The sequence below is a fragment of the Callithrix jacchus genome, chromosome 22 (assembly GCF_049354715.1).
Source record: "Callithrix jacchus isolate 240 chromosome 22, calJac240_pri, whole genome shotgun sequence".
Classification (NCBI taxonomy): domain Eukaryota; kingdom Metazoa; phylum Chordata; class Mammalia; order Primates; family Cebidae; genus Callithrix; species Callithrix jacchus.
This window is the reverse complement of record NC_133523.1, coordinates 45,613,751-45,735,646: the sequence shown is the minus strand read 5'-3', so window position 1 is coordinate 45,735,646 and position 121,896 is coordinate 45,613,751. Positions and strand designations below refer to the sequence as shown.

Below are 121,896 nucleotides of genomic sequence, written 5' to 3'. Positions count from 1 at the left end.
ATGGTCTCGATCTCTTGACCTTGTGATCCACCCGCCTCAGCCTCCCAAAGTGCTGGGATTATGGGCGTAAGCCACCGCACTCGGCAGGAAAAAAAATTTTGCGGCTGTAAGGAGGTGGGTTGAGAAGGAAGATTGCTGGGGGAAGAGCATGTGTCTGCAGCATTCAATAGCAAATGCAGTTCTAAGAAATGCTAACTTAGGACGCTGAGTTTTTACCACCCACTGTCTATCTGGGTGCATCTGCAAAAAGGCTCAGCCAATAAGGCACGGTAAGTTCTGACCACACACAGTGCATCAAGGGGCTTTTGTCTCCCTAGCCTTGAGAACACAGAGCAATCAGAATTCCTCCACATTCTGAGAACACAGGCAGAACCTGTGGCGTTCTGGTTTTCTCTGCCCTGCAAGACTTTCCAGCCTCCCAAGCTCCCATCTGCAAAGACCCTCCCGAGTCTTGTGAGCAGAGGTTACATTCCTTCCCAGAGTTCTTGCACAAGCCCTCTTTAGGAGACCCTCATGCAGACCCTATATTGGGAAGACTGTGGGACCAAAGCAGTCTTTCCTGCCTGGCAACCACACCGCAGCGTTCCGCAGTTTTAAAGCGCTCTCAGATGGTCTTCACTATAGGCCTCCCATTACCACTTATTTCTGCATTAACAAACCTTAAACAGTTTTTATTTTACTGCACCATAGTGTGGAGTTTTCTTAATTCACTATTTGGTCTGTGGCACAAATCTCAGTGTATAAAAAGCAAAGCGGCTGGGCGCGGTGGCTCAAGCCTGTAATCCCAGCACTTTGGGAGGCCGAGGCGGGTGGATCACGAAGTCAAGAGATCGAGACCATCCTGGTCAACATGGTGAAACCCCGTCTCTACAGAAAATACAAACAATTAGCTGGGCATGGTGGCGCGTGCCTGTAATCCCAGCTACTCAGGAGGCTGAGGCAGGAGAATTGCCTGAACCCAGGAGTTGGAGGTTGCGGTGAGCCAAGATTGCGCCATTGCACTCCAGCCTGGGTAACAAGAATGAAACTCCGTCTCAAAAAAAAAAAAAGCAAAGCAAGCTTGTAATCACTTAACTATAAGTAACATAGGTATGCCCCTGGCCAGCTTGGCCTCCACCTTTAAAGCAGTGTGCCACGCATCCCTGGAACATGAAACCCATGATGCGCCGCCTTCTAGCCTCCCCCAGCTATGATGCAAGTGGACCACACACAGAGACTGCATCTGCACTGGGTGGCTTTCCTGACCCTTGGAGGAGCAGCATGCACGAATCCAAGGCATCTGGTGTCCCTTGGTGCCAATCTGTAAGTAACAAACTCACTTCTTGTAACTTACTGTGTATGCGTGGGATTCTCTCTGATTCAACTCAGACACATTGGAAACCAGTGTGGAGTGAACTTGCTTCATAAGAAGGGTTGTGGAGAAAATGTAATCATCATATCATTGGTGGGAATCAAATATGCTGATGAGCGCTGCAGGTCAGCTGGTGTGGTTAGGCCTGGCTCACAGGGGAGTGTAGTTTTGGTTATGAGGGTTACCAGATGGGAACACCACCGGATATAGAAATATCCCGCTGTGGGTGAAACTTCCTGAAGACCTCAAAGATCCAGAGGTGCTCCAGGTCCATATTGCAGCTGCTGGAAGCCATGTTCAGCCCGGACAGATCTCGAATCTCTTTTTTTTTTCTGGAGACGGAGTTTCGTTCTCGTTACCCAGGCTGGAGTGCAATGGCACGATCTTGGCTCACTGCAACCTCTGCCTTCTGGTTTCAAGCAATTCTCCTGCCTTAGCCTCCTGAGTAGCTGGGACTACAGGCGCGCACCACCATGCCCAGCTAATTTTTGTATTTTTAATAGAGACGGGGTTTCATCTTGTTGACCAGGATGGTCTCGATCTCTTGACCTTGTGATCCACCCGCCTCAGCCTCCCCAGATCTCGAATCTCTTACATCAAGCAAGTGAGCAAGGCCAAACTCGGGCTGAAGGCTTTGGAGTCTTCAGGCCTCATCAAAGTTGTCATTTACGGCTCCTAGTATACATCTCTGGACCAAGTGGATGCTCCAGTCCCATGGTTGAGTGGAACCATTAGCGCCAGGAGCAAGGGATGCTCTAACTTGCGGAAGCCATGAATGCCCTCGAACCAGGCCCTTGGATGAAGTGAGCCAGCTTCCAGCCAATGAAAAGGAGGCCAGGATGTAGAGATTAGGTGGTGGCCAGATCCGGAATGGTTCCTCCAGTTTGGTTTAAAGTCTGCTCCAGCCTGATGAATTAAGAAAACCACCTGTCTGGGGTTTCTGCCCTTGTTCTAAGTCTTTTTGTGAATATCTCTTTTGACAGTTGCCAATTTAAAAAAAAAAAAAAAAAGTATTTTTCAAAAAAAAAATACTGCAGTCAGTATGGAAAACAGTATCATGGGAAACTTCTTCAGCTTAGCATTACCTGCAAATTTATAAAAATCATCACATGTTCTGGTGAAAGTCAGAAAGATTCCCCCAGGGGTTCGGGATGAAGCAAGGAAGTCCGCTGTTACCACTATTATTCCACACAGTATGAACGGTTCCAGCCTGTGAAATAAAGGAAGAAAAGCAGATAAAAGTGACAGGCTGGCTACGGTATCCGAGGCCTGAAATCACAGCACTTTCTGGAAGGGTGAGGAAGGCGGGTGCCTTGAGGACAGGAGAAAAATAAAGTGTCCAAACGGAAAATATGGTTGTGCAAGTCATCGCTGTGGTACTGGATACGTCAAAAGGGAGTCTGCAAACACGGTCCACTTAAGAGTCTACATAGGCCGGGCGCGGTGGCTCACGCCTATAATCCCAGCACTTTGGGAGGCCGAGGCGGGTGGATCACGAGGTCAAGGGATCCAGACCATCCTGGTCAACATGGTGAAACCCCGTCTCTACTGAAAATACAAAAAATAAGCTGGGCATGGTGGCGCGTGCCTGTAATCCCAGCTACTCAGGAGGCTGAGGCAGGAGAATTGCCTGAACCCAGGAGGTGGAGGTTGCAGTGAGCCGAGATCGCGCCATTGCACTCCAGCCTGGGTAACAAGAGCGAAACTCCGTCTCAAAAAAAAAAAAAAAGAAAGAAATAATCCTCAGCTAATAAGTCAGCCCTGTCATCCTACTCATTCTTTCCCAGAGGCCACAGTGAAAGGCCTGTATGGAAGGCACATGAAGAGATTTCAAAATCATAAAGAGCAGCCTTTTCTACATGCCCCAAATAATTGAATTTTTTATAACCTGAATATAGCTGATCATTTCCACATGCCCTTGCACCTTCGATATACATCATCTCATGAGATTCAACATATTTTAACAGCATTATTCTTCAGCATGCCATATCATAAATACTGGAGAACCAGAGACTAAGTTACTTGTGCAAATCCTATTGTATTCTATAGTAATGGTCCTTGTATAATAGCCTGAGTACACACAATCCATCTATGTGGTTTCATCCCAGAAGTATATTTTGATGTCCAACGACGTGGCAGAGCTTCGTAAAGCCTGAGTCACATACATTTCATTTATATGATTTCCACTTAGTACAGACTCTCTGATGTTAATGCTGGAACTCAAGATGAAGATCTTGCCACACGGTTTGTAAGAACTCTCACGAATGAACTCTCCAATGCTGTGCAAGGTCAGAGTTGGGACTAAAGGCCTCACTGCACAGGGTGCATTTGTAAGGTTTCTCTCCAATATGAATTCTCTGGTGATTGGTTAGGGAAGACTTGTGACTGAAGATCTTGCCACATTCTTTACATTCATGAGCTTCCCTTTCAGCATGGATTGCCAAGATGGGCAGTAAAGCCAGAACACCCTCTAAACGCTTTGCCACATACATTACATCTGTATGGTCTCTCTCCAGTATGAATTATTTGATGTCCTGTATGAATTTTCCAATGACATATAAGGTTTGAACTATGACTGAAGACCTTGCCACATTCATTACATTTGTACGGCTTCTCTCCAGTATGAATTCTATAGTGACTAGTTAGAGAAGACTTGTACCTGAAGACTTTGCCATTCTTTACATTTGTAAGGTTTCTCTCCACTATGGATTAGAAAATGGGCAGTGAGGTCTGCAAACTCTCTAAACGCTGTGCCACATTTATTACATTTGTAAGGTTTCTCGTCAGCATGAATTTTCCGATGTCGTATGAGGTCGGAGTTCTGACTGAAGATCTTGCCACACTGACTGCATCCATAAGGTTTCTCTCTAGTATGAATTCTCTGATGAGAGGTCAGGAAACGCTTGTGCCCAAAGACCTTGTCACATTCTTTGCATTTGTAAGGTTTCCTTCCAGTGTGAATTAACTGATGGGTAATGAGGCTGGAACGCACTGAAAACGCTTTGCCACACTCTTTACATTTGTGAGGTTTCTCACCAGTATGAACTGTTTGATGTTCTGCTAGATATGAATGGCGACTAAAGACCTTGCCACATTGATTACATCTGTAAGGCTTCTCTCCAGTATGAATTTTCTGATGTCGTACAAGGTGTGCAATTTGATTGAAGGCCTTGTCACACTGATGACATTCGTAAGGCCTCTCTCCAGTATGAATTCTTTGATGTTGCACAAGCTTTGAACCACTACGAAAGACCTTGCCACATTCATGACATTTGTAAGGCTTCTCTCCAGTATGAATTCTTTGATGTTGTGAAAGGTTTGAATTGCTACTAAAGACCTTGCCACATTCATGACATTTGTAAGGCTTCTCTCCAGTATGAATTCTTTGATGTTGCACAAGCTTTGAACCGCTACGAAAGACCTTGCCACATTCATGACATTTGTAAGGCTTCTCTCCTGTATGAATTTTCTGATGGCATATAAGATTTGAACTACGACTGAAGACCTTGCCACATTCATGACATTTGTAAGGCTTCTCTCCTGTATGAATTTTCTGATGGCATATAAGATTTGAACTACGACTGAAGACCTTGCCATATTCACTACATTTGTAAGGCTTCTCTCCTGTATGAATTTTCTGATGGCATATAAGGTTTGAACTACGACTGAAGACCTTGCCACATTCATTACATTTGTACGGCGGCTTCTCTCCAGTATGAATTCTATAGTGACTAGTTAGAGAAGACTTGTACCTAAAGACTTTGCCACATTCTTTACATTCGTAAGGTTTCTCTCCACTATGGATTAGAAAATGGGCAGTGAGGTCTGCAAACTCTCTAAACGCTGTGCCACATTTATTACATTTGTAAGGTTTCTCGTCAGCATGAATTTTCCGATGTCGTATGAGGTCGGAGTTCTGACTGAAGATCTTGCCACACTGACTGCATCCATAAGGTTTCTCTCTAGTGTGAATTCTCCGATGAGAGGTCAGGAAACGCTTGCGCCCAAAGACCTTGTCACATTCTTTGCATTTGTAAGGTTTCCTTCCAGTGTGAATTAACTGATGGGTAATGAGGCTGGAACGCACTGAAAACGCTTTGCCACACTCTTTACATTTGTGAGGTTTCTCACCAGTATGAACTGTTTGATGTTCTGCTAGATATGAATGGCGACTAAAGACCTTGCCACATTGATTACATCTGTAAGGCTTCTCTCCAGTATGAATTTTCTGATGTCGTACAAGGTGTGCAATTTGATTGAAGGCCTTGTCACACTGATGACATTCGTAAGGCCTCTCTCCAGTATGAATTCTTTGATGTTGTACAAGCTTTGAACCGCTACGAAAGACCTTGCCACATTCATGACATTTGTAAGGCTTCTCTCCTGTATGAATTTTCTGATGGCATATAAGATTTGAACTACGACTGAAGACCTTGCCACATTCACTACATTTGTAAGGCTTCTCTCCTGTATGAATTTTCTGATGGCATATAAGGTTTGAACTACGACTGAAGACCTTGCCACATTCATGACATTTGTAAGGCTTCTCTCCTGTATGAATTTTCTGATGGCATGTAAGATTTGAACTACGACTGAAGACCTTGCCACATTCACTACATCTGTAAGGCTTCTCTCCTGTATGAATTTTCTGATGGCATATAAGGTTTGAACTACGACTGAAGACCTTGCCACACTCATTGCATTTGTAAGGATTGTCTGCAATATGGATTACTTGATGGTTGGTGAGGTTTGCAGAGGCTCTAAAGACTAGACCATGCTCATTACATTCACAAGTTTCTCCCCTAATATGTGGTTTCTGTTCTTGTGGAAGTAATGGAGCATCATCAAAATTATTTCTATATTTACTTAAAGGGCGGGATTTGACACTGGAAGAAGTGTTTTGAAGTGGTGAAACTGAGGAATTGTCACTTATGAGTTTTTCAACATCCTTATATCCAGACATCTTCCTTTCATCTTGAAATAGCTGCAGATGACTCAGATGTAAATGAAACATGAGTCCAAGTTGACTTTTACATGGCTTGTTTCCTGCATTACTTCCCAATTTAGAGCTCCTCTCTAAAACAGAAAGAAAACAGTGGAACTTCAACCCATGATAATGGCATGTTTAGTGTCTGACAGAGGATCTAGATTCTGCCTCACCTGACTCAGGCATTGGTAGGAGTATCAGCATATTGTGTAGATCATGCTGGCAGTGCAGAAAACACAAGGAGCTGAGGTGATGCATTGGAGCAGTGGGGAATCTGCAGGAGTCGAGAGAACTATGGGGAAGTCTGAAAGAGGTTATAAGTAGAGAAGTACAACAGAAACTGAAAGCTTTTGGGAAAAAGCAGGGATGAGCCTCTTAGGGAAAACCAGAAATCCAAGAACAGCTATATAGACATTAGTAAACTTCCACATCCAGAAAAATCACATCCACAGAAAAGGACTGCGTGTTCCCAGTAACCGTCTCACCCTGTACAATCCTTACATAAAAGAACTGGAATGGCTGGTGCGGTGGCTCACGTCTGTAATTCCAGCACTTTGGGAAACCAAGGTGGGCTGGTTTCACTTGAGGGCAACCAGCCTGGCTAACACAGTGAAACACACTATGAGGTCAATCACTTCAGGTCAATAGGTTGAGATCAGCCTGGCAAACACAGTGAAATGCAGTCTCTACTAAAAATGCAAAAATTAGCTGGGCCCAGTGGCACATGCCTGTAGTCCCAGCTACTCAGGAGGCTGAGGCAGGAGAATTGCTTAAACCCAGGAGGCAGAGGTTGCAGTGAGCCAACACTGTGCTACTGCACTCCAGCTTGGGCAACAAAGTGAGATGCAGTCTCAAGAAGGGAAATAAAAGAAAAGAAGAAAAAAAAAAAGAAAAGAAAGAAGGGAGGGAGGGAAGGAAGAAAGGAAGGAAGGAAAGAACAGAAAGGAAAGGAAAGAAAGAAAGAAATGAACTGGGAGAAGTGGTTGTTTTAGCAAACCTAAAAAGAAAATTACATGGCCTACAAATGGACATGGAAATATGGCTAAAATTAAACAAAGAAACAAATCTCCATAGAAAAAGGCAGCCCTCTGATTACCTGACAAATATTGAAAGCAACTGTCTTAAGATGCTGAACGAGCTAAAACATAACTGAGAGAGACAAATGTATGAAATCAGGAAAACCACGCAGGAAAAGGAGAGTATTATGGCAGGTGCCTGTAATTCCAGCTACTCGGGAGGCCTGGGCTGAAGAATCACTTGAACTCCGGAGGCAGAGGTTGCAGTGACCGAAAATCGTGCCACTGCACTCCAGCCTGGGCAACGGAATGAGACTTTGTCTCAAAAAAAAAAAAAAAAAAAAAAGTGGGGGGGAATACAAAACATGGGAGAAAGTATTAAGAAGAGTGTGGAACTGAAATACCATGACTGAAGTAAATGTTCACTGGAGGGTTCAGCAGCAGACTTCAAGAACAATGAGCAAAAAGAAAACACAACAAGCCAAGTGAGGTGGCTCACACCTGTAATCCCAGATCTTTGGGAGGCTGAGGTCAGTGGACCATATGAGGTTGGGAGTTCGAGACCAGCCTGGCCAACATGAAGAAACCCCAACTCTTAAAAAAAAAAAAAAAAAAAAAAAAATAGCCATGCGTGAGAGTGCATGCCTGTAATCCCAGCTACTTGGGTGGCTGAGGCAAGAGAATCGCTTCAACCTGGGAGGCAAAGGTTGAATGAGCAGATCATGCCACTGCACTCAGCCTGGGCAACAAGAGCAAAATTCCATCTCAAAAAAAAAAAGGAAACAAAACACAATGAAGAAAAGGAAACAATAGTTTTTCTTACAGATTTTTGAATAATAATCAAGTAGGAAAATATACGAACTACTGGAGGCGCATAAGGAGAAAACAGAGGATCAAAAATTGCAATTGAAGAAATAATTTCTGAAGCAACCCAAATCTGAGTGAAGAACTGAATACAGAAATTCAAGAGGCTTGACCAGACTGGAAACAATGGCTCACACCTGTAATCCCAGCACTTTGAGAGGCCAAGGGGGTGGACTGCTTGAGCTCAGGAGTTCAAGATTAGCTGGCCAACATGGTAAAACCCTGTCTCTACTAAAAAATAACAAAAATTAGCAAGTACAGTAGCTCATACCTGTAATCTGAGTACTTTGAGAGACCAAGGTGGGTGGACTGCCTGAGCTCAGGAGTTTGAGACCAGCCTGGGCAACATGGTGAAACCCCATCTCTACTAAGATATAAAAAATTAGGTAGGCACAGCAGTGTGCACCTGTAGTCCCAGACACTTGTGAGGCTGAGACCGGAAAATGGCTTGAACCCAGGAGGCAGAGGCTGCAGCGAGCTGAGATGGCACCACTGCACTCTAGCCAGGGCGACAGTGAGACTCCACCTCTGACAAAACAAAACAAAACAAAACAAAAATTTGAAAAATTAGCCAGGCGTGGTGGCAGGCACCTGTAATCCCAGTTACTTGGGAGGCTGAGGCAGGAGAATTGCTTGAACCCGGGAGGTGGAGATTGCAGTGAGCCAATTTCATGCCATTGCACTCCAGCTTGGGCAACAAGAATGAAACGCTATCTCAAAAGAAAAAAGAGGCTTGACCATTCTAACTAAAATTAATCCAAATACATTCACACAGAGACATACGGTAAAGAAATTATCAAAAGTCAAAAGAAGACAAAGACACAATCTTGACAGTAGCAACAAAAAAAGAGACTTGTCAAACAACAGGAAACACTCTAAGATTATAGGTATTTTCCAGCTGATATCTTCCGGCTAGAAAGCAGTGAGGTGAGCCGGGCGCAGTGGCTCACGCCTGTAATCCCAGCACTTTGGGAGGCCGAGGTGGGTGGATCACGAGGTCAAGAGATCGAGACTACCTTGGTCAACATGGTGAAGCCCCGTCTCTACTAAAAATACAAAAAATTAGCCGGGCATGGTGGCGCGTGCCTGTAATCCCAGCTATTCGGGAGGCTGAGGGCAGGAGAATTGCATGAACCCAGGAGGCGGAGGTTGTGGTGAGCCAAGATCACCCCATTGCACTCCAGCCTGGGTAAAAAGGCTGGAACTCCGTCTCAAAAAAAAAAAAAAGAAAGCAGTGAGGTGATACACTGAAAGTGCTTATAGAAAAATAAGCAAAACAGCAATACAGAAAATACACGTAGCAAAACTCACCCGCAAAAATAAAGACTTTTAGACTTTCCTAGATAAAGAAGAGCTGAGGACGTTAATTAGTATTCTAGACCTGTTCAAGAAGAAATGCAAAAAGCAGCATTCAAGATGAAAGGAAACCACTCTTTAACCTAAATGAAAACGTAAAGCTCTTCACAGGCTGGGTGCGGTGACTCACGCCTATAATCTCAGCACTTTGAGAGCCTAAGGTGGGTGTATAGTCTGAGGTCCGGAGTTTGAGACCAGCCTGACCAATGAAATCCCATTTCTCCTAAAAATATAAAAATTAGCTGGGTGTGGTGGTGGGCCCCTGTAATCTCAGCTACTGGGGAAGCTGAGGGAGGAGAATCACTTGAACCCGGGATGAGAGGTGGCAGTAAACCGAGATCCTGCCATTGCACTCCAGCCTGGGCGACAAGAGCAAAACTCCATGCCCCCAAAATAACACAACAAAAAAGCTCATCATAAAAGGTTAACAAATGATGAAATACAGAAACATGTATTACTACACTTTTCACTTGTAATTTGACTTTAAATATTTCCTACAGTTTAAAAGACACAATCAGGCCAGTGCGGTGGCTCACGCCTAATCCCAGCACTTTGGAAGGCCAAGGTAGGAGTTGGAGACCAGCCTGGCCAAGATGGCAAAAACCCATCTCTACTAAAAATACAAAAATTACCCAGGGGTGGTGATAGACACCTTTAATCCCAGCTACTCAGGAGGCTGAGGCAGGAGAATCGCTTGAACTCAGGAGGCAGAGTCTACAGCAAGCCAGGATCAGCCTGGGTAATAGAGGAAGACTCCACCTCAAAAAAAAGGACACATTCATTTAAAAAGCATTATAAAAATATGTTAATGGGAACATAAAATATATAGAATTAATTTATGCCAGTAATAACAGAAAGTGAGAGCAGAGTTGGTAAGCACAGCTTTCTGTACCTAATCAAAGATAAGCTGTTAACATTTAAAATGAAATGTTTTGGGCCGGGTGCAGTGGCTCACGCCTGTAATCCCAAGCACTGTGGGAGGCCAACGGGGGCTAATCACATGTGGCCACAAGTTAGAGACCAGCCTGGCCAACATGGAAACATCCTGTCTCTACTAAAAGTATAGAAATTAGCCAGGTGTGGTGGTGCATGTCTATAATCCCAGCTACTCGGGAGGCAGAGGGATGAAATGTTGAAATTAACGAAACAAAAAAATGTATTTTTATTTTTACAGTTTTTGAGTTGGGTCTCTCTCTGTTGCCCAGGCTGGAGTGCAGTGGCATGATCTTGGCTCACTGGAACCTGTGCCTCCTGGGTTCAAGCAATTCTCCTGCCTCAGCCTCGTGAGTAGCTGGGATTACAGGCACGCGCCACCATGCCCAGCTAATTGTTTGTAATTTTAGTAGAGACGGGGTTTCACCATGTTGACCAGGATGGTCTCGATCTCTTGGCCTCATGATCCACCCGCCTCGGCCTCCCAAAGTGCTGGGATTACAGATTTGAGCCACCGCACCCGGCCCTTTTTACAGTTTTTGACACGGGTCTCCCTCTATCACCCAGGCTGGAGTGCAATGGCATGATCTTGGCTCACTAGAACCTCTGCCTCCTGGGTTCAAGCAGTTCTCCTGTCTCAGCCTCCTGAGTAGCTGGGATTACAGGTGCCTGCCATTACACCCTGCTGATTTCTGTATTTTTAGTACAGGCAGGGTTTCACCATGTTGGCCAGGCTGATCTTGAACTCCTGGCCTCAAGAGATCTGCCTGCCTTGGCCTCCCAAAGTGCTGGGATTACAGGTATGAGTCACTCTGCCCAGCCAAAAGAAGAAAAATTTAACAATCCACAAATATGTACCAATTAAACAACACACCCTGCTGGGTATGGTGGCTCACATCTGTAATCCTAACACTTTGGGAAGCTGAGGCAGGTGGACTGCTTGAGGCCAGGAGTTCGAGAGCAGCCTGGAGAACATGGTGAAACGCCATCTCCATAAAAAATATAAAAACTTAGCCAGGCATGGTGGCGCACACCTGTAGTCCCAGCTATTCAGGAGGCTGCAGAGGAAGAATCCCGAGCCCAGGAAGTCAGGGATGCAGCAAGTTGTAATCATGCCACTGGACTCTGGCCTGGGTGATGCAAGAGAGACCCGTTTCCAAAAATACATAGGAAAATAAAGAAAAATGCCTGTTCAGAACTCACAAGACTTCAACTTTTGTTTTCCCATAAGAGTTCTCCCAAACACTATCTAAGAGTGTGGCTTTGCACGATACAGTGGCTCATGCCTGTAATTCCAACACTGGATGACGGAGCCAGGAGGATCCCTTGAGTCCAGGAACTCAAGGCTGCAGTGAGCTATGATTGCCACTGCACGTAGTCTGGATGACAGAGTAAGACACTGTCTCAAAAGACAAAAATTATGGGGCCTTTCCTCTGCCCGCCTGAGCTCTTACCTGTGTTCACACCTTTGCTGCATTCCCTGCCATCCGGATTCCTTGCTATTTTCTCTTCACTCTGCAGAGTCCAGGGTTCTCTCTTTTGCTCCAACATGGAGATAAAACTCAGGTCAGGAAGATCCACTCCTATTTATAAAATGAAAGAAGAAATGCATGCTATGGCATCTCCCAAGTCCAAGCCCTATATTTAGGTAGGAGAGAGGATATTACAAATGAATAAAAAAGTAGCATTTCACAAATTCATCCACTGACTGCCTCTTTCTGAATGCTTAGGCAACACACAGACATCAACCCCCTTCCAGGAACTACAGAATCAAAAACACAAGCGGGGGGGGAAACAAGAAATTGGATATTTTTTAAATTTGTCCTAAGCTTTCATGCATACTTCACCCCTGGTGCCACCAATGATGAATCGTGAAGGGAGCAGAACACCTGAAGAAAGGGGACATTTCAAGTCCAGAAAGTATAATGGAGCTTTTCAATTTCTCAAGGTTTCAATCTCAGTCAAGCAATGCAGGAGCTCCCAAGAGGCTCCCAAGAGACAATGCAGAGATCCACCAGGGCAGAGCCCAGCTTCTGGAGGGAAGTTATCCTCACCCAGGGAGACCAGGTTCCTGTAGTTCTCCAACATCACGTCCTTGTATAAAGTCCTCTGGGCAGGGTCCAGGCATTTCCACTCCTCCTGAGAGAACTCTATGGCCACGTCTATGAATGTCAAGGGTCCCTAAAAGGAAATCCACATTTCAGCCACAGGGTATGGAGAGAGTGCTCATCTTCTCACAGAATGAGAAGACAGCTGTTAAGGACTGACTCCACTGAAGTGAGCCCTGTGAAAAATCCACATTAAGGTACTCTTGAGCTAGTTACGTGTCTGTAATTGTTGCTTTATTATACTTTCCCATGACAAGTTATGACATTCTTTTTTTTTTTTTTTGAGACGGAGTTTCGTGCTTGTTACCCAGGCTGGAGTGCAATGGCACGATCTCGGCTCACGGCAATCTCCGTCTCCTGGGCTCAGGCAATTCTCCTGCCCCAGCCTCCCGAGTAGCTGGGATTACAGGCACGCGCCACCATGCCCAGCTAATTTTTTGTATTTTTAGTAGAGACGGGGTTTCACCATGTTGACCAGGATGGTCTTGATCTCTTGACCTCGTGATCCACCCTCCTTGGCCTCCCAAAGTGCTGGGATTACAGGCGTGAGCCACCGCGCCCGGCCAACATTCTTTTTTTTTTTTTAGAGATGGGGTTTCTCCATGTTGGCCAGGCTGGTCTTGAACTCCCGACCTCAGGTGATCCACCCACCTCGGCCTCCCAAACTGCTGGGATTACAGGCGTGAGCCACTGTGCCCGGCCAACATTCTTTTTTTTTTTTTAGAGATGGGGTTTCTCCATGTTGGCCAGGTTGGTCTTGAACTCCCGACCTCAGGTGATCCACCCATCTTGGCCTCCCAAACTGCTGGGATTACAGGCGTGAGCCAACACGCCTGGCCTTATGACATTCTTTCAGTACAGATGTCTCATTTTGTGGACAATACAAACAAAAAAATTAAACCAGGGTTATCCCTATATACAAAGTGTTGGGTGTTTTCACACACCAAGTGGTATCCAGTGTTTACCTGAGATACAATTCAAGAGGTGTCTTCAGAGATGATGATGCCTACAGTGGTTTTTCTTTTTTTTGAAACAGGGTGTCACTGTCACTCAGACTGGAGTGCAGTGGCATAATCTCGACTCACTGCAACCTCCCCCTCCCAAGCTCAAGTGATCCTCCATTCTCAGCCTCTGGAGTAGCGGGCAATACAAGCTCACGCCACCACACCTGGCTAATTTCTGTATTTTTTGTAAAGATGGGGTCTCGGGCCAGGTGTGGTGGCTCATGCCTGTAATCCCAGCACTTTGGGAGGCCAAGGCAGATGGATCATGAGGTCAAGAGATCGAGACCATCCTGGTCAACACGGTAAAACCCCATCTCTACTAAAAATACAAAAAATTAGCTGGGCATGGTGGCACGTGCCTGTAATCCCAGCTACTCAGGAGGCTGAGGCAGGAGAATTGCCCGAGCCCAGGAGGTAGAGGTTGCGGTGAGCCGAGATCGCGCCATTGCACTCCAGCCTGGGTAACAAGAGTGAAACTCTGTCTCAAAAAAAAAAAAAAAAGATGAGGTCTCACCATGTTGCCCAGACTAGTCTTGAACTCCTAAACGCAAGCCATCCTCCCATCTCGGCCTTCCAAAGTCCTGGGATTATAGGTGTGAGCCACCACACTCTACCTAGAGCAGTTTTTTAAAATGGTCAAAATCTTGGCCAGATGTGGTGGCTCATGCCTGTAATCCCAGCAATTTGGGAGGCCAAGGCAGGCAGATCACCTGAGGTCAGGAGTTGAGACCAGCCTGGCCAACACAGTAGAACCCTGTCTCTACTAAAAATACAAAAAAATTAGCTGGGTATGGTAGTAAACACCTGTAATCCCGGCTACTCAAAAGGCTAAGAGAATTGCTTGAACCCAGGAGGTGGAGGTTGCAATGAGCCAAAATCGTGCCCCTGCACTCCAGCCTTGTGACAGTGAAAATCTGTCTCAAAAAAAAAAAGAAAAATGATGAAAATCTGAAAGCTGTGATGGTAACAATAGCAATGGCTGAACGCAACACCTCCCATGTGATAGGCGTTACTCTAAATGCTTCACATGAACTAACTCCTATAGCACCAAAACCCCATGAACGAATGATCTGTTCCTATCTTACTGAAGAGACAACTCTTTCACATTTACTCTGGGAGACCTGCCCCAGGTGTGAGGGCTGAAAATGGCAGGGTAAGTACCAGATCCCATGCGTCTGGATATTAGAATCAAACCTAACAAATCAAACAGTTAAGTAACAAATCACTAACAAAAGTAAACTGACAATTACCTAATTCAGTAAACTTAAAACAAGTTCAAGGATTAAAAACACCAAACTGGGCCAGGCGCGGTGGCTCATGCCTATAATCCCAGCACTTTGGGAGGCCGGGGCAGATGGATCACGAGGTCAAGAGATCGAGACCATCCTGGTCAACATGGTGAAACCCCATCTCTACTAAAAATAAAAAAAATTAGCTGGGCATGGTGGTGCGCGCCTGTAGTCCCAGCTACTCGGGAGGCTGAGGCAGGAGAATTGCTTGAACCCAGGAGGCGGAGGTTGCAGTGAGCCGAGATCGCGCCATGGCACTCCAGCCTAGGTAACAACAGCGAAACTCCGTCTCAAAAAAAAAAAAAAAAGAAACTGAAACTACTGGTCTTAATACCCATTTTATCTCCCAATCTGCCTGTGACGTCTGGCACAAACTTAAAAAGGCTGAAGATGAGGCCAGGCGTGGTGGCTCAAGCCTGTAATCCCAGCACTTTGGGAGACCGAGGCGGGTTGATCACGAGGTCAAGAGATCGAGACCATCCTGGTCAACATGGTGAAACCCCATCTCTACTAAAATTACAAAAAATTAGCTGGGCATGGTGGTGCGTGCCTGTAATCCCAGCTACTCAGGAGGCTGAGGCAGGAGAATTGCCTGAACCCAGGAGGCGGAGGTGGTGGTGAGCCGAGATCGCGCCATTGCACTCCAGCCTGGGTAACAAGAGGGAAACTCTATCTCAAAAAAAAAAAAAAAAAAACCACCAAACTGCCTAAAAGGTCATTATAGCTGTATATATATAATGTTATATATCCCCATAATACATTATGATTCTTACAGATATCAGCTCATTAACATGAGAGTGTAGAAAAATTTGAACATCCTGGTAAATATTTAAGATGTAATTTCAACTGATAAAAAATATACAATTTACATAAAATGACAACATGCCATTCATAAAAACCATAGGCTTGCTCATCTGTGCACTCATGCACAGACATCACAGGTACACACACAAATATACACTAACACTCATACACTAGTACACATATACACTTACACACATCACCTGAAATAAGGAGTTGTCTCTCAGTGACCTGTTTTTTACATGATATTTTTCATTATTACTTTGGTTCGCAATTTTTAGACACAGGATCTTAGTACATTGTCCAAACTGAATGGCAGTGACCATTCATAGTGAACCACAGCCTTGAGCTCCTGGCGTCAAAGGATCCTCCTTCCTCAGCCTCCCACGTGGGAAACTAAAGCCATGCACCACTGTGCCTACCTGTAAGTATTATTTTTCCTAATGTGTATTTCAGCATGTTTGCAACAATAAAAATGTGTAAGTTGTACTCAATTTAGTTTATAAACATATGGTAGGTGATTAAAAATGGGAGACCAGCTGGGTGTGGTGGCTCACACCTGTAATCCCAGCACTTTGGGAGGCTGAGGCAGGTGGTTCACCTGAGGTCAGGAGTTCAAGACCAGCCTAATTAATATGGAGAAACCCCGTCTCTACTAAAAATACAAAATTAGCCAGGCATGGTGAAAGAGGTGACTGATTTCGAATTCAGAGAAAGTTCACATGAGGATGTAAAGGAGCACTCCATCTTCCTAACATGAAAACACGCAAATTTTCACAACTTTCAGAATGAAATGTCACAACAGAAAAATCACCAAGGATGGCCGGGTGCGGTGGCTCAAGCCTGTAATCCCAGCACCTTGGGAGGCAGAGGTGGGTGGATCACGAGGTCAAGAGATCAAGACCATTCTGGTAAACATGGTGAAACCCCATCTTTACTAAAGATACAAAAAATTAGCTGGGCATGGTGGCACGTGACTGTAATCCCAGGTACTCAGGAGGCTGAGGCAGGAGAATTGTCTGAACCCAGGAGGCGGAGGTTGCAGTGAGCCGAGATCGCGCCATTGCACTCCAGCCTGGGTGAAAAAGAGCGAAACTCCGTCTCAAAAAAAAAAAAAAAAGAAAAATCACTGAGGATAAAAAAAATTAAAATAAATAAATAAATCACTGAGGATTTAAAAACGTATCACAATGCCACAAATATACATTCACCCAGGACTTGAGAGGACTCGACGCAGAGCTGACAACAGTGGCTCCCCAATGAGATATGAGGGAGGGTGGAAGGCTGGACAGGGCATGGGATGCTTTGTACCTGATATGCTGATAAGCTGCATGTTTGTTTGGACTTTCATTATGAATACACGTAATTTGATTGCTTAAAACATACAATACTTGGCCAGGTGTGGTGGTTCACGCCTGTAATCCCAGCACTTTGGGAGGCCGAGGCAGGTGGCTCACCCTAGGTTAGAAGTTTGAGAACAGCCTGGCCAACATGGAGAAAACCTGTCTCTACTAAAAATACAAAATTAGCCAGGTGTGGCAGCACCTGTAATCCCAGCTACTCTGAAGGCTGAGGCACGAGAATCACTTGAACCTGAGAGGCAGAGGGTGCAGTGAGATGAGATTGCACCATTGCACTCCAGCCTGGGCAATAAGAAGGAAGCTCCATCTTAAAAAAAGAAAAAGAAAAAACAAAAAAAAAACCAATACTTAATAATAATTGGTAGTACAAGAACATGATTTCCTCCTCTCTAGTGACAAAAAAGATTCTAGGCCGTGTGCGTGGCTCACACCTGTAATCCCAGCACCTTGGGAGGCCAAGGCAGGAGGATCGCTTGAGACCAGGAATTCAAGACCAGCCTGGGCAACATAGTGAGATCCCATCACTTAAGAAAAAAAAAAAGAAGAAATAAAGAAAAAAATTAAGCTGCAATCTGTAAGCAGAATTAGAACCTTTCCCAACTAGTACAGCAGCTGCACAAGACTGCCTGCAGGAATGCCAGTCTCTGTGGGAAGCCTGTGCTGAGAATGATGAGAGGGCATCTTCCCTGAACCAAACCAGAGACAGAGACAAAAAACAGGAAAAGGTGACAGATTTGTAAATGCTTTTGAATGTCCTGCTGTTAAGACATTTAGCTTGATTTCTTTTTTTTTTGAGACGGAGTTTCACTCTTGTTACCCAGGCTGGAGTGCAATGGTGCGATCTCGGCTCACCGCAACCTCCGCCTCCTGGGTTCAAGCAATTCTCCTGCCTCAGCCTCCTGAGTAGCTGGGACTACAGGCGCGCACCACCATGCCCAGCTAATTTTGGTATTTTTAGTAGAGACGGGGTTCCACCATGTTGACCAGGATGGTCTTGATCTCTTGACCTCGTGATCCACCCACCTCGGCCTCCCAAAGTGCTGGGATTATAGGCGTGAGCCACGGCGCCCAGCCGATTTCATATTTTATTTTATTTATTTATTTTTATTTTTTTTGAAATGGAGTTTCGCTCTCGTTACCCAGGCTGGAGTGCAATGGCGTGATCTCGGCTCACTGCAACCTCTGCCTCCTGGGTTCAGGCAATTCTCCTGCCTCAGCCTCCTGAGTAGCTGGGATTACAGGCACGTGCCTCCGTGCCCAGCTAATTTTTGTATTTTTAGTAGAGACAGGGTTTCACCATGTTGACCAGGATGGTCTCGATCTCTTGACCTCGTGATTCACCCACCTTGGCCTCCCAAAGTGCTGGGATTATAGGCGTGAGCCACAACGCCCGTCCTTCGATTTCATATTTTAAAACAGAATAGTTTATAAAGGGAATAAAACACTCTCTATCACTGATGTCTTTTTCTAAACATTCCATTCCTTTGCCAATCATTAAGATATCTGAGTAAGACAGACGGATTGTTTAGCTTCCAATGTCATCCAGAACCAGGCAGAAAACATGTCCCTTTTGTCAACTCTTTTTCCAGAATTTACCAAATACTCATGCACATTAATATGTAACTTTTGGCTGGGTGAGGTGGCTCATGCCTGTAATCCCAGCACTTTGGGAGGCCGAGGTGGCCAGATCACTTGAGGCATTCAAGATTAACATGGCCAACATGGCAAAAGCCCATCTCCCCTAGAAACACAAAAATTAGACGGGGATGGTGGTGCGCACCTGTAATCCCAGCTACTCGAGAGGCTGAGGTGGAAGAGTCCTTTGAACCTGGGAGGCAGAGGTTGTAATGAGCAGGGATCATGTCACTGCACTCCAGCCTGGCTGGCAGAGCAAAACTCTGTCTCAAAAAAAAAAAAGAAAGAGAGAAAGTAACTTCTACACACAGCTTCTCTAGTTCTAGTCCACAGAACACTGACAGTGCATCTAGATGTGACCCCTGAACAATCTCTGCTGCCCAACAGCCCTGACACCATGGGACCCACACCCCGTCTCCATCCATGTCTGGGGGAGAGCCCTTCCCAGGACCATGCCCAGTGCAGCCTCTTCCCAAGCCATCACTGGGTCATAGCGAACTAGAATCTCAAGTGGAAATGAAGGGACTGGAAGCAGCCATGGGTAAATGCAAGGAAACCGGACAGGAAGGATGCTTCGGAGTCAGAGATTAGCAACTCCAATGCCAGGTATTTCAGGAAGAAACAGAGAACAATGCACTGAGCAAGTTGCCTTACCTGACTGCGGGCCATTCCTGACTTCTTTCCCTCCCTCTTCTGAGTCGCTTCCTCACGTATGTCTCTTTGGAACTGAATCCTGAATGTCAAAAATATCCTGTTTAGGGCTTAGAATCAACATACCTCCTTCCCGTGCCACAGCCACACACAAAGGAAAGACCTCCCTCTGAGGTACTCCTCCAACTTTGACTTTCTTCAGAGGCCTGATTCAGCCTAACTGAGCAAATGGATGTTAACAATTTCAGAAATCTCTCCACTATGAGGCTAAGGTACCTCCTCTGTTGAGTGGATTCCCTCTGAGATTGTTTCACTTTATTCTTCCCTGCTTTAAAATTGTGAATCTAAAAGCAAAAAAACTATTCATATGTGGTAATAAACCATGTGATTCCTAAAATCGTGCTTTAATCAACCACTTATTTTAAAAATACAAAACATGGCCGGGCGTGGTGGCTCACGGCTGTAATCCTAGCACTTTGGGAGGCTGAGGCGGGCAGATCACGAGGTCAGGAATTCAAGACCAACCTGGCCAACGTGGTGAAACCTCATCGCTCCTAAAAATACAAAAATTTGCTGGGTGTGGTGACACATGCCTGTAGTACCAGCTATTCAGGAGGCTAAGTCAGGTAAATCACTTGAATCCAGGAGGCAGAGGTTGCAGTGAGCTAAGATCACGCCACTGACTTGCTCACAGAAAAGGAAAGGGGCTGTGTGGTTGCAGTAGAGGGAGCGGGAAGAACAGAGGCGGGAAAGGAGATCAGAGAGCTCCTGGGGAAGCAGATCAGGCAGGGCTGAGCTCCTCAAATATTTTTCTCCAACACATCAAAAGAAATTTTGAAACGATCTATTTCTTCGGTCATTTTAAGTAAATATGTCATTTATTCTTTGCATTATAAATTAAAACACAAATAGTATCTCCTGTATTTTAAGCACATTCTTAAAATGTTAATCCCCAGGGTTAATCCCCAGAAAGCACAAGGTGTCCCTCATCCGAGATGATGTGCTGGACTGGAGGAGAAGGTGTTTGGGGAGTTCGGAAAGTCTCTATTGGACACATGGAGGTGGAGATGCCTGTGGGTGTCCCAGAAGATGTTGAGAACACAACTAGACACAGGACTCTGGAATTCAGGGGTGAGGCGTGGGTGCAGAGGAAAAACAGACATGCTGGTGGTATGTAAAGCCATAAGATGACCTCAAAAGGAAAAGCAGAGGCTGTGGACAGAGAGAACAGGTTTAAGGAATAAATTGGGTGGCATTTCCATATTCAGAGAAGAAACCTCAGGAGACACCAGCAGAAGAAACTCGTAAGACATGAAAGTAGGCCGGGTGCAGTGGCTCAAGCCTGTAATCCCAGCACTTTGGGAGGCCGAGGCGGGTGGATAACGAAGTCAAGAGATCGAGACCATCCTGGTCACCATGGTGAAACCCCGTCTCTACTAAAAATACAAAAAATCAGCTGAGCATGGTGGCGCGTGCCTGTAGTCCCAGCTACTCAGGAGGCTGAGGCAGGAGAATTGCCTGAACCCAGGAGGCGGAGGTTGCGGTGAGCCAAGATCGTGCCATTGCACTCCAGCCTGGGTAACAAGAGCGAAACTCCGTCTCAATAAAAAAAAAAAAAAAAAAAAAAAAAGACATGAAAGTAATGAGAAAAACTTTAAACAGATTTTTTAAAATATAAACACTTTCCACAGAAAATTGAAGTAGAAAAAAATATGAACACTGTCTTCAAAGCTGAGAAAAAAATAGTGATGAGCTGTGAAACATGCTTCAAGAAAGATGAGGACAGAAAATTCAGACGAGGATTTAAGCGTGGTACAGGGGCTCATGCCTATAATCCCATCACGCTGTGACTTCTCTGTAGGAAGATGGCTAGAAGTCATGCGTTCAAGACCACCCTGGGTAATATAGTGAGACTTTGTCTCTAAAAACAAAATTTTGTTTTGCTAAGCGCGGTGACTCACATCTGTAATCTCAGCACTTTGAGAGGCCATGGCGGTGGATCACAGGGTCAGGAGTTCAAGACCAGCCGGCCAAGATGGTGAAAGCCCATCTCTACTAAAAATACAAAAATTAACCAGGCGTGGTGGTGGTCGCCTGTAATCCCAGTTACTCGGGAGGCTGAGGCAGGGAACTGCTTGAACCTGGGAGGCAGAGGTTGCAGTGAGCTGAGATCACGCCACTGCACTCCAGCTTGGGCAACAGAGTGAGACTCCTTCTCCAAAAAAAAAAAAAATTTTTTTTTTTGTTTAAATCAGCTAGGCAGAGGGACAGGCCCATAGTCCTACCTACTCCAGAGGCTAGACGGGAGGACTGCTGGAGCCCAGGAGTGTAAGGTTACAATGAACTATGACTGTGCCACGGCATGCCAGCTTGGGTGACAGAGCAAGACCTTGTCTCTAAAAATTAAATGAATGAAAAAAATAACTGGATTTAGAAACTGAGAAATCAATGGCGACTCACAAAAAAAAGGAACAGTAGAATGCTTGGTGTCAAAACCTGATTGGACGGGATCAAGGAAGAACTGGAGGCGTTTGAGAGAGAGAGGGAAAGAGCCTAAACACGATTTTGGTATATTGTGCTCTTACATGGAGCACAGAAAAGGCATACTTACTGCAAGTAAAAATGTAGCTAATACTTCGCTTTTTCTTCTGAAGATGAAACAGTAGGGAATAAAATAAAGGCGTGTGTGTGTGTGTGTATGTGTGTGTGTGTTTTAATGGGCAACACCTCCATCTGGGTACACTGACCAATACAGGCATTACTGTGGCTGGGCTCAGTGGCTCATGCCTGTAATCCTAGCACTTCGGGAGGCCAAGGTGGGTGGATCACCTGAGGTCAGGAGTTCAAGACCAGTGTGGTCATCATGGTGAACCCTATCTTTTTAAAAAAATAACAATAAAAAGGAATTATTGTGTGTGTGTGTGTGTGTGTGTGTGTGTGTGTGTGTGTGTGTTAACGGGTACTCTGATCAACATAATTCCCTTGAAGTAAAAACTGATGACACTGTGCAGGAGGGATGCCATGTCATCATGAGAGTGTGAATGGGGCGGGCTTGTGGCACAAAGTCTCATGGTCAGCAGCAGCCAGCAGCAGGGACAATTCACAGTCACTACTCAGTAAGAACAGAGATCTAGAGACAGGTGAGTGGGCCTGTTGGAAAACTCTTCCTCTGACTATTTGAGATAGGAAGAAACCACACTGATTTTACTACTCTCACACCACACAGAGAATACCTCACGTCTAGTGATCAAAACATGTGTGTGGTTGTTCCTACACTGACCAGTTAAACTGAGCTAAATTACAGAACACGCAGCTGCTGTTTAACGAAGAATTGCTTGTTGGTGACAAGTATCCCCATATTATTTTGGTGACCAGAGATAAGGCATTCTGTGTTCACTGCGAGAGTACAAAAAATCACTTGGTTTTTTCCTATCTTATACACTCACTCACACCCTAATCCATCCCAAGGAAAGAGAAGAGAGTGGCCAGGTATGGTGGCTCACATCTATAATCCCAGTACTTTGGGAGGCCAAGGTGGGCAGATTGCCTGAGGTCAGGAGTTTGATACCAGCCTGGCCAGCATGGTGAAACTCCACCTCTACTAAAAATACGAAAAAATTAGCTGGTCATGATGGTGTGTGCCTGTAATTCCAGCTACTCAGGAGGCCGAGGCAGGGGAATTGCTTGAACCAGGGACGTGGAGGTTACAGTGTGCCGAGATGATGCCACTGCACTCCAGCCTGAGCAACAGAACAAGACACTGTCTCCAATTAAAAAAAAAAAAAAAAAAAAGAAGGAAAAGAGAAAGTGAATCACACCTGAATGAGCCCAGTCACTGCCCTCTGGCCCTCTGGCAGAATAGAGATTACAAGTAGAAGCTAACCTCTGATGCCAAGAATTATAGAATGCACATGCCTTATAAACACGCATCTTCATGTGTGTTTGTGTATGTGTTTTTTTTTTTTGAGACAGAGTAATGCTCTGTCACCTAAACTGGAGGGGAGTGGTGCGATCTCGGCTCACTGCAACCTCTGCCTCCCCAGGATTAAGCGATTCTCCTGCCTCAGCCTCCCAAGTAGCTGGGATTACAGGCGCAGGCCATCATGCCCAGCTAATTTTGTATTTTTACTAGAGACAGGGTTTCACCTTGTTGGCCAGACTAGTCTCAAGTCAAGTGATCTGCCCACCCCAGCCCCCCAAAGTGTTGGAATTACACACGTGAGACACAGTCCGAGGCCTCATGTATTTTAGACAAATTTTATATTACAGAGAAATTAATGTCACAATTTAATCATAATTTCCAGTCAACTGACCAGTCATTTGTAACCTGAGTCCCCCTCTTTTCTCACTACTGTTTTCCTCCCTCATTCTGTACATTATCTCTCATTCTCTTCTCCCTAGCTTTTTTCTCTTTATTTTCCCCTAGGATTCTGTACACTTCGAGCCCGTTCTCTTCTTCTCTTTGTCCCCTTCTTTGCTCTATTCCTTTTTTCCCACCGGTTCTGTGCCATTTTCACAATTTGTTTCACTTCGTATTGCTCTTTCTGCCCAATCTTTCGTTGTCCCTAATCTCCATATATTTCTGCCTCTTTCCTCCCACATCTCAGCTCCACTTGGGCTCTCCCTGTAAAATCCCATCTTCCCTGTAACACACCCTCTGTCCCCACTCTCTGGCACCCTGAGATACCAGGTCTACCCCTGCTGTGGTTCTCCCTCTCCTTTGTCACCAGCTGCCTCCTCTGACTGTCCCAGCACCATGCTGCTCTGTCTGCCCTGGCTCCAAATCCCTCTCCCTCTCTCCCACTCTGTCTGAGGAGCCTTCCCAATCTTGTTGAACTTTTGTCTTTCTGTAGATCCAGTTTTCCCTACATTTTTAGTTATTTTTCTCCCCCTGCTACTTTCTTGGCACCTTCTTTCACTGTGTCTCTGCAAACCCCTCACTCTCCTTCTACTTTGCCGTCTGTTAACGGGTCTCTTATTCTTCATTTCTCTTTTAAAATTTCTCTACTTCAGGCCGGGCGCGGTGGCCTGTAATCCTAGCGCTTTGGGAGGCCGAGACGGGTGGATCACAAGGTCATGAGATCGAGACCATCCTGGTCAAAATGGTGAAACCTCGTCTCCACTAAAGGTACAAAAAATTAGCTGGGCATGGTGGCGTGTGCCTGTAATCCCAGCTACTTGGGAGGCTGAGGCAGGAGAATTGCCTGAACCCAGGAGGCGGAGGTTGCGGTGAGCCGAGATCGCGCCATTGCACTCCAGCCTGGGTAACAAGAGCGAAACTCCGACTCAAAAAAAAAAAAAGAAAAAAGAAAAAAAATTTCTCTACTTCCTCTGACTCGTTCTCCATCTATTTTTCTCCACACATTCACAGGGAGGAGATTGGAGTCAGATGCCCACCTCCGGAAGAGCTCATTTTCAGTGTGCTGGAAGCTGGCTCCAGAGAACACTGGATGTCAGGAGATAGAAGTCACTCCCCACACTCGGGGTCAGGAGAAGCGGTGGCTGGGAAAGGGAGGCCTGGGGAACACAGAGTTCACATCAAGGAGGAAAAAGGCAGGAGTGGGCCAGGAGAGGAGTGGAGTCTGCAGAAACCGGGCAGAGTACGCGATGTCTCGTGCCGCGTTGCGGCGCCGCGCTCCAGGGGCCAAGAAGGCCGAGGCTGGGGGACCCAAGAGACTTGAATCCACCTTGCGGGTAAGGACTTTAGGTGGTACGGGGCGTGTCTAGGTATTAGTAAAGAATTTCAAGCAGGAAACCCCCACGATAGCAGATGTCTACGTGGCCACAGGGCAAAAAGACCGGGCACAGGAGCGGCCTCCAAGCGATTTTAACACGCAGGAAAGCGACTCCGAGACTCTTAAAGGACGTCTGAATTTCCTCGGGGTGGAGGAAGCCGTGCCGGGATTTCCAGGTCTGCCTGCCACTCATATCCCGGTATAGAAGCCCAGAAGAACTGGGCAGCCTAGAGTTAGTCTAGACAAAGGGAAACTCACGCGCTTCTGCGAAACACTCTCTCCAAGCGATAGACTTCCGGGTCTACCGGAAACTCCTCTCTAGGCGTTCACTCCCAGTGACCCGCTTCCGGGTTTGCAGGAAATTGCGCGCGCATCCTAGAGGCCGGGACGGGCTGGGACCTAGGCTGGCTGGTACTTGGTGGGGCGGGACCTAGGCAGGCCGGGACGAGGCCGGGGTGGAGCCTGCGCTTCAGTTTGCCTGACTCGCCTCCCTCCAATGCTGTTGCCGTGTTGTTGGCCCAGGCAAGCCTGGTTATCCTACATACATCCGGCTGTACCTCAATGATACTGCACTGTGCTTGTTTTCAGGGTTTTGGAGGCAAGATCTGCTCAGCGGTCTGAAAACGGATCTTGCCTACGCAGAGCAAAATCAGTTGGTGATTATATCCACGAAAATTCCTTCTATTAAAATGAATTTCAAGTCCCACCTGCTTTCTGTGGAAGCAGAGAGAGAAGAGAGAAAAGAGAGATAAGTAGAAGAAGAGAGAAAACAAAGAGAAAAAAGCGAAGAGAAATGACAAGAAAAGGAAGGAGGGAAGGGAAGACGGGAAAGGAAAAGAAGAAAAAGAAGGAAGGAGAAGTTTTAGGAATTGAATTAACACACGTTCGAATTGTCTGTGAACAGGATGCAAGCGAAAATGTGAAATGCAAAACCCTCCCAGGGTGGAATGTGCAATTTCTTGTCAATGCCCCACAGAAAATAAATGCTTTTCATTTCTAGTCCCCATTAACTCCAGAGGGTGACAGTCAACCCTCTGTTCAATTCCAGAGACTTTCCTAGGGACACCACGTTGGGCATGAAGGACTAAAGCCACTATGAAGATACGTTAACCAACTGTTTCTTTAAAAAACAAAAAAGAGGAAATAACTTTCAAAAGTAGTCACAAATGACTTAGTTTTTGTTGTTGTTTTGAGGAGTCTCCCTCTGTCACTCAGGCTAGAGTGCAGTGGCATGAACTCAGCTCACTGCAGCCTCTGCTTCCTGAGTTCAAGTGATTCTCCTGCCTCAGCTTCCAGAGTAGCCACCACGCCTGGTCCAACTTGGTTTTTCTATGCTTTTTAAAATTTTAAGACAGGGTCTTTGTCACTCAGGCTGGAATGCAGTGGTGCAATCATAGCTCACTGCAACCTTGACTTCCCCGGGTCCTGGGCAACTCCTGTCTCAGCCTCCCAAGTAGCTGGGAGTAAAGGCCTGTGCCTCTGCACTGTGCTAATTTTCTGTTGTTTATTTGTTTTTAATAGAGATGTAGTCTGGCTCTATGTTGCCCAGCCAGGTCTCCAAATTCTGGCCTCATGCCATCTTCCCATCTGCTCCTCCCAAAATGCTCAGATTATAGGCATGAGTCACCTTGCACAAGAGGTAAGGACCCCACATCAGGACCTCAGGTTATTTTGGAAATACAAATACATAAGACCCACAAACAGGCCCATTGGCTGCAGAGAGTGGGGCCATTTAAAGAAGTTTTCTTTGATCTGAATACCGACTTCTCACTTAAGTCGCTGGGATCCCGGACTACGGCACAGCTCCAGGCAGGCCTGCTTATCCTGCTTAAGGTGGCAATCCTCTTAAGCCTAGCGAAATTCATCTGGCCGTATCTCAATGATGTTGCACTGAGATTCTGACAGTCAACGTGTGTCACTTCAGTCTCCTGAGACCAACAGCTATCTCCAGATTCAGGGAGGTCAGTGCACACATAAATGGACTAGCTTTATTAAAGAGGATATCTGGACCAGGCATGGTAACTCACGCCTATAATCCCAGCACTTTGTGAGGCCAAGGCAGCCAGATCATCCGAGGTCTAGAATTCAAGACCAGCCTGGTCAACATGGTGAAACCCCGTTGCTACTAAAAATACCAAAAAAAAAAAAAAAAAAAAAATTAGCCAGGCATGGTGGCACATGCCTGTAGTCCCAGCTACTCAGGAGGCTTAGACATGAGAATTGCTTTAATCTGCGAGACGGAGTTGCAGTGAGCCAAGATTGTGCCACTGTACTCCAGCCTGGGAGACAAAGCAAGACTCCGTCTCAAAAAATATAAAAATAAAAGGGATATCTGAACTGGTGGGGAGACGGCAGGATAGCATTCAAGTGGGGTTGAATTGGCCCAGTTGTATCTGGCTTCTCACTTGTGGTTCCCAAGAATGAATGTAGAATGTACTGGAAATGCAGCATCCTGAGAGGAAAGAACCAGCCAGAAAAAAGGACGGGATGTGTTCCAGAGCCCCAGAACAGGATGTCCTTTGATGCTTTAGGCCAAGGTGCCATGCATCCTTGGAGCACGAAACCCAGGATGGGCTGCCCTTCAGGGCCCCTCAGCTGTGATGCAAGTGCAGCACACAGAGAGACTGCATCTGCACTGGGGGGGTTTCCTGAGCCTTGGGGAGCAGCATGCACGATCCCAGGCATCTGCCCATCTGTACGGAACAAATCCACTTCATGTCACTTACTGTGTGTGTGTGAGGTTATCTCTCTCTCAACTCAGACACGGTGGCAACCAGTGTGCGGTGAACCTGCTTCACAAGCAAGGTTGTGGAGAAACTGTATCTTTGTATATTTGTTAAGAATCTAAAATACTGCAGTCCGTATGGAAAACAGTAGCATGGAAAATTTGTAACAGGGTAACAGGCAAAGGCTGGAACAGTTCGGAGGGCTCAAAAGAAGACAGGAAGACATGGGAAAGTTTGGAGCTTCCTAAAGAATGGCTGCTGAATGAGCACAAAGTCCACACTGAGGTTCTCAGACGGAGATAAGGAGCTTTACTGGGAACTGGAGTCGAAGTGGGCTGTAGAAGAAGTGCAGGGGTGCAGCCCTCAAGGAGAACCTCTGCTGGAGCAGTGCATAAGGAAAGTGTGAGGTTGGAGCCCCCCCAGACTCCTCACTGGGGCACTGCCTAGTGGAGCTGTGAGAAGAGGGCCACCCTCCCCAGACCCCAGAATGATAGATTCACCAACAGCTTGCACTGCGTGCCTAGAAAAGTAGCAAACACTCAACACCAGCCTGTGAAAGCAGCCAGGAGAGGAGCTGCTACCTGCAGTCGCAGGGAGGATCTGTCCAAGACCATGGGAACCCACCTCTTGCATCAGCGTGACCTGGATGTGAGAAATGGAGTCAAAAGAGATCATTTCAGAGCTTTAAGATTTACTGCCCCGCTGGATTTCGGGCTTGCATGGGAACCCCTGTTTTAGCCAATTTTTCCCATTTGGAATAGGCTTTACCCAATGCCTGTGGCTGTACTGTACCCAGGAAATAACTGACTTGCTTTTCATTTTACAGGTTCATAAGCAGAAGAGACTTGCTTGTCTCAAATAAACTCTGGACTGTGGACCTTTGAGTTAATGCTGAAATAAGACTTTGCGGGACCGTTGGGAAGGAATGACTGGTTTTGAAATATGATGCCATGAGATTAGAAGGACCAGAGGTGAAATGATATGGTTTGACTGTGTCCCCACCAAATCTCATCTTGAACTGTAGCTCTCATAATCCCCACGTTGTGGGAGGGACCTGGTGGGAGGTAACTGAATCATGGGAGTGGGTTTTTCCCGTGCTGTTCTCATGACAGTGAATAAATCTCATGAGATCCATGGTTTTATAAAGGGCAGTTGCCCTGCACAGGCCCTCTCTTGCTTGCCGCCATGGAAGACATGCGTTTGCTCCTTCGCCTTCCGCCATGATTGTGAGGCCTCTCCAGTCCTGTGGAACTGCGAGTCCATTAACCTCTTTTCTTTATAAATTACTCCGTCTTGGGTATGTGTGTATTAGCAGCATGAGAACAGACTAATAAAACATCCCAAACTACACACCTGTCTCTTTTCTCCAAAGCCATTTTTGGACAAGTTGCGGAAGTCCATCCTGCTTTTGCCAGAAAGCCTCATTATGTAGTAGACATTTGCAGACCATTGGTCTATGGAATCATCATATTCAATATCTAACCCAAATTTGAGGTGGACCTCAAACAAATTCCAGTAGAGCAGTCAAAAGTTCAAATTACCAAGTGTTATGAGGGTGAACATATGAAGTTTCTGGTTAATCTACAAAAGCAAAAAAATTCCCATTCTGTGTGACCTTTTTTTTTCTTTTTTAAGACGGGGTTTCATCATGTTGGTCAGGTTAGTCTTGAACTCCTGACCTCAGGTGATCCGCCCGCCTTGGCCTCCAAAGTGCTCGGATTACAGGCTTGAGCCACCACGCCTGGCTCATTCTTTTTTTTAAGACGGGGTTTCACCATGTTGGTCAGGGTAGTCTTGAACTCCCAACCTCAGGTCATCTGCCCGCCTTGGCCTCCAAAGTGCTTGGATTACAGGCGTGAGCCACCACACCCGGCCTGTGTGACCATTCTTAAGAGAAAATTTATGAACATTAGTATTTTCCACTTAAGTCACTGAGCACTATTAGGAAAAAAAGGACATTGTGGTACAGTATTTTCACTTATTCACATACTTTCATTAAATTTGTCATATATTTGTACTTTTGCTTCATAAAAATTAAGGTGCACACTATGAGTCTTCTTTGGCACAAAAGAGGCATGTAGAAATATAACAAACAGTGAATGTCTGATGCACTTTTGAGGGTGTATGAGGCTGAAGTTGCATTATTATAGCATTTTTTTTTTCTTTTTGAGAAAGGGTCTCACTCTGTCACCAGGCTGGAGTGCAGTGGTGTGACCTCAGCTCACTGCAACCTCTGACTCCCGGGTTCAAGCGATTCCCGTCTCAGCCTCCCAAGTAGCTGGGACTACAGGTGCCCGCCACCATGCCTGGCTAGTTTTTTGTATTTCAGTAGAGATGGGGTTTAACCGTGTGGGCCAGGATGCTCTCGATCTCCTGACCTCGTGATCTGCCCACCTCAGCCTCCCAAAGTGCTGGGATTACAGAAGTGAGCCACCGTGGCCGCCTGTGTTACAGAATTTTGTATGTACCCATATAAGCATCCTTTGCAAATGCACAGAGAGAATAACTCAAGTATTAAGTAGGATTAGTCTAAATTATACTTACCCAAGGATTTGGTAAGTATATGTTATTTCATTTCACACACAATCATTCTAGATGTGTCAATCTTAAAATTCGAAGGGTGCATTTTTTTCAATGCCTATTTAACACTGAAGTTAGAGTGGTTAGACACATATCACCACTACATAGCTCACAGTGAATACAAAGAAAACTGCACTGCTAAGTATTTACTGTTAATGGTGCTTTATTGTGCACCATATTCTCCTAAGGAAGGAATAAAACGGTTGGTAGAAATGACGTGATTCATTAATACTTAGGAAAATTTTAACTTTATTAACCAAAACATGAGAACTACGTACATTCTAAATCAACAGTTGGAAATCATGCCAACATTTAAATGTGAATGCTACTCAAGAACATGGCACACTAGTAAATTCTCTAATCTGACATAACCGTTCTCTAGTCCATTTCAAATATGACTACTTCCTTTTTAGAGAGGCAGTTTTGCTCTGTCGCCCAGTCTGGAGTGCAGTGGCGCGATCTCGGCTTACTGCAACTCCGCCTCCTAGGTTCTGGCAATTCTCCTGCCTCAGCCTCCCGAGTAGCTGCGACTACAGGCGCACGCCACCACACCCAGATAATTTTTTGTATTTTGGTAGAGACAGGGTTTACCGTGTTGCCAGGCTGGCCACCATCTCCCCTGCATGATTTCTACAGATATGCCGTATTTCATGGCTAGTTGGTAGAGCACAGCAGCACCATGCCCTTCAGTCAGGAAAAACGTGCTGAATACAACAGTATGATCTGCCATCAGACTGCCATCACAGTTTCATAAGATTCCTGCCGACCTCCATGCTAAATCCAATGAACTGAAAATGTACTGTTGTTCTTCCTTGGGAAACTGTATAGAAATGCTTTTCAGCTAATAAAGTCAACCCTGTCATCCTACTGATTCTTTTCAAGAGACCACAATGACAGGTCTGTAAAAAAGTCACATTAAGTGATTTTAAAGTTAAGAATGAAAGTTGGTCGGGCGCGGTGGCTCACACCTATAATCCCAGCACTTTGGGAGGTCGAGGCGGGTGGATCACGAGGTCAAGAGATCAAGACCATCCTGCTCAACATGGTGAAACGCCGTCTCTACTAAAAATACAAAAATTAGCTGGGCATGGTGGTGTGCGCTTGTAATCCCAGCTACTTGGGAGGCTGAGGCAGGAGAATTGCCTGAACCCAGGAGGCGGAGGTTGAGGTGAGCTGAGATCACACCATTACACTCCAGCCTGAGCAACAAGAGTGAAACTCTGTCTCAAAAACAGAGCTCCTACAATACACATTTCATCTGTAAGGCTTCTCTCCAGTATGAATTCTGTAATGATTTGCAAGGTGTGAATTTCGAGTGAAGTCCTTACCACATTCGTTACATCTGTAGGGTTTCTCTCCAGTATGAATTCTCTCATGTTTTGTTAGGTTAAACTTGTGGCTGAAGACCTTGCCACATTCATTACATTTATAAGGCTTCTCTCCAGTATGAATAAGCCTATGTCGTGCAAGGTGTGAATTTTGACTGAAGGCTTTGCCACATTCACTACATTTATAAGGTTTCTCTCCAGCATGGATTCTGCGATGAGTTGCAAGGCTTGAACGTCGAGCGAAGTCCTTGCCACATTGGTTACATCTATAAGGTTTCTCTCCAGTATGAATGTTCTGATGGTTGCTTAGAAATAACTTACACCTAAAGATCTTGCCACATTCATTACATCTGTAAGGCTTCTCTCCCATATGAACTCTTTGATGTCGTGTAAGGCATGAAAGTCGACCAAATACCTTGCCACAGTCACTGCATTTGTAAGGTTTCTCTGATGTATGTATTATCTGATGTTGTGCAAGGCGTGAATTGTAACTGAAGACTTTGCCACATTCATTACATTTGAAAGGTTGCTCTCCAGTGTGAATTCTAACATGATCTGTTAGACTGAACTTATGCCTGAAGACCTTGCCACATTGTTTACATTCGTAAGGTTTCTCTCCAGTATGGATTGTTTGATGTCTGGTAAGGTGTGCATTTTGGCTGAAGACCCTGCCACAATTATTACATTTGTAAAGTTTCTCTCCAGTGTGAATTACAAGATGAGCAGTAAGGCCTGAAGCCCCTGAAAATGCTTTGCCACATTCATTACATTTGTAAGGTTTCTCTCCACTGTGAATTTTCCGATGTCGTGAAAGGTGTGAATTTCGACTGAAGACCTTGCCACACTCATTACATTTGTACGGTTTCTCTCCAGTATGGATTCTGTGATGATTTGCAAGGTGGGAATTTTGACTGAAGACTTTGCCACACTCATTACATTTGTAAGGTTTCTCTCCAGTATGGATTCTCTGATGTCGTGCAAGGAGTGAAACTCTATTGAAGAGCTTGCCGCATTCAAGACACTGGTAAGGCTTCTCTCCAGTATGAATTCTTTGATGTTGTACAAGGTTTGAACTACTCCTAAAGACCTTGCCACATTCATTACATTTGTAAGGGTTATCTGCAGTATGGATTCCTTGATGGTTAGCAAGTCTTGAAGCCACTCTAAAGACTTTGCCATGCTTATTACGTTCACAAGGTTTTTCCCTCATTTGTGCTTTTTGTTCTTCTGGGAGTAACCGAGACTCATCAAAATCATTTCTATATGTATTTAAAATGTGGGGTTTGACACTAGAATAAATGTTCTGAAGTGGGGAAACTAAGGAATTGTCGTTGATACGTTTTTCAACATGTTTACATCCAGAAATATTCCTTTCAGCTTGAAATAGCCTCAGTACACTCAGATGTAATTGAAAGCTTAATCCAAGTTGCTTTTTAAGAGATCTGTTTCCTGTGTTGCTTCCCAATTTAGAGCTGCTCTCTAAAAAAGAAAGAAAAAAGAGGAACTACAACCCATGACAATGGCATGTTTAACGTCTGACACAGAAACTAGATTCTGTCTCATCTGACTCAGGCATTGGAAAGAATATGAGCATACACTTTGAAACCATGAGATCTCGTGAAAACTCACTCACCATCACGAGAAAAGCACGGGGGAACCATTCCCACGATCTAACACCTCTTACCAGGTCCCTCCCTGACAAGTGGGATTACAATTGAAGATGAGATTTGGGTGGGGACACAGAACCAAACCATATCGATGCTCTCTCCAGCTACACAATGTCAGAATTTCATTTAAGTACATCCAGCAGAACTGACTGCTTGCTTATTAGAAGAGAAAAACCTACATATTCGGTCAAAAAATTTTTCTGCATTTACTGTTGTTAGGTATGAGACCAAACAGAGATTAAACAGTTTGAGTTGTTCTTCTCAGACTTAAGTAACAAATTATGGTGAGTCGGTCGGGCGCAGTGGCTCAAGCCTGTAATCCCAGCACTTTGGGAGGCCGAGGCGGGTGGATCACGAGGTCATGAGATCGAGACCATCCTGGTCAAAATGTGAAACCCCGTCTCTACTAAAGATACAAAAAAAAACTAGCTGGGCATGGTGCCGTGTGCCTGTAATCCCAGCTACTCGGGAGGCTGAGGCAGGAGAATTGCCTGAACCCAGGAGGCGGAGGTTGCGGTGAGCCGAGATCGCGCCATTGCACTCCAGCCTGGGTAAGAAGAGCGAAACTCCCTCTCAAAAAAAAAAAAAAAAATTATGGTGAGTCAATGTGTTGATATTTCTGGACCTAAGATGGTAACAACTTTAAAACAGTGTATTTTTGAGGTATCAAAAATTCATTGCTGGCTGTAGTGCCTCACATTTATAATCTCAGCACTTTGGAAGCCTGAGATGGTGTCTGAAGCCAGTTCAACACCAATATGTTGGCATAACCAATAGTCTCAGGTACAGGGGAGGCTGAGTTGGGAAGATCACTTTTGCCCTGGAAGTCAAGGATGCACTGACCTAAAGCTGCACCACTGCCATCTAGCCTGAGTGGCAGAGTGAAACCCTGTCTCTAAAAAAATTAAACATGGAAATAAATTCCCAATTTATACATTCTAATAAACTTAACTGACAAAAATACTCGTTAATAGTGGATGCTAAATCAAGTAAAGAAATATTTACACTACCCATTTTAAAACTCCTGCACTCTAACCTGGGCAAGACAGTGAGACTCTTGTCTCAAAAAGAAAAAATGTGGTAGCTGGGCGTGGTGGCTCAGGCCTGTAATCCCAGCACTTTGGGAGGCTGAGGCGGGTGGATCACAAGGTAAGGAGTTCGAGACTGGCCGGGCCAATACGGTGAAACCCTGTCTCTACTAAAAATACAAAAAATTAGCCAGGTGTGGTGGCATATGCCTGTAAACTCAGCTACTTGGGAAGCTGAGGCAGGAGAATTGCTTGAGCCTAGGAGGTGGAAGTTGCAGTGAGCCGAGATCGTGCCACTGCACTCCAGCCTGAGTGACAGACTAAGACTCTATCTCAAAAAAAAAAAAATTGGGCCGGGCGCGGTGGCTCAAGCCTGTAATCCCAGCACTTTGGGAGGCCGAGGCGGGTGGATCACGAGGTCAACAGATCGAGACCATCCTGGTCAACATGGTGAAACCCCGTCTCTACTAAAAATTACAAAAAATTAGCTGGGCACGGTGGTGCGTGCCTGTAATCCCAGCTACTCAGGAGGCTGAGGCAGGAGAATTGCCTGAACCCAGGGGGCGGAGGTTGCGGTGAGCCAAGATTGCGCCATTGCACTCCAGCCTGGGTAACAAGAGCGAAACTCCGTCTCAAAAAAAAAAAAAAAAAAAAAATTGTGGATATATATATATACACACACACACACACATATATATATATAGGTATACATATACACATATATATACGTGTGTACATATATATACATATATACATTCCTTTGTATATACGTATATGTATGTGTGTGTGTATATATATATATATAAAATATGGAATACTACTGAACTATAAAAAGGAACGAAATAATGGCATTCACAGTAACCTGGATAGAATTTGAAGATCATTATTCTAAGTGAACTAACTCAAGAATGGAAAACCAAATATTGTATGTTCTCATTCATAACTGGGAGTCAAGCTAGGAGGATGCAAAGGTGTAAAATAATGCACTGGACTTTGGGGTCATGGGAAAAAAGGTGGGAGTAGGGTGTGGGATAAAAGACTACACATTGAACACAGTGTACACTGCTCTGGTGATGGGTGCACCAAAATCTCAGAAATCACCACTAAAGAACTTACCAATGCAACTAATAGCCACTTGTTCCCAAAAACCTAGTAAAATTAATAATAATAACAACAACAATAATAATAATGATAATATGGCCAGGTGCAGTGGCTGATGCTTGTAATCCTAGCACTTTGGGAGGCCAAAGTGGGTGGATCACTTAAGGCCAAAAGTTTGAGACAAGCTTGGTCAACATGGCAAAACTCCATTCTGCTGAAAACACAAAAACAAAGTCCACCAGGCTTGGTGCTGCACACCTGTGATTCCAGCTACTGGGGGGCTGAGGCATGAGAATGGATTCAACCCAAGAGGCAGAGGTTGCAACCAGCCGAGATTGCACCACTGCTCTTTTCTGAGAGAAACTCAAAATAAATAGATAAATAGAATCAATCAATTAATTAATTAAGCTCAGGCGTGATGGCTCATGCCTGTAATCCCAGCACTTTTCGAGGCCAAGGCAGGCAGATCACGAGGTTAGGAGATCGAGATCATCCTGATCAACATGGTTAAACCTCGCCTGTAATAAAAATACAAAAAATTTTCTGGTAAAAATCAAGTGATTCTCTTGCCTCAACCTCTGGAGTAGCTGTGATTACAGGTGGGTGCCTGTAGGCCCAGCTATTCAGGAGGCTGAGGCAGGAGAATCGCTTGAACCTGGGAAGTGGAGGTTGCAGTGAGCCAAGATCGCACCACTGCACTGCAGCCTGATGGCAGAGAGAGACTCTGTCTCAAAATAAATTATGGTGCCCACACTCTACCCATTCAGGGTCTTACCTTTGATGCACTCCCTGCCATCTGGAGTGTTTGCTATCTTCACTTCACTCTGCAGGTTCCAGGGACCTCCACTTTGCTCCAACGTGGAGATAATACTCAGGTCATAAGGACAGATTCCTATTTATAAAAAGAAAGAATAAATGTGTGCTGTGGCATCTGCAAAATCCAAGCACTATGTCTGGGTAGGAGAGAGGATATTATAAATGAATCAAGAATATTTCAGCAATTCGTCCGATGACTGCCTCCTTCTAAAGGCTGAGGAAATACAGGCATCCAGCTCTCTTGCAAGAACTAATGACTCATAAGCATGGGGGTGGATATCTTTTTTTTTTTTTTTTTAGATGGAGTCTCGCTCCGTTGCCCAGGCTAGAGTGCAGTGGCACGATCTCCACTCATTGCAACCTCTGTTTCCTATGTTCAAGCAATTCTTCTACCTCAGCCTCCTGAGTAGCTGGAATTACAGGTGCCCAACACCATGCCCAGCTAGTTTTTGCATTTTTAGTAGAGACAGGGTTTTACCACGTTGGCCAGGCTGGCCTCAAACTCCTGACCTCAGGTGATCTGCCCGCCTTGGCCTCCCAAAGTGCTGGGATTACAGGCATGAGCCACTGCACTGAGCCAAAACTATATATCTAAGTCTGTCATAAGGATTGATGCATACTTAAGCCCTGGTACCACTCAGGAATGAATTATGAAGGAGGCAGAACATCTGAAGACAGCAGCTATTTTAAGTACAGAATGCATTATGGAGCGTGTCGTTTCTGAAAAATACAGCATTATCAAGCATTGTGGAGTTTTCATTTCTAAGTCAACAGGGTTACAACCTCAGTCAAGCAATACATTGACTCCTAAGATACTAAGAGTCACATAAGAAAATGCAAAAAAATACATCAGGGCAGATCCCGACTTCTGGAGGGACATTCTCCTCACCCAGGGAGACCAGGTTCCTGTAGTTCTCCAGCATCACGTCCCTGTACAAAGCCCTCTGAGCAGGCTCCAGGCATTTCCACTCTTCCTGAGAGAATTCTATGGCCACATCCCTGAATGTCAAATGTCCCTAAAATAAAAAACACATTTCACCAACAGGGAATCACACAAAATGAGAAAACAATTCTAGGGAATGACTTGATTGAAGTGAACATTCTGACAAATCAACATGAAGGTATTATTGAGCTGGTTATGTGTTTCTAATTGTGTTTTATTGTATTTCTGCATAAAAACTTATGATTTTGTTTTTTTATGGAGACGGAGTTTTACTGTTGTTACCCAGGCTGGAGTGCAATGGCACGATCTCGGCTCACCGCAACCTCCGCCTCCTGGGTTCAAGCAATTCTCCTGCCTCAGCCTCCCGAGTAGCTGGGACTACAGGTGTGCACCACCATGCCCAGCTAATTTTTCTATTTTTAGTAGAGACGGGGTTTCACCTTATTGACCAGGATGGTCTTGATCTCTTGACCTCATGATCCACCCACCTCAGCCTCCCAAAGTGCTGGGATTATAGGCATGAGCCACGGTGCCCGGCCAAAACTTGCAATTCTCCTGCCTCAGCCTCCTGAGTAGCTGGGACTACAGGCACGCGCCACCATGCCCAGCTAATTTTTTGCATTTTTAGTAGAGATGGGGTTTCACTATGTTGACCAGGATGGTCTCGATCTGTTGACCTCGTGATCCACCTGCCTCGGCCTCCCAAAGTACTGGGATTTCAGGCTTGAGACACTGGGCCGGGCCGTGTCAGATACTATTTTTAATACGGCAAGTGATATTCAGCATCTACCTGAAATATAACTGGGATCTTCAGAGATGACAATGTCTCTAGCGGTTTTGCAAAATGATCAGAATCTGGAAGCTGTGATGCTATAGCAACAGCAATGGCTGAAGCTTCTGTTTCGTTGTTGTTTGTTTTTTGAGATGGAGTCTTGCTCAAACAGGCTGGAGTGCAGTACTGCAGTCTAGACTCACTGTGACCTCCACATCCCGGGTTAAAGTGATTCTCCTGACTAAACCTCTAGGAGTAGTTCGGGATTACAGGTGCACACGTCACCACACCCAGCAAATTTTTGTATTTTTAATACAGATGGCGTTTCACCATGTTGGCCAGGCTAGTCTTAAACTCCTGGCCTCAAGTGATCAGCCTGCCCAAAACTCCCAAAGCGCTGGGATTTCAGGCACGAGCCACTGAGTTCAGCCAGGATGAAACTTTTGAATACTTCCCATGTGACAAGCCGTATTCTAAATGTTTTACATGTACTAACTGCTATAACAACAAAAGCCCATGAAAGAAAAATCTGTTCCCATCCTACTGAGGAGACAACTCTTTCACAGACACACTAAGAAACTTGCCCCAGGTGTGAAGGCTAAACATGGCAGAGTAAGCACCGGATGCCAGGTGTTTCAGCATTAGAATAAAACTTTAAGAATCAGGCCAGGTGCGGTGACTCACACCTGTAATCCCAGCACTTTGGGAGGCCGAGGCAGATGGATTATTTGAGGTCAGGAGTTCAAGACCAGCATGGTCAACATGGTAAAATCCGATCCCTACCAAAAATAAAAAAAAACTAACCAGGCATCGTGGTGGGCACCTGTAATCTCAGGACCTGGGAGGCCGAGGCAGGAGAATCACTTTAACCCAAGGCTGAGGTTGCAATGACCTGAGATGGTGGTACTGCCCTCCAGCCTGGGTGACAGAGCAAGATTCCTTCTCAAAAAAAGTAAAAGACAAAAAGAGATCAAACGATGAAGTATCAAAGCAGCATCAAAAGTAAACTGACAGACAAAGACCTATTTGAGTAAAGTTAAAACAATTTCCAGGATTAAAATCAAAAAACTCGCACAGGTGTCCCCATAAGAGGTTGCTATTCTTAAAATCATAAACTCACTATAACAGTATAGAACAATTTTAAAATCATGAAAATATTTAAGATGTAATTTCAACAATTCAAAAATGTAAAATGTATGTAAACTTATGATGTGCCTTTCATAAAAACCATAGACTCATCTGTGCACTCATGCAAACATGTACACACTTACACAAATACATATATATACACACATATACTCTAGTAAACATATACATGACACCTGACAGAGTTGTCTTTCAGTGCCTTCTTTTTTAAATTATATTTGTCTTTTTGTTTCTTCTATGCCCAGGTTGCAGGGAAGTGGCTTATTCATTGCACAATACAGCCTTGAACTCCTGGCCTCAAATGACACCCTCTCCGACTAGCTAGAATGATAGGTGTGCATGCACCACTGTGCCTGGGTGTCCTTGTTTTTGCTAATGTACATTTCAGCACGTTTGCAAGAATAAAAATGTATAAATTGTGCTCAATTCACTTTATAAACGTTACTGCATATTAAACCAGTGAAAAAAGATCATGTAAAAACATAGAAACTTGAATTCCAATCTCTATTAAACACCCATACTGTTTTAAAAATTGAGATGGGAGCCTCACTATGTTGCCCAGAGTGGTCTCAAACTACTGTGCTCAAAGAATTCTCCAGCCTGAGACTCTGGAGAAAATAGGATTCCAGGACCATGCCACTCCCCCTGGACATAAATATTAGGTTGGTGCAAAAGTGATCACGGTTTTGTCATTACTTTTGCACTAAACAAAACATAATTTTCTCAACCAAATATTTAGGTATTAGGAAAAGTCCAATGGAGATTGAAACATCACAATCAGTAATAAACATCAAATAGATTTCCTCTCATTTAAGGCACAAAAAAAGGGGCAGGCCTGTGAAAAGAGGGCGAGGCTTGGGGGACCAGAGAGACTTGGACCCATCTAGCAGGTGAGAACTTTACGCGGCGCGGGGCGTGTCTAGGGGGTCTGAAGGAGGAAAACTCGGCAATAGGAGCTGTCTACTTGGTCCCGTAATGAAACACCGGGGACCGGACCAGCCTCCGAGCGCTATTAACACTCAGGGAAGGCCGGCGCGGTGTCTCACGCCTGTAATCCCAGCACTTTAAGAGGCCGAGGCGGATGGATGACGAGGTCAAGAAATAGAGAACATCCTGGCCAACATGGCGAAACCCCGTCTCTACTAAAAATACAAAAATTAGCTGGGCATGGTGGCGCGCGCCTGTAGTCCCAGCTACCTGGGAGGCTGAGGCAGGAGAATCGCGTCAACCCGCGAGGCTGAGGTCGCCGTGAGCCGAGATCGCGCCATTGCACTCTAGCCTGGGAGACACAGCGAGACTCCATTTGAAAAAAAAAAAAAAAAAAAAGTGAAGTGACTGCTGGACTCTTAGAATGTCTGAGTTTACTCGGGGAGGAGGAAACCGTGCGGGGATTTCAAGGTCTCTGTGTCCCCGGAAACGCCGGGTATAGAAGCGAGAAGGGAATCGGCATCCCAGATTTTGCTCGTTTGTTTTTTGTTTTGAGACGGAGTTTCGCTCTTGTTACCCAGGCTGGAGTGCAATGGCGCGATCTCGGCTCACGGCAACCTCCGCCTCGTGGGTTCAGGCAATTCTCCTGCCTCAGCCTCCCGAGTAGCTGGGATTACAGGCACGCGCCACCACGCCCAGCTAATTTTTTGTATTTTCAGTAGAGACGGGGTTTCACCATGTTGACAAGGACGGTCTCGATCTGTTAACCTCGTGACCCACCCGCCTCGGCATCCCAAAGTGCTGGGATTACAGGCCTGAGCCACCGCGCCCGGCCCGGCATCCCAGATTTAATCTAAACAAAGGGAAACTCACACGCCGCAGCATAACGATCACTCCACGTAATCCGCTTCCGGGTCTCCAGGAAACTGCGCGCGCAGCCGAGAGGCCAGGTCCGGCGGGATTGGGCGGGGACTGCGCTTCTCTTCGCCTCATTCCCGGCTCCTCGGGTTTGGAGGCGGGACCTGCCTTGGACTCTGGAGCAACTCAGTTTCCTGAAAACAGATCGTGCCCCGGCGGGGAAACTCTGTTGGTGATTAGATCCACAAAAATTTCTGCTATTAAAATTAATTTTAAGGCGGTCGTAGGGGCGCTCGCCTGTGGTCCTAGCTACCCCGGAAGCTGAGGCGGGAGGATCGCTTGAGTCCATCAGTTGGAGGCTGCAGTGAGCCGAGATCCGGGCCAATCCACTCCCGCCTGGGCGGGATCTCAGAAACTTAAAAATAGAACTACCTGCGGGGCGCGGTGGCTCACGCCTGTAATCCCAGCACTTTGGGAGGCCGAGGCGGGTGGATCACGAGGTCAAGAGATCGAGACCATCCTGGTCAACATGGTGAAACCCCGTCTCTACTAAAAATACAAAAAATTAGCTGGGCATGGTGGTGCGTGCCTGTAATCCCAGCTACTCAGGAGGCTGAGGCAGGAGAATTGCCTGAACCCAGGGGGCGGAGGTTGCTGTGAGCCGAGATCGCGCCATGGCACTCCAGTCTGGGTAACGAGAGCGAAACTCCGTCTCAAAAAAAAAAAAAAAAATAGTATCTGCTACCATAGAGGTAACTGTGGGTTAATTTTTTCTATTTCTTTTGTTGTCCACAAAATTAGAAATCTACACTAATTGAAAGAATATCACAAGTTTTGGCCGGGCGCGGTGGCTCACGCCTATAATCCCAGCACTTTGGGAGGCCGAGGCAGGTGGATCACGAGGTTAAGAGATCGAGACTGTCCTTGTCAACATGGTGAAACCCCGTCTCTACTAAAAATACAAAAATTAGCTGGGCATGGTGGTGCGCGCCTATAGTCCCAGCTACTCGGGAGGCCGAGGCAGGAGAATTATTGCTTGAAGCCAGAAGGCGGAGGTTGCGATGAGCCGAGATTCTGCCATTGCACTCCAGTCTGGGTAACAACAGCTAAACTCAGTCTCAAAAAAAAAAAAAAATAGAACTACCACATTAATACAGCAATTCCACCTCTAGGATTTTATCCAGAACTGAGATCAGGATCATAAAAACATATTTGCACTCCTATAATCATTATTCACAATAGCCAAGATGGGTCAGCCACCCGAATGTCTATTAATGGTGGATAACAAAATTATGGTATATACATGGAATGGAATCTTATTCAGCCTTTAAAAAGTAGGAAATTCCCTCAAATATGACAACACGAATAAACCTTGAGCACAACAGGGTAACTGAAATCAACCAGTCACAAAAAGACAAATACTGGTAAACGGAGAAAGGAGCTAAAAAAGAGAGAGAGGGAGAGAGAGAGGGAAATACAACACAATGCCAGTTATATCAATTACGTGTCTAATGAGTTAGACATATAAAAACATAGAGTAGAATGCTGGTTGCCAGAGGATGAAGATGGGCGGGAAAATATTTGCTAGATACAGGATATAAAATTTCGGTTATGCAAGGTGACTAACTTCTGGATATATATCTATGTGTGATACATAACTATGTGCTCTATAAGAATGCCTGTACTGATTAGTATTGAATTGTACACTTAAAAATCTGTTAAGGGCTAGAGGTCATATTTTGGTTTCTGTTTTTTGTTTTGGGACGGAGTTTGGCTCTTGTCACCCTGGGTGGAGTGCAATGGCGCGATCTCGACTCATCGCAACCTCCACCGCCTGGGTTCGGGCAATTCTTCTGCCTCAGCCTCCTGAGTAGCTGGGATTACAGGCATGCGCCACCATGCTCAGCTGATTTTTTGTATTTTTAGTAGAGACGGGGTTTGACCATGTTGACCAGGATGGTCTCGATCTCTTGACCTCGTGATCCACCTGCCTCGGCCTCCCAAAGTGCTGAAATTACAGGCGTGAGCCACCGCACCTGGCCCTTGTATTATTTTCTCAATTAAAAATTACCAGTCAGGTACGATGGCTTACACCTGTAATCCTAGTACTTTGGGAGGCCAAAGCGGACAGATTACCTGAGGTCAGCAGTTCGAGACCAGCCTGGCCAACATAGCAAAACCCCACTGCTAATAAAAATTTAAAAATTAGCCAGGTGTAGTGGCAGGTGTCTGTAATCCCATCTACTCAGGAGGCTGAGACAGGAGAATCACTTGAACCTGGGAGGTGGAAGTTACAGTAAGTGAGATCAGGCTATTACACTCCAGGCCATGTGACAAGAGTGAAATTCTGTCTCAGAAGGAAAAAAATTATCCCAAATGAAGAAATATACAGGAACAGATGGTGACACTAGACAATTTTGTCAGATTTGTAAAGAATTACTTACAGCAATTGTACAGAATTTCTTTCACAATGTAGAAGAGGAGGGAATTTCTCTTATCCACCCATCCATCAAGAGACATTTGGGTTGCTGACCCATCTTGGCTATTGTGAATAATCCCACAATGATTATGGGAGTCCCACTCAACTAATGAGATCAGTATTAGCATGAAACCAAAGCTAAGCAAAGACATTAGCAGAAAAAAAAGTGTCTGAAAATTAAGTGGCACCAAAACTAGACAAACATACTTTCAAGGAAAAAATGGTGACTGAAAGCTAAGTCCCTCATAAATAAAGACGCAGAAATTCTGGGTTGAGACAGGGTTTCGCTCTTGTTACCCAGATTGGAATGCAATGGCGCAATCTCGGCTCACCGCAACCTCCGCCTTCTGGGTTCAGGCAATTCTCCTGCCTCAGCCTCCTGTGTAGCTGGGACTACAGGCACGCACCACTGTGCCCACCTAATTTTTGTATTTTTAGTAGAGACGGGGTTTCACCTTGTTGACCAAGATGGTCTGGATCTCTTGACCTCGTGATCCACCTGTCTCGACCTCCCAAAGTGCTGGGATTATAGGCGTGAGCCACCGCGCCCAGCTAAGATGTAGAAATTCTTAACAAAATATTAGCAATAGAAATCCAACACTTAAACTAGACTTTTGTTTTCCTCCCTTTTTTCTCTTCCTCCCTTTCTCACTCCTCCCCTCTTCTCAAAAAAATTAACTTAGTAGGATAGAAGTATCTATTCTGTTGTTTTCCCATTTTCATCCCTGGTGAGAACAGCAAAGGTGGGAGTAAAATACATTCTCTGCATTTACTGGGTAAAAGAGTGACACAGTGACACTCACACACCCTCTGGCATTGCCTTCGCTTTGGGGGATGGGTGTGTTGAGGGTTCCGGCCCCCAAAATGAAGGCCATGCCAGAGGGCATGCCAGTGTACTTGGGATGGTGTCCATTGTGAGTGAGAGGGAGCTGAGCAGGAGCAGTGACCTGCTTTTCCAATAAGAGACTAAACTCTACAGAAAGAGAAGTTTCTATGCTGCCAAGATCCCTCCACAGAGAAAAGGTCCTGGGGTTAAAGATTTCTCACTTATGGAACGGGCACAGTGGCGTATGCCTGAAATCCCAGCACTTTGGGAGGCCAAGGCGGGCAGATTACGAGGTCAAGAGTTTGAGACCAGCCTGGCCAACATGGTGAAACCCCGTCTACTAAGAACACAAAAATTAACCAGGCATGGTGGCATGTGCCGGTAATCCCAGCTACTCGGGAGGCTGAGGCAGAAGAATTGCTTGAACCCAGGAGGCAGAGGTTGCAGGGAGCCGAGATTGCACCACTGCACTCCAGCCTGGGCAACAGAGCAAGGCTCTGTCTCAAAAAGAAAAAAAAAAGATTTCTCACTTGGCAATGATGTTGGCTTGAATATTATTCACAGATCTAAATCCTTGGGTCTTGGGTGAGGCCACCTGATAGTGCAACTGCAAGAAGTGAAAGTCTGAGGAGAGCAATAGAAAGGAAGGTCAAAGACCTGAGGGGGTGGGGAGGAGAGGCACAAAAAGACCGACCACACAACACAACTAGGGAAGCAGCACAGCAGCTCTGCCTGTCTCGAGAAGACAATATGGAAGGACAGAAGTGTGTGCAGGGTGAGCGTGGATGCTGGGTGGAGAGCCAAGGCTTTGCCTAAGTGTAATCCTGCAGCTCATCCCATTTACTGTCCCAACTGCTGAGCACAGGGGGCACTGGGTGAGGCTGAAAAGAACGTTTTCTTTTACAGTTCCCTGAGCCTCCCTGCCGTAATTAAAGCTGTAACTCTCAAAGTCTGTTCCTAGAAACCAGAGGCCCCTCGTCTCAGAAGAAATAACCATTTTTCACACTTATATTAAACATGTTGTCCCTCAGCTACTCAGCTTCCTTGAGACATACTCCAGAATTAACAGCGAGTCAATTAAAAAAATTAAGAATTATTAAACTAACACTTTTTAAAACAATGAAAATACAAATGCATCCCACAAAAACCTCACGTGATCTGCCTGCCTCGACCTCCCAAACTGCTGGGATTACTGGTGTGAGCCACTGCGCCCAGCCTAATCATTTAAAATTTAATGTTCTGTCCAAACTGGGTTGTGAGAAGAATCAATCAATCAATATATGACGTTTAATCAATATTAACGTGATAAAAAGAAAAAATCGGCCGGGCGCGGTGGCTCACGCCTGTAATCCCAGCACTTTGGGAGGCCGAGGCGGGTGGATCACGAGGTCAAGAAATAGAGAACATCCTGGTCAACAAGGTGAAACCCCGTCTCTACTCAAAATACAGAAATTAGCTGGACACGGTAGCGCGCGCCTGTAGTCCCAGCTACTTGGGAGGCTGAGGCAGGAGAATTGCTTCAACCCAGGAGGCGGAGGTTGCGATGAGCCGAGATCGCGCCATTGCACTTCAGCCTGGGTAACGAGAGCAAAAGTCCGCCTCAAAAAAAAAAAAAAGTGAAGTGACTGCTGGACTCTTAGAATGTCTGAGTTTACTCGGGGAGGAGGAAACCGTGCGGGGATTTCAAGGTCTCTGTGTCCCCGGAAACGCCGGGTATAGAAGCGAGAAGGGAATCGGCATCCCAGATTTTGTTCATTTTTTGTTTTGAGACGGAGTTTCGCTCTTGTTACCCAGACTGGAGTGCAGTGGCGCGATCTCGGCTCACGGCAACCTCCGCCTCCTGGGTTCAGGCAATTCTCCTGCCTCAGCCTCCCGAGTAGCTGGGATTACAGGCACGCGCCACCACGCCCAGCTAATTTTTTGTATTTTCAGTAGAGACGGGGTTTCACCATGTTGACAAGGACGGTCTCGATCTGTTAACCTCGTGACCCACCCGCCTCGGCCTCCCAAAGTGCTGGGATTACAGGCCTGAGCCACCGCGCCCGGCCCGGCATCCCAGATTTAATCTAAACAAAGGGAAACTCACACGCCGCAGCATAACGGTCACTCCACGTAATCCGCTTCCGGGTCTCCAGGAAACTGCGCGCGCAGCCGAGAGGCCAGGTCCGGCGGGATTGGGCGGGGACTGCGCTTCTCTTCGCCTCATTCCCGGCTCCTCGGGTTTGGAGGCGGGACCTGCCTTGGACTCTGCAGCAACTCAGTTTCCTGAAAACAGATCGTGCCCCGGCGGGGAAACTCGGTTGGTGATAAGATCCACAAAAATTTCTGCTATTAAAATTAATTTTAAGGCGGTCGTAGGGGCGCTCGCCTGTGGTCCTAGCTACCCCGGAAGCTGAGGCGGGAGGATCGCTTGAGTCCATCAGTTGGAGGCTGCAGTGAGCCCAGATCCGGGCCAATCCACTCCCGCCTGGGCGGGATCTCAGAAACTTAAAAATAGAACTACCTGCCGGGCGCGGTGGCTCACGCCTGTAATCCAAGCACTTTGGGAGGCCGAGGCGGGTGGATCACGGGGTCAAGAGATCGAGACCATCCTGGTAAACAAGGTGAAACCCCGTCTCTACTAAAAATACAAAAAATTAGCTGGGCATGGTGGTGCGTGCCTGTAATCCCAGCTACTCGGGAGGCTGAGGCAGGAGAATTGCCTGAACCCAGGAGGCGGAGGTTGCGGTGAGCCGAGATCGCGCCATTGCACTCCAGTCTGGGTAACAAGAGCGAACCTCTGTCTCAAAAAAAAGAAAAAAAAACTTAAATGTTTCACATTTGAAAATATTTCAAGAGATTGAGACTATAGCAAGTTACTCTACTGAACACAGTATTAGGCACGTAGCCAGTGAAATAAAGGAAAAAAGACATATAAATATGATACCAGAAAGGAAGATATAATAGAATATCCATTATCGGAATGTATGATAATTATGATAGAATGAATCATGTCCTTCCAACCGATGTCCCTATTTCCATCCACACAGTCTGGGTTAGTTTATGTGCTAAGAGTTTGCAAATGTGATCACTTAAGGATCTTGAGATGAAAGTTCGCCCTGGTTTCTCTAATAAAATGATATGATCACAAGGGTCAGTAGAAAAAGGATACAAGGGCCGGGTACAGTGGCTCACACCTGTAATCTCAGCACTTTGGGAGGCGAAGGCGGTTGAATCCCTGAGGTCAGGGGTTCAAGTCCAGCCGGGCCAACATGGTGAAAATTAGTCTCTTACTAAAAGTACAAAAAATGAACAGGGCCTGGTATTGGGTGCCTGTAATCTCAGTTACTTGGGAGGCTGAGGCTGGAGAATTGCTTGAACCTGGGAGGCGGAGATTTTAGTGTGCCAAGATCGAACCACTGCATTCCAGCCTGGGCAACAAAATGAAACCCCGTCTCTACTAAAAATACAAAAATTAGCTGGGCATGGTGGCGCGTGCCTATAGTCCCAGGTACTCGGGAGGCTGAAGCAGAATTGCTTGAACCCAGGAGGTAAAGGTTGCGGTGCGCCAAGATCGTACCACTGCATTCCAGCCTGGGCAACAAGGGCAAAACTCCATCTCAAAAAAAAAAATACAGTAAAAATGGTTGAAGAAATATGTGTCAGTCTAACAAAACACTTACAGGACTTTTATGTTAAAACTACAAAATCCTGAAAAAAGACCCAATAGACACATATGTAACATCCTGGTATTGGAAGACTCAACAAACAATGTGAAATTACCCTACACTGATACATGGGATTAATATATTTCCTATCAAGGCATTTTGTAGATAACTGACAAGATTATTCAATATTATGAAATGCCAAAAAAAAAGAAAAAAAAAAAAAAACCAAGCAAACAAAAACCCAAAAGCCAGAACATCCAGAAAATCTGAAAATAATAAAGGGCTGGAATCCCTTCACATGATTTGAAGTCTTCAACAGAGTAAAAGTATTTTTTCATATTGATTTTAAACCTAGTCTGTAACTGCCATTGTCTTATGGGACACTCATGTCACAAATTCTTTGAGACGGTGTCACTCTGTCCCCCAGGCTGGAGTGCAGTCGCACAATCACAGCTCACTGACTGCAGCCTGGACCTCCTGGGATCAAGTGATCCTCCCACGTCAGCCTCCCAAGTACCTGGGACTACAGGGTCATGCCACCATGCTGTCTTGTGTCACAAAATTTTGTCTCCAATCAACATCCTCATTTATTTGTCCTGTAACGTTTTCACGAGAGCAACAGAGAAGAAATGTTTCTTTTTTCTTGTTTTTTTGAGACAGAGTTTCGCTCGTTACCCAGGCTGGAGTGCAATGGCACGATCTAGGCTCACCGCAACCTCCACCTCCTGGGTTCAAGCAATTCTCCTGCCTCAGCCTCCTGAGTAGCTGGGATTACAGGCACGCGCCACCATGCCCAGCTAGTTTTTGTATTTTTAGTAGAGACAGGGTTGCATTTTGTTGACCAGGATGGTCTCGATCTCTTGACCTCGTGATCCACCCCCTCGGCCTCCCAAAGTGCTAGGATTATAGGCGTGAGCCACCGCGCCCGGTAGAAATGTAGTAAACATTGAATTTGGATGCAACATATGAAAAAATGTAAAAATATATATACACACAAAAAATATAATTTTACTACAATTTAAAGTGAAGCATGGAATACATTGCATAATCCCATAATCTGAAAATGACCTATCCATAGCTTTTGGAAAAATGCTGTTGTAAAATTGTATTTATTGTATAATATAGATGACAAATTGTCATTTATTAGGTAATACATTACAAAATTATGTCATATTTATTCTATAATTAGGTATTATAAAATTATATGATATTTATTATAAACACTTCCACAGAATGATTTTCATTGAACTACTGTTAAAAAAAAACCTTAGGTAATTTTACTAAACTCTATTTCACAAGCATTTCAACAGTGATATTGTGCAATGAGACCTCTATCTGCATCCATAAAAGGAATAGAGTAAGGTGTTACCATGAAGAGAACTGGGGTCTTTCCTAACCACGCTGGCAGGAGTTTCGAGAGGAAATACTCAGTGTTGCACTAGAGTTGCCTGCGTTATGTCTGAACACTCACACCGTGTACACCTCTCACTCCCTCTTCCTACTATGTGGATCTGGTCAAATCATAATGAAGCCCCAGTGCCCACTCCTCTGGAACCAACTGGAATTTCAAACAAGTGGGCACACCCCTAAGCCAGTCACCTATCTCACTTCCCTGAAGCCACTTTTGGACCAGGTGGAAAAGTATACCCTGCTTTTGCCAAAAAGCCTCATTATTAACGAACACTCTCAGACCACGTCAGTGTATGGTGTCATCATTCTCAATATCCACGCCAACCCTCAGGGAGACTTACACAAGTTCCAGAAGAGTGGTCAGAAGTTCAAATCACCAAAACACTTGTGAGGGCTACTGTATGAAGTTTCTAGTGAACATATCACCAAAACACTCGCGAGGGTGACCGTATGAAGTTTCTAGTTAATGTATCACCAAAACATGTGAGAGGGTGACTGTAGGAAGTTTCTAGTTAACGTATCACCAAAACACGTGAGAGGGTGACTATACGAAGTTTCTAGTTAATTCACCCAAACAAAATTCCCTGCGTGCTTACACTTCAAAGACGGATGAACATGAATACTTCCATATTACGTCACAGAGTACAGGTACAAAAAGAAATTATGTTACAGCATTTCTACCCCCAAGCCCATACCTTATTTCATACTATTTGTTGTATTACTATTTCTTTTTGCTGCACGAAAATGAAGGTGCACACCATGGGTCTTATTGGGTACACAAGAAAGGGGCACACAGAAACATAAGACAGGGCATGCTCATGAACACTGGTGTACACGTGAGGGTGTACAAGGCTGAAATGGCACCGCTACTCACAAACTGATTTTTCACTTTCCCCACGTAAGCAAGCATCCTACTCCAGCATACAAAGAACGACGCGAGTACTACATGTAATTACTCAAAATCATACTTACCGAAGTATGTGCACCCAAGTGTATGTTATGTCTCACACACTCACACGACACAGTTCTGGCTGCTTCAATCTTCAAATCCTAATGGGACATTATCTGTGCTATAAATTATCCTCCTGAGGTAAGATTAAACAATGTTGGTAAAAAGCATGTATGCATTCACACTAAGAAAAATTTAAACTAGGCTGGGCATGGTGGTTCACACCTGTAATCCCAGTGCCTCCCGGGTTCAAGTGATCTGCCTCAGTCTCTCGAGTAGCTGGGATTACAGTCATGTGCCACTACTTGTATTTTTAGTAGAGACAGAGTTTCCCCATGTTGGCCACGCTGGTCTCGAACTCCTGACCTCATGATCCGCCCGCCTCAGCCTCCCAAACTATTAGGATTACACGTGTGAGCTATCGTACCCAGCCCTGTTCTCTCTTTATATATTACTGATATATATGTCATCAGCTTTACATTTGTAAGGTTTCCTTTCAGGGTGGATCAACAGATGGGTAATAAGGCTTGAATGGAAACTAAATTCTTTGCCACATTTTACAATATCTGTAAGGCTTTGCTCCTGAGTCTTCCATTGTTGTGCCAGGTATGAATTTTAACTAAAGACTTTGTCACATTCATTGCATCTGGAAGGGGCGCAGCGAATTCTCTCCAGCGTGAATTTTCCGATGTCGTGCAAGGTGTGGATTTTGATTGAAGACCTTGCCACATGCATTACACTTGTAAGGCCTGTCTCCAGTATGAATTCTCTGATGGTTGCTTAGGTATAATTTGCGCCCAAAGACCTTGCCGCATTCATTACATTTGTAAGGTTTCTCTCCAGTATGGATGAGAAGATGGGCCATGAGGCCAGAACGCTTGCGAAATGCTCTTCCACATTCATTACATGTATAAGGCTTCTCTGTGCTATGAACTATTTGATGCCGTGCAAGGTATGAAAGCAGACTAAAGACCTTGCCACATTCCTTACATTTATAAGGTTTTTCTGCAGTGTGACTTCTCTGATGATTGCTGAGAGAAAATTTGTGCCTAAAGTTCTTGCCACACTCATTACACTTATAAGGTTTCTCTCCAGTATGGACTATAAGATGGGCAGTAAGTCCTGAACACTCTCTAAATGCTTTGCCGCATTCCTTACATTTGTGAGGCTTCTCTCCAGTATGGATTCTTTGATGTCGAGCAAGGTTTGAGTTGCGATTAAACACTTTGTCACATTCACTACATTTGTAAGGCTTCTGTCCAGTATGAATTCTCCAATGTTCTAATAGGTGTGAATTCCGACTGAAGACCTTGCCACATTTAGTACATTGGTAAGGTTTATCTGTATGGATTACTCGATGGTTAGTCAGGCTTCCAGACACTCTAAAGGCTTTGCCACCTTCACATTCATAAGATTTTCCTCTAAGGTCTACCTTCTCTTCTTGTGGGAGTAATGGGAAATCAATCAAACCATTTCTGTATTTATTAAAAATGTGTGTTGTGAAATGAGAAGAAATTTTTTGAAGTGGTGAAACTGAGGAACTATGGTTTGTGAACGTTTCACCTCGATTACTTCTGTAAATTTTCCTTCCAGCTTGAAACAGCTGCAATTCAGGCAGATGTGACTCAAGGATTAATCCAAGTTGATTTTTAATAGGCTTGTTTCCTGCATTGCTTCTTAATATACAGCTTCTCCCTAGAAAAGCAAGGAAGAGTAGAACAGAAACCCATGATTCTGGCATGTTTACAGTCTGGTGGAGGCACTGGAATCTGTCCCACCCAACTCAGACACTAGAATTATCGGTATATGGCTGGGCTCGGTGGCTCACGCCTGTAATCCCAGCACGTTGGGAGGCCAAGGCGGGTGGATCACAAGGTCAAGAGATCGAGACCATCCTGGCCAACATGGTGAAACCCTGTCTCTACTAAATACAAAAAAAATAGCCGGGCATGGTGGCGCCGGCCTGTAATCCCAGCTACTTGGGAGGCTGAGACAGGAGAATCACTTGAACCCAGGAGGCGGAGGTTGCAGTGAGCCGAGATTGTGCCATTGCACTCCAGCCTGGGTAACAAGAGTGAAACTCAGTCTCAAAAAAAAAAAAGTATCGGTATACGTTGTGTGTCACATTATGAAAGCTGAAAACACAAGGGGGTGACTTGATGCACTGGAGCAGTGGGGAATCTGCAGGACTCGGAAGGATTATGGTGACGTTGAGAAAGATAAAGGGCAGAGAAATAGAACAGAAACTGAAAGCTTCTCAGAAAAACCAGGGATAGTCGGGCGCGGTGGCTCACGCCTGTAATCCCAACACTTTGGGAGGCCGAAAAGTGAGTGGATCACGAGGTCAAGAGATCGAGACCATCCTGGTCAACATGGTGAAACCCTGTCACTACTAAAAATACAAAAAATTAGCTGGGAATGGTGGCACGTGCCTGTAATCCCAGCTACTCAGGAGGTTGAGGCAGGAGAATTGCCTCAATCCAGGAGGCGGAGGTAGCGGTGAGCCGAGATCGCGCCATTGCACTCCAGCCTGGGTAACAACAGCGAAACTCCGTCTCAAAAAAAAGAAAAGAAAAAAAAGCAGGGATGAGCCCCTTAGAGAAAATAAGACATTTAAGAGCAGTTGTATGGACATTAGTAATAGTATAATATATGCATAAAGCTAGGAAAGACACATCCCCAGAAAAGGACTGGGGGTCCCCACACTCTCTATAATAGGCTACTCGGGAAAGGTTTCCTTTTTTTTTTTTTTTTTTTTTTTTTTGAGACGGAGTTTCACTCTTGTTACCCAGGCTGGAGTGCAATGGCGTGATCTCGGCTCACCGCAACCTCCGCCTCCCAGGTTCAGGCAATTCTCCTGCCTCACCCTCCTGAGTAGCTGGGACTACAGGCACGCGCCACCATGCCCAGCTAATTTTTTATATTTGTAGTAGAGATGGGGTTTCACCATGTTGACCAGGATGGTCTCAATCTCTTGACCTCGTGATCCACCCATCTCAGCCTCCCAAAGGGCTGGGATTACAGACTTTGGCCACCGCGCCCGGCCACAATTCTTACATAAAACAACTGAAAGAAGTAGTTTAGTTTTACCAAACCTAAAATGAGAGGTACAAGGCCTACAAAAAGATGGGGAAATATGGCTAAAAGGCCAAAATAATAATAAATGTATAAATCTTCAGAAACCAAACCTAAAAACATGTAATCTTGTGAATTACTTGAAGAATACTTAAAGCAAATGCCTTAAGACGTTTAAGGAGGCTGGGAATGGTGGCTCGTGCCTGTAATCTCAGTATTTTGGGAGGCTGAGGCAGGAGGACTGTGTGAGTGCAGTTCAGAAGCAGCCTGGTGACACAGCAAGACTTCATCGCTACTAAAAGTCAAAAAAATCCAGCTGGGCATGTGGGCATGTGCCTGTAATCCCAGCTGCTAAGGAACAGACAAGTAACTGAATTCAGGAGAACAATACATAATAATATAGAGAATATCAAGCAAAAGACACACCATTTTTTTTTTCTTTTTTTTTTTTCCAAAATGACCAAGGTTGTATCTATCAGTAAAAGAAACTAATTTTTTTTTGAGACGGAGTTTCACTCTTGTTACCCAGGCTGGAGTGCAATGGCGCGATCTCAGCTCACCACAACCTCCGTCTCCTGGGTTCAGGCAATTCTCCTGCCTCACCCTCCCGAGTAGCTGGGATTACAGGCACACGCCACCATGTCCAGCTAATTTTTGTATTTTTAGTAGAGACGGGGTTTCACCATGTTGACCAAGATGGTCTCGATGGTCTTGACCTCGTGATCCACCTGCCTCGGCCTCCCAAAGTGCTGGGATTATAGGCATGAGCCACTGAGCCTGGCCAGAAACTAATTTTTAAAAACCAAACATTCTTGCTGGGCGCAGTGGCTCATGCCTGTAATCCCCACACTTTGGGAGGCCAAGGTGCGTGGATCACCTGAGGTCAGGAGTTCGAGACCAGCCTGGCCAACATGGTGAAACCCCATCTCTACTAAAAATACAAAAATTATCCAGGCATGGTGGCAGGCACCTGTAATCCCAGCTACTTGGAAGGCTAAGGCAACAGAATCGCTTGAACCAAGGACTTGGAGGTTGCAGTGAGCCGAGATTGCACCACTGCATTCCAGCAGCCTGGGCAACAAGAGCAAAACTCCATCTTAAAAAACAAAAACAAAAACCAAACATTCTAGAGCTGAAATACAACCAAGTAAAAATTTACTAGCGGTTTCAACAGCAGACTAAATTAGACACAGAGATGAATGAGCAATCTTAAAGATAGGATACTCAAAATATCAGCTATAAAAAACAGAAAGAAAAAATGACAAAGAAAAACACACGAACCCCAACATTTTGGGATGCTGTCAAACAGAATTATACACAAACTCCTGGGGGTTCAGAAGAAGACAGAGGATCCCTGTCTTTTGCGAGATTCAAGTAATAATTCAAGTAATAATGTCCAGACCAGGCACAGTGGCTCATGCTTGTAATCCCAGTACTTTAGGAGGCTGAGGTGGGTGGATATCACTTGAGGCTAGGAGTTCGAGATCTGCCTGGCCAACATGGTGAAATCCTCTGTCTACTAAAAATACAAAAATTAACCAGGTGTGCTGGCACACACCTGTAATTCCAGCTAGTCGAGTGGCTGAGGCACAAAAATCACTTGAACCTGAGAGAGGCAGACTGCTGTGAGCTCAGATTGTGCCATTATTAATACCTATTTCAGGAATGATGTAATATTTCTTTTTCCCTCTTTTTCTCTTTTTCCCTTTTTTTCTTTTCCCTCTTTTACTTTCTCAAAAAAAAAAAAAAAGACACACTCGGCCGGGCGTGGTGGCTCATGTCTGTAATCTCAGCACTTTGGGCGGCCGAAGCAGGCGGATCACTTGAGGTCCAGCCTGGACAACATGGTGAAATCCCTTCTCCACTAAAAATACAAAAATTAGCTGTGTGTGGTGGCACACGCTTGTACACCCAGCCACTGGGGAGGCTGAGGCACGAGAATCGCTTGAACCTGGGAGGCGGAAGTTACAGTGAGCTGAGATCACACCACTGCACTCCAGCCTGGGTAACAGAGCAAGACTACATCTCAAAAAACAATTGTATGGCTTTGCAAGGTATGTGGCTGTAATTCTACCACTTTGGGAGGCCAAGGCAGGAGGACTGCTTGAGTCTAGCTAGGGGTTTGAGGCTGCAGTGGGCTATGATTGCCACTGCACCACAGCCTGGGTGATAGTGCAACACCCTGTCTCAAAAAATAAAAAAATAAAAACCACAGCTGCCACTCTGCCCATCCGAGCTCTTACCTGCGGTCACACTTCTGATACGTTCCCGTCCGTCTTGAATTTTTACTATTTTAAGTTCACCCTGAAGAGTCGAGGGCTCTCTCCTTTGCTCCAACATGGAGATAATACTTAGGTCAGGAAGACAGATTCCTGTTTATAAAAAGAAAGAACCAAGATGTGCTGGGGCATCTCCAAAATCCAAGCCCCATGTTTACATAAGAGAGGATATTACAGATGGATGAAGAATAACCTTGCGGCCGGGCACGGTGGCTCAAGCCTGTTATCCCAGCACTTTGAAAGGCCGAGGCAGGTGGATCATGAGGTCAGAACTTTGAGACCAGCCTGCTCAACATAGTGAAACCCCATCTCTATTAAAAATACAAAAAATTCAGTCTGCTTGAGGCTGTAATTTAAAAATTTTAAGAAGAAGAAGAAGAAGAAAAAAAAACACGAAAAAGAAAAAAAAAATACAAAAATTAGTCGAGTGTGCTGGCACGAGCCTGGAGTCCCAGCTACTCAGGAGGCTGAGGCGGAAGAATCACTTGTACCTGGAGCGGGGGAGTTGCAGTGAGCCAAGACCATGCCATTGTCTCAAAAAAAAAAAGTAAGAAAGAAAAATATTTCACAAGTTCAGCCACAGACAGCCTCCGTCTGAGTGCGTAGGGAATACTGTAATACGCAGCCACCGAGACCTCTTCCCAGAACTACTGACTTGTCAGCACAGGGAGAAAAGACAGAACCGGTCATCGGGTGCCGCCCAGTGACGTATCACAAAGGGGGCAGAACATCTGAAGAAAGGAGACATTTCCAGTCCAAAGAGCATAATAGAGCTTTTCTTTTCTTTTTTTTTTTTTTTGAGACAAGAGTTTTGCTCTTGTTACCCAGGCTGGAGTGCAATGGCACGATCTCGGCTCACTGCAACCTCCGCCTCCTGGGTTTAGGCAATTCTCCTGCCTCAGCCTCCCGAGTAGCTGGGACTACAGGCGTGAGCCACCATGCCCAGCTAATTTTTTGTGTTTTTAGTAGAGATGGGGTTTCACCACGTTGACCAAGATGGTCTCGATCTCTTGACCTCGTGATCCACCTGCCTCAGCCTCCCAACGTGATGGGATTACAGTCTTGAGCCACCGCACCTGGCCCAATAGAGCTTTTCATTTCTGAGTCAACAAGGTTTCTAACTCAGTTAAGCAATTTAGGGGCTCCCAACAGGCACACAAGAGAAAATGCAAAGCTGGCTTAGAGCAGATCCCGGCTTCTGAAGGGACACTGTCCTCACCCAGGGAGACCAGGTTCCTGTAGTTCTCCAGCATCACGTCCCTGTACAAAGCCTGCTGTGCAGGGTCCAGGCATGTCCACTCCTCCTGGGAGAACTCTATGGCCACATCCATGAATGTCAAGTGTCCCTAAAATGATGACCACATTGTTTGCAACACTAAAAATGTATAAATTGTACTCAATTTAGTTTATAAACATTTTTAGATATTAAGCCATTAAAAATGGCAGATCATTAAAACACAGAAACTTTGACTCCTATCTCTAATACCCACATTCAAAAATATATATCTAGTATTTTTAAAAATTCAGATGGGGTTTTACTAGGTTGCCCAGAAAGATTTCAAACTCCTGAGTTCAATGGAAGTGTTTAATCCTTCTGCCCCTGCCTCCCACAAAGGTGGGATTATAGGCATACACCACTAACCCTGGCCTATAAATACACTTCTGTCCATTAAAATTTACATATGTAGGTATTAGCAAAAGCCCAATGGAATTTACTGATTTATTTTGTTAATAAAGCAGTGACATATGACAGAAAATTTAAGAATATTATACATTGGGTCAAGAGATCCAGACCATCCTGGTCAATATGGTGAAACCCCGTCTTTACTAAAAATACAAAAAATTAGCTGGGCATGGTGGCGCGTGCCTGTAATCCCAGCTACTCAGGAGGCTGAGGCAGGAGAATTGCCTGAACCCAGGAGGCGGAGGTTGTGGTGAGCCGAGATCGCGCCATTGCACTCCAGCCTGGGTAACAAGAGCGAAACTCCGTCTCAAAAAAAAAGAAACTCCTACAAAAACTAGTGAAGATTTTACTCTTTTCTTCAGGACTTGCTCCCCTCCTGGAAACCCACACACATGCTGCAGCAGTGGGGAGCTGGGCTGGACTGAGCTGCCCCATTCAGGGCACAGACTCAGCCCTGATCAGACCCCATGCAGAGCACAGCTCCCTCCCCTCTCTGTGGATCCCAGGTTCATGTAATCCCTCACAAACGGAGGACAGAGAGCCTTGGTGCTCAGTGCCAGATACACAACACAGTGGAATCCCCTAATCCACGAGGGATATGTTCCAACATGCCCAGTGGATACCCAGAACCTCAAACAGGACTGAACCCTATTTACTGCACTTAAATTATGGATGTGACAGCTTCTCACTGACATATCCAAACTGCCAGCCTCAATATCCATGTGCTTGGGGGATACTGTTAAGTAAAATAATGATTAAACAAAGGACTGAGATACCCCAAAAGTTGGACCACATCAAGAAGAAGACTATTTTTTTTTTTGAGACAAAGTTTCATTCCTGTTGCCCAGGATGGAGGGCAATGGAGTGATCTTGGCTCACTGCAACCTCCACTTCCTGGGTTCAAACGATTCTTCTGTTTCAGCCTCCCGAGTAGCTGGAATTCCAGACGCCTGCCACCTCGCCTGGCTAATTTTTGTATTTTTAGTAGAGATGTTTCACTGTGTTGTCCAGGCTGGTCTTGAACTCCTGACCTCAGGTGAACTATGCCCCTTGACCTCCCAAAGTGCTGAGAATACAGGCGTAAGCCACCACACCCAGCCAAAAGAAGACTATTAAATGACTCATAGGCAGATAGAGTCTACAGTCGGCCTTCAGTATTTCTAGGGTCCAAATTTAGGGATTCAACAAACAACAGAGTGAATTAACTACGGGGGGGCGGGGGGGAGAGCCGGGCGCAGTGGCTCAAAGGCTCACACCTGTAATCCCAACTCTTTGGAAGGCTGAGTGGGGTGAATCACGAGGTCAGGAGTTCGAGACCAGCCTGACCAACACGGTGAAACCCCATCTCTACTAAAAACTACAAAAATTAGCCAGGTGTGGTAGCACTCCTATAATCCCAGCTACTCAGGAGGCTGAGGCAGGAGAATCGTTTGAACCCAGGAGGCGGAGGTTGTAGTGAGCCGAGATCGTACCACTGCACTCCAGCCTAGACGGCAGAGAGAGACTCTTGAAATGTCTCAAAAAACAAGAAAAAAAAGCAAGTAATATAACAGAAGATATCAACAAAGTATAACAACCATTTATAAATTTGTAAATTTCATTTGTAAATTTGTAAATTTGCATTTGTAAATTTCATTGATCCATTATAAGTTTCATTAATCTATTATAAGTAATCAAGAGATGATTTAAAGTATATGGGAGGATGTGTGTGGTTTAAATGCAAATATAGTCATACATTGCTTAGCAACGGGACCTGTTTTGAGAAATGTATTTTCAGACCATTTCATTATTGACCGCACTTACATAAGCCATGATGGTACAGCCTACTACACATCTAGAGTATATGGTATAACCTATTGTTAAAAATCTATACATCATGTTGCGTACTGAATACTATAGCCAACTGTGACACAATGGTATGTACTTGTAAATAAAAACATGTCTCAGCATAGAAAAGGTACAGTCATAATATGACATAAATGTTTAAAAAATGGTACATCTGTATAGGGCACTTACCATGAATGGAGCTTGCAGGGCTAGAAATTGCTCTGGAGGAGTCAGTGAGCGTGTGGTGACAGAATCTGACGGCCTAGGACACAACTGTGTACTGCTGTAGATTTTACGAATACTGAATACTCAGCCACGTGTGGTGGCTCACACTTACAATCCCAGCACGTCTGGAGAACGAGGCAAGCAGCCTGCTTGAGCCCAGAAGTTCAAGACCAGTTTGCGCAACATGGCGAGACTCCTGTGCCTACAAAAAACAAATACAAAAATAAGTTGAGGAATGGTGGAACACACCTGTAGTCCCAGCTAAGCAGGAGGCTGTGGTGGGCGGATCCTCTGAACGTAGGATGTTGAGGCTGCAGTGAGCCAGGATCACGGCACTGCACTCCAGCCTGCGCGGCAGTGTGAAAGCCCGTCTCAAACATACATACACACATTCTTCTGTATAAGAGCTAAAAAAATAAAATACATACTACATACTTACTGTGTATTTAGGCTACACTAACATGTTTTTCTCAATGACAAATTAACCTTAGCTTACCGTCAATATTTGACTTTATAAACTTCTAAATTTAACTTTTTGACTTTTACAGTAACATTTAGCTTAAAAGACATTGTATAGCTGTACAAAAATATTTTGTCTTTTACAATTTACTTTCCCCTTTTAAACTTTTTAAAAAATAAAATATTAAAAAAGTATTTTTCTCATTTAAAATTTATTTTCCCCTTTTAAGCTTTTTTGTCAACAACCAGGACACACACACATGCATCGGCCTATGCCTACACAGGGCCAGGGTCATCAATGTCACTGTCTTCCAGTGCCACATCTTGTCCCACTGGAAGGTCCTGGGGCAACAACATGGACGGAGCTGTCATCTCCTGGGATGACAATGCCTTCTTCTGGATACCTCCTGAAGAACTTGCCTGAGGCTCTTCTAGTGAATCTGAAAGTCAGCTGAGTAGGAGAGAAAAGAAGAGAGAGAGAGAGAAGAAGAAAAATATCCGTAGTGGTTTGCTTGCTTGCTTATTTTTTCTTCCTAAATGTTCTTGTGAGCAGATAATGAACCATGAACTCTCCTATTAATAAACACCTTTTGGGGCTGGGCACGGTGGTCCACGCCTGTAATCCCAGAACTTTGGGAGGCTGAGGCAGGCAGATCACACAAGACTAGGAGTTCGAGACTAGCCTGGCCAAAATGGCGAAATGTCGTCTCTACTAAAAATACAAACATGAGCTGGGCGTAGTGGCAGGCACCTGTAATCTCAGCTACTGAGGAGGCTGAGGCAGGAGAATGGCTTGAACCCAGGAGGCGGAAGTTGCAGTGAGCCGAGATCGCGCCATTGCACTCCAACCTGGGGGACAGAGCAAAACTCTGTCTCAAAATACGTAATTACAAATAAACACCTTTTGGTGTTGAAGTTCATGTTTTCAAACTTTTTAAGAAGCTTGGGCCAGGTGCCGTGGCTCAAGCCTGTAATCCCAGCACTTTGGGAGGCCGAGGCGGGTGAATCACGAGGTCAAGAGATCGAGACCATCCTGGTCAACAAGGTGAAACCTCATCACTACTAAATATACGAAAATTAGCTGGGCATGGTGGCGCGTGCCTGTAGTCCCAGCTATTCAGGAAGCTGAGGCAAGAGAATTGCTTGAACCCAAGAGGCGGAAGTTGCGGTGAGCCGAGATCGTGGGTAACAAGAGTGAAACTCCGTCTCAAAAACAAAACAAAACAAAACAAAAAATTAGCTGGACATGGTGAGGCGCGCCTGTAGTCACAGCTATTCAGGAGGCTGAGGCAAGAGAATTGCTTGAACCCAAGAGGCGGAGGTTGTGGTGAGCCAAGATCATGGGTAACAAGAGTCAAACTCCGTCTCAAAAAAAGAACAACAACAAAAAAATTAGCTGGGCATGGTGGCGCACGCCTGTAATCCCAGCTACTCAGGAGGCTGAGGCAGGAGAATCGCTTGGGTAACAAGAGCGAAACTCCGTCTCAAAAAAATAAAGCAGCTTGTTGAGGTCTGTATAAGCTTCTGCTAAACCCTTCACTGTGAAATTCTTGGATTTTTTTTTTTTTTCTCTTCTCCTTCACTTTCCTATCCTCTTACCTCTTCCTCAGCTACTTGTTCTATCATTTCCAACAACTTCCTCGCTCATTTCTCATGAACCCCCTCTAGGACCATCGCAATGTCATCCTCACCCACACCCAGGCTAAAGCTGTCTGGTAACAACCCAGGTTTGTTTACACCAGCATCAACACAGGCACAAGGAACGCACTGGACTATGACGTCATGACTGCTCGACGTCGCTAGGCAACAGGAATTTTTCAGCCCCAGTGTAATCTTATGGAACCAGCATCACAGATCTGATTGTTGATCAAAATGTCATTATGCAGTGTATGACTGCGGTACCCAACTTTATATAAGGGACTTGAAGATCACTTGATTTTGGTATCCTCAGGGGTTGTGGAAGTAATCCCTTTGATATTGAGGGATGACTGCATGGCCTAGACATACTGGAAAAACAGATGATTCAATTCCTGGGCAAATTAGAGTGGGACTGGCCGGGTGCAGTGGCTCTCATCTGTAATTCTAGGACTTTGGGAAGCCAAGGTAGGCAGACTGGCTGAGCTCAGAAGTTCAAGACCAGCCTGGACATGGTGGAACTCCGTCTCTATGAAAAATACAAAAAACTAGCGGGATGTGGTGGTGCATGCCTGTAATCCCAGCTACTTAGGAGGCTGAGGCAGGAGAATTGCTTGAACCAAGGAGGTGGAGGTTGTAGTGAGCTGAGATCACGCCACTGTACTCCAGCCTAGGCAACAGAACGAGCCTCTGTTTCAAAAAAATAATTTTTATAAACTGTATTAAGCCTGGTGTAGGGGCTCATCCCTGTAATTCCAGAGCTTTGGAAGCACAGAAGAGGGGTACTTTCTATAGGAAGAAATATGGTTAATGTAGTATTTTTTTGTTTTAAAGATAGAAGAGTAGAAGGAAAATAAAACTTTTATTTTGTGTAGGAGTGTATTTGAATGAATGATGCCTCCATCTGGGTAGATTTTGGAAGGCTGAGGTGGGAAAATCACTTGAGCTCAGGAGTTTTAAACCAGTCTGGGCCAGGTGCAGTGGCTCACACCTGTAATCCCAGCACTTTGGGAGGCCGAGGCGGGTGGATCACGAGGTCAAGAGATCGAGACCATCCCGGTCAACCCTGTCTCTACTAAAAATACAAAAAATTAGCTGGGCATGGTGGCGCATGCCTATAATCCCAGCTACTCCGGATGCTGAGGCAAGAGAATTGCCTGAACCCAGGAGGCGGAGGTTGCGGTGAGCCGAGATTGCGCCATTGCACTCCAGCCTGGGTAACAAGCGAAACTCCGTCTCAAAAAATAATGATAATAATAATAATAATTTCCTAGACAAAAAATTCAGTAACACCTTAGAGGAAACATGTCATCCCACTCTGAGATTGTGAGTGGGGCTGGCAGATGGTGGACAATTTCAGGATCAGCAGCAGCCAGGAGCAGAGACAGATCATTCCCCGTTGCTACTGAGTAGATATCACAGGCCCTGAGACCAGTGGACGGGCCAAGTCTCTTCCCTTTACTGGTTGAGGTAAGAAAAAAAAAAAACCTGTTTTTACTACACTCATATTCAGCACAGAATACTACGCCTCTTGTTACCAAAATGTGTGTTTTCCCCCATGGCTGAGACGGAGTGTCACTGTTACCTAGGATGGTCTTGGCTCATCGCAACCTCCACCTCCTGGGTTCAAGCGATTCTCCTGCCTCAGCCTCCCAAGAAACTGGGATTATAGGCACATGCCATCGTGTCCAGCTAATTTTTGTAGTTTTAGTAGAGATGAGGTTTTGTCATGTTGGCCAGGCTGATCTCGAACTCCTGACCTCAAATGATCCGCCCACCTCAGCCTCCCAAAGTGTTGGGATTACAGGCGTGAGCCACCGCGTCCAGCCCATGCTGACCAGTTCTGTGGTACACTCACAGTTGTGTATCCCACAAGTTAACTCAATTTTGATACTGTCTACCCGGAGGCAGGCAAAGATCCCACAGGTTAAAGATGCAGTCCCACAAGAGCGCCCCTGCGTTTAGATGCAGATAAAAAGCACAGGCCGGGTGTGGTGGCTCATGCCTGTAATCCCAGCACTTTGGGAGGCCAAGGCGGGCCGGATCACTTGAGGTCAGGAGTTCGAGACCATCTGGCCAACATGGTGAAACCTTGTCTCTATTTTTTAAAAACAAACAAACAAATAGAGCATGGTTTCTGGCGGAGCACAGTGGCTCACTCCTGTAATACCAGCACTTTGGGAGGCCGAGGCAGGGGGATCACCTGAGGTTGGGAGTTTGAGACCAGGCTGACCAACATGGAGAAACCCCATCTTTACTAAAAATACAAAATGAGCCAGGCATGTTGGCGCATGCCTGTAATATCAGCTACTGGGGAAGCTGAGGCAGCAGAATCACTTGAACCCGGGAGGCAGAGGTGGTGGTGAGCTGAGATATTGTGCCACTGTAGTCCAGCCTGGGCAACAACAACAGCAAAAGCGTGGTTTCCAAGAGCCTGTGCTTTGTTTTGAGACAGAGTCTCGCTGTCGCCCAGGCTAGAGTGCAGTGGCGCCACCCTGGTTCAATGCAACCTCCACCTCTTGGGATCAAGAGATTCTTGTGCCTCAGTCAAGTAGCTGGGACCACAGGCAAACACCACCATGAATACTAATTTTTGTATTCTTAGTAGAGATGGGTTTTCACCATATCAGCCAGGCTGGTCATGAACTCCTGACCTTAAGTGATCTGCCCGCCTTGGCTTCCCAAAGTGCTGGAATTACAGGCGAGAGCCACTATGCCTGGTCCAAAAGTCCCTCGTTTTGATTACTTTACTAGGAAGGCTCTTCCATCTGGCTGTTCTTCTGTATCCTCTGCAATATTGTTTGTAACAAAGGGATGAAACGAAGCAAAACATTTCCCTGAGTTCTGTGAACCACTCTAGCAAATGCACAAAATGTGAGCAAAATTCCCCAGTTTATAGTTGACTAATTGGTCACAAGGCTGTGGTCCCAACCCTGGACTTGCAAGTGGCACTTGAAGTAGGAGCAATGTGGAACGCAGCTCTCGAGCTGTAGAATCTGATGCTAACTCCATATAGAGTGTTAAGTGTGAAATTGACTTAAATTATAGAACACCCAAGTGGTGTCTGACGAATTGCTTGTTGGTGGGAAATAATCCCCACACATTTTGGTGACCAGAGATGTGGCATTCTGTGTTGGGTGTTCGCTACTGTGTTGACTATAAGAGTAGGAAAAACACTTTGGTTTTCCCTTCTATCTTACACACTCACCTACACCTGAATGAGGCAAGTCACTGACCTCTGGCTGAATAGGGATTGTGAATGGAAGCTAACCTGTGATGCCAAGAATGATAAAATGCACCTGCCTTCTAGGCAGGAACTTTGCAAGTCTCATCTTCATCTGCATTTTTAAAATGCATTTTATATTTACAAGATTACAATGAGAGAAATCAGTATATCACTACTTAATCGTAATATTCAACCAACTCATCACTCACCTGCACTCAGGGTCCCCATCTCTTGTCATGAGTATGTTTCCCTCCCTCATTGCGCACATCTCTCTCATTCTCACCTGCTTTCTCCACTTCATTTTACCCCTAGGCACTGGCTCATTTTCCCGACCCTCTCCTATCCTACTGTTTCTCCCCCTCTTCCCTCTTCCACGTGTTCTGTTCCATTACGGCAATTTGTTTTGCCCCTAGTTCCTCTTTGTGTCCCGTCTTTGCCCCCAATTTCCATAAACGGCCGCCTGTTTTTTGCCCTCCCTATCTCGGCTTCCTCTCTGCTCTCCCTGAGAAAAGAAGTCTCGAAAATCCGTGTTTACCTGGCCCAAGGCAGAACGACCGGACACAGGGCCCGTCGCCGAGCGATTTTAACCACACGAGGAAGCGACCGCCCGACTCTCACGGAGACGCCTGAATTTACTGGGCGTGAATGGAGATGCGGGGATTTCAAGGTCTTTGTCGACCCTCGGATCCCGGGTACAGAAGAGCGGGGTGGCTGGGAATCCCAGACCGAATCTAAACAAAGGGAAACCCACACGCTCCGTCGCGACCTTCGATTCACGCGATCTGTTTCCGGGTCTGCAAAAAACTGCGCGCGCAACGGAAGTAGCAGGACCCGAAGGGGCGGAGCCGGAGCGTCCCTCGACCGACTGCCTGCAAAACCCGGAAAAGTTTTGCAGGCAGTGAGGCTGGAGCAGCTCAGCCGTCTGCAAACTGGGATCGTGCCGGAGCAAAGCAACGTCAGTAGATAATTAGATCCAAGAAATGTCCTGCTATTAAAATGATTTTTTTTTTTCTAAACGTGGTTTCGCTCTTGTTGTCAGGCTGGAGTGTAATGGCGCGATCTCGGCTCAATGCAACCTCCGCCTCCCGTGTTCAAGCGACTCTCCTGCCTCAGCCTCACGTGTAGATGGGATTACAGGCGCCCACCACCCAAGCCCAGCTAATTTTTTTTTTTTTAAGTAGAGACGGTGTTGGACAATGTTGGTCAGGCGGGTCTCGAACTGACCTCAGGTGATCCACCCACCTCGGCCTCCCAACTTGCTGGGATTAAAGGCGTGAGCCACCACGCCCGGCCCACTAAAATGAATTTTAAACCGGCTGTGGTGGTGGGCACCTGTACTCCCAGCCACTTGGGAGGCTGAGGCCGGAGGATTACTTCAGCCCAGGAGGTCGAGTCTACGCCGAGCTGCCATGGCCACTGCACTCCAGCCTGGGCATAGTGTATACCCTGTCCTAAAAATAAGTAAATAAAAAGCACTTAACAATTTAGAATTCAGTAATCCTTGATAAGTCAAAGGATGGGAATTTGGCAGGTCTCTATCTGGCTTTTACTTTTATAAACAAGGAGACAATCATGAGACTTAATGAAGTGCTGTAGGGAAGAGCGCTTCTTCACTGCTGGTTCTCTCCATTAAGCTGTTGCCAGAAAAACAATGGCGAGATCTCGGCTCACTGCAACTTCCGCCTCCCAGGTTCTGCTGGGAGCGATTCTCTGCCTGAGCCTCCAGAGTAGCTGGGACTACAAGAATGCGCCACCATGCCTGGCTAATTTTTATATTTCATATAGAAACGGGGTTTCACTTTGTTGGTGAGGCTGCTCTTGAACTCCTGACCTCATGATCCGCCCGCCTCAGTCTCCCAAAGTGCTGGGATTACAGGCATGAGCCACCGTGGCTGGCCTAAATTAGTTACTTTAAAAATGAATAAACTGCCAGGCGTGGTGGCTCAAGCCTGTAATCCCAGCACTTTGGGAGGCCGAGGCGGGCGGATCACGAGGTCAAGAGATCGAGACCATCCTGGTCAACATGGTGAAACCCAGTCTCTACTAAAAATACAAAAATTAGCTGGGCATGGTGGCGCGTGCCTGTAATCCCACCTACTCGGGAGGCTGAGGCAGGAAAATTACCTGAACCCAGGAGGCGGAGGTTGCGGTGAGCCGAGATCGCGCCATTGCACTCCAGCCTGGGTAACAAGAGTGAAACTCCGTCTCAAAATTAAAAAAAAAAAAAAACTAATAAACTCTATTTTGGAACATTTTTAGATTACTATTTTAAAAATTGAAAAAAGTGAACAAATTCTATATACCCTGACCTGTTTTCCCTGTTATTAACACCATATACTATTTTAGTATGGGTTTTACCATTTATAAACCATTCTTGACACATTACTATCAACTTATTCATAATTTATTCTGATTTCCTTAGTTTTAACCCATGTTCTTTTCTGTGGGCCCAGATGACCAGGGGCAGACGTATGCTGTGTCTACTATTGCTGATTAAACAAATATGTCTGATTTGCTTATTAGCTTATAGAGTTCTCTGTACACTGAACTTTATACCTGAAATAAACAATAGTGAATAAAAAGCAAAGCACAAGCAGAAGTGGTAATGGGAGGCCTAAAGTTAGACAGTCTGAGACCGCCCCATAACCACAGCACATCCCTCCTGTGGCTGCAGGGCAGGAAAACACCGCCTTGGTCCCACGAACTCCTTTCCAACATGGGGTCTGTACAGGGGTCTTGTAGAGAGGGCTTGCGAAGCACTCCGGAAAGGTCGGCGACCTCTGCTCACAAGATCCAGGGGGTCTTTGCAGATGGGAGCTGGCAAGGCAGCAAGGCCTTCTGGGTGGAGATAGTGGAACACCTCCTGCTCTGCCCGTGTTCTCAGAATATGGGGTAATCTCGGTTGAACTAGTCCACAGTACTCCGGAGATAAAAGCCCCTTGAGGCAACGTGTGTGGTCAGACCTGGTGGCGCCCTACCATCTGCGTTCAGGTGCCGCTGCATTATTGATAACAATCCGTGGTAAAACGTGGTGTACTAGATTAGCATCTCACAACCACCTGCGTCACTGATTCTAATGATGCACGCTTCTCCCCCTGGCTAGCTTGCCCCACAATAGTTTCAAGGCCTCCCCCGATAGTTTCAAGGCCTCCCCTGATAACTGCCCCCTGCTTTCCACCCCTCAACTAGCGAGTGTGTACACCTAATAAAAAACTGTGGAAATCAGAACTCAGGGCCAACGTGGTCCTTGTACGTTACGTTGGTTCCCTGGACCCACTCCTTGAGCTTTGTCTTTATTTCCTTTTTTTTTTAAAGACGAGGGTTTCACCATGTTGGTCAGGCTGGTCTTGAACTCCCGACCTCAGGTGATTCGTCTGCCTTGGCCTCCAAAGTGCTTGGATTACAGGCATGAGCCACCACGCTCGGCCCTTTATTTCCTTTCTTTTTTTTTTTCAGACGGAGTTTCGCTCTTTTTACCCAGACTGGAGTGCAATGGCACGATCTCAGCTCATCGCAACCTCCGCCCCCTGGGTTCAGGCAATTCTCCTGCCTCACCCTCCCGAGTAGCTGGGATTACAGGCACGAGCCTCCATGCCCAGCTAATTTTTTATATTTTTACTAGAGACGGTGTTTCACCTTGTTGACCTGGAGGGTCTTGATCTCTTGACCTCATGATACACCTGCCTCGGCCTCCCAAAGTGCTGGGATTATAGGTGTGAGCCACCACGCCCAGCTATTTCCTTTCTTAGTCCCTTGTCACTTGCTGGGGCTTGGGGCACCCACAAACAGGGTTGGGGCTGGTACTCAACACCTTGCCTGCATCCTGTGGAGGCCACCACATTACATTTAGGCATTATGTGTCTTTAGGCTCCCCTTGACTCTAGCTGAGTCCTTGTTTTCTATAATCTGGTCAGCTTTGAGGAGTCCTGGTTAGGTACAGCAGGCTGTCGATGTGCTACTGGGGACTGCCACTCTACTGGGATGTGTCTGGTGTTTCCCATGATTAGACAAAGGTCAGGTATGTTGGATACAAAGACAAAAGAGACGAGCCTTTTTTTTTTTGGTCAATCAATGAGAGAATGTAACGTTGCTCAGGTTAGCCTTGAACTCATGGCCTCGCTTCCTCAGGTGCCAGGACAACTGGCCAGAGCCACCGTGGATCCCGTAGAGAAGAGCCATTTTTATCACATTCTATCAAAGGTGCGCACTATTACCGTGACTCAGTCCCCTGTGGATGCTGACCTTGATCACCTGAGGCTGTCAGGTTTCTCAGCCATAAAGTTCCTCTCATTCTCTTGTTATACTCTACTGTTTAAAAGGAAGCAGTTGTGTGCAGCCTGTATTTGAGAAGTTGGGAGTTACATGTATTCCACGAGCGTCTACAAGAGTTATTTGGAATTCCTCTGCATAGAAGCTGGGTCTCTTCTCCCCCAATTACTTATTTAATCATTCGTGCATATTAGAAAGTGCCATTTAATGTTTCAAACTATTATTGACATCACATTCTTCCTTTCAGTCTTCGTTCATTCATAGATCCTTCTCGGTCTCTTCATGGTATCCCGTTTGTCTTCCCATAATCTAGAAGGGGTCTGGAAGCATATGGCTCTGAGGCAGGTAAAAGTCAGATTCTGAGCACAACTTAAGGAAGCAGAAGGTCCCGTGAGAGGTACACTTAGCAGAGAATCTCTTGTGGCTCAGACCTCCACATGTCCTGCACTCTCCACGTGAGCCCGCATCTGCTTCCAGGGTCCATGGAAATAAATCTTTCCAAATACTGCAGATGGAAGATGCTCGCTAGGTACTGTAATTGTTTCTGGTAACTGAGAACTAAGACAAATTATTAGAAAAATTATTTTTGCCTTCCCTAGCACGCAGAGCCACTGTGCTAAAGGTAAGGTAATAACTGTCGTTCTTCAGGGAGGTGAAGTCACAGAATCACAAACCTTTATCTCAGGGTCTGGCTGTGGTAACCTTCACACGGAGCCCACCGTCCTGGGAGTAGAAGGGAGTCTGGTGAGTATTTTCTGTTTTATTCTGAGAGGCGCATCTGTGAAGGGAAGGAGGGCTTCAGGAGTCTGGAGAAGTGCTTATGTCAGAAAATTCTTCTTCATCTAGGCCGGGCGCGGTGGCTCACACCTATAATCCCAGCACTTTGGGAGGCCGAGGCGGGTGGATCATGAGGTCAAGAGATTGAGACCATCCTGGTCAACATGGTGAAACCCCGTCTCTACTAAAAATACAAAAATTAGCTGGGCATGGTGGTGTGCGCCTGTCGTCTCAGCTACTTGGGAGGCTGAGGCAGGAGAATTGCCTGAACCCAGAAGGCTGAGGTTGCGGTGAGCCGAGATCGTGCCATTGCACTCCAGCCTGGGTAACAAGAGTGAAACTCTGTCTCAAAAACAAAAAAAAAGAAAAAGAAAAAGAAAATTCTTCTTCATAAAATCTGGTCCAGAGCTATGTCCCAATGAGTTGCTGAAATAATTCCTGGAGCATTTGGTCCTATACACTGTATACAAATACACTCTATACAAATCCCTGATGCCTCTGACTAATTTAATGTAATCCACACTTGTGGTAACAGTTCATGTTATATCCTACTATTATCTGGTATTTATTTATTTATATTATATTTTATTTTTTTTTCAAGGTGGGGTTTCACCATGATGGCCAGGCTGGTCTTGAACTCCTGACCTCAGGTGATCCACCCACCTCGGCCTCCCAAAGTGCTAGGATTACAGGCATGAGCCACCAAACCCGGCCTATTATCTGCTATTTAAATCACACTTCAATTATAGTCGTGAAGTTTATCCAGCCTACAAAAATTACACTATTTTCAGGATAATAGAGGTGTGAGTGTAAAGCCTCTTTTCATGCCATGATGAATAAAGAGAACTGTGTGACAATTCTATCAAGAAACTGAGTGTCTGGGAGGCAATGGCTGCAATAGAAATAACTTATTTTTTTCTGAAAACTGGGCATATTATGTGCTTCATGGACACAGCACTATGCACAGAAAATATCTGTGGTCTGCTGATTATAGTGAAACTATTATCCCTCTTGGCCTTGAGCAATATCTGTTTGTGGAAAAGTTAACATTATGATGAGTCTCATACGAAAAAAACTCTGAGGACTGGCAGTTTTCAGGTGCAGATGTAGCTTGTGACAGTTCTGTTAAAAAGGAAAAAAAAATGGTGGGTGTCACCACACCTGTAATCCGAGCATTTGGGAGACCAAGGTGGGAGGCTCCCTTGAGCCCAGGAGTTCAAAACCAGCCTGGGCAACAGAACAACACTCTGTCTGTACTAAATAAATAAATAGTAGCCACACATGGTGGTGCATGGCTGTGGTCCCTGCTACTTGGAGGCTGAGATGGGAGAACTGCTGGAGTCTGGGAGGTTGAAGCAACAGTGAGCTGTGTTCATGCCACTGTGCTCCAGCCTGGGCCACGGAGCAAGACCCCGTCTCAATGACCCTTTTAGTGTTTGTCTTTTCTTCAATGTCAGTAATTACATTATTCCTAGATTTAATGTGCCTTCATTATTTTTAAATTTTTTTTTAATAGAGACGGGGTTTCACCATGTTGGTCAGGCTGGTGTTGAACTCCTGACCTCAGATGATCCACCCACCTCAGCCTCCCAAAGTGCTGGGATTACAGGCTTGAGCCACCAGGCCCCGCCATGTACCTTCATTATTAATCCATCATATGATATGTAATCAGTAATAATTTAACCTCAGTCCTACAGTATTTTGTCTCTTAACATGTTTCAGAGACTCGTTACTTAGCCTACCATGCTACGGTACAAAGATCGCCATCACTTTAAAGTGGCAAAGGACACCAGTGAAAGGACACTATGTAACAATGCTTTGGTCACTACTGACCACGTATACCACGGTGGCACCACAAGATTACAATGCAGCAAAAAAATTCCTACTGCCCAGTGACACTGCAGCCGTGGTAACATCACAGCACAATTGCCTTATTTGTAAAAAATAAATTGTGGATAGCCCAAGTGTGCAGTGTTTCTAACACCTACAGTGGCATGCAGCAAGTCCTAGGTGTCCACACTCACCCGCCACCTGCTCACTGCCTCACCCAGAGTAACCTCCGGTTCTGGAAGTTCCACTCATGGTAAGTGCTTTGTACGGGCACACTTTGTTCCTAGCTCGTTGTTTTTTCCCGGCAACTCTCATTTAAAGTTCCTATCTTTTATATATATATATTTTTTAATATACGCATTTTTTGCTCTTGTGCAATGGTGTGATGTCAGCTCACTACAACCTCTGCCTTCAGGGTTCAAGTGATTCTCCTGCCTCAGCCTCCCAAGTACCTGGGATTACAGCCATGCACCACTGCAGCTGGCTAATTTTGTATTTTCTTTTTTTTTGAGACGGAGTTTCACTCTTGTTCCCAGGCTGGAGTGCAACGGCACGATCTCGGCTCCCCGCAACCTCCGCCTCCTGGGTTCAAGCAATTCTCCCGCCTCAGCCTCCTGAGTAGCTGGGATTACAGGCACCCGACACACCGCGCCTGGCTAATTTTTGTATTTTTAGTAGAGATGGGGTTTCACCATGTTGGCCAGGTTGATCTGGAACTCTTGACAAGTGATCTGCCCACCTTGGCCTCCCAAAGTCTGCGATTACAGGCGTGAGCCACTGCACACGGCCTATGGTTTCATCAAAGATGTGTTGACATCTAGTGGCTTGGTAGGCCTGGATAAAGCCTGTGTCACATACATTTATATTTCTCTCTAGTACGACACTCTGATGCTAATTAATGTCAGAACTCATGACGAAGAGTTTGCCATACTAAGTTTGTAAGGACTCTCATGAATGCTCTGATGCTGTGCAAGGTGTGAACTGTGACTACAGACCTTACTACACATTACATTTGTAAGGTTTCTCTCCGGCATGGATTCTGTGATTTGCAAGGTTTGAATTCTGAGTGAGGACCTTGCCACATCTGTTATTATAATTACTTTTGAGACAGTCTTGCTGTCACCCAGGCTGGAGTGAAGTGGCTTGATCTCAGCTCACTGCAGCCTCCCGGGATGAACTCGCCTCCAGGGTTCAAGTGATTCTCCTGCCTCAGCCTTCCAAGTAGCTGGGATTACAGCCATGCCACTATGCCCGGCTAATTTTGTATTTTTAATAGAGATGGGGTTTTGCCATGTTGGCCAGGCTACTCTTGAGCTCCTAACCTCAGATGATCCACCTGATTTGGCCTCCCAATGTGCTGGGATTACAGGCGTGAGCTACGGTGCCCAGTCCCACTTCCATTACCTTTGTAAGGTTCCATTACTTTTGTAAGGTAATCTGTATTACAGATCATCTGCTGAATAGTTAAGACTTGAAGGTACACTAGATGCTCTCCTATAGTCACTACATTTGTAAGGTTTCTGTACAACATAAATTCCTTGATAGTTTACAAGGTGTGAAATTTGCTTTTTTTCCTGTTTTATTTTAGGTTCAAGGAGTTTGTGTACATAACTCAACTGTATGTTGCAAAAGTTAGGTGTACAATTTTGTCACCCAGTAATCAGCATAATACCCAACAGCTAGTTATTAAATCTTCATCTCTTCCCAACCTCCACCCTTAAATAAGCCCCAGTGTCTACTGTACCCACCTGTGAGTACATGTGTATTCAATGTTTAGCTCCCACTTATAAGTGAACATGGGATATTTTATTTCTGTTCCTGCGTTAATTGACTTAGGATAATAGCCTCAGCTCCATCCATGTTGCTGTAAAGTACACAATCTTGTTCTTTTTGACGGCTGCATCGTATTCCATGGTGCACATGTACCAGTTTCTTTATCTGGTCTGGTGTTGGGCATTTAGGTTGATCCCATGTCTTTGCTATTGTGAATAGTACTGCAATTAACATACACATGTATGTATCTTTATGGTAAATGATTATATTCCTTTAGGTATAAACCCAGTAATGGGATGCTAGGTTGAATGCTATGTGGTTTTAAGTCTTTGGGAAATCACTGCACTGCTTTCCACAATGGCTGGATTAATTTACATTCCCACCAGCCATGTGTAAGTATTTCCCTTTCTCTGTTGGCTTACCAGCATGTATTAGACTCACCCATTCTGACAGATGTCAGACAGTCTCTCATCGTGGCTTCGACTGCATTTCCTTAATGATTAGTGATAATAACCATTTTTCTCATATGCTTATTGGCAGCATGTATGTCTTCTTTTGAGAAGCATCTATTTATGTGCTTGGCCCAGTTATTAATGGGGTTGTTTTTTCATTGGTGATTTGAGTTCTTTAGAGATTCTGGAAGAGATCTTGATCAGATGCAGTCTGTAAACATTTCCTCCCATTCTGTAGGCTGTCTGTTTACTCTGTTAATAGCTTTTTTTTTTTTTTTGCTGTGCGGGAGTTATTTAATTAGGTCCCACCTGTCAATTTTTGTTTTCATCAAAAATTGGGGTCTTCTGGGATGTGGCAGTGGCTTTGTGGCTTGCTGCAACCAGAGTTCTGGCTCTTGTCTTCGCCGTTCGCTGACTTCTGCTACTAGAGGCCCAGTCTCTTGTGGCCTGGTGTCCTGCTGGTACTGGAGAACCACAGCTGAGATGCCAGGAACCCTGGAAGCTTAGAAAGGACTCTTGCTCTTTTGCCCAGGCTGGAGTGCCATGGTGCTATCTCAGCTTACTGTAACCTATCTTCCGGGTTCAAGCCATTCTCCTGCCTCAGCCTCCCAAGCAGCTGGATTATAGGTGCTGTCTACCATGCCTGGCTAATTTTTGTATTTATAGTAGAGAAGAGTTTCACATTAGTTGGCTGGTCTTTAACTTCTGACCTCAGATGATCTGCCTGCCTCAGCCTCTCAAAGTGCTGGGATTGTAGGCATGACACTGTGCCCCACCTCATGTATGTCAAAAAATAAACCCTACTGGATCATGAAAAACAAAAACAAAAAACTGGGGTCTTCATCATTAAGTCTTTTCCCAGGCTTATGTCTGGAATGGCATTTCCTTGGTTTTCTTCTAGGGATTTAGTAGTTTTACACTTAAGTCTTGAATCCATCTCGAGTTGATTTTTGTATACTGTGAAGAGTAGGGGTCCAGTTTCAATGTTCTGCATATGGCTAGTCATTTACACCAGCACCGTTTACTGAATGAACTTCTTCATTGCCTGTCAGCTTTGTTGAGGATCAGAGGACTGTAGGTATCCGCCTTTATTTCTGGATCCTCTAATCGATTCCATTGATCTGTGTGACTGTTTTTGTACCAGTACCATCCTGTTTTGGTTACTGTAACCTTGTAGTATGGTTTGAAGGTTAGAGTTTGATGCCTCAAACTTTGCTTTTTGTTTAAGGATTGCTTTTGCTATTTAGGTTGGGCTCTTCTGGTTCCAAATACGTTTTAGAATGCTTTCTAATTCTGTGAAAAATGTCATTGGTAGTTTGACAGAAATAGCATTAGCTCTGCAAATTGCTTTGGGCAGCATTTTAACAATATTGATTCTTCCTACCCATGTTCAGGAAATACTTTTCAATTTGTGTTGTTTCTGATTTCTCTGACTGTAATTCTCATCGTAGAGATTGTTCACTTATCTGTTTAGCTGTATTCCTGTTTTATACTTTTTTCGGCTACTGTGAATGGGGTCGTGTTCTTGATTTGGCTCATAGCTTGGACATTACTGGTGTATAAATACGCAACTAATTTTTGCATATAGATTTTGTATCCCGAAACTTCTGAAGTTGTGTATCAGATCTAGGAGCCTTTGGGCAGAGACTACGGGTTTTCTAAGTACAGAATCATATCATCTACAAGAGATACTGCCTTCCTCTCTTCCTATTTGTATATGCCTTTTCTTTATCTTTCCTGACTGCTCAGCTTAGGATTTACAGGACTCTGTTGAATAGAAGTGGTGAGAATGGTCAGCCCTGTTGTGTTACAGTTCTCAAGGGGAATGCTCCCACCTTTTGCCCATTCAGTATTGTGTTGGCTATGGGTCCATCATAGATGGTTCTTATAAGTATGTTCCCTCGATGTGTAATTTGTTGAGGGCTTTTAATGTGAAGGGATATTGAATTGTAATAAAAACCTTTCTGCATATAAAGAGATGATCATGGTCACGTGGTTTTTGTTTTTACTTCTGTGTATATGATGCATCACATTTATTGATTTGTGTATCCTGAACCAACCTTGCAGTCCAACAGTAAAGCCTGCTTGATCATGGTGGATTAGCTTTTTGATGTGCAGATGGATCTGGTTTACTACTAGTTTATTGAGGATTTCTGCATCTATATTAACCAAGAATACTGGCCTGAAGTTTTCTTTTTTCACTGGGTCTGTCAGGTTTTGGTATTAGAATGAAGCTGGCCTCATATAATCAGATAGGAGTCCCTCTGGATCTATGTTTTGAATAGTTTCAGTAAAACTGGTAACAGCTCTTCTTTATAATCTGGTTGAATTCAACTATAAATCTGTCAGGTCCAGAGCTTTTTTGATAGCTTTTTAATTACTGATTCAATTTGGGAACTCACTATTGGTTTGTTTAGGATTGCAATTTCTTCTTGGGTTAGGCTCTTCTGGTTCCAAATAAATTTTAGAATGTTTTCTTCATTCAGTCTTGGGTGGGTTATATCTTTCCAGCAATTTATCGATTTCTTCTAGGTTTCCTAGTTTGTGCATACAGGTGTTCAAAGTAATCTGAGGGTTTTTTATATTTCTGTGGGGTTGGTGGTAATGTCTCCTTTGTCATTTCCTACTCTTTAGATCTCCTTTCGCAAGGTGGGAAATTTTGCTGAAGACTTTCCACACTTTCATTACAATCGTGATGAATGTTCTTGATATATTCTCTAATGAATTATTAGAAAAAGTTGTGTTTGAAGACCTTGTCATATTTTTACATTTGCAAATTTCTTTGCAGTATAGAATAAGAGATGGGTAGCAAGGCTTGAGTGCACACTAAATCCTTTAACATATTTATTACATGTGTAGTTTCTATCCCATATGAACCGTCCAATGTTGTGCCAGGTATGAAATGCGACTGAAGGCCTTATCGCACTCATTACATTTGTAAGGTTTCTCTCCAGTATGAGTTTTCCGATGTCGTGCAAGGTGTGCAATCCGATTGAAAACCTTGCCACACTCATTACATCTGTAAGGTCTTTCACCAGTATGAATTCTCTGATGATTGGTTAGGGACAACTTGTGCCTGAATGCCTTGCCGCATTCATTACATTTGTAAGGCTTCTCTCCAGTGTGGATTACAAGATGGGCTGTAAGGCCCGAATACTCACTAAATGCTTTACCGCATTCCTTACATTTGTAAGGCTTCTCTCCAGTGTGAATTCTTCGATGTCGTGCGAGATTTGAAAGTTGATTAAATAGTTTTCCACATTCATTACATTTGTAAGGTTTCTCTCCCGTATGAATTCTCCAATGCTGTGCTAGGTGTGAATTCTGAATAAAGACCTTACCACATTCGTTACATTTGTAAGGTTTTTCTCCAGTATGAATTTTCTGATGTCGTACAAGGAGCGCAATTCTATAGAAGGCCTTGCCACATTCATCACATTTGTAAGGCTTCTCTCCAGTATAAATTCTCCAGTGATTTGCTAGAGATGACTTGTGACTGAAGCCCTTACCACATTCGTTACATTTGTAAGGTTTCTCTTCAGCATGAATTCTTTGATGTCGTGTGAGGTAAGAATTATTGCTGAAGACTTTACCACATTCATTACATTCATAAGGCTTCTCTCTGATATGAATTCTTTGATGTCGTGCAAAGTTTGAATTGTAACTAAAAACCTTGCCACAGTCGTTACATTTATAAGGCTTCTCTCCAGTATGAATTCTCCAATGTTCTGCAAGGTGTGAATTACGACTAAAGACCTTGCCACATTCATTACATTTATAAGGTTTCTCTGTGGTATGGATTACTTGATGGTTAGTCAGGCTGGAAGACATTCTAAAGACTTTGCTATGCTCATTACATTTATAAGGTTTTTCTCTAATACGTACTTTCTGTTCCTGCAGGAGTAATGAAGAATCAACAAAATCATTCCTATTAAAAACAGGGGTTTTGACACTGGAAGAAATTTCTTGAAGAGCTGAAACAGAGGAACTGTGGTTGATGAAGTTTTCAACTTGATTCCATCCATTTATTACCCTTTCATCTGGAAATAGCTCCAGTTCGGACAGATGTAAGCGAAAGGATCCTCCAAGCTGTGTTTTAATGGGTTTGTTTTCTGCACTGCCTCCCAGTGCACAGCTGCTCCCTAAAAAAACAAGAAAAGAGTGGACTTCAGATCAATAATTCTGGCATGTTTAGAGTCTGATGAAAAAACTAGAATCTGCCTCATCTGACTCAAACGCTGGAAGAAATATCTGCATACTTTGTACATCACATTGGCAGTGCTGAAAACAGAAGAGGGTAAGGTGATGACCTGGAGTGCTGAGAAACCTGGAGCAATCAGGAGGATTACGGGTGAGTTTGGGAGGGATTGTCAGCAGAGAAACAGAACAGGAACTGAAAGCTTCTGAGAAACTCCGTCTCTACTAAAAATACAAAAATTAGCAAGGCGCAGTGGCATGCACCTGTAAACTGAGATCATGCTGTTGTACTCCAGCCTGGGCAACAGGGCAAGACTCCGTTTCCGTGGTTGGGCGGGGGGGTGGAATATCAGCTCCAAAGACCAAAACCAAAAAACAGTGTAGAAAAGTAAACAAACACAAATAAGTTTGTGGATGCCCTCAAGTGTAACAACATACAAATTATTAGAGGTTCATAAGGAGAAGACAGAGGATCAGAAATTGCAAATGAAGAAACAATGTCCAAATAATTGTCCAAATCCCAGTTCGGAAGAAAGACCTGAATATACAATTCAAGAAGCTTGACTATCAGGATTAAAATTAACCCAAGGATATCTGACAGAGATAAGTTATAAACAAATTATCAAACATCAAAGACAGGGAAGGAATCTTGACAGTAACAACAAAAAAGATACTTGCCATCTAGAGGAAAATGTATAAGACCATGTACTTTTCCAGCAGAAACTTTGCATGCTAGAAGGCAGTGAGATTATATATTGAAAGTGCTTAAAAACAACCAAGAATACTATATTTAGCAAAAGGCACCTGCAAAAACAAAGGAGAAATTTAGACTTTTCCTCAATAAAGAAGAGCTAAGGGCCGGGCGTGGTGGCTCAAGCCTGTAATCCCAGCACTTTGGGAGGCCGAGGCGGGTGGATCACGAGGTCAAGAGATCGAGACCATCCTGGTCAACATGGTGAAACCCTGTCTCTACTAAAAATAAAAAAATTAGCTGGGCATGGCGGCAAGTGCCTGTAGTCCCAGCTACTCAGGAGGCTGAGGCAGGAGAACTGCTTGAACCCAGAAGGCGGAGGTTGCGGTGAGCCGAGATCGTGCCATTGCACTCCAGTCTGGGTAACAACAGCAAAACAACGTCTCAAAAAAAAAAAAAAAAACCCTACCAACTAAAATAACGAGGGACTAGATGACCTGACTGCAAAATTCTATCAGACACTGAAAAAACATTTAACACCAGTACTCCTAAAAATCTTCCATGACAGTGAAGAGAACACTTCCAAACTCATTTAATACGAGTAGGGTTACTTGAAAGCAAAGGCAAAGGCCCTACAAGAAAACTGCAGAGGAGTATTTCTGATTAACTGAATGCAAAAATCCTCCACAAAATGCTATCAAAACAAATTCATTAGCAGGTTAAAATGGATCACACACCATGACAATGTGGAATTTATTCTAAGAATGCAACGATCACGTAACTTATGACCATGGAATCCATGTGATACCTGACAATAACAGAATAAAGAGAAAAAAACCCACACGATGATCTTGGCTAATACAGAAAAATATTTGAAAAGCTTCGACAATCACTTACGATGAAAACGCTCAACACACAAGGAATACAAGGCACCTACTTAACAGCGGCCATATAGAAAACGCCACCAGGTAACATCATAGTCGATGCTTAAAGAGTGAAGAGTTTTCCTCCATAATTAGGGGGAAAAAGGAACACAGAAATCCTACTGGCATTATTTCTTTTTTTTGTTTTGTTTTGAGACGGAGTTTTGCTCTTGTTACCCAGGCTGGAGTGCAATGGCGCGATATCGGCTCACCGCAACCTCCACCTCCTGGGTTCAAGCAATTCTCCTGCCCCAGCCTCCCGAGTAGCTGGGATTACAGGCACAGGCCACCATGTCCAGCTAATTTTTTGTATTTTTAGAAAAGACAGGGTTTCACTATGTTGACTAGGGTGGTCTCGATCTCTTGACCTCGTGATCCACCTGCCTCAGCCTCCCAAAGTGCTGGGGTTACAGGCGTGAGCCACCGCGCCCAGCCACTTGCTTTATTTCTATTCAGAATACAGCTGTTCCTTGGTTTCCAGGGAGGATCGGTTCCAGAACTCCCATGTATAATACATGGGATTTATAATACACAGAGATATAGGCCGAGCATGGTGGCTCACGCCTGTAATCCCAGTACTTTGGGAGGCTCAGGTGGGCAGATCATAAGGTCAGGAGATGGAGAACAACCTGGCTAACATGGTGAAAACCTGTCTCTACTAAAAATACAAAAAATTAGCCAGGCATGGTGGTGCACACCTGTAATCCCAGCTACTCAGGAGGCTAAGGCATGAGAATCACTTGAACCCAGGAGGCAGAGAATGCAATGAGCCAAGATCACGCCACTACACTACCACTTGGACAACAGAGTGAGACTCCATCTCAAAAAAAAAAAAAAATTAAAAATAAATAATACGGCCGGGCGCGGTGGCTCAAGCCTGTAATCCCAGCACTTTGGGAGTCCGAGGTGGGTGGATCACGAGGTCAAGAGATCGAGACCATCCTGGTCAACATGGTGAAATCCCGTCTCTACTAAAAATACAAAAATTAGCTGGGCATGGTGGCGTGTGCCTGTAATCCCAGCTACTCAGCAGGCTGAGGCAGGAGAATTGCTTGAACCCAGGAGGCGGAGGTTGTGGTGAGCCGAGATCGCGCCATTGCACTCCAGCCTGGGTAACGAGAGCGAAACTCCGTCTCGAAAAAAAAAAAAAATATATATATATATTTATTCCTGGCAATCAATTAAATCTAAATTCAAAATAAAAAATAAGATCAGTCATAGTGGCTCATGCTGGTAATCAAGAGTAATTGAGGCCAAGGCAGGAGGATGGCTTGAGTCCAGGGATTCAAAATCAACATGGGCAACACGGCGAGATCCCTGTATCTGCAAAATAAAAAGAGGCCGGGTACAGTGGCTCACACCTATAATCCCAGCACTTTGGGAGACCAAGGCAGGTGGATCGCTTAATGTCAGGAGTTTGAGACCAGCCTGGACGACATGCTAAAACCCCATCTGTACTAAAAATACAAAAAACATTAGCCAGGCGTGGTGGCAGGTGACTGTAATTGCAGATACCTGGGAGGCTGAGGCAGCAGAATCCCTTGAAACGGGGCGGAAGGGGTGGGGGGCGGTGGAGATTACAGTGAGCTGAGATCGCTCCACCGCACCCCAGCCTCGGCAACAGAGTGAGATTCCATCTCAAATAAGTAAATACATAGAAAAAAAGAAAGAAAAAATAAAATCTCTAGTCAAAAAAAATATATATATATATACGTGTATATGTATATATATATACGTATGTGTATATACACGTATGTATATACAAGAGTCTTGCTCTGTCTCCCAGGCTCTGCTTCATGGCAGAGTGACATTCTGTCTCAAAAACAAGACAAAAAAACGAAAATAAAAACAAAAACCGAAACAAGACAAGACAAAGAAGCCGAAACAACAGCGCGGCTTCCACCCTGCCCACCTGAGCTCTTACCTCTGTTTACAACTTCGATGTGTTCCCTCCTGTCTGAACGTTTTGCTATTTTCACTTCACTCTCACCAGACCAGAGCTTCCTCCTTCGCTCCAACATGGAGTTAATATTCAGGTCAGGAAGAGAGATTCCTGTTTGTAAAAAAAGAATCAAAATGTGCTGTGGCATCTTAAAAGTTTGCCATAAGGTTTTATGCAGCTGGGTGTGGTGGCTCATGCCTGTAATCCCAGCACTTTGGGAGGCTGATGAGGGTGGACTACTTGAGCCCAGGGGTTTGAGACCAGCCTGGCCAACACTGTAAAAACGAAAAATACAAAAATGAGCCAGGCGTGGTGGCAGACGCCTGTAATCCTGGTTACTAGGGAGGCTGCGGCTCAAGTGAGCCAAGAGCACATCAGTGCCCTCCAGCCTGGGCAAGACTCAACTTCAAAACAAACAAGAAAGGTTTTGTGCATACTTCAGCCCTGGTAACCCCCAATGATGTATACTGAAGGGGACAGAGTATCTGATGAAAAGGGACATTTTGCCAGGCGCGGTGGCTCACGCCTGTAATCCCAGCACTTTGGGAGGCCGAGGCGGGTGGATCACAAGGTCAAGAGATCGAGACCATCCTGGTCAACATGGTGAAACCCCGTCTCTACTAAAAATGCAAAAAATTAGCCGGGCATTGTGGCGCACACCTGTAGTCCCAGCTACTCAGGAGGTTGAGGCAAGAGAATTGCCTGAACCCAGGAGGCGGAGGTTGCAGTGAGCTGAGATCACTGCATTGCACTCCAGGCTGGGTAACAAGAGCTAAACTCCGTCTCAAAAAAGAAAAAAAAGGGACCTTTCAACTCCAGAAAACACTATGGAGCTTTTCATTTTTGAGTCTACAAGGTTTTTTTTTTTCAGATGGACTTTTGCTTTTGTTGCCCAGGGTAGACTGCAGTGGTGTGATCTTGGCTCACTGCAACCTCTGTCTCCCTGGTTCAAGCAATTCTCCTGCCTCAGCCTCCCCAGTAGCTGGGACTACAGGAACCCACCACCGCACTTGGCTAATGTTTGTATTTTTAGTGGAGACAGGGTTTCACCATGTTGGCCAGGCTCATCTCAAACTCCTGACCTCAGGTGATCCGCCTGCCTCAGCCTTCCAAAGGGCTGGGATTATGGGCGTGAGCCACCATGCCCTTCCCAAGTCAACAAGGTTTTAATCTCAGTCAAGCAATACAGGGGCTCCCAGGAGGCACACAAGGGAAAGTGCCAAGATACCAAGGGCAGATCCCAGCTTCTGCAGGGGAAAGATCCTCACCCAGGGAGACCAGGTTCCTGTAGTTCTCCAACATCACATCCTTGTACAAAGCTTTCTGCATAGGCTCCAGGCATTTCCACTCCTCCTGAGAGAATTCTATGGCCACATCCGTGAATGTCAAGTGTCCCTAAAATGAAACACATTTTACCAACAGGATATGGAAAGGGTATTTGTCTTCACTCAAAATGAGAAGAGAGTTGGAAGGATTAACTCGATTGAAGTGAATCTCCTGACAAATCCACATGAAGGTATTTGTGATGTAGTTGTGTCTATAATGTGTTTTTTTATTTTCTTTCTTTTTTTTTTTTAAGACAAGGTTTCACCATGTTGGCCGGGATGGTCTTGATCCCTTGACCTCATGATCCACCCACCTCAGTCTCCCATAGTGCTGGGATTACAGGCGTGAGCCACCACGCCTGGCGTTTTTTTCTTTTCTTGAGACAGAGTCTTGCTCTGTCGCCTAGGCTGGAGTGCAGTGGTGCCATCTTGGCTCACTCCAACCTCCACCTCCTGGGTTCAATCAATTCTCGTGCCTCAGCCTCCCAGGTAGTTGGGATTATAGGTGTGGATCATCACACCCGGCTGATTTTTGTATTTTTAGTACAGACAGAATTTCACCACGTTGGCCAGGCTGGTCTCGAACTCCTGATCTCAACTGGTCCACACATCTTGGTCTCCTTAAGTACTGGGATTACAGATGTGAGTTACCACCCCTGGCCTATTAATTGTGGTTTATTATACTTTTCCATAAGAAGTTATATTTTAAAAATCAATATAGATACTCATTTTGTGGGCATTTAAGAAACAAAAATAAGAGACCGGGTGTGGTGGCTCATGCCTGTAGTCTCAGCTACTCCGGAGGCTGAAGCAGGAGAATCACTTGAACGCAGAGGGCGGAGGTTATAATGAGCTGAGATCATGCCACTGCACTCCAGCCTGGCAGAGGAAGACGCCTTCTCAAAGAAAAGAAAAAGAAAGAAATACAAGTAAGAAACCAAACGGCCGGGTGTGGTGGCTCAAGCCTGTAATCCCAGCACTTTGGCAGGCAGAGGCAGGTGGATCACGAGGTCAAGAGATCGAGACCATCCTGGTCAACAAGGTGAAACCCCATCTCTACTAAAAACACAAAAATTAGCTGGGCATGGTAGTGCATGCCTGTTGTCCCAGCTACTCGGGAGGCTGAGGCAGGAGAATTGCTTGAACCCAGAAGGCGGAGGTTGCGGTGAGCCAAGATCGTGCCATTGCACTCCAGTCTGGGTAACAACAGTGAAACTCCGTCTCAAAAATAAAAAAAGGTAGACCATGAAAAAATACAGCAGGTTCAATTCCAATCTTTATTAAATACCCAGATTCAAAAATACAAATGTAGGCTGGGCTTGGTGGCTCACACCTGTAGTCCCAGCACTTTGGGAGGCCAAGGTGGGAGGACTACTTGAGGCCAGCGGTTTGAGACCAGCCTGGGCAAGGTAGGGAGGTCCCATCTCTAATTATATAAAAAACATGATATACATATATTTAAAAATTGAGAATGAGTGTCAGCATGTTGCCTAGGATAGTCTCAAACTCCTGCATTCAAGGGAATCCTCCTACCTCAGCATCCCAAGAAGCTGGGATTCTATACACATGTGATTGACCCCTGACTTACATAATAATTGTGTCCATAAAATTTAGGTATTTGTGTATTTACAAAAGCCCAATGGGGTTTATTTTTTTCTTCTTTTTATTTTTAAAGTTGGGGTTTCACCACGATGGCCAGGCTGGTCTTGAACTCCGGATCTCAGATGCTCCACCCACCTCGGCCTCCCAAAGTGCTAGGATTACAGCGTGAGCCACTGTGCCTGGTGGGTTTTATCAATATATTCCATTAATAAAACATTAATACATTATAGAAAATGTATTAATGATATGTTATAATTTACCAAATTAAGTCAAAGAAAATATCACAGCAGTATATATCCTAAGAAATTACTATACAATTAAAAATAAGACCAAAAATAAAACTGGAGAACAGAAACGACCATAGTTTTATCAAGCAAAAGCAGCTCAAGAAACAACATAATCAGCAGTAAACATGGCAGACATTCCCTCTACTTTCAGGCCGGGAAAAGGGGGTGGGTCTTTTCTCCAGCCCATCACCACTGCACAGGACGTGTGAGCAGGGACCAGAAGCAGAGGTTAAAAAAAAAATTAGGCCGGGCGCGGTGCTCACCCCTGTAATCCCAGCACTTTGGGAGGCCGAGGCGGGTGGATCACAAGGTCAAGAGATCAAGACCATCCTGGTCAACATGGTGAAACCCCGTCTCTACTAAAAATAGAAAAATTAGCTGGGCATGGTGGTGTGTGCCTGTAGTCCCAGCTACTCGGGAGGCTGAGGCAGGAGAATTGCCTGAACCCATGAGGCGGAGGTTGCGGTGAGCCGAGATCCTGCCATTGCACTCCAGCCTGGGTAACAAGAGCGAAACCCCGTCTCAAAAAAAAAAAATTAGTGAGTGTTGGGGTAGGAAAGAGCTGGATTAAAAAAAAAATTAACAACATGATTGAACCAAGACAAAGAATATCATTTTAGCATATTAACTTACAAGAATATATTGGCCTAGCACAGTGGCTCCCACTTGTAATCCCAGCATTTTGGGAGGCCAAGGTAGGAGGATCACTTGAGGTCAGGAGTTCGTGACCAGCCTGACCAACATGGCGAAACCCCATCTCTACTAAAAATACAAAAAAATTAGCTGGGTGTGGCGGCAGGCGTCTGTGATCTCAGCTATTCGTGAGGCTGAGGCATGACAATAGCTTGAGCCCAGGAGTCAGAGGTTGCAGTGAGCTGAGATCACGCCACTGCATTCCAGCCTGGGTGACAGAACAAGACTCAATCTCAAAAAGAAAGAAGGCTGGGTGTGGTGGCTCATGCCTGTAATCCCAGCACTTTGGGAGGCCGAGCGGGTGGATCACGAAGTCAGATGTTCAAGACCAACCTAGCCCAGAGGGCGAAACCCCATCTCTACTAAAAATACAAAAAAATTAGCTGGGTGTGGTGACAGGTGCCTGTAACCTCAGCACTACAGAGGCGGAGGCAGGGAATTGCTTGAACCTGGGAGGCGGAGGTTGCAGTGAGCCAAGATCGCGCCACTACACTCCAGCCTGGACAACAGAGCAAGACTCTAAGAAAAAAAAAAGAAGGAAGGAAGGAAGGAGGGGAAGAAGGGAGGAAGGGAAGGAAGGAAGGAAGAGAAGGAAGACAGAAAGAAAAAAAAGAAATTTTAAAAAAGAAAAAATATATTGAAATGAGTTTCCGTCTTCAGCAACACTATTTATAAAAAGACACATAGAGTAAAGAAACATCCTATATCTCCCTTAGGAAATATACATGGCCTTTGGGTACATCTTTGTAGCAAAAAAAGAAAAAGAGAGGAAAAAAAAGAAATATACATGGCCTCTAACTAAAAGACCTTCCAGACCTGTGTAAGAAATCTGCAACTCTACCAAAAGAGTAATGTCAGCAAGACCGAAGAACAGAAAGCCCCAGACCACTCTGAATCCCTGTAGACACAAATTAAACAAGAATACATGGGCCAACTGCCTTTGTGAAAAATCCAGAGGCCACTCAGGAGGCTGCACCCAGAGATGTACCAGTACCAAGTGAACCTGCTGGGAGACCAGGAGGAAAATGGGTGACACCCGATCGCCAGAGCTCTGCCTGGCGTGACATGCCATCATCCAGAGGATACCACAAACTCCCCATTTCTCCTGAGAGAGGAAAACAATGGGGAGGTCTACCCAACCTCCTGACTTTCTGGGGGACTGCCTGAGGGACAAGTTTCTGCCTTGACTGAACATAAGCATAGAAGTAACAGGGCCCCAGGTCAGGAGGCCACTGAAAACAAAGACACCAGCATAAACCAGAGGGCACAGTAACGCGGGCAGACACCTTTCCTACGGCCCCACGCAGGCAGCACAACAGGTGCAGAAAGGGGAGCTCCCGAGTAGAACCTGGCCACCCACTTCAGTGAGGAAGTGACAAGCAAAGCCCTGGGAGGACCCGTCCCAGACAAGGCTCGGGACCTCCCGAGTCTCCAGCTGGGCGGAGAAGTATGTCCTCCCTAAACCAGGCCAGACACTAAAAACAGAGAGGTGACCGATTTTTAATTCAGAGAACCTTCACATGAGCATGTAAAGGAGCAAATTTTCACCACGTACAGAACAAAGTATCACAAAACAATCAGAGAATTTTACTTAAAATACCATAACGCTGTATAAATGTATCTCTACAGGACTTGCTCTCACTCTTTTTTGTTTTGAGATGGAGTTTTGCTATTGTTGCCCAGGTTGGAGTGCAATGGTGAGATCTCAGCTCACCTCAACTGCTGCCTCCCAGACTCAACCGATTCTCCTGTCTCAGCCTCCCAAGCAGCTGGGATTACAGACGCCCACCATCACGGCCGGCTGATTTTGAATTTTTAGTAGAGACGGGGTTTCTCCATGTTGGTCAGGCTGGTCTCAAACTCCCAATCTCCGCCCACCTCGGCCTCCCAAAGTGCTGGGATTACAGGTGTGAGCCATCTCGCCAGGCCCTTGCTCTCACTTGACAGAGCTGACAGCAGTGGGTCCCCAGTGAGACTGGGGGAGAGTGGAAGTCTGCCCTCCATAACTACATACATGTCATTTAGACATTTACGATAGGACATGCTTTGTATCTGATGGCCTGACCTGTACATTTGGAGTTTTCCTGTAAGACAAATTTATACATAATTTGACGTTAAAAAATGGTAATAATAATTGGTGGACAAGAATATGATTTCCTCCTCTCTAAAATCTGCTCCAATCTCTGAGCAAAATTATATTTTTTGCCCAACACAGCTGCTGCAGGAGACTCCCTGAAGAAAAACCAGTCTCCGTGAGAGGCACGTGCTGAGGATGCTGCGAAAACATCCTCCTAAACCAAGCTAGACATACAAACTGGGAAAGGCATTTAACTTCAAAGGTAGTAAAAATCAGGCAGGAAGCCTGGACACGGTGACTCACACTGTAATCTCTGAACTTTGGGAGGCCGAGGCAGGTGGATCACCTGAGGTCAGGAGTTCAAGACCATTCTGGCCAACATGGTGAAACTTCCGTCTCTACTAAAAATACAATAAATAGCCATGTGTGGTGGCGGGTGCCTGTAATCCCAGCTACTTGGGTGAGTGAGGCACAAGAATCGCTTGAACCCGGGAGTCAGAGGTTATAGCGAGCTATCACGCCATTGCATTCCCGCCTGGGTGACAGAGCGAGACTTGGTCCCCCACCACCAAAGAAAATAATCAGGCAGAAAAGGTTTCTCCTTCCTGAACTCCTTTCCTAGAATCTACTAGGCGCTTGTGCACAAAACATGACTTCCACATGCAGCTTCTGGTCTACAGAGAGCTGACGGTGCATCCCGATGTGGCCCCTGAACAATCCCTGCTGCCCAGCAGCCCTGACACCACGGGGCCCACACCCCATGAGCCCTTCCCAGGACCATGCCCAGCGCAGCCTCTTCCCAAGCTCATGTCACTGGGTCACTAGAGATGGAATCTAGTTGACATGAGAGGGACTGAGGGAAGGCATGGGTGAGTGCCAGCAAACCTGTCAGGCAGGACGCTTCAGACTGAGAAAAAAACTCACAAATCCAATGCCCGGCACTTCAGAAAGGAAGGAGATGAACCGATCTACTGAGAATATCACCTTACCTGAGGAAGAGCCATCCCTGCCTCCTTTGCTTTCCTCTTCCTTCTCTTCTGGGCTTTTTTATCACACAGCATGACACTTCAGCAGTCAGTCCTAAATGTTTAAAATATGCTGATTACTGCTCAGAATCAACACATCCCCCTTCCTGTGCCACAATCACACACACAGGTCAGACCTCACCCTGTGGAAAGACGTCCTCCGCTGCCCACGGCACCAGAGTCCCCTTCCTGTGCCACAACCACACACACAGGTCAGACCTCACCCTGTGGAAAGGTGTCCTCCGCTGCCCACGGCACCAGAGTCCCCTTCCTGTGCCACAACCACACACACAGGTCAGACCTCACCCTGTGGAAAGACGTCCTCCGCTGCCCACTGCACCAGAGTCCCCTTCCTGTGCCACAACCACACACACAGGTCAGACCTCACCCTGTGGAAAGGTGTCCTCCGCTGCCCACGGCACCAGAGTCCCCTTCCTGTGCCACAACCACACACACAGGTCAGACCTCACCCTGTGGAAAGACGTCCTCCGCTGCCCACTGCACCAGAGTCCCCTTCCTGTGCCACAACCACACACACAGGTCAGACCTCACCCTGTGGAAAGGTGTCCTCCACTGCCCATTGCACCAGAGTCCCCTTCCTGTGCCACAACCACACACACAGGTCAGACTGCACCCTGTAGAAAGGTGTCCTCCGCTGCCCAGTGCACCAGAGTTGATGCAGGGACAAGAAACTCATCTAGGAAGAGCAAGTCAGTTTCTGGCCCCTTTTCTTCCGGCCTTGCTCCCCTCCTGGAAGCCCACACACACGCTGCAGCAGTGGGGAGCTGGGCTGGACTGAGCTGCCCCATTCAGGACACAGACCCAGCCCTGACCAAACCCCATGCAGAGCACAGCTCCCTCCCTTCTCTGTGGATCCCGGGTTCATAGCAAATGGGTAAAACTAAGCAAAACGTTTCCTTGAGTTCTGTAAACCAAGCTAGCAAATTAATAAAGTCTGAGGAAAGGGTCAAGGGAATCTTCAATTCTTCGATGTTCGGTTGAAGTTCAGCTCCCAACCGGGAACTTACAGCCGGCATGTGAAGCGGGGGCAGCCTCGTGGAACTGAGCCCCCAACCTGTGGGATCTGAGGCTAACTCCACGTAGACAGAGTCAACTTGAGTGAAATTACAGAACACCCAGGTGGTGTCTGATGAAGCGCTTTGTTGGTGGGAAGTAACCCCCACACATTCTGTTTATCAGATAGGAGGCATTCCGTGTCGAGTGTTCACTACTGCGTTGATTCAAGAGTAGGATTTGGTTTGCCTGCTATCTCATAAACTCGCCATCCCAGGAAAGGAAGGTGGGTGACCCACAATGAATGACTCAAGTCACTGACCTGTGCCTGAACAGGGAATGCGAGTGGACGCTAAACTCTCATGCCAAGAATTACAAAATACACCAGCCTTACAGACAGGAGTTTTGTACATCTCATCTTCATCTCTATTTTTTTTTTTTGAGATGGAGTTTTGCTTTTGTTTAACCAGGCTGGAGTGCAATGGCTCCATCTCGGCTGACTGCAACCTCCGCCTCCTGGGTTCAGGCAATTCTCCTGCCTCAGCCTCCTGAGTAGCTGGGATTACAGGCACATGCCACCATGCCCAGCTAATTTTTTGTATTTTTAGTAGAGACAGGATTTCACTATGTTGACCAGGATGGTCTCGATCTCTTGACCTCGTGATCCACCCGCCTCAGCCTCCCAAAGTGCTGGGATTACAGGTGTGAGCCACCGTGCCCAGCCTTCATCTGTATTTTTAAAGCAAATTTCATTATAGAGAAATCAACGTCACAACTTAATCATAATATCCAATCAATTCACCATTCACCTGCACCCAGGGTCCCATCTTTCCTCAGTACTGTGTGTTTCCCTCCCTCCTTCTGTACGTGTCTCTCATTTTCACCCTTTTTTTTTTTTTTTTGAGACGGAGTCTTACTTTGTTGCCAGGCTGGAGTGCAGTGGCGCAATCTCGGCTCACTGCAGCCTCAGCCTCCCGAGTAGCTGGGACCACAGGTGCGTGCCACCATGCCCAGCTAATTTTTGTATTTTTAGCAGATACGGGGTTTCACCATGGCCAGGATGGTCTCAATTTCTTGACCTCATGATCCGCCCACCTCGGCCTCCCAAAGTGCTGGGATTATAGGCATGAGCCACGGCGCCGGGCCATTCTCACCCTCTTTTTCCAGCTTTTTTCCCTTTCTTTTCCCCCTAGGATTCTGCTCATCTTGAGCCGCTGTCTTCTCCTGATGTTTCTCCCCTTCTTTCTTCTATTACTTCTCTTCCACCTGCTCCATTCTGGCGACTTGTTTCACCCCATTTCCTAACTCTCTGCCCAATCTTTGATCGTCCCAATCTCCACCTATTTCTGCCTTTTTTTTTTTTTTTTTGAGATGGATTTTTGCTCTTGTTGCCCAGGCTGGAGTGCAATGGTGTGACTGGCTCATGGCAACCTCCGACTCCCACAACCACGCCCGGCTACTTTTTTTTTTTTTTCTTTTTTGAGATGGAGTTTCGCTCGTGTTACCCAGGCTGGAGTGCAATGGCATAATCTCGGCTCACCGCAACCTCCGCCTCCTGGGTTCAGGCAATTCTCCTGCCTCAGCCTCCTGAGTAGCTGGGATTACAGGCACGTGCCACCATGCCCAGCTAATTTTTTGTATTTTTAGTAGAGACGGGGTTTCACCGTGTTGACCAGGATGGTCTCGATCTCTTGACCTCGTGATCCACCCGCCTCAGCCTCCCAAAGTGCTGGGATTACAGGCTTGAGCCACCGCACCCGGCCTACTTTTTGTATTTTTAGTAGAGACGGGGTTTCTCTATGTTGACCAGGCTGGTCTCGAACTCCTGACCTCAGGTGATCCACCCGCCTCGGCCTCCCAAAGTGCTGAGATTACAGGTGTGAGCCACCACGCCCGGTTCTGCCTCTTTCCCTGTCTCTGGTCCCCTTCTGCTCCCCCTGTTAAATCCCTTCTTCCCTGATACACCCCCTTTTCCCCACTCTCTCGCACCCCGAGATCCCAGGCCTCACTCTGCTGTGGTTCTCCCTCTGCTCTCCTTGTCACCAGCTGACCCCTCTTGCTGTCCCAACACCAGGCTGCTCTGTCTGCCCTGGCTCCAAATTCCTCCTCCTCTCCCCCACTCTCAATCTGAGGAACCTCCCACTTTGCTGCCCCTCTCACTATCTTGCTGTCCTTCATGTCTCCAGAGATGGAACTTATCTCTGCATTTCTCTAGCTGCTTTTCTCCTCCTGCTACATTCTCGGCCTCATTCTCTGTCTGTGCAAATCCCTTATCCACTTTCTATACGTTGCTGTGTACTTATAGCTCTCCCTCAATCTTCTTTTCTCTTTCAAAAGATTTCCCTTTCTTCTCCCTCGCTCTCCATCTCTCTTTCTGCACCCACTCACATGGAAGGGATTGGGACCCGATGCCCACGAGAAGAATGCCTTTTCAGTGGAGTGTTATTTGGGACGCAGGAACACTGGATGTCAGGAGACAAAATAAGTCACCTCCCCACACCCAGCGTCCGGAGAAGCGGTGGCTGGGAAGAGGAGGCCTGGGGAGCTACGGGGCCCCGGATCAAGGAGGGTAAGGGTACGGTCTGGATCAACAGTGGGGTGAGGTCTGCAGAATCCCACAACCCGGCAGAGGTCGCGGCTTCTCCTGGATTGAGATTGGAGCGCTGCGCTCCGGGGCCGACAAGGTCGAGGCTAGGGGGACCGGATAGACCGGAATCCACCTCGTGAGGGAGGACTTTACGCGGTGTAGAGCGGGTGTAGGCATCACTGAAGGACGTGAAGCAGGAAAACTCCGCGATAGGAGGTGACTACACCGCCCTGTGGCAGAAAGACTGGGGACAGGACCCGCCGCCGACACAGTTAAACACACAGGGAAGCGACCGCCGGACTCTCACAGAGACTCCTTAATTTGGTCCGGGTAGAGGGAGCGGTGCGGGGATTTCAAGGTCCGTGTGGCCCCTCAGATTCCGGGTACAGAAGCGCGGGGGAGCTGGGAAGCACAGATTTAATTTAGACAAAGGGAAACTCACGCGCCACAGCGTGACCTTCACTCCACGCGATCCGCTTCCGGGTTTGTGGGAAACTGCGCGCGCAGCGACGGGGGTCGGAGCAGGGCGTGGCCGGGAAGGGGCGTGGCAGGGGCGGGGCCTGCACTTCCCTACGCCTCGCTCCCAGCGCCTCTGTTTTCCGGGTTTTGCAGGTGAGATCTGTTAGCGAGGCTGGAGCAGCTCACCTGTCTCCGAACTGTACTCTCGCCCCGGCAAAGCAAAGTCGGCTGATGAATAGATACGGGAAAATTCCTATTAAAATTAATCTTGAGCCGGCCATAGTCCCAGCTATCCCGAAGGCTGAGTCGCTTGAACCCAGGAGTTCGAGTTTACACGGAGCTATGACGGCCACTGCACTCCGGCTCGGGCGACGGAGACCCTGTCTCTGAAATAAACGAATACATAAAAACTAATTTTAGCAATTAAAAAGCCCTGGGATTGTCTGTGAAAGCGATGTAAGTTAATATGCGAACTGCCAAACCCTGCCAGAGTGTAGTATGCGATTTCATGCTGACGGCCCACAAAGCAGAATAGAAATCCTCTCCTTTTCCGTTCCCGACCTTTCGGGAGGAACAGAGTGACCCTGTGCTCAGCTTCAGAGTTTCCTAGGGACAGCCCCCCGGGGCGTAGAGGGCTAAGGCCAGTGAGAAGTGAAGTCACCAGTTGTTGCTTTTAAAAATAGCAATAACTGGCCGGACGTGGTGGCTCACACCTGTAATCCCAGCACTTTGGGAGGCTGAGTTGGTGGATCACTTGAGGTCAGGAGTTTGAGACCAGCCTGGCCAACATGGTGAAACCCCGCCTCTACTAAACTCTACTAAATTTACTAAATGCAAAAATTAGCTGGGCGTGGTTGTGCACATCTGTAGTACCAGATACTTGGGAGACTAAGGCAGGAGAATCACTGGAACCGGGAAGTGGAGGCTGCAGTGAGCCGAGATCAAGCCACTGCACTCCAGCCTGAGTGACAGAGCGAAACTCCGTCTATCAGTCTTAAAATAAATAAATAAACAAACAAACCCCAAATATGATCCTTTTGGGATATAAAATTAGCATAAAATTTTCAAGGGACCAACATGGATATAGTTTTACTCTATTAAATAAAAATGGGTATTTTGTCAAAGATTTTTACGTATGCTTACCTATAATATCATTATAACACAGATGCAAGTCATTGAGGATTCAAAGTATTTTACTAAACTAGGAACTATTTTCAACTGTCGAGTATAGTTTACAGCCTACGCCAAACACACACACAAAAAGAATGAACAGATTCCAACACAGATGGCATAATGAAAATACTTACATCTGTCAAAGCACAAATTCATACTTAGGTTGGGAGAGATGGTATTCAAAAGGATTATTACAATACAGGATGCTCCAACCACAAGGTCTGCACACGCCCAAGAGCCACAGAGAAAAAAGGTTTTATGTGGAGCAGGGAGCAAGGAGCAAGGTTAGAAAGGTCCAGGTATGGGGCAGTGCATGAGCACCTGGCAGTGGGGACAAAGAATTCAGTAATCCTTGATGAGTCAAAGGAGGGGAATTTGGCCTGAGGTTACAGGTGATGTCACCACGCCCAGCTAATTTTTTTGTATTTTTAGTAGGGAAGGGGTTTCACCATGTTGGCCAGGCTGATCTCAAACTCCTGACCTCAAGTGATCTGCCCACTGCGGTCTCCCAAAGTGCTGGGATTACAGGTGTGAGCCACTGCACCCGGCTTTTTTTTTCTTAATCAGAGTCTTGCTCTGTTGCCCAGGCTGGAGTGCTATAATGCAATCGGGGTTCGTTGCAGGCTGGACCAGGCTCAAGAGATCCTCCACCTTAGCCTCCTGAGTAACTGGGATCACAGGCACAAATAATTTTCATTTTTATTTTATTTTATTATTTTTTTCTTTTTTGAAACGGAGTTTCGCTGTTGTTACCCAGGCTGCAGTGCAATGGTGGGATCTCGGCTCACTGCAACCTCCGCCTTCTGGGTTCAAGCCATTCTCCTGCCTCAGCCTCCCGAGTAGCTGGGACTACAGGCGCGCACCACCATGCCCAGCTAATTTTTGTATTTTTAGTAGAGACGGGGTTTCACCTTGTTGACCAGGATGGTCTCGATATCTTAAAACCTCATGATCCACCTGCCACAGCCTCCCAAAGTGCTGGGGTTACAGGCGTGAGCCACTGCGCTGAGCTTAATAATAATTTTTTGAGACAGGGTCTTGCTCTGTCACCTAGACTGGAGTGCAGGGCTTATTGCAGTCTTGACTTCCCTGGGCACAGGTGATCCTCCTAAGCCTCCACAGTAGCTAGGACCACAGGTGTGTGCCAGCATGCTCTGGTAATTTAAAAAAAAACTGTAGAGATGGGGCTTTCCTCTGTTGCTCAGGGTGGTCTTCAACTCCTGGGCTCAATCGAGCCTCCCTCTTCAGCATCTCAAAATGCTGGGATCACAGGCGTGGGCCATGGCAACTGGCCACCCTTTGCTATTTTCTTTTCTTCTTGAGACAGAGTTTTGCTGTTACCCAGACTAGAGTGCCATGGCACAATCTCGGCTCACTGCAACCTCCGCCTCCTGTGTTCAAGCAATTCTCCTGCCTCAGGCTCCCAAGTAGCTGGGACTACAGGCACCACCAGGCCCAGCTAATTTTTGTATTTTTAGTAGAGACGGGGTTTCACCTCGTAGACCAGGATGGTTTCTATCTCTTGACCTCCTGATCCACCCGCCTCAGCCTCCCAAAGTGCTGGGATTATAGGCGTGAGCCACCGCGCCCAGCCCCCCTTTGCTATTTTCTAGGAATTTAGAAGTGGAGTCGGTTTCAACATTGTCACCACATATTCTAACATGAAAAATTCAACACACGATAAACACACTTTATAACTGTCGAATGGAACATGAGAAAGTTTAAACTGATAATAATGTCAGCATAAACTTGGCCCATACATGTCTTTGAATGGTATTGAGGGGCCCTAAGTATTCATTTTGGTTGTCTGGTGTCTGTTCCTGTCACATACAAGAGACAACACTAACTGGGCACAGTGGTGCAGGCCTGTGATCCCAGCTACATAGGACTATGAGGCAGAAATGCTGAGTCCAGGAGTTCGAGACCAGCCTGAGCAACATAATGAGACCTCTCAAAAAGTGTGTTTCTCCTGCCGGGCGCCATGGCTCAGGCCTGTAATCCCAGCACTTTGGGAGGCCGAGGCGGGTGGATCACGAGGTCAAGAGATCAAGACCATCCTGGTCAACATAGTGAAACCCCCTCTCTACTAAAAATACAAAAAAAGCTGGATATGGTGGCGTGTGCCTGTAATTCCAGCTACTCAGGAGGCTGAGACAGGAGAATTGCCTGAACCCAGAAGGCAGAGGTTGTGGTGAGCTGAGATGGCGCCATTGCACTCCAGCCTGGGTGACAAGAGCAAAACTCCGTCTCAAAAAAAAAAAAAAAGTGTGTTTCTCAATTTCCATCGTTAGAGTCTGTGTACCTGATAAATGGAACAAAAACTTAGACGCAGGCCAGGCGTGGTGGCTCACGTCTGTAATCCAAGCACTTTGGAGGCCAAGGCGGGCGGATCACCTGAGGTCAGGAGTTCAAGACCAGCCTGACCAACATGGTGAAACCCAGTCTTAAAAAAAAAAAAAAAACTTTGAAGTATATTTAGGCTGGGTGTGGTGGCTCAAGCCTGTAATCCCAGCACTTTGGGAGGCTGAGGCAGGCGGATCATCTGAGGTCAGGAATTCAAGACCAGTCTGGTCAACATGGCAAAACCGTCTCTATTAAAAATACAAAAATTAGCCGGGTGTGACGGCACACATCTATAACCCCAGCTATTCGGGAAGCTGAGGCAGAAGCTGCAGTGGGCCAAGACTGTGTAACTGCACTCCAGCATAGGTGACAGAGCGAGACTCTGTCTCAAAAAAAAAAAAAAACCCAAACAAAAAAAACCCCACAAGCATAGCATCTGGATGCAACATACGGAAAAAAAAGCAAAAAAAAAAAAAATATGTGTCTACATATATAACACACAAAATATAATTTTATCAGAGTAGAAAATGAAACTTGGAATACATAATGCTACAATGGGAATGACATTTCCATAGCTTTCAAAAAAATGCTCTTTCTAGTAATACCATATTTATAATACCTTTTAATAAATCCTATAAATAAGACATATTTATTATAAACAGTTCCACAGAATAATTTTCATTGTCTCCTGTAAAAAGTATCTTAAGACAATTTTACTAAACAATATTTCACAGGTGTTTGCAACAATCACATTGTATTATGAGACCTGTATTTGAGGTATAAGAAGAATGGAAGATATTATCATGAAGAAAACTGGGGTCTTTCCTCAGCACGCTGGCAGGAGTTCCCAGAGGACGCATTCAGGGCTGCACTACAGTTGACTGCATTTTGTGATGTCTGAACACTCACCTTTTACACCTCTGCACTCTCTTCCTATTCTGCCCATCTGGTCAACAGATAAAGCTGGTACCAGCTGGAAGGTCAAACCACAAGCGGGCACACACACCCCAGTCCTACCCCTTAACAATCATAATACACCAAGCCAGTCACCTACGTCAATTTCCTAGTCATTTTTGGACCAGCTGGAGAAGTCTACCTGCTGTCCCCAGAAAGCCTCAATACTAGTAATGTTTTCAGACCACGTCAGTGCATGGCGTCATCATTCTCAGTATCCGAACCAAACCCACGTGGATGTCAAAGCAGTTCCAGAAGTGATCAAAAGTTCAAATGACCAAAAAGGTTATGAGGGTGAAAACAGGACATTTCTAGTTAATCTACCAAATCAAAATTCCCACCGTGTGTTCATCCTTAAGAGTTAACATTTCTGAACACCATTTTCAAATTATGTCACTGAGTACTACAAGGTCAATACTATGATTGTTAAAATATTTTCACCCTGAAGTCCACACTTTGTATTTCTGATTCCTGAAAACGAAGGTGCCTGGGGTCTTATTTGGCACACAAGAAAAAGGCACATAGTAACGTAATACAGCTCATGTTCAACAGTGATGAACATTTGAGGGAATACGATGAAGCTGCACTGTTACGTGGTTTTCCCTTTACCCATGTAAGCATCTCAGGGCAGAATAGAGAGGTCATTGAGGTGCGGTGGCTCACGCCTGTAATCCCAGCACTTTGGGAGGCTGAGGCAGGCAGATCACTGAGGTCGGGAGTTCGAGACCAGCCTGAGCAACATGGAGAAACCCTGTCTCTACTAAAAACCTTAAAAAATTAGCTGGGCATAGTGGCGTATGCCTGTAATCCCAACTACTTGGGAGGCTGAGGCAGAAGAATGACTTGAACCCAGGAAGGGGAGATTGCAGTGAGCAGAGATCGCACCCACTGCACTCCACCCTGGGCAACAAGAGCAAAAGTCCATCTCAAAAAAAGAGTAGAGAGAATAATTGAAGTACTAAATATTATTACCCAAAATCATACTTACCTAAGTGTATATATCCAAAAGTGTATGTCATTTCATTTAACACATAAAATTGTGGATGCTTCAACCTTAAAAATCCTGGTCAGGCACAGTGGCTCACGCTGGTAATCCCAACACTTTGGGAGGTCAAGGTGGGTGGATTACCTGAGGTCAGGAGTTCGAGATCAGACTGGCCAACATGGGAAAACCCCATCTCTTATTAAAAATACAAAAAATTAGCTGGGCATGGTGCTGGTGGTACATGCCTGCAATCCCAGCTACTCAGGAGAAAAAGGCAGGAGAATCACTTGAACCCAGGAGGCGGAGGTTGCAGTGAGCCAAGATCATGCCACTGCACTCCAGCCTGGGCAACAGAGCAAGACTTCATTTCAAAAAAAAGAAAAAAGTCCTAGTGGTGCCTTATTATTGTCTGCTATAAAGTATCCTCCTGAGATGGGATAAAACACAATATTGGTAGAAAGAATGAATCATTCACACTTTGGAAAATTTAAACTTTATTGTTCCAAAGCTAAGAACTATGGACACTAAATCAAACAGTTGCAAATTATGCCAGCAGTTAAATGTAAATCCTACTCAAGAACATGTTACATTGTTATTTTTTTGGGCAGGTGGGGGGAGGGCGGGCAGAGTTTCCCTCTTGTTGCCCAGGCAGGAGTGCAATGGTGTGATTTGGTTCACTGCAACCTCCACCTCTTGGGTTCAAGTGATTCTCCTGCCTCAGCCTCCCATGTAGCTGGAATTACAGATATCCACCACCAGGTCCAGCTAATTTTTTGCATTTTTAGTAAACATGGGGTTTCACTATGTTGGCCAGGCTGCTCTTGAACTCCTGACCTCAGGCAATCCACCCACCTCAGCCTCCCAAAGTGCTGGGATTACAGGTGTGAGCCACCGCGCCCAGCCACATTGGTAGTTTTGATTAAACTCTCTACTCTGATATAACTGTTCTTCCTTCCATTTCAAAAATTACTTTTTAATCAGTCTTTGCTAACAGCTATTGCTATTCAATGGAGGTGGCGGCCACCATTTCCCCCACATCATCTCTACTACATAATCAGCCCCTAATGACCTCTCTTCAAATAAAAATCCCAGTGTCCTAAAGTCATGGTGTGCTCTTGTTTCCTATCTGTTGTAGAGCACAGCACTGTGCCTGTCAGGAAAATAGTGTGCTAACTGCAAGAAACACGAGGACTGCCTTCACGGCTTTGTTACTCTCTATCCACCTCCATGGTCTCTAAAGCAGACAATATTTAATCAGAGGCCGGGCGCGGTGGCTCACGCCTGTAATCCCAGCACTTTGGGAGGCCGAGGCGGGTGGATCACGAGGTCAAAAGATCGAGACCATCCTGGTCAACATGGTGAAACCGCGTCTCTACTAAAAACACAAAAAATTAGCTGGGCGTGGTGGCGCGTGCCTGTAATCCCAGCTACTCAGGAGGCTGAGGCAGGAGAATTGCCTGAACCCAGGAGGCGGAGGTTGCGGTGAGCCGAGATGGAGCCATTGCACTCCAGCCTGGGTAACAAGAGCGAAACTCCATCCCAAAAAAAAAAAAAAAATTAATCTTAAAAGGCAGTGTCCTGCGGCCGGGCGCGGTGGCTCAAGCCTGTAATCCCAGCACTTTGGGAGGCCGAGGCGGGTGGATCACGAGGTCAAGAGATCAAGACCATCCTGGTCAATTTGGTGAAACCCCGTCTCTACTAAAAATACAAAAAATTAGCTGGACATGGTGGTACGTGCCTGTAATCCCAGCTACTCAGGAGGCTGAGGCAGGAGAATTGCCTGAACCCAGGAGGCGGAGGTTGTGGTGAGCCGAGGTCGTGCCATTGCACTCCAGCCCGGGTAACAAAAGCGAAACTCCGTCTCAAAAAAAAAAAAAAAAAGGCAGTGTCCTTATTCTTCCAGGAAATTGGATAGAAATGCTCCTCAGGTAATTAAGTCAGCCCTGTCATCTTACCGATTCTTTCCCAGAGACCACAGTGAAAGGCCTGTAGGGAAGGCACATAAAGAGATTCAAAGTTCAGGGTGAAAGTCATAAAAAGCAGCCTTTTTCTTTTGTGACAGGGTCTCACTCTGTCATCCAGGCTGAAGCACAGTGGTAAGATCACAGCTCATTATTCAACCTCTCAAACTCCTGGGCTCCAACAGTCCTCTTGCCTTGGCCTCTGGAGTAGCTGGAACTAGACAAGTGCCAAGGGCCCGCCTTACTTTTTCGTGTCGTAGAGACGGCCCCTGCTGTGCTGCCCATGCTGATCTTGATCTCCTGGCCTCAAGTGATCCTGCTGTCTTGGCTTTCTACTGTGCTGAGATTGCAGGTATGAACCACCGCACCTGGCCTTTCAAACGAACCCCAAGTAATTACATTTTTAATAACCTGAATATAACAGACCATTTCCACGTGTCCTGGCACTCTTTACACACATCGTGTCATTAGGTTCAACACATTTGACTTGTTAGCCTTGGCGCACACAATCCATTTGTGTGGTTTCATCAAAGACGTATGTTCTGATGTCTAGTGATTTGGTAGGTCTCGATACAGCCTGTGCCGTACTGATTACATTTAAACAATTTCTTTCTAGTATGGACTCTGACGTTGATTAATGCCAGAACGTATGATAGGGTTTGTAAGGACTGGCTCATCAATGAATTCTCTGATGCTGTGTAAGCCATGAACTGTGTCTAAAGACCTTACCACACACGTGGCATTTGTAAGGTTTCTCTCCAGTATGGATTCTGTGATGATTTGCAAGGTGTGAATTCTGAGTGAAGACTTTGCCACACTCATTACATTTGTAAGGTTTCTCTCCAGTATGAATTTTCTGATGTCGTGCAAGGTGTGAAACCTGAGTGAAGACTTTGCCACATTCATTACATTTATAAGGTCTCTCTCCGTTGTGATGTCTCTGATGAACTGTTAGGGAAAACTTGTGCCTAAAGGCCTTGTCACAGTCTTGACATTTGTAAGGTTTCTCTCCAGTGTGGATTAACAGATGGGTGGTGAGGCTTGAATGCACACTGAATTCTTTGCCACATTTATTACATTTGTAAAGTTTCTCTCCTGTGTGAATTCTCCAGTGCTGTGCTAGGTACGAACTACTACTGTAAACCTTGCCACATTCATTACATTTATGAGGCTTCTCTCCAGTATGAATTTTCTGATGTCGCACAAGGTACGTAATTCGACTGAAGACCTTGCCACATTCATTACATTTGTGAGGATTCTCGCCAGTATGGACCTTCTCATGTCGGACAAGGTAGGCGATTCGATTGAAGAGCTTGCCACATTCTTTACACTTGTAAGGCTTCTCTCCCGAATGGATTCTCCAATGTTCTGCAAGGTATGACTTGTTCCTGAAGACTTTACCACATTCATGACACCTGTTAGCTTTATCTGCAGTGTGGACTGCTTGAGGATTAGGAAAGCTTGAAGACACTCTGAAGACTTTGCTCTGCTCTTTACATTTGTCAGGTTTGCTCCTAATGCGTGCTTTCTGTTCTGGTGAGAGTAATGGAAAATCAACAAAATCGTTCCTGAGTTTATTAAAAATGCATGTTTTGACACCATAAGAAATGTTTGGAAGTGGCGAAACTGAAGAACTGTGGCTGATGAACTTTTCTCCTTGACTGCATTCGTAAAATTTCCCTTCACCTTCAAATATCTCCAGTCCCGGCAGAGGTAACCGAAAGGTTAATCCAAGTGGATTTGTAACACGGTTGTTTCCTGTTTTGCTACTCACTGCACACCTCCTTCCTAGGAAAGCAAGAAAACAGTCTAATTTGAACCCATGGTTCTGGCATGTTTAGACCTTGACAGACGAATCTGCCTCATGTGACTCAGGCATTAGAAGACATATCAGCATACTTCGTGTATCACACTGGCAGTGCAGAAAACCCAAAAGGTGGAGTGATGCATTGGAGCAGTGGGGAATCTGCAGGAGTCAGGGGGATTATGGGTGAATCTGAGAGAGATTATGAGCAGAGACACACAACAGAAACTGAAAGCTTCTAAGAAAAAGTAGGATGAGCCTCTTAGGGGAAATAAGACACTTAAGAGCAATTGCATAGGCTGGACACAGTGGCTGTGTAATTCCAGCACTTTGGGAGGCTGAGGAGGGCAGATCACCAGCTTGGCCAACATGGTGAAATCCCATCTCCACCTAAAAATACAAAAATTAGTTGGGTGTGCTGGTGTGTGCCTGTAATCCCAGCTACTCAGGAGACTGAGGCAGAAGAATCACTTGAACCAGGGAGGCAGAGGTTGCAGTGAGCTGAGACCACACCACTGTATTCCAGCCTGGGCGAGTCTGGGACTCCGCCTCAAAAAAAAAAAAAAAAAAAAAAAAAGGCCGGGCACAGTGGCTCATGCCTGTAATCCCAACACTTTGAGAGGCTGAGGTGGGCAAATCACAAGGTTAAAAGTTCAAGACCAGCCTGACCATCATGGTGAAACCCATCTCTACTAAAAATACAGAAAAAAAATTAGCTGGGCATGGTGGTTGCGCTCCTGTAATCTCAGCTACTCAGGAGGCTGCAGTGAGCCAAGATCGTGCCACTGCACTCCAGCCTGGGTGACAGAGTGAGACCCCATCTCAAAAAAATTTGAAAATACAATAAATAAAGATAAAAAAAAAATTAGAAAATATCTTGATACAAAGGAAAATGTATATATAACACAGCAGAACTCAGGAAATGCAACAAAAACAGTGCTAGAAAGGATAGTGTAATAATGTATGCATACATGAAAAATAAGCAAATGCCTGGGTGTGGTTGCTCACATCTGTAATCCCAGCACTTTGGGAGGCTGAGGCGGGTGGATCACAAGGTCAAAAGATCGAGACCCATCCTGGTCAACATGGTGAAACCCCGTCTCTACTGAAAATACAAAAAATTAGCTGGGCATGGTGGCGCGTGCCTGTAATCCCAGCTACTCGGGAGGCTGAGGCAGGAGAATTGCCTGAACCCAGGAGGCGGAGGTTGCAGTGAGCCGAGATCGCGCCATTGCACTCCAGGCTGGGTAACAAGAGCGAAACTCTGTCTCAAAAAAAAAAAGACTGACAAACCCTTACTTTAAAGTAGAGGAAAGAAACATGACATGTGTGTCTGAAATAACTAAAATTAGAAATGTACAAGAGGCTGGGCACGGTGGCTCACGCCTACAATCCCAGCACTTTGGGAAGCCGAGGTGGGTGGATCACGAGGTCAAGAGATCGAGACCATCCTGGTCAACATGGTGAAACGCCGTCTCTACTAAAAATACAAAAATTAGCTGGGCATGGTGGCACATGCCTGTAGTCCCAGCTACTCGGGAGGCTGAGGCAGGAGAATTGCCTGAACCCAGGAGGCGGAGGTTGCGGTGAGCCAAGATCACGCCATTGCACTCCAGCCTCGGTAACAATAGTGAAACTCCGTCTCAAAAAAGAAGAAAAATAAATAAATAAATATACAAGAGGACACTCAAACAAGTCTATACAAATAAATTGCAAGTTAAATGAGACTCAACAACTGTATTACCAAAAATACGACCAAGAAGAAAACAATTGTAAGCCAGGCGTGGTGGCTCATGCCTGTAATCCCAGCACTTTGGGAGACTGAGGCAGGCAGATCACCTGAGGTCAAGAGTTCAAGACCAGCCTGGCCAATACTGTGAAACCCCGTCTCTACTAAAAATACAAAAATCAGCCAGGCATGCTGGTGGGTGCCTGTAATCCCATCTACTAGGGAGACTGAGGCAGGAGAATCGCTTGAACCTCGGAGGTGGTGGTGGTAGTGAGCCAAGATCACACCACTACACTCCGGCCCAGGCGACAAAGCAAGACTCTGTTTCAACAAACAAATAAAAAGGCCGGGCACGGTGGCTCACGCCTGTAATACCAACACTTTGGGAGGCCCAGGCAGGCGGATCATGAGGTCAAGAGATCGAGACCATCCTCGCCAACATAGTGAAACTCTATCTCTACTAAAATATAAAAAAATAATTAGCTGGGCTTGGTGGTGCGCATCTGTAGTCCCAGCTACTCGGGAGGCCGAGGCAGGAGAATTGCTCGATCCTGGGAGGTGAAGGTTGCAGTGAGCCAAGATCGCGCCACTGCACTCCAGCCTGGCGCCTGGTGACAAAGCGAGACTCTGTCTCAAAAAAAGAAAAAAAAATCATGGCTTCCACTCTGTCCATCTGAGCTCTTACCTGTGCTGATGTCTTTCATACCTTCCCATCTAGCTGGATGTTTTGCTACTTTCATTTCACTCTCCACAGTCCAGGGCTCTGTCCTTTGCTTCATCATGGAGATAATACTCAGGTCAGGAAGACACATTCCTGTTTATAAAAGAAAGAACCAAGATACGCTGTGACGCCTCCCGAATCCAAGCCCCGTGTTTAGGCAGAAGAGATTATAAAAACCAATCCTTTTACGCCAGTTAGAATGGTGATCATTAAAAACAGGAAACGACAGATGCTGGAGAACATGTGGCGAAATAGGAGTGCTCTGACACTGTTGGTGGGAGTGTCAATTAGTTCAACCACTGTGGAAGACAACATGGTGATTCCTCAAGGATCTAGAACCAGAAATACCATTTGACCCGGCAATCCCGTGAATGGGTATATGCCCAACAGATTATATATCATTCTACCATGAAGAAAAAAACCATTAATCAAGAACTCAAGAATAACATTTCACAAATCCACCCACAGACTATCTCCTAATGCTTAGGGAACACTGTAATAGCTGGATACCAAACTCTCTTCTGAGAACTAAGAATCAAAAGCACAGGGATAGAACACAGGGAACTGACTGGGTGCAGTGGCTCAAACCTATAATCCCAACACTTTGGGAGGTCGAGGCAGGCGGATCATGAGGTCAGGAGTTCAAGACCTGCCTGCTCAACGTGGTGAAACCCTGACTTTACTAAAAATACAAAATTTAGCAGGGTGTGGTGGTGTGCACCTGTAATCCCACCTACTCAGGAGGCTGAGGCAGGAGAATTGCTTGAACCCAGGAGGCAGAGGTTGCAGTGAGCAGAGATCACGCCACTGCACTCCAGACTTGGGACCAGAGCAAGACTCCATCCCAAAAAAACTTAAAAAAAAAAAAAGGAACAGGGAACTGGATATTTTAAAAGTTTGTCATGGCCGGGCATGGTGGCTCATGCCTGTAATGCTAGCACCTTGGGAGGCCGAGGTGGGTGGATCATCTGAGATCAGGAGTTCAACACCAGCCTGGCCATCATGGTGAAACCCCATCTTTATTATAAAAAAAAAAGGTTGTCATAAGGTTGTTTTTTTTTTTGAGACGGAGTTTCACTCGTTACCCAGGCTGGAGTGCAATGGCACGATCTCGGCTCATCGTAACCTCCGCCTCCCGGGCTCAAGCAATTCTCCTGCCTCAGCCTCCCGAGTAGCTGGGACTACAGGTGCGCACCACCATGCCCAGCTAATTTTTTTGTATTTTTAGTAGAGACGGGGTTTTTCCATGCTGACCAGGATGGTCTCAATCTCTTGACCTCATGATCCACCCGCCTCAGTCTCCCAAAGTGCTGGGATTATAGGCATGAGCCACCATGCCCGGCCAACGTTTTTTTTTTTGAGACAGAGTCTTGTTCTGTTACCCAGGCTGGAGTGCAGTGGCAAGATCTCAGCTCACTGCAACCTCTACCTCTGGGTTCAAGTGATTCTCTTGCCTCAGCCTCCCGAGCAGCTGAGATTACAGGCATGCGTCACCATGCCTGGCTGATTTTTCTATTTTTAGTAGTGATGGGGTTTTACCATGTTAGTCAGGCTGGTCTTGAACTTCCAACCTCAAGCAATCCACCCACTTCAGCCTCCCAGAGTGCTGGGATTACAGGCGTGAGCCACCATGCCTGGCCAAGTCAACAGGGTTTCAATTTCAGTCACGCAATGCAGGGGTTCCCAACAGGGACACGAGGGAAAATGCAGAGATACCAAGGGCAGATCCCAACTTCTGGAGGGGACATTATCCTTACCCAGGGAGACCAGGTTCCTGTAGTTCTCCAGCATCACGTCCCTGTATAAAGTCCTCTGAGCTGGGTCCAAGCATTTCCACTCCTCCTGAGAGAATTCTATGGCCACATCCCTGAATGTCAAGGGTCCCTAAAATAAAAGATGCATTTGACCAACAGGGTATGCAGAGAGTACTTACGTTCACATAAAATGAGAAGAGAATTGTAAAGATTGACTCAACTGATATGGTGAAGTGAACATTCTGATAAATCCACATTAAGGTAATTTTGAGCTAGTTATGTGTCTGTAATTGTGTTTTATTATACTTTTCTATAAAAAGTTATGATATTCTCTAAACCAGTGCACATTTTTCATTCAATATCTACCTGAGGTAGAATACAAATCTCTCTGAAGACACCAACTACTTGAATTCTAGCTCAGGTAGATACTGGGTATCACTTGGTGTGTCAAACATCAATACCTAACACATCTATAGAAATAACTGTGGGTTAATTTTGTGTCCGGGCATTAGAATCAAACCTAAAGAATCAAACAGTTAAGTAACACATCAGCATCAAAAGTAGACTGACAATTACCTAACAAGTTCAAGGACAAAAACCTGAATCTGCAAAAATGGTCAGCATCAAAAGTAGACTGACAATTACCTAACAAGTTCAAGGACAAAAACCTGAATCTGCAAAAATGGTCATTATATGTGCATACACACATATCCTAATACATTACTATTCTTTTTTTTTTTTTTTTTTTTTTTGTTAATCACTGAGAGCATCTTATGTTGCTCAAGTTGGTCCTGAACTCATAGCCTCGCCTCCTCAAGTGCCAGGACGACTGGTCGGAGCCACTGCGGCTCCCCCTTTTTTTTCTTAACATCTCCTTGAAATTGTTTTAATACTATTCTTTTTTTTTTATTTTGAGACAGAGTCTCACTCTGTTGCCAAGGCTGGAGCGCAGTGGTGCGATCTCAGGTCACTGCAATCTCCACCTGCCGGGTTCAAGCAATTATCCTGCCTCAGCCACCTGAGTTGCTGGGATTACAGGCGCACACCACCACAGCCAGCTAATTTTTGTATTTTTGGTAGAGATGGGGTTTCACCACACTGGTCAGGTTGGTCTTGAACTCCTGACCTCGTGATCTACCCACCTCAGCCTCCCAAAGTGCTGGGATTACAGGTGTGACCCACCTAGCCCTGCCTGTACTATGCAAAAAAAAAAAAAAAAAAAAAAAGGGATTTGAAGACCATCTGATTTGGGTAGCCTCGGGGTTTTCTTGGAAGCAAACCATATGTAACACAGAGGGATGACTGTACAGGGTGGACACACTGGACAAAGGGACGATTCAAGTCCTGGGCCAAACAGTGGGACAGTGAGAGATTGTATCATCCTACTCAGAGGGGTAAGAAATTTGAAACTTGTGAATTCTTCATTTCTGGAACTTTCCATGTAATATTCTTGGACTGTGGTTAACCAAGAGTAACTGGAACCTTAAAAGTACACTGGCAGATAAGGAGTAACTACCCTAGAATCGACTTCAAATATTAAGGCTGGGCCCAACCTGCGTATGTGAATGGGAACCTCAGGTAAGAGGATGGGGGCACAAGACGCGTACCTGCACTCCAAGGTGAAGCCAGGGGTGAGCGCCACTCAGACAGGGCAAGCCCAGCACACCCCAACCTCTGGCTCTGCTCTCCCCTTGGGGCCTTGTCACCAGGATCCAGCAAAAGAGCAAAAGAACATCTAGAGCAGCCAGGGTGGACCCCAGTGGGGGTGAGGGTATAGTGGAGTGTTAAATGTGGGGTGGAGAGGAACACAGAAGCCTCCATGAAGCAGGTGACATCAGAACAAAGACCTGAGGAAGAAAAGGTATTTGTGCCTGCACCTGATGGGCGAGAGAGGTCTAGGTAGATGGACAGCCCATGTGGAAACCCTGAGGCAGGAGCAACCTTGGCCCCAGGCAAGAGTCTTGTGTGGCTGCAGCAGAGGGAACAACAAAAATGAGGTCAGAACAGTCCCGGGGGAGTGGATCACACAGGGATGAGGTCACCAACATTTCTCTCCCATACCTCAAAAGAATTTCAGAAACAACAATTTTCCTCACCTGTTTTAAGTAAATATGTAATTATTTATGTTATAAATTAATGTACTTTCAGGCTGGGTGCGGTGGCTCACACCTGTAATCCCAGCACTTTGGGAGGCCCAGGTGGGCGGATCACAAGGTCAAGAGATCAAGACTATCCTGGCCAACATGGTGAAACCCTGTCTCTAGTATAAATACAAAAAATTAGCTGGGCGTGGTGACACACACCTGCAGTCACAGCTACTCAGGAGGCTGAGGCAGGAGAATCGCTTGAACCTGGGAAGCAGAGGTTGCAGTGAGCCGAGACTGCACCACTGCCTTTGAGCCTGGCCTTAAAGAGAAACTCTGTCTCAAAAAAGAATGTATTTACAATGTAACGTCTTACATATTTTGATTATATGACAAGTAGTTCGGCTAAGCCTCAGAGTACAGGGTCACCCTCATCTAAGATGTGAAGGACTGCAGGGGCATACATTTGGGGGAGTTTCAGAAAGTGGCACACATGAGGGGAGATGCCTGTTGGATGATCCAGTAGAGAAGTGAGAGGACAACTGAACACAGATTTCTAGACCTCAGGGCAGAAGACTATAGGGCACATGGAGACATGTGGTTAGGGTCAAAGCTACAAGATAAGATGATAAGGAAGGGTCGTGTGTGTGGACCGAGATGAGAAGGGTTTTGAGATCTACGCCTATTCAATATAGGAAAACTCAGTCTGTACCAAAAAAATAAAAAAATTAATCGGGTGTGGTGGTGTGCACCTATAGTCCCAGCTACTTGGGAGGCTGAGGCAGGAGGACCTCCTGAGCCCAGGAGTTCAAGGCTGCAGGGAGCTATGATTGCATCACGGCACTCCAGTCTGGGTGACAGAGTGAGACCCTGTCTCAAAACAAAAACAAAAAAGACCTAAATCCTGGGACACTCCCACATTCAGAGAAGACAGCTTCAGGAGACACCAGCAGAGGAAACCGATAAGACAAAAATCTGAAACAAAGTAATTTGTAACATTTAGAGATGTCTTCAAAGCTAAGAAGAAAGAACAGGGAATGATCAGCTGCCAACATGTTGCTAACAGGAAAAGATGAGGATAGGAAATTCAAAACTGGATTTTGAAACAGGTGACTCCGGGAAAAAAAAAGGATCATAGGAACGGAGGAGGTGAAAGCTTAACTGGAAGGGGCAAATCAAGAACTGGACGCAAGACTGAAGACAGAATAGAAACAAGATTTTAGTACACTGTGTTCTCAAATGCAGCATAAAAGACAGGTACTTATTACAGGGAGAAATGTAATTGATAGAATATTTTTTTTGTTTTAATCATGGAGGAGTGACAAGAAAATAAAGGCTTCATTCTGTATCTACTTTTTTTTTTTTTTTTTTAAGAGAGAGAGAGTCTCGTTCTTGTCACCCAGGCTGGAGTGTAGTGGTGCGATCTTGGCTCATTGCAACCTCCACCTCCTGCGTTCAAGCGATTCTCCTGCTTCAGCCTCCCGAGTAGCTGGGATTATAGGCATGTGTCACCACACCAGGCTAATTATTGTATTTTTAGTAGACACAGGGTTTCACCGTGTCGGCCAGGCCTCTGTGTCACCACACCAGGCTCTCCTTGTCATGACTCACCACTCCTGACCATTAGTGACCTGCCCGCCTTGGCCTCCCAAAGTACTGGGATTATAGGCGTGAGCCACCGCGCCTGGTCAATGTGTCTGTGCATCTTTGAATGGACAATACTTCCTTCTGAGTACACTGATCAAAGTAGTCCCTTGGGGTAAATATTGGTGATGCCACAGAGGAAGTATGCCACACTGTCCTGAGACTGTGAGTAGGGCTGGCACATGGTGTACAATCACAGGGTCAGCAACAGCCAGGGGGAGGGAAAGATCATTCCCAGTTACTACTGAGCAGAGATCACAGGCCCTGAGAAAAGTAGGAGGGCCGACTGGAGATCTCTTCCCCTTACTGTTTGAGATGGAAATGGGCATGTTTTTTTCCCCATACCAACCAGTTCTCTGGCACACTCCCAGCTGGGTGACCTATAATGTAATTCAATTTTGATACTCTCTACCTGGAGTTAGAATCAGATCTCCTAAGTTAAGGCCTCAGTCCCACAAGACTGTCCCTCACTTCAGATGTGGAATAAAATTCATGGCTTCCAAAACCCACTCCTCTGTTTTGATTTGCTAGGAAGGTTCTTCCATCTGTAACTTATCCTCTGTAATAACCTTTATAACTGATAATAAACCTAAGTAAAATTTTCTGAGTTCTGTGAACCATTCTAGCACATTAATAAAATGTGAGGAGGCTGGGCAAGGTGGCTCAAGCCTGTAATCCAAACACTTTGGGAGGCCTAGGTGGTCAGATCACCTAAGGTGTCAGGAGTTCAAGACCAGCCTGGCCAACACGGTGAAACCCCGTCTACTAAAAATACAAAATTAGCTGGGCATGGTGGCAAACGCCTGTAATCCCAGCTAGGTGGGAGGCTGAGACAGGAGAATCGCTTGAGGCCAGGTTGCAATGAGCCGAGATTTTGAGCCCCTCTCCTCTCCTGCAGTTTACCCCCTTCTTCCCTCTATTCCTTCTTTTCTACCTGATCTGTTCCATCTTGCAATGTTTTTCCTCTTGTTGCTCTTTCTCTACAATCTTTTGATTGTCTGCAATCTCCATATATTTCTACCTCTTCTCCCATCTCTGCTCCTCCTGTTAAACTCCCTCTTCTCTGTATGCCCCCTTGTCCCCACTGTTTGGCAACCCCAGACCCCTGAGGTGGTTCTCCCTCTGCTCTCCTGCCCCCTCTGTTGCTGTCCCAGCATCACTCTGCTCTGTCTGCCCTGGCTCCAAATCCCTCCTGCTCTCCCCAGCTCTGCCTGAGGAGCCTCTCCCTTTGCTGCCCTTCTCCCTATTTTGCTGTCCTTCATCTTTCTGGAAATAGAACTTCACTTTACATTTCTCCAGTTGCTTTTCTCTCCCTGCTACTTCCTGGGGTGCTTATTCCACTTTGCAAATCTCTCACCCTCCCTCTAGGTTGCCGTCTTGCTACGGATCTCCCTCATTATTTTTTCTGTAAATTTTTCTATTTACTCTAACTCTCTCTCAATCTCTCTTTCACTACACAGTCACAGCAAGAGGACTGGAATAAAATGCCCACCTCCTTAATTCTAATGGGAGGCATTTGGGACAGAAGAACACTGGGTGCCCTAAGGCAGGTCCTGGCCACCTCCCACAACACAGGATCAGGAGAGGTCGTGACTGCAAAGAGGCCTGGGGACAGAAGAGCCCGGCCCAAGGAGGACTACGGAGGGAGGCAGATCAGGGATGGGGTTTGCAGAATCTCCAGGCCAGGCAAGGACGCGGCCCTTTCTGAATTACCGCTGCGGCGCTGCGCCCCAGAAGCCGACACTGGCAAGGACTGGGACTCGGAGGGCGTGGATCCGCCTCGCAGGTGGAGACTTTACGTGGCGCGGGGCTGGCGGAGCGGTCACTGACGGGTTTTAAATAGAAAAACGGCGCGAAAGCAGCTGCCTACACGGCCCTATGGCAAAACGACCCGGGTCAGAATCAGCCCCAGCGCGATTTTCACACACAAGGAAGCGACCCCCGGTAATTCCGACGGGAGGTGTGAATTTACTCGGGATGGAGCCAGCGGTAGGAGGATTTCAAGATCTGTACAGCCCCTCACATCCCGGGTACAGAAGCGTGAGGGCACCGCAAAACAAACACTTATTCTAAACAAAGGGAAACTCACGCGCCGCAGTTGCGCCATCTCTCCACTCGATCCACTTCCGGGTCTGCAGGAAACTGCGCGCGCAGCTGAGAGGCCAGGCCTGGGCGGGGCCAGTAATAGAGTGGGCGTGGCCTTGGTGCGGATGGGCGGGGCCTGCACGTGTCTCCTCCTATCTCTGGGCGTGTCTCGGTTTTCTGGATACTAACAGTGGGTAGGCTAAAGTCGCTCCACAGTTAGTGACCTGGGATCTCACTAGGAGGGTCCACATCGGATGTTTGGATTCAGGAAAGTTCCCACAATTAAAATTAAGGAATTCAATTAAACTTTAGAAATTTAATTGAAAAGCCCTCAGATTGTCTGTGAAAGGAATGCAAACTAAAATACAATATGCAACCTCTTGTCTGTGCTGAATGTGTAATTTCATGCTGCCGACCCACAGAATAGAATAGAAATACTCTCTTTTTCTTTCTTTTCTTTTTTTTTTTTTTTGAGACGGAGTCTCCCTCTGTTGCCCAGGCTGGAGTGCAGTGGCGCCATCTCGGCTCACTGCAACCTCCGTCTCCCGGGTTCAAGCGATTCTCCTGCATCAGCCTCCCCAGTAGCTGGGACACCTGATGCGTGACACCACATCCAGCTAATTTTTTGTATTAAATTAGAGATGGGGTTTCACCGTGTTAGCCAGGATAGTCTGAATCTCCTGACCTCGCGATTCGCCCGCCTTAGCCTCCCAGAGTGCTGGGATTACAGACATGAACCACCGCACCCAGCCTCAGTGTCATCTTAGATAATTTTTCCTATGGGATTATATGGCAATCAGTGTATCTCCAGTTCATTTTAGTATTATTTCATAGGTAATATTAGCCTGTGAATAAAACTATAGACATAAACTTACCACAATCCCAATCTTCATATATCCTCATGATATATGAAGATAAACCATTTTAAAATGACAAGAGACACTAACGAAGTAAGTATAGCTGTTGAATGAATGATTGAAAGAAAGAAATAGCTAGCCTTGGTACTGTAGCACCATGGCGCCTGGCCTCTCATTTAACTTTTAAGGGTTTTCTAACTCACTCTCCCTCACTTTGTTTTTTTGTTTTTGTTTTTTGAGACAGAGCCTTGCTCTGTCACCAAGCGCCAGGCTGGAGCACAGTGACGCAATCTCGGCTCACTGCAACCTCTGCCTCCCAGGTTCAAGCAATTCTCCTGCCTCAGCCTCTCAAATAGCTGGGACTCAAGACAAGCGCCACCATGCCCAGCTAATTTTTGTATTTTTAGTAGAGACAGGGTTTCACCATGTTGGCCAGGATGGTCTTAATCTCTCGACCTCGTGATCCTCCTGCCTCGGCCTCCCAAAGTGCTGGGATTACAGGCGTGAGCCACTGGGCTCGGCCTCCCTCAGGACTTTTCTTGAGGCAGGTTTGCGATCACGAGGCTTCACAGGATTCATTTTCTCTTTGGATCTCCAAAATTCTTCTTATGTATTGGTTTTCTTGGCTCGAGTCTCTTATTTCCCTATACAGTAAACAGTTTTGTCATCTGCCACAAAAAGTGACACTATTTCTATCATTCAAAGTTTGTGATTTGCATAAACATTCACAAAAGGACAGTCCTGACCAAAACCTGCACATGTCCTTGCCAATAAGACATGTGTACATACAGATAACAAAGAGAACACTCTTTTCCACCAATACTCACCACTGATTTCCTAACTGTATTCACCTTTGGCGAATTTTTCATAAGCAAATCATTCTGATTCATCAGATGCAGGAGGTAAAACCAGATACAATAAATTTTCTTCAAGCAAAGTTTGACTAAGACTACTGTCAATGAGATAGCATGCACCAGAATTAGACAATTCTGCTAAATAGAACTCCCTCTGCCCACATAGGTACCAGACTAAGACCCAATATTCATTAGAGTCTATCTTAGAAAGACGTGGCTTTGCTGGGCACGGTGGCTCACGCCTGTAATCCCAGCACTTTGGGAGCTGAGGCGGGTGGATCATGAGGTCAAGAGATCGAGACCATCCTGGTCAACATGGTGAAATCCCATCTCTACTAAAAATACAAAAAATTAGCTGGGCGTGGTGGCGCGTGCCTGTAATCCCAGCTACTCAGGAGGCTGAGGCAGGAGAATTGCCTGAACCCAGGAGGCGGAGGTTGCGGTGAGCCAAGATCCTGCCATTGCATTCCAGCCTGGGCAACAAGAGCGAAACTCCGTCTCAAAAAAAAAAAAAAAGATAATAAGTTATTCCATGGATAATGAATATGTGAAAAGTAACCAGTGTCCTTCATAATCAGCAAAATTTAGATCAAACTACTACCTAGTAATACAATAGATCACCCAGAAAGCTCAAATGAAAATGGCAGGAAATCATCAAGTTTTACAAAAAAACGCGTGCACTGCTTATGGGTGTTGAAATGATTATCAACATTTTGGAAAACTGTTTGGTAGTGTCTGTGTAAGGTTACCAGACGTCAATTTATGTTGCAATAATTTTATTTCTATGAATTTACCCAACTGAAACTCATACTTGTTATCACCGAGACAAGTTACACGCTACATATAAGTAACTATTCAGTACTCATAGTAGCCACAAACTTTAAATTCTGCACTGTATTATTCTATCACCTCGAAAAATGAGTCTTTCTGGGCTGGGCGCGGTGGCTCACGCCTGTATTCCCAGCACTTTGAGAGGCTGAGGCGGGTGGATCACGAGGTCAAGAGATCGAGACCATCCTGGTCAACATGGTGAAACCCTGTCTCTTCTAAAAATACAAAAAATTAGCTGGGCATGGTGGCATGTGCCTTAATCCCAGCTACTCAGGAGGCTGAGGCAGGAGAATTGCCTGAACCCAGGAGGCGGAGGTTGCGGTGAGCCGAGATCGCACCATTGCACTCCAGCCTGGGTAACAAGAGCGAAACTCCGTCTCAAAAAAAAAAAAAAAGGCAGATTCTTACTTTGTGTTTTAATCTGCTCGGGCTGCCATAACAAAATGTCATTGACTGTGTAGCGTAAACAACAGAAATTAATTTTCTTAGTGTTGTGGAGACTGGAAGTTCAAGACTGAAGTGAAGGCAGGCTTGCTGCTTCTCCTTGGCTGGCAGATGGTCACCGTTACAGAGCGTCCTCAGTCTTTATGTGCACGACGCTCTGGGGTTTCTCTCTACGTATTTTCCCTGTCTCTAAGAACGTCAGTCAGACTGACTGGATCCCGCTCTAACACCCTCATTTTAATTTCATCACCCTTCGAAGGCTCGATCTCAAAACACAGTCACATTCCAAGGTACTGGAGATTTGGGGCACGTCAACATTTGGATTTGGTAGCAGCACAAAATACATAACACCTTTCAGTGATCCACCCTTTGGCCCCCTTTGGCTGAGCAAGGTGGCTTATGCCTGTAATCTGAGCACCTCTGGAGGCTGAGGTGGAAGGATCCCTAGGGTATCAAGGCTGTAGTGAGCCTTCTGGGTGACAGAGCAAGATCCCATTTATTGAAGCAAAAAATGAGCTAATTGGGGAATTTAGGATATCCATCACATTAAACGCTTATCATTTCTTTGTGTTGAGAACATTTTAGACAGTCTCTTAGCTATTTTGAAATATACAATAAATCATTGTTAACACTAATTACTGTGCTAACAGAACTTATTCCTTCTGTCTAGACATATCTTTGTACTAATTAATCAAAATTTCTTCACCACTGCCCCAACTTTTTCCAGCCTGTAGTAACCATCATTCTACACTCTATCTCCATAAGGCCCACTTATTTAGCTCCCACATATGAGTGAGACGTGACATTGGTCTTTCTGTGCCTGGCTACTAATTTCCAGTTCCATCCAAGTGGCTGCAAATGACAGCACTAGATTCTGTCTAAATAATATTTCAGCGTGTGTATTTGTACCACATTTTATTTATCCATTAATTTCTTTATAGACATTTAGATGATTTGGTAACTTGGCTATTGTGACTAATGCTGCGATTAACATGGTGAATTAGTCTGTTGTCACACTGCTATAAAGACATACCTGAGACTGGGTAATTTACAAAGAAAAGAGGTTTAAGCAGCTCTTGATTGTGTGGGCTGTCCAGGCTTCTGATCCTGGGGAGGTGCCAGGAAACTTAAAAATCATGGTGGAAGGCAAAGGGGAAGCAGGCAGTCTTCACATGGCCAAATCAGGGAGGAGAGAGTGAAAAGGAAAGCGTTACACATTTTCTTTTTCTCTTCAAGCGATTACCCCGTCCCAGCTTCCCAAATAGCTGGGATTATAGGAGTCACCCATCACCATGCCTGGCTTACTTTTTTGTATTCTTAGTAGACCCGGGGTTTTGCCATATTGCCCAGACTGGTCTCAAACACCTGACCTCAAGTGATCCGCCTGCCTTGGCCTCCTAGAGTGCTGAGATTACTTGTGTGGGCCACTGTGTCCGTATAGCTATGTACTTTCAAACAACCAGATCATGTGAGAACTCTATCACAAGAATAACCAGGGAAAGTTTGCCCCCACGATTCAATCACCTCCCATAAGGATCCTCCTCCAACATTGGCAATTATGAATCAACAGGAGAATCTGGGTGGGGACACAGAGCCAAACCATATCACATGGGATGAAGATATCTCTTTGACATACTGATCTCATGATCCTTTTGAATATATACCCAGCAGTGGAATTGTTGGCTAGCATATTAATTATATTTTTAATTGCTTGAGGAACCTCCATGCTGTTTTCCATATGGCTGTGCTAATTTAGACTCCCACCAGGAGTGTGTGAGAGCTCCCTTTTCAACACATCCTTGCCTGCACTTTTACTTTTTGTCTTCTTGATAGTAGCCATTCTAACTGTGCTGAGATGATATCTTGTGATTTTGAGTTGCATTTCCCTCGTGATTAGTGATTTTGAGCATTTCGCCATATCCCTTTTGGGTATTTGTATGTCTTCAATGGATAAATACCCATTCATGACCTTTGCTCACTTTTAAAGCAAGGTATTTGTTTACCTGCTATGGGGTTTTTTGAGATTTTTATGTATTTGGGATATAAACCTCTTGGTAAGGTTTCCAATCACTTTTTGCCATTCTGTTGATGGTTGCTTCACTGTGTTGTTTCTTTTGCTGTATAGAAGTTTTTGATATAATTCCAATTGTCTATTTTTGCTTTCATTGACTGTGCTTTTGGGATCATATCCAAAAATAATTCCTCAAATCCATATAATGTAGCTCTTCCCCTATGAATTATCCTTGTAGTTTTATAGTTTCAGACCTTATATATATTTAAGTTGTTAATGGATTTTGAGGCAATGTTTAAATAAAAAATGGATAAAGGCCGGGCACGGTGGCTCATGCCTGTAATCCCAGCACTTTGGGAGCCTGAGGCAGGTGGATCACGAGATCAAGAGTTCAAGACCATCCTGGCCAACCTAGTGAAACCCTGTCTCTATTAAAAAGTACAAAAATTAGCTGTGTGTGGAGGTGCACACCTGTAGCCCCAGTTACTTGGGAGGCTGAGGCACGAGAACCACTTGAACCCAGGAGGCAAAGGTTGCAATGAGCTGAGATGGTGCCACTGTACTCCAGCCTGGGCAACAGAGCAAGACTGCCTCAAAACAACAAAAAACAAACAAAAAACCCTCTGCTTTTGTCTTTGATTTTTGACAGTTTATTATGTCTTGCTGTAGTCTTAGCTGAATTTAAACTAGAGAACTTTAAGCTTCCTACACCTAGACATTTATGTATTTTCCCAGATATGGACACTTTTGGCTACTCTTTCTTTTTTTTTTTTGAGATGGAGTCTCGCTGTTGTTACTGACTGGAGTGCAATGGCACAATCTCGGCTCACCGCAACCTCCGCCTCCTGGGTTCAAGCGATTCTCCTGCCTCAGCCTCCCGAGTAGCTGGGACTACAGGCGTGCGCCACCATGCCCAGCTAATTTTTGTATTTTTAGTAGAGACGGGGTTTCACCTCATTGACCAGGATGCTCTCGATCTCTCGACCTCGTGATCCACCCGCCTCAGCCTCCCGAAGTGCTGGGATTATAGGCGTGAGCCACTGCGCCCGGCCACTTCTTTGAATAAGTTTTCTATACCCTTCTCTTTTTCTTCTTGAAATCCTATAACGGGAACTTGGCTCTTTGGATGCTGTCCCATATATCCTGATGACTATATTTTTTATATTCTTCTTTCTTCTTCTCTGAGCATGTATTTTCAAATAACCTATCTTCAAGTTCACACATTCTTTCTTCTGCTTGTTCAATACTGTTGCTACCAGTCTCTATTGCTTTTCTTGTTTCACACACTGGCTTTTTCAGCTCCACATTTCTGGTTTTGATTAGGTCAGAGTATATATAGATATCTAAGACAGGAAGCAGTACAGCTGGTATCTGGGTTACCTACAGAATAGCAGGGGAGTTATTTGCGTGGCAAAGTATGATGAGAGAATGATGGAACGGAAGGAGGCCCAGGAAAGATCAAGTGGCATCAGGACAGGTGGTAGTGAACCCATTGCCCAAAGAGTTAAATAAACCAGTGACTGACACAAATCATTCATTTACAGAACAGCATTTAAGAAACAACTTCCTGAAATCCTCAAATTCCCTCTACAAAACTGGCCAAAATTGGTTGAAACCAATATGGCCAAAAGGAGTTTGCACAGAGCAAGCATGCTGACGTCAGAGCCTGAATTTCCACGCCATGGTTCATACTAACTCCCTGTAAATTTGCACATCATGCATGAGGAGACATGAGGAGAACTGTGCATGCCTGAAGACTTTGCAGACCTCTCCTTTCCTTGTACTAATTACCTGAGAACCCCAGAATCCATCTCCTAAACATTTTATAATTAAATCACTGCCTTAAAGTCAGTACATAAAGACAATTTGAGTTTGATTCATCTTGTGAGTCAACTAACAATAAAAAGCTTTTCTTGGTCAGGTACAGTGGCTCACGCCTGTAATCCCAGCACTTTGGGAGGCTGAGGCGGGTGGATCACGAGGTCAAGAGATCGAGACCATCCTGGTCAACATGGTGAAACCCTAGCTCTACTAAAAATACAAAAATTAGCTGGGCATGGTGGTGCGTGCCTGTAATCCCAGTTACTCGGGAGGCTGAGGCAGGAGAATTGCCTGAACCCAGGAGGCGGAGGTTGAGGCGAGCCGAGATCGTCCCATTGCACTCCAGCCTGGGTAACAAGAGCTAAACTCCATCTCAAAAAAAAAAAAAAAAAAAAGCTTTTATTTCTCAAAAACCTGGTGTCAAAATATTGGTTTCTAGTGCCTCACGGAGAGAGCTCCTTTCGCTTGCTAACAGTAGTATCAATTAGAGCAGATGGTCTAACAGGGGCTGCAGGTTCATGTTCTCTTAGTGCCTTTTCCCACCCTTAGGAATCCTTTGGGACTGTTCCATTGATGTGTGATGCAAGCTTGCTGTGAACATGCTGAGAATTCTCGATGCCAGGCTGCCCAAGGCCACGGCGAGCTTCAGAAAAGGGACTACTATTCCTTTGTTCTGAAGAGATTTTGTGACTCAGGACTGAGCTCAATCTAAATGACATGCAGCACTGATTTCATTTCCTACTTACTATGTAGTCTAGGGTCCTCCTGCTTCTCTGCTGCCTGGAGATCATTTTTATCATTATTTGGGAAAATCAGCAACATACATCAGGTAAGGGGAGCCTAGACCCAGCCTCCAGTATCCTGCCCTTTGCCTGTTGCTCTTCCCACTTTCTTTTTTGAGACGAAGTTTCACTCTCGTTACCCAGGCTGGAGTGCAATGGCGCAATCTCGGCTCACCGCAACCTCCGCCTCCCGGGTTCAGGCAATTCTCCTGCCTCAGCCTCCTGAGTAGCTGGGACTACAGGCACGCGCCACCGTGCCCAGCTAATTTTTTGTCTTTTTAGTAGAGACGGGGTTTCACCATGTTGACCAGGATGGTCTCGATCTCTTGACCTCGTGATCCACCCGCCTCGGCCTCCCAAAGTTCTGGGATTACAGGCTTGAGCCACCACGCCCGGACGCTCTTTCCACTTTCTAAATCAGTAATGCTAGCACAGACACACTGACATGCAGACTCTCGGGAGATACCAGCATATGTGCCCTTGAAGAGAGCAGTTTGAACATGACAGGTATCAGAGTGAGGGCTAGGGCTGGGGGTTCTGCCCAAAGTTCATCATCTACCTGTGTGGTGGCTAGCTTCTGGGAAAATCCCAGGTATTTTGTGGCCATGGAGATTATTAAGAGAGGGCAGGATCCTTGCAGAATGGTGTCTCCTGGACTCTGGTTTATAATTTCCCTTTTCATGTGAAGGTCTCTGGAACAAGCGTGATAGGATTGATCTGGAAACCAATGTGGATGCTGTGAAAGCCTTTGATCACATAGGAGAATAAGCTCTGGGCTCAGGAAGCAGAATCCTATCTGACAGAGCTCCACGCTCCTGGAGATGAGATTCTGTACCCTTCCTCAGCAGAAGACCACAGACTGACTAATCAATTGAGAACTGCGTCTTTTAGTTCCCTAAGAAAAGAAAAAAAAGTATTTATCCATGTTAAGAGTAATAGCAGCTACTTCAGGAGAACTGCTTCAACTCAGGAGGCGGAGCCTGCAGAGAGCAGAGATCGCAACATTGCACTCCAGCCTGGGTGACACAGCAAGACTTCATCTCAAAAAGTCAACAAAAAATAAAATAAAGCTACAAAATATATGAAAAAACAGAACATATGAAACAAAATATATGTAAAAAATACATGAAAAAAGAGAAGTAACAGTAAAGGAACACAGCTGAATTAACAGAGAGCCAGATTATTCATGAATAATAAACATCTGCCATTTGACTAGAGAAAAAGTGAGATTGGAGTTCTAGCCCCTCATTCTTATTTTTCAGCATAGGGAAGGTCCATTCTCCCTACTGCTCTAGACTATGCACTGGGTAGAGGAACAGCAGCGTGGGGGCTGAGGCTAAGCCCAAGCTAAGGGGTGAGTGGGGAGCAGATTCCTGCTCCTCAGCTTCTGTCAGGAAAGGCATGTGCTCTTGGGGGCAGAGGGCAGTGATTTCCCATGAAGATTTGGGGTCTGTTTCCCTTCACTTCTCCAAGGTCTGGGAAGAACCCAATTAGCCAACCCAAACTTCCAGTTCCACTTTGTGACATGTGAAGCTACTAATCTCTTACCCTTCCTGGAGGCTGACTGGGAAAAATCCAGTCCTATGAAGCCTGCAACCCCCCCATCACCTTGCAGCTCTGTATGGTAAGACATCAAGGGAGTAGAGGAAGGAATACTGAATCAGGACCTGGCACTGAATCTTCACTGGATTCTTTTTGACAAGTTGCTAAATGAGGATGATTGATTGATTGATTGAAGATAGTCTCGCTCTGTCGCCCATGCTGGAGTCGAGTGGCACAATCTCAGCTAACTGCAACTTCTGCCTCCCCAGTTCAAGCAATCCTCTTTCTTCAGCCTCCTGAGTAGCTGAGATTACAGGCGACCTCCACCACACCCAGCTAATTTTTTCATATTTTTAGGAGAGATGGGATTTCACTGCATTGGTCAGGCTGGTCTCGAACTCCTGACCTCAGGTGATCCACTCACCTTGGCCTCCTAAAGTGGTGGGATTATAGGTGTGAGTCACCGTGCCCAGCCTATTTTTTTTAACTTATTTTCATTTTTTTTGTAGAGACGAGGTCTAAGCTGCCAGGCTGGTCTGGAACTCCTGGGCTCAGAGCTGGTGCCACCAGCTTGACTAAATGAACCTGTTGTCGTCCTTCCCTCCAGGCCTGATGACCATATGCAGGATCTTGTCTGTGTCCTGCAGTTCGCTCCTCAGGGCTGAGGCACTGCCCTGTGATCCTCATCTGCCTGGGGAAGCCATGGCAATTCTCCAGCGACAACCACAGCTCAAGCACCACAGGCAGATTCTGCACCTTGAGTGGAAGGCACGGTGCTTCTAGAGCTCTACTCGTGCCCCTATGTGTTAGCCGAATCACCAAACGATTCAGCGACCTCATCTGCATTCAGATGACTGGGTCAAAGCAGTGGAAGTAAAACAGCCAAAGAA

The 121,896-nt window shown here is 45.6% G+C and overlaps 5 protein-coding genes and 1 long non-coding RNA gene across 12 annotated transcripts in view; 1 reads left to right on the top strand and 5 right to left on the bottom strand.

The window, feature by feature from the left end:
* Positions 1-1,322: 1,322 nt before the first annotated feature.
* Positions 1,323-25,394, bottom strand: LOC128928021 (uncharacterized). Its single transcript, XM_035283628.3, is given in 7 exon segments — positions 1,323-3,795; positions 3,797-4,025; positions 4,027-6,427; positions 11,962-12,090; positions 12,562-12,688; positions 19,360-19,438; positions 25,350-25,394. Coding segments are annotated over 6 exon segments (3,087 nt in total). The 5' UTR covers positions 19,375-19,438; positions 25,350-25,394; the 3' UTR covers positions 1,323-3,609.
* LOC128930406 (uncharacterized) lies at positions 24,774-29,165 on the top strand. The gene is made up of 2 exons (XR_008478426.2): positions 24,774-25,050; positions 25,680-29,165. It is a non-coding gene; the product is annotated as an uncharacterized LOC128930406 (long non-coding RNA).
* A 1,463-nt stretch (positions 29,166-30,628) lies between these two features.
* On the bottom strand, positions 30,629-51,090 carry LOC100389414 (uncharacterized). Of its 3 annotated transcripts, none has more exons than XM_078361224.1 (5): positions 50,318-51,090; positions 46,375-46,553; positions 37,227-37,353; positions 36,297-36,413; positions 30,629-33,204 (listed from the first exon to the last, which is right to left on the bottom strand). In XM_078361224.1, exons 2-5 carry the CDS (start codon positions 46,492-46,494, stop codon positions 31,652-31,654), a joined length of 1,917 nt encoding a protein of 638 aa, XP_078217350.1. In that variant the 5' UTR covers positions 46,495-46,553; positions 50,318-51,090; the 3' UTR covers positions 30,629-31,651. The 3 variants fall into 3 exon arrangements, with proteins under 3 accessions (XP_078217350.1, XP_078217351.1, XP_054105259.2); XM_078361225.1 differs by having other exon boundaries at positions 46,375-47,067; positions 50,318-50,585; XM_054249284.2 differs by lacking the exon at positions 50,318-51,090 and adding an exon at positions 40,999-41,177 and having other exon boundaries at positions 46,375-46,420.
* ZNF610 (zinc finger protein 610) lies at positions 50,318-65,481 on the bottom strand. 3 transcript variants are annotated; one of them, XM_035283760.3, is made up of 6 exons: positions 65,240-65,481; positions 60,124-60,294; positions 59,349-59,586; positions 56,868-56,994; positions 55,613-55,741; positions 50,932-51,989 (listed from the first exon to the last, which is right to left on the bottom strand). In XM_035283760.3, exons 3-6 carry the CDS (start codon positions 59,349-59,351, stop codon positions 50,932-50,934), a joined length of 1,317 nt encoding a protein of 438 aa, XP_035139651.1. In that variant the 5' UTR covers positions 59,352-59,586; positions 60,124-60,294; positions 65,240-65,481. The 3 variants fall into 3 exon arrangements, with proteins under 3 accessions (XP_008986804.1, XP_035139651.1, XP_017823505.1); XM_008988556.5 differs by lacking the exon at positions 60,124-60,294 and having other exon boundaries at positions 50,318-51,989; XM_017968016.4 differs by lacking the exons at positions 56,868-56,994; positions 60,124-60,294.
* Positions 65,482-74,068: 8,587 nt separating this feature from the next.
* ZNF480 (zinc finger protein 480) lies at positions 74,069-92,655 on the bottom strand. Of its 2 annotated transcripts, XM_008988551.5 has the most exons (5): positions 92,611-92,655; positions 88,532-88,622; positions 82,827-82,953; positions 81,541-81,669; positions 74,069-77,947 (listed from the first exon to the last, which is right to left on the bottom strand). In XM_008988551.5, exons 2-5 carry the CDS (start codon positions 88,601-88,603, stop codon positions 76,668-76,670), a joined length of 1,608 nt encoding a protein of 535 aa, XP_008986799.3. In that variant the 5' UTR covers positions 88,604-88,622; positions 92,611-92,655; the 3' UTR covers positions 74,069-76,667. The 2 variants fall into 2 exon arrangements, with proteins under 2 accessions (XP_008986799.3, XP_008986800.3); XM_008988552.5 differs by lacking the exon at positions 81,541-81,669.
* A 5,904-nt stretch (positions 92,656-98,559) lies between these two features.
* The window catches only part of ZNF766 (zinc finger protein 766), a 26,026-nt gene continuing 2,689 nt past the window's right edge, over positions 98,560-121,896 (bottom strand). The window contains exons 1-4 of one of the 2 annotated variants that reach the window (XM_035283758.3): positions 115,884-121,896; positions 106,055-106,181; positions 104,262-104,390; positions 98,560-101,831 (exon numbers count right to left, since the gene is read on the bottom strand). The exon at positions 115,884-121,896 is cut by the window's right edge and continues 2,689 nt beyond it. In XM_035283758.3, the coding sequence (XP_035139649.1) occupies positions 100,720-101,831; positions 104,262-104,390; positions 106,055-106,088 (1,275 nt within the window). In that variant the 5' untranslated portion in view covers positions 106,089-106,181; positions 115,884-121,896 and the 3' untranslated portion in view covers positions 98,560-100,719. Of the gene's footprint in view, positions 101,832-104,261; positions 104,391-106,054; positions 106,182-111,868; positions 111,914-115,883 lie in introns of those variants that run through there. The other variant, XM_035283757.3, reaches the window with a different exon arrangement.

Excerpts from the sequence above, each read along its gene's own strand:
- ZNF610 (XM_008988556.5), bottom strand. Across the intron at positions 55,742-56,867 it reads CAGGAACCTGGTCTCCCTGG|GAATCTGTCTTCCTGACCTA; the intron begins GTGAGGACAGTG and ends TTTTATAAACAG. Across the intron at positions 51,990-55,612 it reads TATCAGAAGTGTGACCGCAG|GGAGAAGCTGTATATTAAGA; the intron begins GTAAGAGCTCGG and ends TTGCTTTTCTAG.
- LOC100389414 (XM_078361224.1), bottom strand. The coding sequence starts at position 46,494 with ATGAGGCGAAGAGAAGCGCAGTCCCCGCCCAATCCCGCCGGACCTGGC. Across the intron at positions 37,354-46,374 it reads TGACCGTTATGCTGCGGCGT|GGACATTTGACATTCAGGGA; the intron begins GTGAGTTTCCCT and ends TTTTTATTTTAG. Across the intron at positions 36,414-37,226 it reads CAGGAACCTGGTCTCCCTGG|GAATCTGTCCTTATGACCTG; the intron begins GTGAGGAGAATG and ends TTTTATAAATAG.
- ZNF480 (XM_008988551.5), bottom strand. The coding sequence starts at position 88,603 with ATGCTGTGTGATAAAAAAGCCCAGAAGAGAAGGAAGAGGAAAGCAAAG. Across the intron at positions 82,954-88,531 it reads CAGGGATGGCTCTTCCTCAG|GGACACTTGACATTCACGGA; the intron begins GTAAGGTGATAT and ends GTTTCATTTTAG. Across the intron at positions 81,670-82,826 it reads CAGGAACCTGGTCTCCCTGG|GAATCTCTCTTCCTGACCTG; the intron begins GTGAGGATCTTT and ends TTTTACAAACAG.